The sequence below is a fragment of the Anolis sagrei genome, chromosome 6 (assembly GCF_037176765.1).
Source record: "Anolis sagrei isolate rAnoSag1 chromosome 6, rAnoSag1.mat, whole genome shotgun sequence".
In the NCBI taxonomy this organism is placed as follows: Eukaryota; Metazoa; Chordata; class Lepidosauria; order Squamata; family Dactyloidae; genus Anolis; species Anolis sagrei.
In genome coordinates, this window is record NC_090026.1 from 75,523,215 (window position 1) to 75,667,393 (window position 144,179).

Genomic DNA, 144,179 nt, shown 5'->3' on the forward strand with positions numbered 1-144,179 from the left:
CCAAAACCTTCCTTTGAATTATACATGAATATATATGGTTGAATATATGAACTTTCAGATCATGAGCCACACAAAACCACTTTTTTGGATTTCCCTTCTGCCAGGTATAATGTAAGGTACAATTTCTTATACATTATATACAGAGAAGCAGATCAAGCCGTCACTTCCCTGCATTTTGGGATTGTACCCATGATAGGCACCTACACTACCATATTGACTATGACATCGCTGTTGCCAAGTGACAAACAGGCTAGCATTAGTTTTATCAAATGACAGCTGGGTGGAGATCCCTTTCCTTATCAGTCCCAAACAGAAAGAAACTGAGGACGTACACATACGAGAGGAAGATATAAGAACCAGGCTTTGACCAGAGTATCTTATGTACACTGAAAACTAGCCCTGCTATCCATGTGGTAAAGACTACAACTAGTGGCATATACCAGTGATGGCTTTTCTTCATGTATTATTACAATGACAAGTTGCAGGACACATTCTTATTCCATTTCCACAGGCTGAAGCCCCTCAATGCCCCCCCCCCCCCGAAATTCTCAGGGTGGTCCGTGAGAAGGCCTTACTGGTACATTATTTAAACTGTTATGTTTATTCATATCATATATTGATCACAGTGCTCAATATATCCCATATGCATGGGGGTACTGGGGTAACGATACAAAATGTTTGCTAGGGTAGATCCTCAGTACCCCCCCCCCCCCCCCAAATCAAACTCAGCACCCTCCAAATCAATATCAGAATCGACCATTGCCAAAGAAGTATATAGTCAAACATTCAGAAGTTTCAGGAAATATTTTTTGTGTGTGAACTTCACGGAAATCTTGAGTAGAAACCTTTGATTAGAGACGCTAAAGAAAAAAAGATGCCAGAAAGGATGGGAGTTTATAAAGGATTGCAAAAAAATAACAGTCACAAATAATTCAATGGCAGAAGAAAAATGAGAAACATCTGAAAAAGCCAAAATGGTTGCACAGCAAACTCAGAGGAAGAATGGTTAAGGGATGGCATTTGCCAGTCTTGCCCTTTATTGCCATGGCAGGAAGGTCCCGGTTGTTGCCAGGAGCCTTTGATGATGATATCAATGGAACTCCATGGCTGTTGCCATGACTACCAAGAACAACAAGGATGGCAGTTAACTTTAGCTCAAATGGACAGTTGGGACTCCATCTTTTTGCTGCAGTCGGATAGAGATGGGCACTTTAGCCACCCCTGGAGTCAGGCCCCAGAGTATTTTCCCTCTGGATCAGCCCCACATTAAGTGACCCATGGAGATGAGGACCTAGTTTGCTTGAATAAGTTAAACTCCGCAACCAAAGTTGAGTTGCATCCATGTCTACTGATGGGGATGTTGAAGTTTCCTATCAATCGCTTGCTGTCATTTTGGAGGAATTTGGGAGAAAAGGTGAGGGAAAAGCAGGAAATATCTGGGTAACTATATATCACTCAGTGGGATTTCAATGCCAGGAAAAATATTTAAATGGAAGATCAAGAAGTGAGTTTGCAAATAGGGCTAAAAGTAGAGCTGAATGGAAAAAAAAAAGATTTTTTAAACCCAGAGAATAGAAGTTAAAGCAATAAAGAATGGACTGATACTGTCAAATATATGAGACGCTGCCCAAGCAAAAGTCCTGGATATGCGCTGGAAGGAGCATAGAAAATGGGAATTAAAACATGGTTCAAATATTTAGCGGAAAATATGCTTCAGGACTGTATTTCTGAAAGGAAAATCAAATAGACAAATCAAAGTACCAATGAGAATCGGAAAACTCAGTTTGTTCAAGTTGTTGGAGATGGAGGAGATGTTGCAATTGACCAAATCTCTTTGATTGGGGCATTTGAATTCGTGACTTCTTCAAAGAAAAAGCACATACCTGAAGGAATAGACCTCCGTGAATGTACCTGTAAGACACTGGGACAGTGACGACTCTCCATCATGTTTTGAAAGTCCCTGAAAAAAGATTCTTGCAGTTTGACCTCCACTGAAGATCTGGAAAATTCTATGAATTTTTGGGTGCTGGAGGAAAAGTTGCCATCGGCAACTTGGATGCTTTCTTCAAAGAAAGGGCACCTAGCTGAAGGAATACACCTCCCTGAATTTACATGTTGTGCATCACGAGCATGTGGTTCCTTTCTTAGGCTGTACAATTGAACAACCATGTTTCTGGGCTCGCCGTTTGTTAAACCAGACCGTGCTGCTTCAACATACAGCACTTCTGGATCTCTACCAACCTCAGAAAGTCAGTTTGAAGAGGTCTTTGCCTACGGTTAAACCGCCCTGAATACGCCCGATCTTTTACCATCTGAGAAGCTCAGCAGGGACGGGTCCAGTATGTTCCTGGACATGAGACGTTCTGGGAAAACTGGGTGCTCTAGGTTTTTTCTCCTTTGCAGCCATCAATTATAATATCTTCAAGAAGAAAAGTCGAAGCCTTTCATCAAGTATTTCATCAAGAAGAAAATTCCTAGCCTAAACTACTTTCTGCAGCCTGGCCTTAGCTTCCAGCTCAACTGTGCCTTTGGGAAGTGTAGCGGTTCAGCCATGTTCAAGTCCAGGCTGTAGAGACCCTCCCCCTCCTTGACTTCTCCCACACCCCACATTCTCTTTCAGATTTGAAGACATTGGGTCGGTGAGGACTTCCCATCATGTCTTTGAGAACCTCCGAATAAAAGATTCTTGCAGCTTAACCTCCACTGAAGATTTGAAAATTGGCTAAAGTTTTGGGAACTGGAGTACAAGTTGCCTTCGGCCCAATCTCATTGATTGGGATATTGGATGGACCATTTTTTCAAAGAAAAACCACCTATTTGAAGGAATAGACCTCCCTGAAATTACCTGTAGGTGTATTACGGATGTGTGGTTTCTTTCTAGGATGAAGAATCAAACAACGGTGTTTCTTGGGTCGCCGTACGTTACACCAGACAGTGCTGGTTCAACATCCAGCACTTCTGGATCTCTACCAAATTCAGAAAGTTAGTTTAAAGAGGTCTTTGCCTACGGACAAACCTCCCTGAATACGCCCGATCTGTTACGATCTCGGAAGCTCAGCAGGGACGGGCCCAGTATGTTCCTGGACGTGAGATATTCTGGGAATACTGGGTGCTGTAGGCATTTTCCTCCTTTGCAGCTGTGCGTTAGCATATTTTCAAGAAGGAAATGCCCAGCCTAATCTCCTTTCTGCAGCCTGGCCTTAGCTCCCAGCTCAACCAGAACTTTGGGAAGGGTAGCGGTTCAGCCATGTTTAAGTCCAGGCTGTAGAGCTCCTCCCCCTCCTTTACTTCTCCCACACCCCATATTCTCTTTCAGATTTGAAGACATTGGGTCGGTGAGGACTTCCCATCATGTCATTGAGAACCTCCGAAGAAAATATTCTTGCAGCTTAACCTCCACTGAAGGTTTGAAAATTGACTCAAGTTTTGGGAACTGAATTACAAGTAGCCTTCGGCCCAATCTCATTGATTCGGACATTTGAATGGATCCTTTTCTTAAAGAAAAAGCACCTACCTGAAGGAATAGACCTCCCTGAAGTTACCTGTTGGTGTATTACGGATGTGTGGTTTCTTTCTAGGGTGAACAATCAAGCAACGGTGTTTCTTGGGTCGCCGTACGTTAAACCAGACAGTGCTGGTACAACATCCAGCACTTCTGGATCTCTACCAAATTCAGAAAGTTAGTTCAAAGAGGTCTTTGCCTACGGCCAAACCTCCCTGAATACGCCCGATCTGTTACGATCTCGGAAGCTCAGCAAGGACGTGTCCAGTTCCTGGACGTGAGACTTTCTGGGAATACTGGGTGCTGTAGGCTTTTTTCTCCTTTGCAGCTGTGCGTTAGCATTTTTTCAAGAAGAAAATGCCCAGGCTAATCTTCTTTCTGCAGTCTGGCCTTAGCTCCCAGCTCAACCGGACCTTTGGGAAGGGTAGCGGTTCAGCCATGTTTAAGTCCAGGCTGTAGAGCTCCTCCCCCTCCTTTACTTCTCCCACACCCCACATTCTCTTTCAGATTTGAAGACATTGGGTCGGTGAGGACTTCCCATCATGTCTTTGAGAACCTCTGAAGAAAAGATTCTTGCAGCTTAAATTCTACTGGAGATTTGAAAATTTTGCTCAAGTTTTGGGAACTGGAGTACAAGTTGCCTTCGGCCCAATCTCATTGATTGGGACATTTGAATGGTCCCTTTTTTCAAAGAAAAAGCACCTACCTGAAGGAATAGACCTCCCTGAAATTACCTGTTGGTGTATTACGGATGTGTGGTTTCTTTCTAGGGTGAAGAATCAAGCAACGGTGTTTCTTGGGTCGCCGTACGTTAAACCAGACAGTGCTGGTTCAACATCCAGCACTACTGGATCTCTGTCAAATTCAGAAAGTTAGTTCATAGAGGTCTTTGCCTACGGCCAAACCTCCCCAAATACGCCCGATCTGTTACGATCTCGGAAGCTCAGCAGGGACGGGCCCAGTATGTTCCTGGACGTGAGACTTTCTGGGAATACTGGGAGCTGTAGGCTTTTTTCTCCTATTGCAGCTGTGCGTTAGCATTTTTTCAAGAATAAAATGCCCAGCCTAATCTTCTTTCTGCAGCCTGGCCTTAGCTCCCAGCTCAACCGGACCTTTGGGAAGGGTAGTGGTTCAGCCATGTTTAAGTCCAGGCTGTAGAGCTCCTCCCCCTCCTTTACTTCTCCCACACCCCACATTCTCTTTCAGATTTGAAGACATTGGGTCGGTGAGGACTTCCCATCATGTCTTTGAGAATCTCCCAAGAAAGGATTCTTGCAGCTTAACCTCCACTGAAGGTTTGAAAATTGGCTCAAGTTTTGGAAACTGGAGTACAAGTTGCCTTTGGCCCAATCTCATTGATGGGGACATTTTGGACCCTTTTTTCAAAGAAAAAGCACCTACCTGAAGGAATAGACCTCCCTGAAATTACCTGTTGGTGTAATACAGATGTGTGGTTTCTTTCTAGGGTGAAGAATCAAGCAACGGTGTTTCTTGGGTCGCCGTACGTTAAACCAGACAGTGCTGGTACAACATCCAGCACTTCTGGATCTCTACCAAATTCAGAAAGTTAGTTCAAAGAGGTCTTTGCCTACGGCCAAACCTCCCTGAATACGCCCGATCTGTTACGATCTTGGAAGCTCAGCAAGGACGTGTCCAGTTCCTGGACGTGAGACTTTCTGGGAATACTGGGTGCTGTAGGCTTTTTTCTCCTTTGCAGCTGTGCGTTAGCATTTTTTCAAGAATAAAATGCCCAGGCTAATCTTTCTGCAGCCTGGCCTTAGCTCCCAGCTCAACCGGACCTTTGGGAAGGGTAGCGGTTCAGCCATGTTTAAGTCCAGGCTGTAGAGCTCCTCCCCCTCCTTTACTTCTCCCACACCCCACATTCTCTTTCAGATTTGAAGACATTGGGTCGGTGAGGACTTCCCATCATGTCTTTGAGAATCTCCCAAGAAAGGATTCTTGCAGCTTAACCTCCACTGAAGGTTTGAAAATTGGCTCAAGTTTTGGAAACTGGAGTACAAGTTGCCTTTGGCCCAATCTCATTGATGGGGACATTTTGGACCCTTTTTTCAAAGAAAAAGCACCTACCTGAAGGAATAGACCTCCCTGAAATTACCTGTTGGTGTATTACGGATGTGTGGTTTCTTTCTAGGGTGAAGAATCAAGCAACGGTGTTTCTTGGGTCGCCGTACGTTAAACCAGACAGTGCTGGTACAACATCCAGCACTTCTGGATCTCTACCAAATTCAGAAAGTTAGTTCAAAGAGGTCTTTGCCTACGGCCAAACCTCCCCGAATACGCCCGATCTGTTACGATCTCGGAAGCTCAGCAGGGACGGGCCCAGTATGTTCCTGGACGTGAGACTTTCTGGGAATACTGGGAGCTGTAGGCTTTTTCCTCCTATTGCAGCTGTGCGTTAGCATTTTTTCAAGAATAAAATGCCCAGCCTAATCTTCTTTCTGCAGCCTGGCCTTAGCTCCCAGCTCAACTGGACCTTTGGGAAGGGTAGTGGTTCAGCCATGTTTAAGTCCAGGCTGTAGAGCTCCTCCCCCTCCTTTACTTCTCCCACACCCCACATTCTCTTTCAGATTTGAAGACATTGGGTCGGTGAGGACTTCCCATCATGTCTTTGAGAATCTCCCAAGAAAGGATTCTTGCAGCTTAACCTCCACTGAAGGTTTGAAAATTGGCTCAAGTTTTGGAAACTGGAGTACAAGTTGCCTTTGGCCCAATCTCATTGATGGGGACATTTTGGACCCTTTTTTCAAAGAAAAAGCACCTACCTGAAGGAATAGACCTCCCTGAAATTACCTGTTGGTGTATTACGGATGTGTGGTTTCTTTCTAGGGTGAAGAATCAAGCAACGGTGTTTCTTGGGTCGCCGTACGTTAAACCAGACAGTGCTGGTACAACATCCAGCACTTCTGGATCTCTACCAAATTCAGAAAGTTAGTTCAAAGAGGTCTTTGCCTACGGCCAAACCTCCCTGAATACGCCCGATCTGTTACGATCTTGGAAGCTCAGCAAGGACGGGCCCAGTTCCTGGACGTGAGACTTTCTGGGAATACTGGGTGCTGTAGGCTTTTTTCTCCTTTGCAGCTGTGCGTTAGCATTTTTTCAAGAAGAAAATGCCCAGGCTAATCTTTCTGCAGCCTGGCCTTAGCTCCCAGCTCAACCGGACCTTTGGGAAGGGTAGCGGTTCAGCCATGTTTAAGTCCAGGCTGTAGAGCTCCTCCCCCTCCTTTACTTCTCCCACACCCCACATTCTCTTTCAGATTTGAAGACGTTGGGTCGGTGAGGACTTCCCATCATGTCTTTGAGAACCTCTGAAGAAAAGATTCTTGCAGCTTAAATTCTACTGGAGATTTAAAAATTTTGCTCAAGTTTTGGGAACTGGAGTACAAGTTGCCTTTGGCCCAATCTCATTGATTGGGACATTTGAATGGATCCTTTTTTCAAAGAAAAAGCACCTACCTGAAGGAATAGACCTCCCTGAAATTACCTGTTGGTGTATTACGGATGTGTGGTTTCTTTCTAGGGTGAAGAATCAAGCAACGGTGTTTCTTGGGTCGCCGTACGTTAAACCAGACAGTGCTGGTTCAACATCCAGCACTTCTGGATCTCTATCAAATTCAGAAAGTTAGTTCATAGAGGTCTTTGCCTACGGCCAAACCTCCCCGAATACGCCCGATCTGTTACGATCTCGGAAGCTCAGCAGGGACGGGCCCAGTATGTTCCTGGACGTGAGACTTTCTGGGAATACTGGGTGCTGTAGGTTTTTTTCTCCTTTGCAGCTGTGCGTTAGCATTTTTTCAAGAAGAAAATGCCCAGCCTAATCTTCTTTCTGCAGCCTGGCCTTAGCTCCCAGCTCAACCAGACCTTTGGGAAGGGTAGCGGTTCAGCCATGTTCAAGTCCAGGCTGTAGAGCTCCTCCCCCTCCTTTACTTCTCCCACACCCCATATTCTCTTTCAGATTTGAAGACATTGGATCGATGAGGACTTTCCATCATGTCTCTGTAGAAAATATTCTTGCAGCTTAACCTCCACTGAAGGTTTGAAAATTGGCTCAAGTTTTGGGAACTGAATTACAAGTAGCCTTCGGCCCAATCTCATTGATTCGGACATTTCAATGGATCCTTTTTTAAAAGAAAAAGCACCTACCTGAAGGAATAGACCTCCCTGAAATTACCTGTTGGTGTATTACGGATGTGTGGTTTCTTTCTAGGGTGAAGAATCAAGCAACGGTGTTTCTTGGGTCGCCGTACGTTAAATCAGACAGTGCTGGTACAACATCCAGCACTTCTGGATCTCTATCAAATTCAGAAAGTTAGTTCATAGAGGTCTTTGCCTACGGCCAAACCTCCCTGAATACGCCCGATCTGTCACGATCTCGGAAGCTCAGCAGGGACGGGCCCAGTATGTTCCTGGACGTGAGACTTTCTGGGAATACTGGGAGCTGTAGGCTTTTTTCTCCTATTGCAGCTGTGCGTTAGCATTTTTTCAAGAATAAAATGCCCAGCCTAATCTTCTTTCTGCAGCCTGGCCTTAGCTCCCAGCTCAACTGGACCTTTGGGAAGGGTAGTGGTTCAGCCATGTTTAAGTCCAGGCTGTAGAGCTCCTCCCCCTCCTTTACTTCTCCCACACCCCACATTCTCTTTCAGATTTGAAGACATTGGGTCGGTGAGGACTTCCCATCATGTCTTTGAGAATCTCCCAAGAAAGGATTCTTGCAGCTTAACCTCCACTGAAGGTTTGAAAATTGGCTCAAGTTTTGGAAACTGGAGTACAAGTTGCCTTTGGCCCAATCTCATTGATGGGGACATTTTGGACCCTTTTTTCAAAGAAAAAGCACCTACCTGAAGGAATAGACCTCCCTGAAATTACCTGTTGGTGTAATACAAATGTGTGGTTTCTTTCTAGGGTGAACAATCAAGCAACGGTGTTTCTTGGGTCGCCGTACGTTAAACCAGACAGTGCTGGTACAACATCCAGCACTTCTGGATCTCTACCAAATTCAGAAAGTTAGTTCAAAGAGGTCTTTGCCTACGGCCAAACCTCCCTGAATACGCCCGATCTGTTACGATCTCGGAAGCTCAGCAAGGACGGGGCCACTTCCTGGACGTGAGACTTTCTGGGAATACTGGGTGCTGTAGGCTTTTTTCTCCTTTGCAGCTGTGTGTTAGCATTTTTTCAAGAAGAAAATGCCCAGCCTAATCTTTCTGCAGCCTGGCCTTAGCTCCCAGCTCAACCGGACCTTTGGGAAGGGTAGCGGTTCAGCCATGTTTAAGTCCAGGCTGTAGAGTTCCTCCCCCTCCTTTACTTCTCCCACACCCCACATTCTCTTTCAGATTTGAAGACATTGGGTCGGTGAGGACTTCCCATCATGTCTTTGAGAATCTCCCAAGAAAGGATTCTTGCAGCTTAACCTCCACTGAAGGTTTGAAAATTGGCTCAAGTTTTGGAAACTGGAGTACAAGTTGCCTTTGGCCCAATCTCATTGATGGGGACATTTTGGACCCTTTTTTCAAAGAAAAAGCACCTACCTGAAGGAATAGACCTCCCTGAAATTACCTGTTGGTGTATTACGGATATGTGGTTTCTTTCTAGGGTGAAGAATCAAGCAACGGTGTTTCTTGGGTCGCCGTACGTTAAACCAGACAGTGCTGGTACAACATCCAGCACTTCTGGATCTCTACCAAATTCAGAAAGTTAGTTTAAAGAGGTCTTTGCCTACGGCCAAAGTTCCCTGAATACGCCCGATCTGTTACTATCTCGGAAGCTCAGCAAGGACGGGGCCACTTCCTGGACGTGAGACTTTCTGGGAATACTGGGTGCTGTAGGCTTTTTTCTCCTTTGCAGCTGTGCGTTAGCATTTTTTCAAAAATAAAATGCCCAGGCTAATCTTCTTTCTGCAGCCTGGCCTTAGCTCCCAGCTCAACCAGACCTTTGGGAAGGGTAGCGGTTCAGCCATGTTTAAGTCCAGGCTGTAGAGCTCCTCCCCCTCCTTTGCTTCTCCCACACCTCTCATTCTCTTTCAGATTTGAAGACATTGGGTCGGTGAGGACTTCCTATCATGTCTTTGAGAACCTCTGAAGAAAAGATGTTTGCAGCTTAAACTCCACTGGAGATTTGAAAATTTTGCTCAAGTTTTGGGAACTGGAGTACAAGTTGCCTTTGGCCCAATCTCATTGATTCGGACATTTGAATGGACCCTTTTTTCAAAGAAAAGCACCTACCTGAAGGAATAGACCTCCCTGCAATCACCTGTTGGTGTATTACGAATGTGTGGTTTCTTTCTAGGGTGAAGAATCAAGCAACAGTGTTTCTTGGGTCACCGTACGTTAATCCAGACAGTGCTGGTACAACATCCAGCACTTCTGGATCTCTACCAAATTCAGAAAGTCAGTTTAAAGAGGTCTTTGCCTAAGGCCAAACCTCCCTGAATACGTCCGATTTCTTACGATCTCGGAAGCTCAGCAGGCACGGGCCCAGTATGTTCCTGGAGGTGAGACTTTCTGGGAATACTGGGTGCTGTAGGCTTTTTCCTCTAGCACCTTAACCTCCACTGAAGATTTGAAAAATTCGCTCAAGTTTTGGGAGCTGGAGAACAAGTTGCCATCGGCCCAATCTCATAGATTAGGACATTTGAATGGGAATACTGGGTGCTGTAGGCTTTTTCCTCCTTTGCAGCTGTCTGTTAGCATTTCTTCAAGAAGGAAATGTCCAGTCTAATCTCCTTTCTGCAGCCTGGCCTTAGCTCCCAGCTGAACCGACCCTTTGGGAAGGGTAGAGGTTCAGCCATGTTTAAGTCCAGGCTGTAGAGCCCCTCCCCCTCATTGACTTTTCCCACACCACACATTATCTTTCAGATTTGAAGTCACTGGGTCGGTGAGGATTTCCTATCATGTTTTTTGTTGCAGCTTGACCGCCCTGAGTCACCTGCGGGGTGATATGGGCGGGATATAAATAATGTAAATAAAATAAATAAATATATAAATGTCTTTGAGATCCTCCGAAGAAAAGATTCTTGCAGCTTAACCTCAACCGATGACATCCAGCATTTCTGGACCTCTACCAACCTCAAGAAAGTTTCCCTAAGAATACTGGGTGTTGTAGCCTTTTCCTCCTTCCGAGCTGTCAATTGGCATTTCCTCAGGAAGCAAAGTCAAAGCCTAATCTCCTTCTTGCATCCTGCCTTTAGCTCCCAGCTCAACCGGACTTTTGAGAACGGTTACGTTGAAGGCATGCATAAGTCCAGGCTGTAGAGCACCTTCCCCTACTTGATTTCTCCCCACATCCCACATTATCTTTCAGATTTGAAGACATTGGAATGATTTTGACACCTCATTATTTTTTGAGGGCCTCTGGAGAAAAAATTGTTGCTGCTTGACCTCCACTGAAGATTTGAAAAATTAGCTCAAGTTTTTGGAGCTGGAGGAGATTTTGCCATCAACCCAGTCTTGATATGGGCATTTGAACTGATGCTTTTTTTCAAAGGAAGAACAGCTACCTGAAGAAATAGACCTCTATGGATTTCCCTGTCAGTATATCACGGATGTGCAATTCCTTTCTTAGGATGAAGGATAGAATACTCATGTTCCTGGGTTCGCCTTTCGTCAACCCAGACAGTGCTGGTTCCACATCCAGCACTTCTGGGTATCTACCAACTTCTAGAACATCAGTCCGAAGGGTTCATTGCCTATGGTCAAACTGCTCTGAATTTTGCCCGATCTCTTTTGCTCTCAGAAGTTAAGCAGGGGCAGGCCCAGTATGCTCTTGGATGTGAGACTGCCTGGGAATACTGTAGGCGTTTTCCTCCTTTGCCGCTGTCAATTGGCATTTCTTCTAGATTGGCATTTTCTTCTACAGCTTGGCTTTAGCTCCTAGCTCTACCAGCCCTCTGGGAAGGATGGCAGTTCAGGCATGCTTAACTCCAGCTTGCAGACTTCCTTCTCCTCCTTGATTTGTCCCCATGCGCCACTTTCTCTTTCAGATTTGAAGACATTGGGACGGTGACAACTCCGAATTTTTTTGTGAGCCTCCGAAGAAGAGAGTCTTGCAGATTGACCTCCATTTTCAATATATATTGATTGTCCATCCTCAAAGCCTCACCTGTAGCCAAGGAAGGCTTAAGGCATTGGAGGGCAGTTTGAAAGACCCCATGGATGCGCCAGACTTGCTGAGGCCGACTGGTCTGCCAGCCTGTACATGTGAAAGGGTGGAGCAACAAGTTTGACGAGGCAGCTCCACTCCCTTCTTTCAGTTTGCCTCGTGTCAATGTGACCCACCTTCCCACCCCTATGGACAGTGTGAGTACAAACTGGTCGTGCAAGGGCCGGGTAGGAATTTTTTCCCCCCAAGTTTGCATTGGGGGTTTTTTCGCCTACCCCACACTGTTTCAGATGGGTGTGGTAATTGGCTTTGGGTGGCGTCATTTAAATAGGTTTCCCCAAGTCATTAATAAGATTTCAAGGCACGTTAAAGATTAAATTGTTATTGTAGGCATCGTGGCACCCCCTCCCCTTTAGTGAGTGAAGGATGGACTCCCACAAAAGTCCCCATACATTTTCATAAAATGGGAACTACCTTTGGGGCTGGATTGGCGGTTCTCACTTAAAAAAGAAATGATTTGGGAGGGAGCGCCCTCATGATCGCTTTCCAACTATGGTAGGCTGAGAATTGCTGCCGAAGTATTTTGGTTGGCCCTCAGCATCCTTGGTGCACGCACATCCTTGGCGGTGATCAGAGGGAGTGACACCTGGCCCAGGGATTAGGCTCACTAGGTGGCAATTAACCCATGAGTTACATCTTGCATTTTATAGATTTCCCCTCTGCAGGTTATTTCAAGTTCTTTCAATAAATAGGTCAGAAATTGGCCCTTTTAGATCCATTTTCTTGTGTCTGTGTCTTTATTTCATGGTGAGAGTTCAAAAGGATATATAGGAGAGTCTTGCCAAGTATTATTGAAATGTAGTTTTGTGCATTGATTGGTTACTACAGTGGCTTGGACCTTAAGCTCTAAGAGTGAATTAATCCAGTGCCTGACAGCAACACTAGGGGAAATGGTCACGTGTGTTTCAGCAGGACTGAAAATTGTACGGCTTTTTAGATATTGGTGGACTGTATCTTCCATGACACATCATTTATTGCCCCGGATAGAGGGCTGCATGTTCCCTGCTCCTTATGGGTAACTATTAGTGTGCTAAATACTTGGATACATGGACATTTCATCTACATAAAAACTATTTTTTCAAGCATTTCTAAAGGTTTTCATCCTTTTTGTGTGCTTGAAATCTCTCTTTTTTACTATTTAAGTTGGAACTAAAAAAGGCTAGCACATATTGCTAAGGCATTATCTGTCTACATAACAAGGGAAGATGTACACTTATGCCCATCAGCCCTATCCAGCATAGCCAGTGCTCAGGAGTCGGGATGATTGAACTTCTCCTCTAATGATCGGAAAGACTTACAAACGTCTTTGGTCTGTGAAAGTCCTGAATTTCTGTGCTATTCAACTGTTTTACATCTGAGATCATAAAAACGTTAGGGTAAGGCAGCTGAAGCCCACTTGTTCTTGTGCTGCAGAGTTTCTCCTAGCTGTGTGTCCCTGGTCTTTCAGGCTTGTCCGTTTCCCACAGAGGGAAACGTTTCCCACAGAGAGGCCAAATTGTAAGGTATTGGTCAGGCAAAGGGTGGGAAATCAGCACAGTGTCTCAGGGCCAGATGAAGGTGGGAGCACAAGTGTAGAGTTATTGCTTGGTATCCATTCAAAGCATTATGCCGATCTCGGAAGCTAAGCAGGGTCGGGCCTGGTTAGTACTTGGATGGGAGACCGCCTGGGAATATCAGGTGCTGTAGGCTTATTATCTCCACCACAGCTCTAGAATAGTTTTGCGTTTCTTCAAGTAAGGGTCCACTTTCTTTTCTGCTGCCCGGTCTTAGTGCCTGGCTCTCCGGCCCACTGGAACAAAAGCAGGAAAGGCCTGCTGCAGAACCACTTCTCTTCCCTTGAGTTTTTTCATTCTCTGCTGCCTTCTGCTCAGCAACCACCCTGACAGCAACTCAAGTCCTGCAAATTAGCTTAGATTTCAGAAAGTTAAAGACAGTACTTTCTCCAAACCAAATTCATTAATTTGAGGCCTTTAGATGGCTACATATTCCAAACAAAAAGGTTCAATGAGAAAAGAGAGAGACCGACATGTCCTGCTATCATTATTGCAAACAGACAGGTGAGTTCCCTTGCCCAAAACTTAAGGAGTTCCATGGATTTACCGTATTCAATGCACTTGCTGAGCCATCAAACCTGTAAATGTAGTTCGGGTTCCTAAGCTGTGGATAAAACTGCAATGAAAGGCTTGTATTTCCATGCTCGAGAACTTTTGGAATTTCTAATTTTAGGGGCCTTAGTCTGAGAGTGTAGAGTTGTTGCTCAGCATCCATTCAAGGCATTTGGGGGAATGTGTGTGAAGTCGATAGGAACTTTAGGAGGGTCTTCCCCAGAAGGAGGGACCCTGGGACCCCACCAAAGAGGGATCGCTACCTTGGCGAGCTCAGAGAAGCCTGATTTCAGCAATTTTATTTTCTTAAAAATTCCAAAAGAAATCTCAGCAAAGTTGAAGAAGCGGCACCGAGGTGTTTTATTAGCAATTCAGCTGAAAAGGATGCAATGTAGCAATCATTCGCCTACAGACAATGTGGTTACAGAGATCAGAGACATTTTTATAGGAATAACAGGCTTAGGAGTTTCAAAATTCCCGCCCTCCGCCCTCCTCCCGGCTCGCAGGTGATTGGCTGACGCGATAACAGCTGGGAGGAGGCTCGGCTGCCCGCCCTGCACCAGAGCCAATCACAGAGCTCCTCTGCTGTGCAGGAACCAATTGAAGAGCTCCTACCGCCTCAGCGCTCTGGTGAATCAGGAGAAGGGAGGCGGGATGAAGAAGAAACAATGGGTTTATGAACGGATTAATGGATTTCATGCCTTGGGGGTCCTGAGTCCGAGGATCCAGCCTGCAAAGGATGCCCAGACTATTGTCTTTTGATGGGTCTGTGATAAGCATTGATGGCTTTATCTGAGTCTTCCTGTCGCCATCAGATATGACACAATAAAAAGGCTGGGGTGGATTTTTGCTATGTAGAATCTTGAAACAGTTTCGAAGGGCAAAAGACTTTCCTAGCGTCTCTCGCCCCCCAGTGTGATGTGATCAAAGATGCCAAGTGAAATCCTTTCATCGGGCGGGCCGACTCCAAGACCCAACAAAAGGCTCTCAATTTATGGTTCCATGCAAAAAGTATCAAGATAAAGATTATTTTGTGATCGCTGATTGCCTTCCTAAAACAGCTGGTAGCTTCTTTGTTGATCTTTCCCCGAAGGGAGGGAGGAAAGGGGCAGTGGGCTTGGAGTCAGGGCAAAAATGAGGAAAAGAATACATGGGGAAATATAGGAATCACAAGAAATTCATATCAAGCATCCCCTCCCTCCCCCCACCCGCCAGAGAAATTGATTAAAATAATTGATTAAAATAATGATTTTAATAAAACATGTGTCCATGGTTTATACTGGGGAAGTTCATATGTGCAAATGAGTTCATTAGAGCCAAAAATGTTTTGTAGAAAGTCTCAACAGTCACAAAAGGAGCTTGGTGATTTCCACTGAGCCAAGGAATGGATTCCTGCAGCGCCAAGATCGAGTTGGTCCTTGGTCCTTGGGAAACTAAAACTCCCTCCAAGGACTAGGACCCCAAGGCCAGGCTCTTCCCTGAAAGCCTCAGCCACAAGGAAAATCATGAAAATATATATCACAAGTTCATAATGGGAAGAGTTCATAAATGTGTGTGTCTTTGGAAGGGAATGAAAAAGGTCAAGGGAAGGCCACTAGCAGAAAGGAAAATATATATAGGGTTGATGTTGCAGGAACCATATGCTTATAATTCATAACAGGAAAGGTCCATATAGAAGTATGTTTTTGAAAGGGAAACAAAAGGGTTCATGGGGAATGATTAAAAGCATGAAATTCATGAGGAACGGTCCAAAAGATTTCACTGAGCCAGTTAAGGGAGTCCTGCAGCGTTGAGGTTGAGACTTGTCCTTGGCCCTTGGAAAACTGTAACTCTTTCCAAGGGCTGGAGCCCAGGGACCGGTCTGCTCCCTTTAAGCCTCCTGGGGTCCTTGCTGTTGTTAGTGTCTTGGCAAATTGACCAAGACTTAACCCCTATTGTACAGTCTGGTGTCCTTGCCCTTTACAGAACTATAAGTTACTATCCCTTTTTGGGGGGGGGGGGGACATGCTCGGCTTCATGTGTGCTGGTGTATTTCTCTTGCAGCACATGGCAGGAGGAGGAGGAGGAGAGGAGGAGGAGGAGGAATGCCTTTGCGTCAGCAAACAATAGATCAGTGGTTCTCAACCTTCCTAATGTCACGACCCCTTAATGCAGTTCCTCATGTTGTGATGACCCCCAACCATAAAATTATTTTTGTTAATACTTCACAACTGTCATTTTGCTACTGTTATGAATCGTAATGTAAATATCTGATGTGCAGGATGTATTTTCATTCACTGGAACAAATTTGGCACAAATACCCGATACGCCCAAATTTGAATACTGATGCGGTTGGGGGGGGGGGGGGGGGAGGTTGATTTTGTCATCTGGGAGTTGTAGTTGCTGGGATTTATAGTCAACCTACAAGCAAAGAGCATTCTGAACTCCACCAATGATGGAATTGAACCAAATTGGCACACAGAACTCCCATGATTGATAGAAAATACTGGAAGGGTTTGGTGGGCATTGACCTTGAGTTTTGGAGTTGTAGTTCACCTACATCTAGAGAGCACTGTGGACTCAAACAATGATGGATCTGGACCAAACTTGACATGAATACTCAATATGCCCAAATGTGGACACTGGTGGAGCTTGGGGAAAATAGACCTTGACATTTGGGAGTTGTAGTTGCTGGGATTTATAGTTCAGCTACAGTCAAAGGGCATTTTGAACCCCACCAATTATAGAATTGGGCCAAACTTCCCACACAGAACCCCACGACCAACAAAAAATACTGTGTTTTCTGATGGCCTTTGGTGACCCCCCCAGGGCTCTTGACCCCCAGGTTGAGAAACACTGCAATAGATGGTGCTGTTTGGGATGAAGTGGTGGAACTTCTCCAATCCAAATTCAGTGAATCGGGGCCTTTAGACGGCTACGTTTTTCCAAACAAGTGGGTTCTATGAGGAAGCAGAGTGACGGACACGTCCTGATATAATTATTTCAAACAGGCAGGTTAGGCCTCTTGCTCAAAACTTAGGGAACTTCGTGGATTTACCAGATTTGGCCATGCCAGCCAATCTGTAAATGTGGTACGGGTTCCTAAACTGTGAAGAAAACTGTAATGAAGGGTCCGAATTTCTGTGCTCAAGGTCCTTTTGAATTTATATGTTTGGGGGCTTTAGTCCGAGAGCCTATAGAGATTGGGGCAAGGCAACTGAACTTTTTTTGATCTGGTGGTGCAGCGTTTCTCCTTGTTGTGTGTCCTTGGTCTTTCAGGCCTGTCTGTCGCCTGTAGGGGCATTTGCCGAGGGGCCAAATTGTAAGATCTTGGTCCGGCAAAGGGTGAGAAATTGACAAAGTGTCTCTGGGCCAGATGAAGGTGGGAGGCACAAATGTAGAATTACAGCTCAGTATCCATTCAATGTATTTGGGTGAATGTTTGTGCTGGTGTATGTCTCTTGCAGCATATGGTAGGAGAAAAAGAGAGAGGAGGAGTGCTTTTGTGTCAGCCACCAATAGGTGGTGCTGTTTTGGGTTGAAGTGATGGAGCTTGGTTGAATGTAAGAGAGGAAAAGAAAGCAGCACACCTGCCTACGGCCATACCGCCCTGAACACGCCCGATCTCGTCTGATCTCGGAAGCTAAGCAGGGTCAGGCCTGGTTAGTACTTGGATGGGATTCCGCCTGGGAATACCGGGTGCTGTAGGCTTTTTGTCTCCACCGCAGCTCCAGAATCCTTTGGAATTTCTTCAATCAAGTGGCCAGGCTGAATTTCTGTTTTGCTGCCTGGCCTTAGTGCCCACCCATTGGAACGAAAGCAGGAAAGGCCTGCTGCAGATGCCCTTCTCTTCCCTTGGGTTTTTTCGTTCTCCGGTGTCTCCTGCTCAGCAAGTGCATTGATGCCGACTCAGGTCCTGCAAGTTAGCTCAACCTACTGAAAATTAGAGAAAATATTTTCTCCAATCCAAATTTAGTGAATCGGGGCCTTTAGACAGCTACGTTTTCCAAACAAAAGGGCTCTACGAGAAAAGAGAGAGATGTCCAGTTATCATTATTTCAAACAGGCAGGTTAGGTCTCTTGCCCAAAAACTTAGGGAGCTGATTGGATTTACCGTATTGGGTCATGCCACCAAACCTGCAAATGCTAAGCTGTGGAGAAAACAGCAAAGAAAGGCCTAAATCTCTGTGCTCGAGAGCTTCTGAAATTTCTGTGTTTGGAGGTTGTAGTCCGAGAGCGTAAAAACATTGGGTCAAGGCAGCTGAAGCGTTTTTGTTCTGGTGCTGCAGCATTTCTCCTTGAGGAAAGTCTATGGACTTTCAGGCTTGTCCATCTCCCACGGAGAAACTGGCAGAGAGGCCAAACTGTTAGGTCTTGGTCAGGCAAAGGGTGGGAAATCGTCACAGTGTCGCAGGAACAGAGGAAAGTGGGAGGCACAAGTGTAGATTCATGGCTCAGCAGGCATTGTCTCTTGCAGCACATGGCAGGAGAAGGAGAGAGAGAGAGGAGGAGGAGGAGGAGCAGGAGCAGGAGGAGTGCCTTTGCGTCAGCAAGCAATAGATGGTGCTTTTTTGGGTTGTAGTGGTGGAGCTCTGTGAAGTTTAAGAGAGGAAAAGAGAGCAGCCCGTCTGCCTACGGCCATACCACCCTGAACACGCCCGATCCCGTTTGATCTCGGAAGCTAAGCAGGGTCGGGCCTGGTTAGTACTTGGATGGGAGACCGCCTGGGAATACCGGGTGCTGTAGGCTTTCTGTCTCCACTGCAGCTCCAGAATCCTTTGCCGTTTCTTCAACCAAGAGGCCAGGCTGACTTTCTTTTTTGCTGCCTGGCCTTAGCACCCAGCTCACCGGCGCATTGCAATGAAAGCAGGAAAGGCCTGCTGCAGATGCCCTTCTCTTCCCTTGGGTTTTTTCATTCTCCAGTGTCTCCTGCTCAGCAAGTGCATTGATGCTGACTCAGGTCCTGCAAATTAGCTCAACCTTCTGAAAATTAAAGAAAATATTTTCTCCAACCCAAATTCAGTGAATCGGAGCCTTTAGACGGCTAAGTTTTCCAAACAAGTGGGTTCTATGAGGAAGCAGAATGACGGACACATCCTGCTATCATTATTTCAAACAGGCAGGTTAGGCCTCTTGCTCAAAACTTAGGGAACTTTGTGGATTTACCAGATTTGGCCATGCCAGCCAACCTGTAAATACGGTTCGGATTCCTAAACTGTGAAGAAAACTGTAATGACGGGCCCGAATTTATGTGCTCAAGGTCTTTTTGAATTTCTATGTTTGGGGGGCTTTAGTCTGAGAGCCTAAACAGATTGGGGCAAGGCAACTGAAGCCTTCTTGATCTGATAGTGCAGGGTTTCTCCTTGTTGCATGTCCTTGGTCTTTCAGGCCTGTCTGTCGCCTACAGGGGCATTTGCCGGGGAGCCAAATGGTAAGATCTTGGTCCGGCAAAGGGTGGGAAATCATCACAGTGTCTCAGATGAAGGTGGGAGGCACAAGTGTAGAGTCATGGTTCAGCATGCATTTTAGGATTTCTATTCAAATTTGGGTGAATGTGTGTGCTGGTATATATCTCTTGCAGCACACGGCAGGAGGAGGAGAGAGGAGGAGGAGCAGGAGCAGGAGCAGGAGCAGGAGCAGGAGCAGGAGGAGTGCCTTTGCATCAGCAACCAATAGATGGTGCTGTTTTGGGTTGAAGTGGTGGAGCTCTGTGAAGTTTAAAAGAGGAAAAGAGAGCAGCCCATCTGCCTACGGCCATACCACCCTGAACACGCCCGATCTCGTCTGATCTCGGAAGCTAAGCAGGGTCGGGCCTGGTTAGTACTTGGATGGGAGACCGCCTGGGAATACCGGGTGCTGTAGGCTTTTTGTCTCCACGGCAGCTCCAGAATCCTTTGCCGTTTCTTCAACCAAGAGGCCAGGCTGAATTTCCTTTTTGCTGCCTGGCCTTAGCGCCCCGCTCTCCGGCCCATTGGAACGAAAGCAGGAAAGGCCTGCCGCAGATGCCCTTTTCTTCCCTTGGGTTTTTTTGTTCTCCAGTGTCTCCTGCTCAGCAAGTGCATTGATGCTGACCCAGGTCCTGCAAATTAGTTCAACTTTCTGAAAATTAGAGAAAATATTTTCTCCAATCCAAATTCAGGAAATCGGGGCCTTTAGACGGCTAAGTTTTCCAAACAAGTGGGTTCTATGAGGAAGCAGAATGACGGACACGTCCTGCTATCATTATTTCAAACAGGCAGGTTAGGCCTTTTGCTCAAAACTTAGGGAACTTTGTGGATTTACCAGATTTGGCCATGCAGCCAACCTGTAAATACGGTTCGGATTCCTAAACTGTGAAGAAAACTGTAATGACGGGCCCGAATTTATGTGCTCAAGGTCTTTTTGAATTTCTATGTTTGGTGGCTTTAGTCTGAGAGCCTAAACAGATTGGGGCAAGGCAACTGAAGTCTTTTTGATCTGTTGGTGCAGGGTTTCTCCTTGTTGCGTGTCCTTGGTCTTTCAGGCCTGTCTGTCGCCTGCAGGGGCATTTGCCGGGGAGCCAAATGGTAAGATCTTGGTCCGGCAAAGGGTGGGAAATCATCACAGTGTCTCAGATGAAGGTGGGAGGCAGAAGTGTATAGTCATGGCTCAGCATGCATTTTAGGATTTTTTTTTTTTCAAATTTGGGTGAATGTGTGTGCTGGTATATATCTCTTGCATTACACGGCAGGAAGAGGAGAGAAGAGGAGGAGGAGGAGCAGGAGGAGTGCCTTTGCATCAGCAACCAAAAGATGGTGCTGTTTTGGGTTGAAGTGGTGGAGCTCTGTGAAGTTTAAGAGAGGAAAAGAGAGCAGCCCGTCTGCCTACGGCCATACCACCCTGAACACGCCCGATCTCGTCTGATCTCGGAAGCTAAGCAGGGTTGGGCCTGGTTAGTACTTGGATGGGAGACCGCCTGGGAATACCGGGTGTTGTAGGCTTTTTGTCCCCAGCTCCAGAATCCTTTGCCGTTTCTTCAACCAAGAGGCCAGGCTGACTTTCTTTTTTGCTGCCTGGCCTTAGCGCCTGGCTCTCCGGCTCATTGGAATGAAAGCAGGAAAGGCCTACTGCAGATGCCCTTCTCTTCCCTTGGGTTTTTTTCGTTCTCCAGTGTCTCCTGCTCAGCAAGTGCATTGATGCCGACTCAGGTCCTGCAAATTAGTTCAACTTTCTGAAAATTAGAGAAAATATTTTCTCCAATCCAAATTCAGGAAACCGGGGCCTTTAGAGGGCTAAGTTTTCCAACCAAAAGGGCTCTATGAGAAAAAGGAGAGATGTCCTGCTATCATTATTTCAAACAGGCAGGTTAGGTCTCTTGCCCAAAAACTTAGGGAGCTGCTTGGATTTACCGTATTTGGCCATGTAGCGAAACCTGGAAATGCGGTTTGGGTTCCTAAGCTGGGGAGAAAACTGCAAAGAAGGGGCCAAAATCTCTGTGCCCGAGAGCTTCTGAAATTTCTGTGTTTTGGGGCTGTAGTCCGGGAGCGTGAAAACATTGGGTCAAGGTGATATTGAGTGTCAAAGGCAGCTTAAACCTTTTTGTTCTGGTGCTGCAGCATTTCTCCTTGTCGCGTGTCCCTGGTCTTTCAGGCATAATTTTGGGGGCCTTAGTCTGAGAGCCTAAAAACATTGGAGAAAGGTAGCTGAAGCGTTTTGTTGTAGTGCTGCAGCATTTCTACTTGCTGCATGTCTCTGGTCTTCCAGGCTTGTCCATCTCCCACAGAGAAACTTGCAGAGAGGCCAAACTGTAAGGTCTTGGTCGGGCATAGAGTGGGGAATCATCAGTGTCTCAAGGCCAGATGAAGGTGGGAGGCACAAGTGTAGAGCGATGGCTCAGCATGCATTTTAGGAATTTGGGTGAATGTGTATGCTGTCTCTTGCAGCACATGGCAGGAGAAGGAGAGAGGAGGAGGAGGAGGAGTGCCTTTGCGTCAGCAACCAATAGATGGTGCTGTTTTGGGTTGAGAGGTCCTGCTATCATTATTTCAAACAGTCAGGTTAGGTCTCTTGCCCAAAAACTTAGGGAGCTCCATGTATTTACTGTATTTGGTCATGTAGCCAAAACTGCAAATGTGGTTGGATTCCTGAACTGTGTTGAAAACTGCAACGAAGGGTCCGAATTTCTGTGCTCAAGGGCTTTTGGAATTTCTAATTTTGGGGGCCTTAGTCCGAGAGCCTAAAAACATTGGGGAAAGGTAGCTGAAGGCTTTTTGTTCTGGTGCTGCAGCATTTCTCCTTGCTGCGTGTCCCTGGTCTTCCAGGCTTGTCCATCTCCCATAGAGAAACTTGCAGAGAGGCCAAACTGTAACGTCTTGGTCAGGCAAAGGCTGGGAAATCGTCACAGTGTCTCAAGGCCAGATGAAGGTGGGAGGCACAAGTGTAGAGTCAGACACAGCAGCCAAGCACCGGTTCAAGGTTTGGCTCAGCATGCATTTTAGGAATTTGGGTGAATGTGTATGATGTCTCTTGCAGCACATGGCAGAAGAAGGAGAGAGAGAGAGGAGGAGGAGAAGCAGGAGGAGTGCCTTTGCGTCATCAAGCAATAGATGGTGTTGTTTTGGGTTGAAGTGGTGGAGCTCGGTCGAACGTAAGAGAGGAAAAGAAAGCAGCACGTCTGCCTACAGCCATACCACCCTGAACACGCCCGATCTCGTCTGATCTCGGAAGCTAAGCAGGGTCGGGCCTGGTTAGTACTTGGATGGGAGACCGCCTGGGAATACCGGGTGCTGTAGGCTTTTTGTCTCCACCGCAGCTCCAGAATCCTTTGGCGTTTCTTCAACCAAGAGACCAGGCTGAATTTCCTTTTTGCTGCCTGGCCTTATTGCCCGCCCATTGGAAGGAAAGCAGGAAAGGCCTGCTGCAGATGCCCTTCTCTTCCCTTGGGTTTTTTCGTTCTCCAGTGTCTCCTGCTCAGCAAGTGCATTAATACCAACTCAGGTCCTGCAAATTAGCTCAACTTTCTGAAAATTAGAGAAAGTGTTTTCTCCAATCCAAATTTAGGTAATTGGGGCCTTAAGGGGGCTATGTTTTCCAACCAAAAACGCTCTATGAGAAAAGGGAGAAACGTCCTGCTATCATTATTTCAAACAGGCAGGTTAGGTGTCTTGCCCAAAAACTTAGGGAGCTGCTTGGATTTACTGTATTTGGTCATGCCGCCAAACCTGCAAATGCGGTTTGGGTTCCTAAGCTGGGGAGAAAACCGCAAAGAAGGGGTTCAAATCTCTGTGATTGAGAGCTTCTGAAATTTCTGTGTTTGGGGACTGTAGTCCGAGAGCATGAAAATATTATTTATTTATTTATTTATTTATTTAGCAGTTTTCTATACCGAGCTTCTCAACCTCATTGAGGGACTCAGCCCGGTTTCCAGCCATAAAAAACATATACACTCATTAAAATATCATATATCACAATTACAAAAACAACTTTAAAAACACTATATATAAAACTACAGTGGTCAGTCGTCCTATTAAGATGGATCTACATCAACTTCCATCCAGGGTCCTATGGTGTTGTCTCATTCATCGAAGGCCTGACTCCACAGCCACGTCTTCACCCGTTTCCTAAATGTTAGGATGGATGGGGCGGTTCTGGCCTCCAGAGGGAGAGAGTTCCAAAGTCACGGGGCCACCACCGAGAAGGCCCTGTCCCTTGTCCCCACCAGGCGCGCTTGCGAGGCCGGTGGGACAGAGAGCAGGGCCTCTCCAGATGATCTTAGTAGTCTTGATGGTATGTAGGGGAGAATACGTTCGGAGAGGTAAACAGGGCCAGAGTCGTTTAGGACTTTATAGGTCAACACCAGCACTTTGAATTATGCTCGGAAGCTAATTGGCAGCCAGTGGAGCTGGTGTAACAGCGGAGTGGTGTGCACAGCGGAGTGGTGTGCTCCCTGTACCCAGCCCCCGTTAGTAATCTGGCTGCCGCGCGTTGGACTTGCTGCAGCTTCCGGGCAGTCTTCAAAGGCAACCCCACGTAGAGAGTGTTGCAGTAGTCTATGCGGGATGTAACCAAAGCGTGTACTACCGTGGCCAAGTCAGCCCTCCCAAGGTACGGACGCAGCTGGCGCACAAGTTTTAATTGTGCAAATGCTCCCCTGACCACCGCTGAGACCTGGGGTTCCAGGCTCAGCGATGAATCCAGGAGAACTCCCAGACTGCGTACCTGAGCTTTCAGGGGGAGTGTGACCCCGTCCAGCACAGGCTGTAACCCTGTACCCTGTTCGGTCTTATGACTGACCAGAAGTATCTCTGTCTTGTCTGGATTTAGTTTCAATCTGTTGTCCCTCATCCAGTCCGAGCGGCCAAGCACCGGTTCATGACCTGAACAGCCTCCTTAGTGGTAGGTGGAAATGAGTGATAGAGTTGGACATCATCTGCGTACAGATTACATCGCACCCCAAAACTCCGGATGATCTCTCCCAACGGCTTCATGTATATGTTAAACAACATAGGGGACAGTATTGAGCCCTGCGGGACTCCACAGTGCAATGGCCGAGGAGTCGAGCAGGAGTCCCCTAGTGACACCTTCTGGGAGCAACCCTCGAGAAAGGACCGGAGCCACTGCAAGGCAGTACCCCCAAGACCCATTCCCGCGAGGCGTCCCAGAAGGATACCGTGGTCGACAGTATCGAAGGCCGAAGAGAGGTCCAGCAGAACCAACAGGGACACACTCCCCCTGTCCAGTTCCCGGCGCAGATCATCAACTAAGGCAACCAAGGCTGTCTCAGTACCATGTCCCGGCCTAAAGCCAGACTGTGATGGATCTAGATAGTCCGTGTCCACCAGGAATTCCCGGAGTTGCAAGGCCACCACACGTTCCAGGACTTTGCCCAAGTAGGGGAGATTGGAAATTGGCCGAAAGTTGACGAATTGAGTGGGGTCTAGTGATGGTTTTTTCAACAGCGGTTTGATGACAGCTTGTTTTAAGCTGGCTGGAATCTTGCCTTCCCGAAGGGAGGCATTAACCACCACCTTTACCCACTCTGCCAAACCCCCTCTGGCTTCTTTTACCAGCCAGGAAGGGCAGGGGACTAGGATGCATGTGGTAGGTCTCGCCTCTCCCAGAACCCTGATGACCTCATCGAGTTGAACAGATTGAAACGAATCCAACAAAATTGGACAAGCAGATGCTTGAGTAACATCCTCAGAGACTGCAGTTAATGTGGTGTCAAAGCCCGCGCGGATCAAAGCGACTTTGTCCACAAAGAACTGAGCAAATGCTTCACAGCGCGCTGCTGAGTCGTCAGGGGACCCACTCGAGGTGGGATTCAACAACCCTCTGACTACTCGGAACAGCTCTGCCGGACGGTTCCTTGTGGACGCAATATTGGCCGAGTAGAAAGCATTTTGCGCGGCCTCTATTGCTGCGCCATACGCCCTTAGATAAAGGCGTAGACGTGTTCGGTTTGGCTCGCTGGGCTTTTTCCTCCACATGCTCTCTAGCCATCTCTTTGTTCGCTTTAGCTCCACCAGCTCCTCGTTGAACCAAGGGGCAGGTTTTGCTCGGCGACTTAAGAGAGGGCGCTCCGGAGCAATCGTGTCTATTGCCCTAGTCAGCTCCCTATTCCAGTGAGCGACCAGGGCATCGACAGAATCACCATCCAAGGCAGCGGAAACATCCCCAAGAGCCATCAGGAGTCCTTCTGGATCCATAAGCCTCCTGGGGCGGACCATCTTAATGGGTCCACCACCCCTGCGGAGGTTAGAAGTTGCAACGAGTCTAAACCTGATCAGATGGTGGTCAGTCCACGGCAACGGAGAGATTGACAGCTCCTCCACACCGCCACCTTCTTCCCAGCCCTGACAGAAGACCAGGTCAAGTGTGTGTCCAGCACAGTGGGTAGGGCCAGATACTAGTTGGGACAGCCCCATAGTTGCCATGGTGGCCATGAAGTCCTGAGCCGCTCCTGAAAGAGTGGACTCCGCATGTACATTGAAGTCCCACAGCACTACCAGCCGCTGGGACTCCAATGCCAGGCCTGAGACCAACTCTGCAAGCTCAGGTAGGGCGGTTGAGGTGCAGCGAGGTGGTCGGTACACCAACAACAGCCCTATTCTGTCCCGGTCTCCTAGCCTCAGGTGAACACATTCAAACAAGGTCGACTGTAAGGCTGGGCCTCTGATCAAGGAGATGGAATCTTTATAGACTATTGCAACTCTGCCTCCCCGCCCCCCGGGTCTCGGTTGGTGCTGCACAGCATAACCTGGTGGGCAAAGCTGGGTGAGATGCACCCCTCCAGCCTCGTCCAACCAGGTCTCCGTGATGCACGCCAGATCTGCCTTTTCCTCCAGTATCAAATCCTGGATGATTGATGTTTTCCCATTGACAGATCTGGCGTTCAACAGCACCACCTTCAATCCAGGAGGACCGTCTACCTTGGAACCCACGTTTACCAAGTCAGGAGAACATTTGGGAATTTTCTTCAGGATTTGTTCACGAATTGGCCGAATTGGTTTCTTAACTCTCCCTTTCCCGTATCTCCCCCTCCCCATCATCACCTCTATGGGGCCCCCCCGAGGAAAACATTGGGTCAAGGTGATATCGAGAGTCAAAGGCAGCTGAAACCTTTTTGTTCTGGTGCTGCAGCATTTCTCCTTGCTGCGTGTCCCTGGTCTTTCAGGCTTGCCCATCTCCCACAGAGAAACTTGCAGAGAGACCAAACTGTAAGGTCTTGGTCAGGTATAGGGTGGGAAATTGTCCCAGTGTCTCAGGGACAGATGAAGGTGGGAGGCAAAAGTATAGAGTCATGGCTCAGCATGCATTTTAGGAATTTGGGTGAATGTCTGTGCTGGTGTATGCCTCTTGCAGCCCATGGCAGGAAAAGTAGAGAGAGGAGGTGGTGGTGGTGGTGGTGGTGGTGGTGGAGGAGGAGGAGCAGGAGGAGTGCCTTTGCATCAGCAAGCAATAGATGGTGCTGTTTTGGGTTGAAGTGGTGGAGCTCGGTCGAATGTAAGAGAGGAAAAGAAAGCAGCACATCTGCCTACGGCCATACCACCCTGAACACGCCCGATCTCGTCTGATCTTGGAAGCTAAGCAGGGTCGGGCCTGGTTAGTACTTGGATGGGAGACCGCCTGGGAATACCGGGTGCTGTAGGCTTTTTGTCTTCACCGGTGCCGTTTCTTCAACCAAGTGGCCAGGCTGAATTTCTTTTTTGTTGCCTGGCCTTAGCGCCCGCCTCTCTGGCCCATTGGAAGGAAAGCAGGTAAGGCCTGCTGCAGATGCCCTTCTCTTCCCTTGGGTTTTTTTTGTTCTCCCATGTCTCCTGCTCACAAGTGCTGACTCATGTCCTGCAAATTAGCTACACTTTCTGAAAATTAGAGAAAAGATTGTGTCCAATCCAAAATCAGGAAATCAGGGCCTATAGATGGCTGAGTTTTCCAAACAAAAGAGCACTACGAGAAAAGGGAGAGACGACCTGCTATCATTATTTCAAACAGGCAGGTTAGGTCTCTTGCCCAAAAACTTTCTAATTCTGGGGGCCTTAGTCCAAGACCCCTAAAAACATTGTCTTGGTCAGGCAAAGGGTGGGAAATCATTTCAGTGTCTCAGGGACAGATGAAGGTGGGAGGTAAAAGTGTAGAGTCATGGCTCAGCATGCATTTTAGGAATTTGGGTGAATGTGTATGCTATCTCTTGCAGCACATGGCAGGAGAAGGAGAGAGAGGAGGAGGAGGAGTGTCTTTTGTCAGCAACCAATAGATGGTGCTGTTTTGGGTTGTAGTGGTGGCGCTCCGTTGAATGTAAGAGAGGAAAAGAAAGCAGCACATCTGCCTACGGCCATACCACCCTGAACACGCCCGATCTCGTCTGATCTCGGAAGCTAAGCAGGGTCGGGCCTGGTTAGTACTTGGATGGGAGACCGCCTGGGAATACCGGGTGCTGTAGGCTTTTTGTCTTCACCGCAGCTTCGGAATCCTTTGCCGTTTCTTCAACCAAGAGGCCAGGCTGACTTTCTTTTTTGCTGCCTGGTCTTAGCGCCCCGCTCTCCGGCCCACTGGAACGAAACAGGAAATGCCTGCTGCAGATGCCCTTCTCTTCCCTTGGGTTTTTTTGTTCTCCAGTGTCTCCTGCTCAGCAAGTGCATTGATGCTGACTCAGATCCTGCAAATTAGCTCAACATTCGGAAAATTGGAGAAAATGTTTTCCCCAATCCAAATTCAGGAAATTGGGGCCTTTAGAGGGCTAGGTTTTTCAACCAAAAGAGCTCTATGAGAAAAGGGAGAAACGTCCTGCTATCATTATTTCAAACAGGCAGGTTAGGTCTGTTGCCCAAAAACTTAGGGAGCTGCTTGGATTTACTGTATTTGGTCATGCCGCCAAACCTACATTGGTCAGGCAAAAGGTGGGAAATTGTCACAGTGTCTCAGGGACAGATGAAGGTGGGAGGCAAAAGTGTAGAGTGATGGCTCAGCATGCATTTTAGGAATTTGGGTGAATGTGTGTGCTGGTGTATGTCTCTTGCAGCACATGGCAGGAGAAGTAGAGAGAGAAGGAGGAGGTGGAGGAGGAGGAGCAGGAGGAGTGCCTTTGCGTCATCAAGCAATAGATGGTGCTGTTTTGGGTTGTAGTGGTGGAGATCGGTCGAATGTAAGAGAGGAAAAGAAAGCAGCACGTCTGCCTACGGCCATACCACCCTGAACACGCCCGATCTCGTCTGATCTCGGAAGCTAAGCAGGGTCGGGCCTGGTTAGTACTTGGATGGGAGACCGCCTGGGAATACCGGGTGCTGTAGGCTTTTTGTTTTCACCGCAGCTTCAGAATCCTTTGCCGTTTCTTCAACCAAGAGGCCAGGCTGACTTTCTTTTTTGCTGCCTGGTCTTAGCGCCCCGCTCTCCGGCCCACTGGAATGAAAGCAGGAAAGGCCTGCTGCAGATGCCCTTCTCTTCCCTCGGTTTTTTTTTTTTTGTTCTCCAGTGTCTCCTGCTCAGCAAGTGCATTGATGCTGACTCAGGTCATGCAAATTAGCTCAACTTTCTGAAAATTAGAGAAAGTGTTTTCTCCAATCCAAATTCAGGTAATTGGGGCCTTAAGGGGGCTAAGTTTTCCAACCAAAAACGCTCTATGAGAAAAGGGAGAAACGTCCTGCTATCATTATTTCAAACAGGCAGGTTAGGTCTGTTGCCCAAAAACTTAGGGAGCTCCATGTATTTACTGTATTTGGCCATGTAGCCAAAACTGCAAATGTGGTTGGATTCCTGAACTGTGTTGAAAACTGCAACGAAGGGTCCGAATTTCTGTGCTCAAGGGCTTTTGGAATTTCTAATTTTGGGGGCCTTAGTCCGAGAGCCTAAAAACATTGGGGAAAGGTAGCTGAAGGCTTTTTGTTCTGGTGCTGCAGCATTTCTCCTTGCTGCGTGTCCCTGGTCTTCCAGGCTTGTCCATCTCCCACAGAGAAACTTGCAGAGAGGCCAAACTGTAAGGTCTTGAAGTGGTGGAGCTCGGTCGAATGTAAGAGAGGAAAAGAAAGCAGCACATCTGCCTACGGCCATACCACCCTGAACACGCCCGATCTCGTCTGATCTCGGAAGCTAAGCAGGGTCGGGCCTGGTTAGTACTTGGATGGGAGACCGCCTGGGAATACCGGGTGCTGTAGGCTTTTTGTCTTCACCGCAGCTTCAGAATTCTTTGCCGTTTCTTCAACCAAGAGGCCAGGCTGACTTTCTTTTTTGCTGCCTGGTCTTAGCGCCCCGCTCTCCGGCCCACTGGAACGAAACAGGAAATGCCTGCTGCAGATGCCCTTCTCTTCCCTTGGGTTTTTTTGTTCTCCAGTGTCTCCTGCTCAGCAAGTGCATTGATGCTGACTCAGATCCTGCAAATTAGCTCAACATTCGGAAAATTGGAGAAAATGTTTTCCCCAATCCAAATTCAGGAAATTGGGGCCTTTAGAGGGCTAGGTTTTTCAACCAAAAGAGCTCTATGAGAAAAGGGAGAAACGTCCTGCTATCATTATTTCAAACAGGCAGGTTAGGTCTGTTGCCCAAAAACTTAGGGAGCTGCTTGGATTTACTGTATTTGGTCATGCCGCCAAACCCACATTGGTCAGGTAAAAGGTGGGAAACTGTCACAGTGTCTCAGGGACAGATAAAGGTGGGAGGCAAAAGTGTAGAGTGATGGCTCAGCATGCATTTTAGGAATTTGGGTGAATATGTGTGCTGGTGTGTGTCTCTTTCAGCACATGGCAGGAGAAGTAGAGAGAGAAGGAGGAGGTGGAGGAGGAGGAGCAGGAGGAGTGCCTTTGCGTCATCAAGCAATAGATGGTGCTGTTTTGGGTTGTAGTGGTGGCGCTCGGTCGAATGTAAGAGAGGAAAAGAAAGCAGCACATCTGCCTACGGCCATACCACCCTGAACACGCCCGATCTCGTCTGATCTCGGAAGCTAAGCAGGGTCGGGCCTGGTTAGTACTTGGATGGGAGACCGCCTGGGAATACCGGGTGCTGTAGGCTTTTTGTCTCCACGGCAGCTCCAGAATCCTTTGCCGTTTCTTCAACCAAGAGGCCAGGCTGACTTTCTTTTTTGCTGCCTGGCCTTAGCGCCCGGCTCTCTGGCCCATTGGAACGAAAGCAGGAAAGGCCTGCCCCAGATGCCCTTTTCTTCCCTTGGGTTTTTTTGTTCTCCAGTGTCTCCTGCTCAGCAAGTGCATTGATGCTGACTCAGGTCCTGCAAATTAGCTCAACTTTCTGAAAATTAGAGAAAATATTTTCTCCAATCCAAATTCAGGAAATCGGGGCTAAGTTTTCCAACCAAAAGGGCTCTACTAGAAAATAGAGAGATGTCCTGCTATCATTATTTCAAACAGGCAGGTTAGTTCTCTTGCCCAAAAACTTAGGGAGCTCCATGGATTTACTGTATTTGGCCATGCAGCCAAAACCTCAAATGCGGTTAGATTCCTGAACTGTGAAGAAAACTGCAATGAAGGGTCAGAATTACTGTGCTCAAGCCCTTTTGGAATTTCTAATTTTGGGGGCCTTCGTCCGAGAGCCTAAAAACATTAGGGAAATGTAACTGAATCATTTTTCTGTAGTGCTGCAGCAATTTTCCTTGCTGTGTGTCCCTGGTCTTCCAGGCTTGTCCATCTCCCACAGAGAAACTTGCAGAGAGGCCAAACTGTAAGGTCTTGGTCAGGCATAGGATGGGGAATCGTCACAGTGTCTCAGGGCCAGATGAAGGTGGGAGGCACAAGTGTACAGCGATGGCTCAGCATGCATTTTAGGAATTTGGGTGAATGTGTATGCTGTCTCTTGCAGCACATGGCAGGAGAAGGAGAGAGGAGGAGGAGGAGGAGGAGTGCCTTTGCGTCAACAATTAATAGATGGTGCTGTTTTGGGTTGAAGTGGTGGAGCTCGGTGGAATGTAAGAGAGGAAAAGAAAGCAGCACATATGCCTACGGCCATACCACCCTGAACACGCCCGATCTTATCTGATCTCGGAAGCTAAGCAGGGTCGGGCCTGGTTAGTACTTGGATGGGAGACCGCCTGGGAATACCGGGTGCTGTAGGCTTTTTGTCTCCACCGCAGCTCCAGAATCCTTTGCCAAGGATTCTACAGCCAAGAGGCCAGGCCGACATTTTTTTTTGCTGCCTGGCCTTAGCGCCCGTCTCTCTGGCCCATTGGAAGGAAAGCAGGAAAGGCCTGCTGCAGATGCCCTTCTCTTCCCTTGAGTTTTCTCCAGTGTCTTCTGCTCGGCAAGTGCATTGATGCTGACTCAGGCAGTGACAGACTTTGTATTTCTAAGTGCAAAGATTATTGCAGACGAAGACTGCAGCAAGGAAATCAGGAGACGCTTATTTCTTGGGAGGAGAGCAATGTCAAATCTCGATAAAATAGTGAAGAGTAGAGACATCGCACTGGCAACAAAGATCCACATAGTCAAAGCAATGGTATTCTCCGTAGTCACCTATGGATGTGAGAGCTGGACCATAAGGAAGGCTGAGCAAAGGAAGATAGATGCTTTTCAACTGTGGTGCTGGAGGAAAGTTCTGAGAGTGCCTTGGACTGCGAGAAGATCCAAGCAGTCTATACTGCAGGAAATAAAGCCCGACTGCTCATTGGAGGGAAGGAGAGGCAAAGATGAAGTACTTTGGCCACATGATGACAAGAAAGGAAAGCTTGGAGAATACAATTATGCTGGGGAAAATGGAAGGAAAAAGGAAGAGGGGCCGACCAAGGGCAAGATGGATGGATGGCATCCTTGAAGTGACTGGATTGACCTTGAAGGGGCTGAGGGTGGTGACGGCTGACAGGGAGCTCTGGAGTGGGCTGGTCCATGAGGTCACAAAGAGTCGGAAACGACTGAACGAATGAACAACAACAACAAACGCTCATCTCTGGAAACCCACTTAGTTACGTTGGGCAAGTCTCGCTCTCTCAGCCTCAGAGGAAGGGAAAGACATCCTGCTTGGAAACAAAATTTGCTAATGTCCCTTCCACACAGTTGTAAAAAATCCACATCGAACTGGATTATATGGCAGAGTGGACTCATAGAATTCAATTCAAAGCAGATATTGTGGATTATCTGCCTTGATATTCTGGGTTAAATGGCTGTGTGGAAGGGCCCTTAGCGAACCCTGTGATGGGAGATAATAATATCAAAGCCATGCTAATGTTGCAGGAAAAACTGTGGAGAGGGTTCTTTTTGAACTACAGCTCCCAACAGGGGCATTGGCAAATGGCAGAGTGGACTCATTGGCAAATACTACTGTGTCTTATGACTCCTCAAAGACTAATATGTGTATTTTGGCATACAGGCTTTTGTGTGCTATAGGCTTTCCTGATGGATTTTTCAGTCAGCTTAGAAATGAAAATGTTCACTCAGACCCCTTCTACACAGCTGAATAAAATCCCACATTTTCTAATTTGAACTGGAGTATATGGCTATGTGGACTCAGATAACCCAGTTCAAAGCAGATATTGTGGGATTTTTTTTGCCTTGATATTCTGTGTTAAATGGCTGTGTGGAAGGGCCCTAAAATACAGATCAGATGCCTTTATATTCGGGGTTATATGGCTATGTGGAAGGGTCCTAAAATACAGATCAGATGCCTTTATATTATAAGTTATATGGCTGTGTTGAAGGGCCCTAAAATACAGATCAGATGCCTTTATATTCTAGACTAGCTGTTCCCTGCCACGTGTTGCTGTGGCCCAGTCTGTTGATCTGGAAAATAAAGTAATGAGAAAGTGTTGGTTTCTAATATATGTTAATTTCTTTATGCTTATGGGTGAACAGGATTTCTTGCTGTTTCTCTGTCAGTGTTGATGTGGAGAGTGTCTGGGTTGCCCACCCTGGAACATGCAACATATCATTGTCCTTCTTTAGGGGTCCCTTTCAAATCTATTATACTATATCAGTGTGTGTGTGTGAATCATATCTATCTATCTATCTGTATCTATGGCTGGATGGCTCTTTGTCAGGAGGACTTTGATTACGTTTTCTTGCCCAGATGAAGGGAGTTGGACTGGATGGCCTTAAGTATTTTCTGTTGGTCATGGAGGTTCTGTGTGGGAAGTTTGCCCCAATTCTGTTGTTTGTGGGGTTCAGAATGCTCTTTGATTGTAAGTGAACTGTGAATCTCAGTGACTACAACTCCCAAATGTCAAGATCTATTACCCCCAAACTCCATCTGTGTTCATTTTTGGGCGTATTGAGTGCTTGTGGCAAGTTTGGTCCAGATCCATCATTGTGTGAGTTGACAGTGCTCTCTGGATGAAGGTGAACTGCAACTCCCAAACTCAAGGTCAATGCCTACCAAACCCTTCCAGTGTTTTGTTGGTCATAGGAGTTCGGTGTGCCAAGTTTGGTTCAATTCCATCGTTGATGGAGTTCAAAATGCTCTTTGATTGTAGGTGGACTATGAATCCCAGCAACTACAACTCCCAAATGACAAAATCATAATTTTTGAGTGATGGTCACTCCTTGTGATGTGAGATGTTTTGTTGCCAAATTCGGTGCGATTTCGTTCATTGGTTCTTTTGTTTTTAAGGTACCCAATTTGCACAGAGCATTTATACATATATATATATATATATATATATATATAGATAGATAGATAGATAGATAGATAGATTATATTCTGTGTGGAAGGGCCCTAAAATACAGATCAGATGCCTTTCTATTCTGGGTGTACATGGCTGTGTGGAAGGGCCCTTAGTGAAGTTGCTTCAGAAGAGTTCAAAATGCCTCGCGCCCCGCTCCTTTTACCTTAGGCTCCGCCCACAAGATGGCGCCGCTCGAACAGAATTAGAGGATAAGCCCCGCCCTCTGCTTAGCATTGGGCTCCGCCTCGGAATATCGCGATGGTTGAACTGGAACCGGAATTCAAGAGTCTTCCCGCCTTGCTCAGAAATAGGAGAAGTACATTGGACATTCGTGCCGTGGCGTCACGAAGTTTGGGACGGCGCTGATTGGCGGACCCGGGAGGTATATATAGACGTCACCGGGACCAGGGCCTTCTTTCTCTCCGGCTCCAGGGAGGCCTCCATACGGCGTTGCAACCGCGTGAGTGGCCTCGTCGACGCTGTTTGTCCAGGCAGCGGAAAGGGGAAACAGATGGGAAGGAGTCCTAGCGGGAGGGGAAGGCCTGTACTTATGTGCTCTACCTCTTCGAAGCAGTTTTAACACGTGTCCCAATATCTGCACACTTAGTTAGCCCTCCGTATCCACGGATACAACCAATCACGGCATGAAAAGTTAAACAAACAATCCAAAAGGCAAACGAAGGCTTTCATGGCTGGAATCACTGGGTTGTTGTAGGTTTTTCGGGCTATATGGCCATGTTCTAGAAGCATTCTCTCCTGACGTTTCGCCTGCATCTATGGCAAACATCCTCAGAGATTGTGAGGTTCTCACAACCTCTGGGGATGTTTGCCATAGATGCAGGCGAAATGTCAGGAGAGAATGCTTCTAGAACATGGTCATATAGCCCGAAAAACCTACAACGACCCAAAAGGCAAACCTTGATTTGACCATGTTATGAACTTTAGTTTTACTGAAGTTCTATAGGATGGAACTGAAGCATTAGTGGTTGTCCTGCAACCAAATTAGTGTATACCAAGGGCCTACTGTGTGTCTATAACAGGCATGGGCAAACTTCGGCCCTCCAGGTGTATTAGACTTCGACTCCTAACCAGCTTTTAGGAATTGTGGGAGTTGGAAGTCCAAAACACCAGGAGGGCCGAAGTTTGCCAATTCCTGGTCTGTAAACAGGCTCAAGTGTTGAAGAGGGAAAAAAATCTACCCAGTTGAACAGTTGTCCCACCACATTTGCAATTTTTACTTTTTGCCAACAAGCAAACATTACAACGCATGCACAAAACCACATATACACACCTATATGCACACACAAAACACATATGCAGACTGGGCCACAGCAACACGTGGCAGGGAACAACTAGTAATAAATAAATTAACAAAATGTGTTGGAGGATGTATCACAAAGACAATGTTTTTGCAGATTAATAACCTGTTGCAATTGTTCATCAGCTCCAGCAGCCAGCGCCTTGCTTTTGGACCAAAGTTCTTGATTTGTTCCATCCGTAGATCATCCAGGCCAGCTGCTTTGCCATTCTTACATCTGGCCTGGATGTTGGAACAAATAAACCCCGTTTATCTATTTTTATGATAGAACCAATTAGGAATTGACATTTATAACCCAGGCAAAAATTGTGTCACTTAGAACCCTTCCATACTGACCCTGTATCCCAGGATGTGATCCCCAATTATCTGCATATCACAGGTTTTCTGGCAGTGCAGACTCGCATATTCCATAAAGTATATAGTCTGGGATCATATCTTGAGATAAAGGGCAATCTGGAAGGACTCCTAGTGATATTTAATATTAGTTAAAATGCCCTCTATGCATGTCTAGGTCCTCCAATATGACTGCTCAACTTCCTCCATTTACACAGAAGGACCTAGGGCCCTTCCACATAGCCCTATATCCCAGAATATCAAGGCAGAAAATCCCACATTAGCTGCTTTGAACTAGAATATATGGCAGTGTGGAGTCAGATAACCCAGTTCAAAGCAGATATTGTGAGATTTTCAACTTTGATATCCTGGGATATAGGGCTGTGTGGAAGGCATGAAAAGTTAAACAACCCAAAAGGTAAACCTCGATTTGGCCATATTATGTAAGGGGTGGAGTTTTACTCAAGTTCTGTATGATGGAACTGAAACATTCATGGTTGTCCTGCTACCAAAACAGTGTATACCAAGGGCCCACTGTGTGTTTATAACAGGTGTGGGCAAAATTTGGCCCTTCAGGTATCAACACTGCCATATATTTTAGTTCAAAGCAGAAAATGTGCGGTTTTATTAAGCTGTGTGGAAGGGACCTGAGAGATTTTTGGAGATAACATCCCTCTAGGAATCTTTTGGTCCTCCAGTGCTATGTTCAACTTGCAGCAAAAGTTGATTATAGTGTCATGTTGGAAGACTAAGGCCCCTTCCATGCAGCCATATAACCTGGAATATATTTGGACTGGATTATCTGAGGGCCCTTCCACACTGCCCTTATATCTCAGGATCGGATGCCAGATTATCTGTTTATCCCAGGATATTTGGCAGTGGAGACTCATATATTCCAGTTTAAAGCAGATGATCTGAGATCAGATCCTGGGATAAAGGGCCCTGAGTCCACAGTACCATATAATTCATTTCAATTAGATTTTATACAGATGTGTGGAAGGGGCCCTAGAAATTCACAGAAAGGTGTTTTACCAGGTCAAGAAAGCACAAGTTATTTATTTGTTGTTTTCACTGGGATCCTGTGAATGTGGGGACTGACTGTATCAGAGGCCACGTCTACACTGACAATTTAATGCAGTTAATGCAGTTCTAAACTAGCTTCAAACCTCAGCAGCCAGACAAAAATGGGCAAAATGTACACCTGTGGTCTGTGTAATTACTATCTGGTCTTGAAGTTGGTTACTGTATTTCCTATGTAATTTGCACATTGAAACCACTTTGAAAGTCTATTAAATATACAGTGTATGTGGGACACGAATTTCTGCTCTTTTGCTGGAATATAGAGACACATTTCCTAAACAGTCACTGCATCCTGTAATTTGCACATTGAAGTAATTCTGAAAGCTCTGAAGCTCCATTTGAAGCTTTTTCTTTTTTTTTGCAGTAATATTTATGATAAAGTAACAGAATGCTGCCCCTACTTAATGGATGAGGGAAAGAGTCTCACAGTAGTAATTTTCCAATTGATTTTCTAACATAGCTGATCCTGTTTTAGGTTTCCTGTCGTTGCTTTAAAAGGAAACTTTCACAATGTCCGGAGGTCTTGATGTCCTGCAAATGAAGGAGGAAGATGTCCTCAAATTTCTTGCTGCAGGAACCCACTTGGGAGGAACCAACTTAGACTTTCAAATGGAGCAATATATTTATAAAAGAAAAAGTGATGGTAAGATTCTGGTAAACATGAAACCTGGGATTTGGGGGAAGAATTTACCTGGACACTAATGTGTAGATGTCAGAATCAGTGGGCGTATAATATTAGAGAAGTTTACAGTTTTTAATCTGTAAACTCCATTTTTGTGTTTATGACTTTTCTTAGATTTAATCCTTGCAGAAGATGCAACAAACAAAGAAACAAAACCAGCAGGTGCCAGCTGTCCCATTGGGACATTTAGATAGATTGTTTTCAGGCCTTAGGGCGCCTGGTGGCGCGGTGAGTTAAACCACTGAGCTGCTGAACTTGCTAACCGAAAGGTTGTTAGTTCGAATCCAGGGAGCGGGGTGAACTCCTGCTGTTAGTCCCAGCTTCTGCCAACCTAGCAGTTCCAAAACATGCAAGTAGATAGATAGGCACCGCTTCTGCGAGAAGGTAACGGCGTTCCATGCATGAATTCATCGCCTAGTTGCATGACCTTGGAGGTGTCTGTGGACAACACCAGCTATTTGGCTTAGAAATGGGGATGAGCACCACCCCCAGAGTTGGACACAACTAGACAGAATTGTAGGGCAAAGCTCTCATCTAGATGTTCTTTCTACTTTTTGTGTGTGTGTGCGTGTGTGTGTGTGTTTTTGCATAATTTGTTGGAACCATTTTCCATAACGTTATGTTGTCAAATTCAAGTAGCATTGATGACTTGAATATGAATGTAATATGGTAGGCAGTTTGACATGCTGCAAATTATTTTAACTGCACACTATTAAAGCTCAGAGCTGAGGCTAGTTTCTAGCCGATGAACTCTTGAGTGTCGGAAGTGTGCTACAGCAAATGCTGGCAGGATTTTCGCTAACACCAGGAGAGTTCTGCTCTGTGACTGGAGTTTGATAGTAGTCACTGCCACATTTCAAGCCTGATAAAATGAAGAGAAGTTATTGAAAATTGAAGATTTGGTAAATATGGAACCTTGTATTTACTGATGGGGCATTTTGACTAGAACAATGTTTGCACATCTGACTCCCATTTTTCATATGAAGGCATTAATATTGGAGAACACAAGTGGTTAAGTCTGGTTATAGTCATCAAGTTGGGAATGGTTCTTCAAATATTCCTGCCTTTCTCTGTTATTTTTAATAAGACTGAAGGGACAATGCAAGCAACCAGTTCAGTAGATGAGCATCCCAATTTTAATCTTGAATTTGACGATATTTCATGTAGGCATTTACATCATTAACCTGAAGAGAACCTGGGAAAAACTGCTCTTGGCTGCCCGTGCCATTGTTGCGATTGAGAACCCAGCTGATGTGAGCGTCATCTCCTCCAGAAACACTGGACAGGTACGGATATACTTATTGGGAAAGGAAAGTGGTGTTCTGATTATGTAATCACCGTAAAATATCTAATAATGAGCATGATGGATATTTTGGTGCTATTGGCTCTGTAATTCTGGAAGCTGAACTTCCAGACCAAAAGAAGAGAGACCCAAAATTACATGCTTGCTTACTTAGTTACTTAAACGTCTCAAAATGACATTCCCAGACTGGACTCTAGGTAAAAATGTGCTATGTATAGTTGAAAACTTAACTTGTGAGAGTCATCGCATTTTATTTTCCCTCTGCAGCGTGCTGTTTTGAAATTTGCTGCCGCTACTGGGGCTACACCAATCGCTGGCCGTTTCACTCCTGGCACCTTCACCAATCAGATTCAGGCAGCCTTCCGTGAACCCCGCCTTTTGGTAGTGACTGATCCAAGAGCTGATCATCAGCCACTGACTGAGGCTTCCTATGTGAACATCCCCACCATTGCCTTGTGCAATACGGATTCTCCTTTGCGTTATGTGGATATTGCTATTCCATGCAACAACAAGGTAATGTGTACTCTTCTATATTGAAGCATAGTTAAAGGTACTTTCTGGATATAATTTGAGTTCGTGCTGTGTAATTTCCTTGTTCCAGCAATGGGCAAAGGCTGGTTTTGTTCGGAAATGGTTCTTGTGCACACTGTTAGAAATCAGAGATGAGGTCAGTTCCTGGCTGATGAACTCTTGAACACAGGAAGTGTGCAACATCAGTTTTGGCAGGATTTTTCGCTAACGCCATCAGGATCTTTGGTCCAATGAGTGGAGTTTGATAGTGCTTCTTGCCACATTTTGATAATTAGCCCCACTAATTGCCAATCCTTTTCTGGGCACAATTTATTTTAAAAGTCTGTTTATCTGTGATAAATATTTAATTGTTTTTAAATGTATTGGGTTGTATTATGTTATTATAAGCCACCTTGAGTCCCTATAGAGGGGAAGGTGGAGTAGAAATAAAGTTAATAAATTATTTTGTAACCTATCAAGTGACTCTTAAAGAATATTGGTGCACCTGGGGATATATTTGTTTTATGTGTTGTTTAGGGAGCTCACTCAGTTGGCCTTATGTGGTGGATGTTGGCTCGTGAAGTCCTGCGTATGCGTGGCACTATTTCCCGTGAGCATCCATGGGAGGTGATGCCCGATCTCTACTTCTACCGGGATCCTGAAGAGGTAAACTAAAATTTGTACAGATTTATTATATGAAGCAGGGAGTATGTGATATGTATATAGCATTGAAAACAGTGGTTATAAGACAGTGTCCCTTGCTTATTGTGATTAGGTTAGTGTAATGTACATAATGTAATGCTCCAGTGGAAATTTGAGAGTTGGCTGTTGCTGAAATAATGAATGAAAAAGGGACATTGCATATAAGTAACAGAAATTCTATAAAAGGCAAAAGATTTGTACCATATGAAGCGATACCAGTGTAAAGATATAGAGGAAATATGTGGTGTGGTTGAGAAGATTTTAACAATTAAAATTAATAAAAAATATTGAAGAAGAAGGTAACATGGTTTCTATAAAAAGTCAAGTGTATGAGTTGTATGGAAACACCATGTTCATCTAAAAGTAAAGTTATGCCAGAGCTTTCCAAACTGTGTGTTGCGACACATCACTGTGTCAGCTGCAGTGTGTAGGTGTGTTGCACAAACATAACAAGAAACATGAGTCTTTGTGAAATAAGAAATAAATTATGTATTTTTAATCAAAGGAAAGGTTTTGTGAGGTATATTGTTTCCCTGTTCATTTCATTATTTCATATTGGTTACTAGCCGTCCCCTGCCACACGTTGCTGTGGCGTAGTCTGTGTATATGTGTTTTGTGTGTGTATATGTGTGTTTATGTCTAGGTATATTTTTGTGTATATGTGTATATATGTGTGTTTGTGTGCATATATATATGTGTGTGTGTGTGTGTGTGTGTGTATTCATGTGTGTATATTTGTGTATTTGTGTTTATATGTGCATATATTGTGTATGTGTGTGCTTGTGTATAGGCATGTATGTGTATATGTGTGCGTATACTGTATGTGTATATTTGTGTGTGCTTGCGTATATGTGTGTGTATGTGTATGTGTATATGCATATTTCTGTGTTTATATGTGTACACGTATATTGTGTATATGCATATATGTGTGTTTATATGTATGTATATATGTGTGTGTGTGTAGGTGTATATGTAGGTGTGTATATGTGTATATTTTTGTGTGCTTGCTTATATATGTGTATGTAGGTCTGTATGTATGTGTGCTTGTGTATATGTGTATGAACGAATGTGTATATGTATATATGGTTTATTTTGGGGGTTTTAAAGTATTCTGGGGTTTTTTGTGTGTTTTTAGGGATGAGGGACACTCGTTGGCCTGATAGGTGTATTGTGTCCAAATTTGGTGTCAATTTGCCCAGTGGTTTTTGAATTATGTTAATCCCACAAATGAACATTACATTTTTATTTATATAGATACTGGGTTGATTTAACCTCTGTTTGCTAGTAAAATTACTGAATTACCTTGTCACAAAATGATGCATGTCTAAAAGGTATGTCGCCAACATGAAGTGTTTGGAAAGCTCTGTTTTAGGGTATAGAACAAACTATACCTATATTACAGGTGTAATTTCAACTATTTTTTCTTTCTTTAAGATTGAGAAGGAAGAGCAGGCCGCAGCTGAGAAGGCGGTTACAAAGGAAGAGTTCCAGGGTGAATGGACTGCTCCTGCCCCTGAATTTACAGCACCACCACAACCAGAGGTGGCTGATTGGTCCGAAGGGGTGCAAGTGCCCTCTGTGCCCATACAACCATTCCCAGCAGGTAAATATGTTGAGAAATGGAATTGAGAATGAAAAACTCAATAAATTGTATATAATAATTTAGACTAGAAGGGGAGAACTTTTTTTGGGCTGAGGGCTACATTTCAATATTGCAAACATTATGTAGGATGCATGCCAGTGTCTGACAACAGCTAGTATCAGTGGCAGTGGATGATATATACATCCCTTCCCTGCCACACTATATATCCTCTAGCCATAACATTGTTTTTATATATATATATATATATATATATATATATATATATATATATATATATATAAATTTTTCTCTAAAAAAAGACTCACAGCAGCATACAATAAAGCCAGTGTAATACAGTTTAAAATCTAAAAATATACAAACATTAAAATAGAATTAAATATTAAACCAGTTGAAAACATATTTATAAATAAAACAATTGCCCTTCCTCCTTGTCCTCCTCATACTATAACCTCGTGAAATCTCATCCCTGGCATTGAGAAGTGGAGTTCAACATTCTCATTTAGTGCCATTGAAAGGGTTAGCCCCTCTAGAAGCTAATCCATATTTTTCATTACTTGACATTTCACTGAAGCATTGATACCAATGGAAGTCCTATTGCTGAAGTTTTCAAAATGAGACTGGGCACCCCATAGGTTTATGGATTCCCACCCTTGAATTAGACTGTCACTTGTTTCCTTCTTCAATTGAGGCATGCCTTTTTGTAGAGATAGTCCATATCTATCATTGTGGTCTGAAACATGTGGTAGTTGCATATAAGATGATTAAAATATGACAGTTAAGGATATTTTCTGGTGTGTACATTTCTTGATGGTGGTTTTATGTTTGTTTTCCAGAGGACTGGAGTGCACAGCCTGCCACTGAAGACTGGTCTGCTGCTCCCACTGCTCAGGCAACTGAGTGGGTCGGGACTACCACAGAGTGGTCTTAATGTTACCAGCAGGGATTCCAGAAGGCAGTGAGAAATGAAAATAAAAGATCTTTCTTATTGAACTAAGCATGGTTTCCTTGTTCTCTCTGGTAGTACAGGATTATTGCGTTCTCAGATCCAGTAGGTATTTTGTTCCTATTACCGGGAAAAAATAGGTAAGATGCTTCAATTGCTTTACTAAAAAAATAGTCTTTACATTTTGAGCCATTTTGACATTACTGCTACAACTATCATTTGAAGTTCAAGTTATATATTTTACAGTGTTTGTTTGAATGCACTTGATGTGTCCAGAATTACAGAGTTAGATGAGAGACCACAAGGGCTACGTAGTCCAATCCCCCTGCAGTGTTCATACTGCTATGTATCCCTTTGCAGGCATCTGTTAAATGTCTACTGTCTGTCATGATATGTTCAAGGCCTGGCTCAAATAGCTTTGCTCATATTAATTTATGTTAAGACACTCTGTGTGAGTGTCACTGGAAGTTTGTTCATTAAAACATTTGTAATCTGCCCTATCTCAGAACAGCATCAGATAAAAATAGTTTAATGACATAGAAGAATGTAAATTCAAAGCTGTAGAATAATTTGAAGTCTAAAATATGCTAATTTAACAAAACAAATGAAAGTTTTTTTTTCCAAAGCTGAGCAGAAATTGTTAAACTACTAGAAAGTTTTATCAGAGCCAAAGTTGTTTTGAATGGGGTGGGTGAATGCCATTGTGGCAACACCATACACCCCAATTCTTGCACTTGCCAGGTCTAAAGCTGGGGGTGGAGGGTGAGGAAAGGAAAACAAGAATTTGATAGCCATGATTATCCCAGAAGATAATGGATCCAGCGGTCTATAAATAAAGTATTTATTATTATTACATTTTTGTTCGCCGACTTCTAGAAGCATTTTGCGCTTTTTTTTTGTCGTGTCAGGAGCGACTTGAGAAACTGCAACACCAGAACCTGAATCACCAGAAGTGAAGAAGCATTTCGCTGAAACCCTATTAAACCATTTATAAAAGTACTTTTGGTGGGAGCAGTTTTCTGCCCCTAGAGTCATACAAATTATCAAAGAGCATGAAGTAAATTTGTCAGTGGTTGAAAGCCCACTTTTTTAAAAAAAAATTGTATGGAGACTCTGATGGGGGTAGCCACTGTTGCATCAAGAAACTTGCCACATAGCTTCCTTTGCTCTTATGTTAATAGGTTTCTATCATTGTAAGCTAATTCTAGGAAAGAAAGGGACACAGTTTAACACCTGAGGGAGACTAGATATAAATCTATACCCTTTAAAGCAGGGGTCCTCAAACTAAGGCCCGGGGGCCAGATGCGGCCCTTCAAGGTCATTTACCCGGCCCTCGCTCAGAGTCAACATAAGTCTGAAACAACTTGAAAGCACATAATAATAACAATCCTATCTCATCAGCCAAAAGCAGCCCCACACTTCCCATTGAAATACTAATAATTTTGTATTTGTTAAAATTGTTCTTCATTTTAATTATTGTATTGTTTTTAATGTGTTTTTTTTGCACTACAAATAAGATATGAGCAGTGTGCACAGGAATTCATTCATTTTTTTTTCAAATTATAATCCGGCCCTCCAACAGTTTGAGGGACTGTGACTTGGCCCTCTATTTAAAAAGTTTGAGGACCCCCTGCTTTAAAGCAGGGGTCCTCAAACTAAGGCCCGGGGGCCAGATACGGCCCTCCAAGGTCATTTACCCGGCCCTCACTCGGGCCAACTTAAGTCTGAAACGACTTGAAAGCACACAACAACAGCAACCCTATCTCATCAGCCCAAAGCAGGCCCACACTTCCCATTGAAATACTAATAAGTATATATTAGTTAAATTGTTATTCATTTTTATTGTATTGTTTTTCAGTGTTTTTTGCACTACAAATAAGATATGTGCAGTGTGCATATGAATTCATTCATGCTTTTTTCAAATTATAATCTGGCCCTCCAACAGTTTGAGGGACTGTGACCTGGCCCTCTGTTTAAAAACTTTGCGGACCCCTGCTTTAAAGAGTAAAAATTAAGATCAATGTCATGAAACAGTACACAGAAAACAGTTTTGCAACAAAACATTTAATAGAAAAGGGGTTTAGTTGTGTTGAGTTTAATTAAACTTATTTAGAGGGCTCTGGTAACCAGCTATATAAATTCATTTGCAGAAACAGTCTTATATTGATACATATTTTGATATCAGAATATATGCCAGGTGTGTGGAAAAGTTACATGACCAAATGCATAGTTTCTCAAGGATTTCAGTTACATAGAAGAGAAGGCTGAATGTAAACCAAAGAAAGTGGCGTCTGTTCAAAGGAAGATTTCCTTAGAATTAGTTTTTTGTATCCTTAAAATGGTCTTGTTTGTGCTTGCTTTGTCATTAACTGCAGTGATGTTCATATACATTTTCATGGCCCTGTGTTTGATGGTGTTGGACTGCAATTGCTGTCACTCATGAACTTTGACTATATTGTGTTGGGATAATGGGAATTAATAGCTCAGTCTGGTCTTCAGTTTTGATTAGAGGCTGGAAAAACATTTCAAACCAAGAACACATTTTAGCCATTCAAAATTTAATCTTCCCATTCAAATGAACTATTCCTTTTAGGAGCGTAACAAAGGCATTTTCATTGGAGTTTCCATAAATACAGTAGAAGGCCTTAGATATCTGCTGAGGTTTGTTCCAGGATTCTCTTCCCCTTGTGGATGCACAATCTATGGATGGTAAATTCCCGTTATATATAATGGTGTAGTACAAAAGCAAAACCAAGGTTTAATTTTTGGAGGCAGGGGAAGGAGCCTCACTGTATATTTCAATACATCTTAGAGGTTGCTTTTTTGGGAGGATTTCTGTCCTCCTACATTTCAGTTCACCCTGTTTCAGCAATGTTGGGATGAGCCCTGAAGTTGCTTCTTATTGCCCAGTTGCACATGTTTCTGTCTGAATATGATATCAAAATTTTCAAAAATGCATACTCTCAAGATAGGACAGTCTACAAACTTACTAATAAAGTACTAGTATAGCAGCCACTGTCCAATCGCTATTGAGCCTTGCCTCTTCCCATTCCAAGTTGACCTCCTTTTGGATAAGGCCCAGATCTTGGTTGATTAGTGTAAGGGACCTCTGCTGTCCTTGGAGTTCCTGGCCGAGTTACAACCACTTGAGGTTTCTCATTGACTCCTCTGGCAATGATAGAATTACTATTTCTGGTTATGTCCTTCATTGCAGAATTGGTGGAGTCAGGTTTGTTCGCTTGTAAAGGAAAAAAACAAAACAAGGATTGTCATTTGTTATCCATCGATGCATTATTTCATAATTTTAACTGGTAGATAGATTTCCACGGACCATATTCATAGATAACAGCAAGAACATATATCTTATTGAGGAGGGCTGGGAAGATGGCAACCCTTCAAATGTTGATGGCCAGGCTGTCCAGAGTTGATAGGAACCGGAATCCCAACTATCCATCTGTCTATCGGGTAATTCTTAACAAGTAATAGTAATATATGATAAGCCCTGAAAGTTTTAATTACATGTAGCACTAGAGTATTAACCAGCCATATATTCTTTCAAGATTTTGGAAGTCTGGTAACTCCATAGGGCCAAAACGGTATGTGCTCTAAGTAGGTACTTTACATTTTTTTAAAAAGAACCCCAATACTATTAATAGTTGTGCACTACAAAGCTATACTTTCACTAACATACAACAAAAGTAGGTACTGTTTCATTATCCTGTCTGGGCAAGGGCCATAAGGGGGTCTAGATAGAGAAGGAAATGTTGCTTGCTCAAGGCTGACATTTGCTAATAATTTAGGGAGTCTGGGACCATAATCTATATAAATAAAAATGTAATGTTCGTTTGTGGGATTAACATAACTCGGAAACCATTGGATGAATTTATTTATTTCCGGTATTTCTACCCTGTCTCTTTACCCCCGAAGGGGGACTCAGGATGGCTTACTTTTTGGCAGCGATTTAATGCCGCTACATATAAACAGTTACAATAATACAACAACCATTAAAATATATAAAGCATTAATTAAAAACAATACATAAAGCATTAATTAAAACAATAAACTATCATCAGCTGTAACACCATTCCAGTCAATTTCCAACCAAAGTGCTAATTATGTCTGCTATCCAAAATCCTGGTCCCAAAACCACAATTTCAATTTCTTCTTGAAAGCTAGGAGGGATGAAGCCAATCTTCTCTCATTTGGAAGCACGTTCCAGAGGCCGGTGGCCACAGCCAAGAAGGCCTTGTCTCTCGTCCCCGCCAGGGAGTGAGAGCAGGACCTATTGGGATGATCTTAAATTATGAGGTGGGACGTAGAGGCAGATGCGTTAGGACAAGTAAGCTGGACCTAAACCGTCTAGAGCTTTATAGGTCAAAACCAGCACTTTGAATTGAGCTTGGAAGTGGACCGGCAGCCAGTGGAGCTGACATGATGGGGGTGGTATTTTCCCTGTATGTCGCTCCAGTTAGTAATCTGGCTGCCACCCGTTGGACTAGCTGGAGTTTCTGAACCGTCTTCAAAGGCAGCCCCACGTAGAGTGCATTGCAATAATCTATTTGGGATGTAACCAGAGCGTGGACGACCGTAGCCAGATCAGACTTCCCAAGGTACGGGCACAGCTGGCGCACAGGTTTTAACTACAAAAGCTCCCCTGGCCACCACTGAAATCTGGGGTTCCAAGCTCAGTGATGAATCCAGGATCACTCCCAAGCTGCAAACCTGTGTCTTCAGGTGGAGTGTAACCTCATCCAACACAGGCTGTAACCCTATGCCCTGTTCGGCCTTTTGACTGACCAGGAGGACCTCTGTCTTGTCTGGATTCAGTTTCAATTTATTGTCATCCAGTCCGACACAGCAGCCAAGCTCCGGTTCAAAGTCTGAACAGCCTCCTTAGTAACAGGTGGGAAAGTGACAGATTTGGACATCATCTGAATACAGATAACACCTTACTCCGAAACTCCGGATGATCTCCCCCAGCGGCTTCATGTAGATGTTAAATAACATCAGGGACAGTACTGAACCCTGAGGGACTCCACAAGATAATGGTTGTGGAGTCGAACCAGTGTCATCCAGTAACACCCTCTGGGACCAACCCTCCAGTAAGGACTGGAGCCACTGCAGAGCAGTACCTCCAAGCCCCATTCCTGTGAGGCGTCTCAGAAGGATACCGTGGTCAACGGTATTGAAGGCCACTGAGAGGTCTAGCAGAACCAAAATTTGGGCACAATACACACATCAGTCCAACGAGTGACCATCACTCAAAAACACTGAAAAACAGCAGAAGAGACTTAAAAAGCCAAAATTAAAAAAAAACGCATTACAACGCATGTGTAAAACCACATATATAAATGCAAACACACATATATGCATATACACACATACATACACATATACACAAACAAAACACATATACACAGACTGGACCACAGCAACGCGTGGCAGGGGATGGCTAGTGCATTATAAATATTCTATTCGTCTTCAATTCCAAATGTTCCTATACTCATAAGTTGTCAGAGAGAGATACGTTGCATATCTTACTGCTGAGAGCACGGAGTTTGCTATCGGAGGAAGAGTGGAATACTAGGCCATCTTAATTCTCCCAACAATGAGAAACTATGTAATTCCTTTGACATGGTGCTCCAGACCAATATATTGACCAGAATCAATTGAAGACTACTGGAATAGGTTGTTTTTACCTTCTGCTGGTTTGGGTTCTTCTGTTGTCTTCACTTGTGTGACGAGCAAATCTTCTAGATCTTGCAGTGCCGGGTTGGTGGAAGCTTTGTTATTCTTCTTGTTTTTCTCATCCTCCCGTTGCTATGTGAATAAACATATTGGAAATTATTATAGAATTAGAATCATAGAGTTGGAAGAGACCTCGCGGGCCATCCAGTTCAACCCCCTGCCAAGAAGCAGGAAAATCACATTCAAAGCACCTTCGACAAAATGGCCATCAGCCTCTGTTTAAAAGCCTCCAAAGAAGGAGCCTCCACCATGCTCCATGGCAGAGAGTTCCACTGCTGAACAGCTTTCACAGTTAGGAAGTACTTCCTAATGTTCAGGTGGAATCTCCTTTCCTGTATTTGAAGCCTTTGTTCCGTGTCCTAGTCTCCATGGCAGCAAAAAACAAGCCTGCTCCCTCCTCCCTATGACTTCCTCACATATTTATACATGGCCATCATGTCTCCTCTCAGCCTGTAGGCTAAACATGAGCAGCTCTTTAAGCCGCTTCTCATATGGCTTGTTCTCCAGACCCTTGATCATTAAATTTGAAGGAATAAGATTATAATATGTACAAAAACTAGGACTCAAGAGAAAACTGATGTTTTAAAAATCAGAAAATTATTTAAATTTACTAATAATTGTATATTTAAACAATTGAAAGCTTCCAACTGCCTATCAGTTGGAAGTTACACACTACTTTTGAAAAGACACAGAAGATTAGATGAATATCAGAGAAGCATCCTGCAGAACACCTTGGCCTGATTTTATTTATGTGAAATGTCTAATGTTGCAGTTGGCCGACTTGATAAGCATTTAATTGCCTTGCAGCTTCAAACACCTCCCAACAAAGGATCCCCCAGGCAGCAACTAGTCAGGCTTTGAAGCTGCAAGGTCATTAAATGCTAATCAAGGTGGCCAATTGCAACATTCACACTTGCCTCAAACAGACAAGAGTTCTTTCTCTCACAGTGGACATTCCACAGATATATAAACCTCACTTGCCTAGTTTCCAACAGACCTCATCTCTGTGGATGCCTGCCATAGATGTGGGCGAAACATCAGGAGAGAATGCTTCTGGAGTATGGCCTTACAGCTCGGAAAACTCACAGCAACCCAGTGATTTTGGCCATGAAAGCCTTCGACAACACAAGGTCAGAAAACTTACACAGTTTTCGAGGTTCTCACTTTCAAACCTACATCAACAATGTAGTTCATTAATGTTCACGTATGGAGTGTCATTTTTGCTTTAGTATTTTTAATATTTTTATTATGCATAGCTGAAATAGTTATGCATACATTAATCTATTATATACTTTTTAGTATATAATACTACACCACTGCCATTTCACTAAGGATTTAGTCTGAATTCAAGACTTCCACCTAGAGGAAGAATCCGTGTATGAAACCGCAAAGTAAACCCAGTCACAAGTAATTCTGTGACAAAACACACACACAATCATGTTATACAGTAGGCCTGCTTATTACACAAGCTCCGTTTCAGTTATATGCAAAAAGCCTTGGATATTATAGAATTGTGCAGGAGGAACTAGTCATGCCTAGAAAAGTATTTCCTAAATCTCTACTCAGAGCTTCACCATAACATAATGTTGGGGGCCTCGAGAGAACAGTTCTCTGGGCATTTTTAGGTCTTTCTATGCAATTCCATGACATACTTTGACTGGAAGTCCAAAAGATTGTACTTTTCAAGTAAGAAAAATAGAATTCTGGATAATATATGATAATCATATTACACAAAAGGGTCCTGGAACAGATCTCTCACATGATACATGGGCCTAATATACTTTTAATTTGTAAACCAACTTGATAAAACACAGACTATACCATTAACATTTTCTTCTTCAGCTCTGCATTGGCATGTTGATATGCTTCAGCCACAGCATTGAGATAATATATAGCAAGACTACAAAAATAAACACATGTTTTAAATTAGTGTGCAGCTTCAGAATGATTCAAGATAGATAATGAGACACAACAACAATTAGGTGACTACCGTAAATAATAATAAGAAATCATTCATATTCAAGGATGCTATCTTTGTTAAACATGCATTCATGGGATTTGGGGTTAAAATCTATACTCATTCAGTCTGAATCAAATGGGTAAAGGTTTCCACCTGATATTAAGTCATGTCTGACTCTGCAGGGTGGTGCTTATCTCCATTTTAAAGCTGAAGAGCCGGCGGTGCCCGTTGACACCTCCAAGGTCATGTGGCCAGCATGGAGCGCCATTACCTTCTCGCAGAAGTGGTACCTATTGATCTACTCACATTTGCATGTTTTCAAACTGCTAGGTTGGCAGAAGCTGGGCCTAACAGAGGAGCTCATCCTGCTCCCCGGATTTGAACCAGCAAGTTCAGCTGCTCAGTGGTTTAACCATGGTCAAATGGCTAGTTATGCTGATAAAACAATTTTTATTATACATTTAAAGAAGAGGACTCAGGAAAGTAATGATAACTGGTTCGTAAATGGTCAATTTGACAAGATTCATGTATGGAGAAAGGATAATATCCAAAGAGCATACAGTATATAATTTTACTGCCCTGAGTTGCCTTCGGGCTGAAATGGGCAGGATAGAAATAATGCAAATAAATAAATAAATAAATAAATAAATTTATCAAAATTCTCAATATACAGTTCTGAGACTGATTCCAATATATATAGGCTCCAGAGATATGTGTTCAATGAAGAAGACTTTCAAAGTAAACAGACAATGAGTCATGAAGTCCAAAGGAGAGTCCAATTAGCATCAAAATCCAAGTAATGTCCAGTAATAATGGAGCAGCACTCTCAAAAACGTCTTCGTAACATGTGAGTATATGTTTGTTATATGGGTTATCTCTACTTTTATAATTTTGCTGGAAAATACTTGTTACTCTATGTTTTGTTTTAAATATGAGTCTAGAATCACTGTGCATATCAACTCCTAAAGAAGAGATTTTCCTCCCCTGAAACAGGGTACAAAAAATACCCGGGCACCCCTGTCGATGCCATTTGGATTTAGCCATAGATTGCTTTGTGTTTGTTCTGACATCCAACAAGTATTCTGGGACATTGTATAGCAATTTAACAAGATACCAACAGCAGTACCATTTAAGTTACAAAAAATTAACTTAGGATCTAGCTATGTATTTTACTAAAATCTCCTTGACTGTTTAGTCACCAATCTCATTTTACAGACACAACAGCTTACACCATAAGTAGAATTGCAGTTATAATCAGTCCTGGGTTTGCCAAATAACCGATTATCTTGGCTACAAGGGGTGGAAAGTCGTTTTTGATGGTCTCTTGAATGACATCATACATTTTCTTTTTTCCGCTGGAAAACATAAATCATAGGCACAAGTAAGTGATAGTAACCCTACTTCAGTGATTAGAACACATTCTGGACCTTTTCATAAATAGAATTTGCATGCCAGAGATTTTTTTAAATGTTTTTAGAGGCAGGTGCACCACTTTTCTTCATTTTTGAACATGGAATTTTGGTTTATGATATTTTAAAAAGTCATAAAAGATCAACATACACAGATCTTTGCAGGGAGAAAATCCAAGAATGCATTAGCTTTTCTGTTACATAGCTAACAAGGTTAAGTTTACAAGACCTAATGGTTACTGAAAAAAATTATGGATAGTAGAAGGAATACAATTCAATTTTCCTCCTAGTCCATATATTCATAATTTTGTTTCAAAGAGGAAGATAACTCAGGCTGGCTCAATGAATTTAAGAGAGCCTTAATACATACTCCTTTGGTAAAACTCTGTAAAGAGATTGCTACTGACACTGCTGATTAACAAAAGAAGGGTCAAAGATAGTGGAACAAAGGAACAATTTGTACTAAACTGGCTCTACGCAGTGTCAGAATCCGCAGTGCAATGAGAAAGTAACTAAATCAAATTAGGTCTCATTGACACATTAATCTGGTCTAGAGAACAATTTGCGCAGAGCTGATTCAGAATGACAGCAAGTAATGCTTATTAAGACAGTGATGGTGGAACGTATTCAGAAGAAGTCAGTTTCTATTATTTTTCTACAGTCTGTCGTCATAATCATGCACTGTAACTACTGGATAGGAAAGAGACAATGCTTGTTTTTGAAAGCACTCATTCTAAGAGGTTTGCTTGATGTTCTTTGGTAGCTTGAGTTCAAAGTTTGAGTGCCTTCTAGTAGATTATGTGCAACAAAGCGGAGTGTGGACTGCTTCTGTTCATTGTGCAGCTAGCTATGTCCTCTTTACAATATTCCGCTAAATTTTCTCAACGTGCACTATTACGGGAATAGGATCAATCCACAATGTGTTGCTATGGGTCCTCTAAAATCTTTTCTTCCTAATGTTTTCTTCTTCTTGGTATTACCAAACCTTGGGGCTTCAACTAAGGCTGCTGATTCCTCATTCTTGTGCATAGCTTTGTGCTTTTTTGATACATAATTTCTATTATAATATATACATCTAGAACTTTTAGTCAAAAAATCAACTAAAAAATAGACTGAATAGACTTATTTATGGGTCAATGTAAGTGCTTCACATAGAATCATAGAATCAAAGAGTTGGAAGAGACCTCATGGGCCATCCAGTCCAACCCCCTGCCAAGAAGCTGGAATATTGCATTCAAATCACTCCTGACAGATGGCCATTTAGCCTCTGTTTAAAAGCTTCCAAAGAAGGAGCTTCCACCATACTCCGGGGCAGAAAGTTCCACTGCTGAACGGCTCTCACAGTCAGGAAGTTCTTCCTAATATTCAGATGGAATCTCCTTTCTTGTAGTTTGAAGCCATTGTTCCGCATCCGTAGTTCTTATCACAAAAGGCGCCATCTTTGAGAAGAGTGGGGAAAGTTGGAAGCTTAGTCCATCCAGGGATAATAATAATAATTTTAAAAATGCCAAGCCCGCTACTCTCTTAACTGTAGTGCCACTTCTGGCCTTTTTGAATACTTTGGCAAAGAAATGGCAATTTATTTTTATTTATCCTGTCAGAAACGAATTGAGAATACAGTTATAATGTATAGGAAAACCACAAAGTTTAAAACTTGGCATTATACTAAATGTCCTTTGACCAGAAGCTGGCCGCTTAGAGTGTCTCTAGTGTCACTATGAGAAGGCCCTCCATTGTCCACGAGGCAGGGCTCAGACTTCATTGTAGGAGGTGGTCCGTGGTTTGCTTTTTTCCACACTCGCATGTCGTGGACTCCACTTTGAAGCCCCATTTCTTAAGCTTAGCTCTGCATCTCATGGTGCCAGAGCGCAGTCTGATCAGTGCCTTCCAAATCACCCAGTCTTCAGTGTGCCCAGAGGGGAATTTCTCATCTGGTATCAGACACTGATTGGGGTTCCAGGTTTTAACCTGCCACTTTTGTACTCTTGCTTTCTGAGGTGTTCCTGTGAGTATCTCTGTAGATCTTAGGAAGCTATTTCTTTATTTAAGATGTTTGCTTGCTGGCTGATATCTGGACAGAGGATGGGTCAGAGATGTCAATGCCTTAGTCCTTTCATTACTAGCTGCTACTTCCTGATGGAGGTCTAATGGTGCAATGCCGGATAACAGTATAATTTATCCAGTGGTGTGGGGCGTAAACATCCTTTGATAATGCGACATGTCCATTAAGAGCCACATCCACTGTTTCAATGTGGTGAGATGTATTCCACACTAGGCATGCGTATTCAGCAACAGAGTAACAAAGCACAAGGGCAGACATCTTCACTGTGTCTATTTGTGATCCTCAAATTCTGCCAGTCAGCTTTCATATGATATGATTTCTAGCACCATTTTTTTGCTTGATATTCAAGCAGTGCTTATTGTAAGTCAGAGCATGGTACAGAGTAATTTCCAAGTATTTTGGTGTGCTGCAATGTTCCAGTGGGATTCCTTCCCAGGTAATCATCAGAGCTCAAAATGCTCTATTCTTTAGATGAAAAGCACACGTGTGCATTTTAGATGGATTAGGAATCAGCTGGTTTTCCCTGTAATAGGTAGTGAGAACACCTAAAGCTTCAGAGAGCTTTTGTTCAACCATTTCAAAGCTCCCTGCTTGAGTGGTGATGGCATGATCATCAGCATAGATGAAACTCTCTGTCCCTTCTGGCAGTGGCTGACCATTTGTGTAAATGTTACACATTGATGTACGCACACTCCCCTAAGGCAGGCCATTCTTCTGTTTTCACCATCTGCTTCTCTGACTTTGGAACTCGACAAAAAAGCTCCAGTTTTGTAGATTTCCTATAAAGCGAGTGACGTGGTAATTCTTTGTGATATTATACATTTTTTTCAGAAGGAGGCAATGATTTACAGTATCATAAGTTGATGATAGGTCTATGAAGACAGCTCCTGTAATCTGCTGTTTTTCAAAGCCATCTTCAATGTGTTGAGTCAGATTCAGCACTTGTGATGTGCAGCTTTCCCCTTTCCTGAAACCAGCTTGCTGTGGGATCATAAACTGGTCTAGTTTTTCCATAATTCCGTGCAGGATAAGTCTTTCCAAAGCTTTATAAAAATGGCAAAACAAGGAGATTGATCTATAGCTTTTTGGATCACATTTTCTCCTTTCCATGGAATGACACCCAACTTATCCATGGGTTATATCAAAATCCACAATTTTGGAAGATACTTGTCTAAGTATTTCTTGTTCATAATTTGGACTCTTGGGATGTATGAATGCCTACTCATGCCTTGGATTAATGTTTCCTGTTTATCCTGAATTATAGTGTGGACTTCGTTTTTATGGACTTTGCTAAACTTTACCCTGGACTATTTTTGCTCCCGCTTATCTTCTTACCTAATTGGATTTACCTATTTCTTTAAAGTGCTTTTTACTTGCTGATTTTTAATTATCTTCAATAAAAGGATTGTTTTCCAATCAACGGTGTGGTGTTTACAGTCAGAGGGCTTTTCCTGTCCTGGAGTGCAACATGTTGTATGTGTCAGCTGCTTGTTCCTGTAAGTGTTAAGAGCAGTGGCTGAGGATGTGCAAAGCGCTTTTCTTTCCCTACCAACACCTGAAAGCTCCCTTCTTATACTGCAAGAATTCCAAAGCAGATTACTTCAAAGCAGAAGGAAAATGAAACCATTATCTAAATCCAAACACTTTTCTTCTGATTCTATACTGTCAAGTGCCTTGAGAAGATTGCTCCCTTCACTATGAATGAATAAGCAAGCAGAAGCAGCTTCAATTCACTCATCATTTCCCCTTCCAATATTCACAATCAGATAACTCTTCTGGTTGGTTTCTGGCTGCCTTCCTCCATATGCCAAACAGATTCATCTGAAGCATGGAAGACTGTCATGTTTCCTAAGAGCCGTGCCATTTCCCACCCAAGGAATGAATACATGTATTGTTGAAGGCTTTCACAGCCGGAATCACTGGGGAGTCGTGTAGTTTACAGGTTGTATGGCCATGTTCTAGCAGCATTTTCTCCTGATGTTTTTCTTCACAGGATCCTTTGAAGATGCCACCCACGGATGCAGGTGAAACGTCAGGAGAAAATGCTGCTAGATCACGGATATACAGGCCAGAAACCACACTACCCCGAAGAAAAACATGTTTCTCATTTATATTAAATGCATATTTGCCTTATCCTGCCTGACTCTACAAATGGTTCTTGTACCTTTTACTGCACAGTAGAATACAATGTTATTGTATCTTTACCCCAAGTTAGGAAGTTATGAATGTATCAAGATGTTCAAGTACCTGAATGGACCACAGTCAAAGGAAGGAGGAAGGGACATTATGGTGTAGGCAACTGGTAACACACTTAGGAACAGGATTAGCAGCAAAAGTCCCATATAAAAATTGTTAGATTTGGATGCCTTGAATACTCGCTCATGGGGAACATTGCTGCTCATAACAGCCCAACTCTGATAATACATGGAGGTCAAAAGACGCAGGACGTTAATTCCTACAAGTCCCGGGGCATAGAAGGATCCCATCCTATAAGGCAAAATACAAGAGGAAGAAATATAAATGTCAGTTTATGAAAATTTTACCAATCTACAGCCCATACCCACTAAGTGTTTGTAGCTGTAACTGTATCGAGACTGTGGCGCAGCATTAAGATCACTATTGACCGAAAGGTATTGAGTTCGAAGCCAGCCCTGGTCGGAGTGAGCTTCCAACCATTTCTGTAGCTTGCTGTCGACCTTTGCAGCCCGAAGGACAGTTGCATCTGTCAAGTAGGAAATTTAGGTGCTGCTTATGCAGGGAGGCTAATTTAACTAATTTACGACACCATAAAATCTCCTGCGAGCATGCAAAGAATGAGGAAGTACTCCATCAGTGTCCCAAATGGATGGTGAAGTGACAGCTCCCCTGGTGACCAGAATACCCTCATGAAAGCTGGAATGTTAAATAGCCTCTTGTGTCTGTCTATATATGTTGTGTGTCTATGGCACTGAATGTCTGCCATGTATATGTACATTGTAATCCACCTTGAGTTCCCTGCGGGGTGAGAAGGGTGAAATATAAATACTGCAAATAAATAAATAAATAAATAAATAAATAAATAAATAAATAAGCTAAGTTAACTAACTAGATGAGACAAATTGAATCAATGGCACCAATGTAATGTTTGTCAAACTGTGCTCCTTCAGGTGTTTTGGGCTTCAGTTCTCAGAAATCCCAGCCAATTTACCAGCTGTTAGGAATGGTGGGAGCTGAAGTCCAAAACATCTGGAATTTGAGAACCACTGCACTAATTTATGTATTTATTTACTCTATTTGTATCCTGTCTTTCTCTACCCCGAAGGAGACTCAATGCAGCTTTACATATGGCAACTATTCAATGCCTTTGGACAACAAACATTTAAAATACACTTACGTTAAAAATTAAAATTAAATGCACATTAAAACATATAAAACATTGCATTCATTATAAAAATCACACCATCCTAAATCATAATCCGGGGCTATTCCAAAGATCAATTGCACATATTTCGAAGCTATTATTGCACTATAGATTAATCTCCAAAGGCTTAACCCTAGAGCCAGGTTTTCACTTTCCTTCTGAAGGCCAGGAGGGAGGGAGCTGCTCTAATATCACTGGGGCAGAGGGGCCATCACTGAGAAGGCTCTGTCCCTCGTTCCCACCAGACACACCTGTGACGGAGGTGGGACCAAGAGCAGGGACACCCCAGATGATCTTTATCTCCACAATGTGAGGATTATCAGTTTTCTTTGATTTAGTGATTCTATAGAAACATCTAATAGTGGCCTTTTACATTGGAATAGTGTCTGGAATACAGTGGTTTTTAAAGGATTATTTAGAGTCCAATGGTCCCAATAGCTGTTAGGTGCCAAATTTAAAAGTAAATAGTAAGTACAACCTGCTGTTGTGCGATATAAAGCACACCCAGATAGCGAAACCACAAATATTGTAACTAGGGCTGGATCTACACTGCCTTCTATACCAGGATCTGATCCTAGATTATCTTGTAGTGTGGACTCATATAATGCAGTTCAAAGCAGATAATCTGGGATCAGTTCCTAGGGTACAGGGCAGTGGATCCAGCCTAAAAAAAGAAAGTGGACACCAGGGGTTCTCAAACCTTTAAAACAGAGGGCCAGTTCAAAGTCACTCAAACTTTGACCTGGATTATAATTAAAAGAAAACATGAATGAATTCCTATGCACACTGCACATATCTTATTTGTAGTGCAAAAATCCCCATTTATAAAAAATATAATAATTAAATTGAAGAACAATTTTAACAAATATAAACTTATTAGTATTTCAATGGGAAATGTGGGTCTGCTTTTGGGTGATGATATAGGATTGTTGTTGTTGTTGTTGTTGTGTGCTTTCAAGTAATTTCAGACTTAGGTTGACCCTGAGCAAGGGCCGGATAAATGACCTTGGAGGGCCGTATCCGGCTCCTGACCCTTAGTTTGATGACCCCTGAGTTACACCATAAAGGGAGTGACATCCTGCATCACAATCCGAATTAGTTATGGTGTAGTTAATACAAAAAGTGATTAATAAGAGACAACCCATTATTTGTAGGTAAGCTCTTCTCCAATTTCCACTGTGAAGCAAATTCCCTTTTGAAGAAAGCTTCTACCTTCTGAATTGCAGAGGGGAACTTTCTGTATCATCTAGTCCAGGGGTTCTCAAACTAAGGCCCGTGGGCCAGATGTGGCCCTCCAACGTCATTTACTCGGCCCCTGGTCTAAACTTTAGACTTAGGGTCACCCTAAGTCTGAAACAACTTCAAGTCACATATGAACAACAACAACAACAACAACAACAACAACAATCTGAATTAACTTGATTATCTGATCAGCCAAAAGCAGGCCCACCATTCCCATTGAAATACTGGTAAGTTTATGTTGGTTAAAACTGTTCGTCATTTTAAATACTGTATTGTTCTTTCATTTTTTTTAAGAAGTTTATTAAATTTTATATAAGATACAGCAAAAGAGTGGGAATAATAAAGTATAGAAAAGTGAAGAAGAGAGAAAAAAGAAAGCATAGACAAAGCCCTAAAATTCATTTTACAAAAATGCAGCCACACAAAAAACAAAAAGGAAAAAGCAAAAAAATAAAAAGAAAAGGAAAAAAGAAAAAGAAAAAAGAAAAAAAGTGACTTCCATTCTATCTTCTTGGGTTGTATTTTTTTGTTACTCAAAAATATTAAATTTTTATTAACATAATAAAATTGTCTCTCTTGTTTTTTATTTTCCCAAATTGACCAGATAGTCATGAAGATTGTCCCAATTCGTTCTATTTATTATCTTGCCTGTATTTTTCTTTAACACAAAAGTCAATTCGTCCATGTCCTTTATTTCTTCGATTTTCTCCACCCATTCTTTCATTTTTTTTGGCAGTACAAATTATATATCTGCAGTGTGCACAGGAATTCGTCCATGTTTTTCTCAAAATATAGTCCCCCCACCCCCCAACAATCGGAGGGACAGTGAACCAAACCTCTGCTTCAAAAGTTTGAGGACCCCTGATCTAGTCATTCCATCAAGTTTAAACAGAAAGAGAGAAGGAAAATCAGCATTTTGCTCCACCAAGCTTTGCCTTTCTCCCAGTTGTCACTTAGCAGCCATTTCATCTGGTTTTAAACCAAAAGCAGGGCCTTTTCATGGGCTCAGGTGTCCCATCAATAATTTTTGGCTCCCTTCCTCTTTGGACCATTTCTTTCACAACACAACTTGGTAAACTGACCACCAACTTTCAAGTGCCTCACAGCCATTCCAGCTGGTTTTATTAAGACTTCCTAACATTAGGAACCGGTGCCTGATTCTTCTTATTCCTTTCCAATTTCTTTTTGTGCAATGTATTTTTAGATTGGAAACCACAGGGAAGCAATAGTCTTCTCTTTATTGATCTGTAAGCTGTTCTGGGAGCACTTCTGGCTGAAGCACACGATACAAATGCTTTACACAAATGAACAAAACATTTGATTACTTTGGCATTATTGAGGAAGAGGGATCTCCAAAGTATACTCATAATTCATAGGATAACTGATCCACAATCTATTGTTTACTATATTTATGTCCAAGGAGCAACATGGGTATAATGTCAAGAGCAACATTTGCTATAATTCACTCAAAAACAAAACTAATACCAAGCATTAATTGTCAGTATCACAACATGTTACTGGGGAAGGAGTTTAACCCTTTTATCCCCCTGCTGTTCTGCTCAAAACATTATTCCTCCATGTCTCCTATTAGTTGTGAGATGGAACAGCAATTGATGTATTTAATTCACATCTAATGTGTCTCAGCCACTGTGGTGCAGTGGTCTTAATATTAGACTCAGGGACCTTCCAAACAGGTTCTATATCCCAGGCTCTGATCCCAGGTTTTCTGCTTTAAACAGGATTATATGAGTCCACCCTGCCAGATAATCCTGGATAAACAGAAAACCTGGGATCAGATCCTGGGATGTAGAGCTTGTCTGGAAGGGACCATAGGACTCATAGAGCCCTTCCACACAACCATATAACTCAGAATATCAAGGTAGATAATCCACAATATCTAGTTTGAACTGGATTATCTGAGTCCACACTGCCATGTAATTCAGTTCAATGTGGATTTTATACAGCTTTGTGGAAGGGGCCCTAAAAACTAAGATTTGTATCACCAGTCAGCCATGGAAGCACACAAGCTGACTTTGGAAAAATAACACTGGATGCATCCAAACTGTAAAATTATTGGGTTGCTGTGAGTTTTCTGGGCTGTATGGCCTTGTTCCAGAAGCATTTCTCCTTATGTTTTGCCCACATCTATGATAGGCATTCTCAGAGGTTGAGAGGTTTGTTGGAATTCCAGACAAGAAGCAATCAGGGTCAGCTAATCACCTCCCAATAAAGGATTCCCCCAGACAGGAAGTAGCCAAGACTTGAAGCTGCAAGACTACTCAATATTAATCAAGGTGATCAATTGCAGCATTCACACTTGCCTCAAACAAGAGTTCTTTCCACAGACGCTCTCTAGAACTGTATTCTAAAAATCCATACAGTTATACCGTATTGGGTGTGGTCCAAGATTGCTGGTTGACCTACATTACCAGCTGTACATAATAATTATCATCATAATGTTTTTCTTCAACACACACACACTTGGTTCTGCTACAACTTATTGTAACATAAACCCTACTTGTCTTATTTACAACAAATCTCACAACCTCTGAAGATGCCTGCCATAGATGTGGGCGAAACATCAGGAGAGAATACTTCTGGAACATGGCCATACAGCCCAGAAAACTCACAGCAACCCAATGATTCTGGACATGAAATTCTTCGACAACACAATGTAGAATTATTGCTCTTTGACACCACTTTAACTATCAGACTTCAATCTTGTGGAATCATGGGAGATATAACTTTACAAGGTCTTTAGCCTTCTCTGCTAAATAGTGCTGGTGCCTCACCAAGCAAGAAATCCCAGAATTCCCTAGCATTGAGCCACGGCAGGTAAAGTGGCACCAAATTGCATTGATTCTTCATTATAGATGCATGCTCAGAGGAAAGTGATGGCCAATTCATTTTGAACAAAACACCCAGAATGAGAAAAGCCCATAATTGATCACAGTATCCTTTGGTCACCTTGCTGGAATGGGATTTGAGGACAGTTTTGCAAAGGACCCCATTTTCACTTATGAACCAGACTGTCCTTTGAGATTTGTTGGGAAGCCTTTCCTCTTTGGTGGGAACACAGAGAGGGCCTTATCAATGGTTGCTCCCAGGCTCTGGAACTCTCAAATTAATTAGGTAAAAGGTAAGGTAAAGGTTTTCCCCTGACATTAAGTCCAGTCATGTCCGACTTTGGGGGTTGGTGCTCATCTCCATTTCTAAGCCGAAGAGCCAGCGTCATCCATAGACACCTTCAAGGGCATGTGACTGGCATGACTGCATGGAGCACTGTTATCTTCCTGCCAGAGCAGTATCTATTGATCTACTCACATTTGCATGTTTTTGAACTGCTAGGTTGGCAGAAGCTGAGGCTGACAGTGGAAGCTCACGTCACTCTCTGGATTCGAACCTGTGACCTTTCGGTCAACAAGCTCAGCAGCTCAGCGGTTTAACCAACTGCTCCATTGGGGGCTCCCAAATTAATTAGATATGTTCCCTATTTTCGTTTCACAGACAAAAACTTTTCTTTTTCAGTAGGCACTTGATGCCTGACTATATAACTGTACCCTGTTAATTGTTGTGCTGGTGTGTACATACTGTAAAATACAGTATCCGGTTTTAATTACAGTTTTTATTGTTGAATTTTAAATTTTGTATATTGTGAATGTTTACTGATATTATTTTTAATGTTTTGTAAGTTGCTATGAACCTCATGTTGGAGGAAAGCCAGAATAGAAAGGAGGAGGAGGAGGGAGGGGAGGAAAAGTTGTTATTGCAATGCAATGCAATGCAATGCAAAAAAAAAAAAAAAAAAAAAAAAAAAAAAAAAAAGAGGGCAGAAAGGAAATTACATTTTTTTGGATGATTAGCATTTCTAAATACTCAACTGAAGTTTTAAGTTTCTGCAATGCTAGAAATTTGAGGAAAGAAAATTTCATTGGGAGAAGGAGAATATATAGGAGCGGGGTGGGTGGTGGGTGGGGGGCGAGCAATTAAATCATTCTGCCCTCTGGCAGTCACACCTCTATCTGAAAGTAAGCCACACCAAACATAACAGAATGCACAGTAAATAATATAGTGAAGGTTAGCAAGGTATTAGAAATAATTTCTTTTCATTATTCAGGAGCGTGTTCTGAAGCTGTTTCCTCTAATACAGGAACTTTAATATAATTTTGAGGATCCCTGGAGTTTCCTGAGAACATATCAAAGATTCCCCATTGAGAAAATCAATATTGGAAGACAAAGTGTTGCTGTCTGATAGCATGCACACAGTCACTTAATTTCCTCTCCCATGTGCAGCCATAGGGGATTTTTTCTGTGTGTGCTGAGGTGCAATCTTTGCTTATAAGGGGTGACAGCGAAACCTACAATCCTTTGTAATAGGCAGAGGTTTCCTAACAGGCTGATTCACATGAAAAGAGTTTTTGCTCTAATTAGCCTTGGTCGAATTTTAGACGATATATCTTGCTGGGCATTAGACAAACCATGACAACAAAAGGCACAGCTGTCCTTTGCAGCTTAGTGCAGCTCTCATTATTTTTGTTAGCCATCTTCTCTATCTGACAAAAATATCTTACCAGATCATTCCTTGGTTAAAAATCAAGCCCAGCACATTACCACTAATGTCGAACTCTGAGTAGGAAGGCTGCAAGAAAAGAGAAAAGAGGACTAAGTGCTAAATATTACTATCAGTCAATAACACAAAGAAAACAAAATCAAGAATTCTAACTTGAAATCACACATTGTTGGAAATAGCAACCTCCACTAGTTACTTGTTATGTATACAATTCAGATTGCTTACTGTATTGTATATGTGTGATTTGGTAAGCAGTTTTCCTTAACTCTATGTTGTGGGAGTGGCTGCAGAAAACGTGACCAGATCTGGGACTATTCAGATCTCAGACTCTGTTTTAGACTTCAATTTGCATCAGAAGCAGTACAGGAGTGGTTCTCAACCTTCCTAATGCCACGACCCCTTAATACAGTTCCTCATGTTTTGGTGACCTCCAACAATAGAATTATTTTTCTTGTTACTTCAGAACTATCATTTTGCTACTGTTGTGAATCGTAATATAAATATCTGATATGCAGGATGTGTTTTCATTCACCGCACGAAATTTGGCACAAATACCCAATATGCCCAAATTTGAATACTGGTGGGGGTTGGGGGGATTGATTTTGTTATTTGGGAGTTGTAGCTGCTGGAATTTATAGTTATCCTACAAATAAAGAGCATTCTGAACTCCACCAACGAGGGAATTGAACCAAACTTGGCACACAGAAAATGCTGGAAAGTTTTGGTGGGCATTGACCTTGAGTTTTGGAGTTGTAGTTCACCTATATCCAGAGAGCACTGTGGAATCAAACAATGATGGATCTGGACCAAACTTGGTACGAACACTCAATATGCCAAATGTGAACATTGGTGGAGTTTGGGGGAAATAGATCTTGACATTGGGAGTTGTTGTTGCTGGAATTTATAGTTCACTTACAATCAAAGAGCATTCTGAACTCCACCAATGATTGAATTGGGCCAAATTTCCAAACAGAACCGCCACGTCTAACAGAAAATACTGTATTTTCTGATGGTCTTTGGTGACCCCTTTGACACCCCCTCGCGACCCACCCAGGGGTCCCGACCCCCAGGTTGAGAAACGCTGCAGTACAGTATGCTTCTAGAAGTCTGTTGAAACATAATGTTTTAGAGCAGTGGTTCTTAACCTGTGGGCCGCAGTTCACCAGTGGGCAACAAGGACAAAAATCTGGTCCGTGAGCTTCCTTCCTCTTTATTTTATTTTATTTCCTCTCCTTTCGTGCCACCTGCCACTCCTTCTCTGTTGCTGACCATGGCAAGTGTTCTGTATCAGAAACTAGAGCTGATGTGGTCTATCCAATGCAATTTTCTGAATCAGCACCACAAACAGAATCTAAAGTTGGCCAAAAACTGATTTGTAACCCTTTTGTTACTAATGTTGGAGAGTGGTCCCTGGTCAAAGTGATCCCTGGTCAAGTGGTCGGTCACTGGTCAAAAAAAGATTGAGAACCACTGCTTTAGAGACTCTATTAGACCAAACTTATCAACATGGCTGATGCTTTTTTTTTTTTAAGTAGGGATAACAAAAGTAATATCCAGTGCATTATCTCTCCTGTGCTTACAGCTCTGGTATTCATTCTCATGACACATTTAATGTTATCTGAAATGGTGTGAGTATTGCGTTTTTCTTATTTTCTCCATTGTGAAAACAAGGTAGGAAAAACAATGAAGAGAATGTAACATAGAGTGGATGGAGTAGAGTGTTCAGTGATTTGCAAAGAGGCAATTTGGACAGTAAAATAGCTTATCCTCAGAAGGAACAGAGATGTTATAAGTGCACCCCTATTTTCATCAGTAAAATGCTGGCAGTTACAAAGCCTCCCAAGCATCAAGCTGGATTTTTTTATTACAGCATCTTTTTTTGATATCTTGTGTGCCAAGGATCAAATTCCAAATTGGTATGGAAGGCTAATTTCTGAAAGTGGGTGAAGCCAAAGGGCAAGAGATAGGATCAAAGCATTGTACTCATGTCTACTTAGGAATATTCTCTTGAGAAATAATTTTGAGAATGCAAGGCATAGAACAGTGGTTCCCAACCTTTTTTTTGACCAGGGACCACTTTGACCAGGGACTATGCGCCAACATTAGTACCAAAAGGGTTACGAATCAGGTTTTGGTCAACGTTAGATTCGGTTTGGTTATTTGGGGTACTGATTCAGAAAATAGCATTGGATAGACCACATCAACTCTAGTGTCATGAATGAGTTTTCAATAACTTTAAAGCATAGGTTCTTTTTATTGCAATTTCCAGTGTGAGAGTGTATATCAGATTACAGAAAAACATTTAGACATACAGACATACAGATTCTGTGCAACTACACTGGATTTACAATTACATTGGTGAGCAAACAAACAGAGGGGAATTACATTTTCACTCAACATTCACACACATGTGCGCATTCATCCACATGCATCCAAAATATTACCATATCATTTTCTCCCTCCTTGGAGAAGCACCTGTTAGGCCAGACCCTGCTTTCCTGCAGCCTTTCAATGCATAGTTCCATAACTTACATAATGCCATAACTTCAAAACGCTGAAATAACAAAACTTCTTTCCCTAAGAATAATGCCAAGGATCAGATCTCTGTTTTCCATACAGCAGAACCTGACTCCCTGCACAAAATCGAAGACTCCAAAAGTGCACTTCTTCCTCTTCCCTTGAGAAAGAAGGCCAAGTGACCAGACTGTTTCTGTGCAAATCTGCCACTCTCCATATGTACACTATCTCTCTCCTTCCCATGGAGCAGAGCATGGCGCGTGGAACAGACTCCTCAGGTCTGCCACACTTTGAGCATTTTTAGACTGAGTCTTTTATAGGAATATTCTGCTGATGTAGTCCCAAAGTTGTAAATTAATGATAGACGTCTTCCATCCTGGCTCTATCTCAGTTTTCTAGCCAGATGTTGATCTTCTTGATTGGTGTTGACTTCTTTCTTAACATTGTAAACATTTCTGTTATCACTGTCCCAATTCTTATAAGAGTTTACTTTTCACTTCTTATTAGCAGGTTTTAATCACAGTCCAGAAAGCAGGTAGTTAGTTATTGCAGGCCTTAATATTTTACTGGTGTTTCCAAAATTATTAACTCCATCCATACATCTTCCATTCTTCCATTCATTCCCACACATATTAAATTCACATTTATCAAATTTGCACATCGAATTTCTTACTACACTAGTTTCTGATACAGAACATATGGCATCCAGTAGTTGCCATCTGCTCAGCCACAGAGAACCATATTTAATAAACCTCAGCACTATATGAGGATTTTATGAGACCAGTCACTCTTGTTACAGTGGTGAGGCTATAGACCATACTTTAGTTCTTGTGGACCACTGGTGGTCCACAGACCACAGGTTGTGAACCACTGCCATAGAACAATCCTATGCATATTTGCTCAGGAACTGCAGAAGTGCAGTTTATTTTTCTTCAGTAATTTCCCAGGTTGGAAAGCTCAGGAACAGGTCAGTGTATCCAGAGTTGTGGTATAGATCTTATGGGGCATGAAATATTTATAAGCCTTGTCTTTTGTGAGCCATTAGGCTATCCTTTGCTTAAGGAGGGGTGGAAATCATATAGCCCTCCAAATGTTAATGGACCACAAAGTCCTAGCCACTACAGCCTATAATGTAGAATACTGGGAGCTGTAGTCCAATAGCATTTGGAGAGCTCTATCATTCTTATCTTAGGTTATAGGAGAGGAAATGCAAAGTGTCTGTATTGGATAAGATCTGAATTCCCTGTGACTTTGGAGTAGATTTGTTATCTAAACAAAATATTTCACACATAGATCATTTACTTACAAAGCCAGCTTCTAGGTCCCAACACCAGCAATAGTTTACAAATCTGACAAAGCAAGCTCTGAGGAAGTCCCCCACAAGTATTGTTACAAACGTCACCAATATATCAGACACAGTGAGCCTCACGAATTCCTGCAGCAGAACAAAATAAAACAGCAAAAATAAGGAGAGACATTTAGCTGGTATCATTTAGTGTTTATATTTCAAGACTTTCTCACCTGTATTTGGACAACACTGCCAGTCTTTGGATGGCACTGATTGGAAAATATCTTTTTTTTTTTGGCAAGTTATGTATAAATGTTTTTGGCTATTTTGTACTGCAGATATTCCACCACGTGAGCGCCAGCTTATAGCCTGAAGTAGTATACCTGCACACAGACTTATCTTAACAGAGTAAAGCCTGACCAAGGGCTTCTCCCTCCCTCGCTCTCCAACAGTTCTTTTTCATTTAAAAAGAATGAATTGAGACATACTGTATTTTTTTTACTATTATCTGTGCAGTCTGGGGCTGCTGGGAATTGAAGTTTAACATATGGAAGCCCCCACATCAATCTCCTTGAATCTAGAATTTATAAACAGTGTTGAATACTCTACTGGGAAAATCTTTAACAGGAGGAAGGTAATGCGTGATCAAGGTGGGAGTGCTTCAGGATCTTGAATTAGCCTTAAATCCCTCCTCCCGAAATCAGCTTTTCCTCTTATCAGTCAACTTTTACTTTATTCGAAAGTTGAACTACACCAATGTTCTTTTGGAACCACACTTTTTGTGTATAAGGAAAGTCCTGTTTGTTTCAGAGATAGGTAAAGGTAAAGGTTTCCCCCTGGCATTAAGTCCAGACTCTGCGGGTTGGTGCTCATCTCCATTTCTAAGCCGAAGAGCCAGCATTGTCAGTAGACACCTCCAAGGTCATGTGGCCGGCATGACTACACGGAGCGCTGTTACCTTCCCGCCAGAGCGGTACTTATTGATCTACTCACATTTGCATGTTTTTGAACTGCTAGGTTGGCAGAAGCTGGGGCTGACAGTGGAAGCTCATACCCCTCTCCAGATTTGAACTTGCAACCTTTCGATCAACAAGCTGAGCAGCTCAGCAGTTTAACCCACTGTGCCACCGAGGGCTCCTGTTTCAGGGATATTGTATGTAAATCCAGGACTGCTCTGTTATTGCTTAGAGATGCAATTGCAGGTAGCTCTTGCTGTTCATTCCAGCTTTGACCACTAGAGGTCTTCTGTGGTTTAGTTTCAGAGGCCACCTTAGAAATCTTTGCTCTTTGTCTAGCCATATAGGCAGAAATATGGAATTTTTAAATACAGGCAATCCCTGAGTTACAAGCATCTGAGAGCCCTTCCACACTGCCATATAACCCAGAATATCAAGGCAGAAAATGCCACAATATCAGCTTTGAACTGGGTTATCCGAGTCCACACTGTCATATATTCCAGTTCAAAGTAGAAAATGTGGGATTTTATTCAGCAGTGTGGAAGGGGCCTGGCTTATAAATGGCTCATAGTAAAGAATGAGGGTGAGATGGTAGGAAGTGGGAGAAATCTACTCCGAGGAAGAAATTGTCTCCTAAAAGAGTTATCACAGGGGAAAGGTGTCTCCACTGTAACTTTATCATCAATTCTTGTTTCCACATAAACCCACACTTCACAAAATCCAATTATCACAGGGACAGAAAGTGAGATGAAATCTGAAGAGGGGCACAGACTCAAAATAACCACTAACGGGGCATTAAACTTTTCCTCTGCTGTCCAAAGCTATATATACCTGGCTGTAGTTGTACTTAAAAATGTACCAGTTTGCTGCTGTCCAGTGGCATTCTTGTAATGCCGAATAGAGATTAGAGTGATAGAATAATAGAGTTGGAAGAAACCACATGGGCCATCTAGTCCAACGTCCTGCCATACATGAAAAGTACAATCAAAGTACCCCTGACAGATGGCCATCCAGCGTCTGTTTAAAAGCCTCCGAGGAAGGAGCTTCCACCACACTCTGAGGCAGAGAGTTCCACTGTTGAACAGCTGTTACAGTCAGGAAGTTCTTCCTAATGTTCAATCTCCTTTCCTTTAAATTGAACCCATGGCTCTGAGTTCTAGTCTCCAGGGCAGCAGAAAACAAGTCTGCTCCCTCTTTCCTTATGACAAGCATTTCAAATATTTATGCATGGCTATCATGGCTCTTTTCTACCTTCTCTTCTATAGGCTAAATTTCCTCAGATCTTTAAACCACTCCTCATAGGGCATGGTCTCCAGACTTTGATCATTTTAGTTGCCATCTTTTGGACACGTTCCAGCTTTTCAATATCTCTCTTGAACTGCGGTACCCAGAATTGTACACAGTATTCCAGGTGAGTTCTGACTAAAGCAGAATAGAGAGGCACCATGATTTCCCTTGATCTAGACCAGGGGTCCTCAAATATTTTAAACAGCGGGCCAGGTCACAGTCCCTCAAACTGCTTGCGGGCCAGATTATAATTTGAAAAAAGCATTAATGAATTCCTATGCACACTGCACATATCTTATTTGTAGTTCAAAAACACTTAAAAACAATATAATAATTAAAATGAAGAACAATTTTAACACATATAAACTTATTAGTATTTCAGTAGGAAGTGTGGGCCTTCTTTTGACTGATGAGATAGGATTGTAGTTGTTGTTGTGAGCTTTCAAGTCGTTTCAGACTTAGGTTGACCCTGAGCGAGGGTCGGGTAAATGACCTTGGAGGGCTGTATCTGGCCCTCGGGCCTTAGTTTGAGGACACCTGATCTAGACACTATACTCCTTTTGATGCAGTCCAAAATCCCATTGGCTTTCTGACAGTTCTGCTACTATGTGCCAATTTGCTAAATACATTCTATGACTCCCTTTGTCTAAGTCTAAAACACATGACCTCAGCGCTGCAGATGGATCTTGATTATTCACTTTAATATTGATTAGGATTGTCTGCGCACCCTTCTCTTTCTTTGAAAACGTTATCCTAGTTTACCCTATTTTGTTCATGCCCAGCATTTTAAATTTTAAATTTTAATTATTACATTTGGCCCGGCCATAGGTTTTTAAATGCTGTATGTTATTGCTTATTGTGTATTTTTGTTTTTGAGTTTTATTTTAACTGTTTGTATTGATTATTTGTTATCGTCTTTGTTTATTGATGTGCTGTGGGCTTGGCCTCATGTAAGCTGCACCAAGTCCCTTGGGGAGATGGTAGCGGGGTACAAATAAAGATTATTATTATTATTATTATTATTATTATTATTATTATTATTATTATTCCATATGTATTCCCAAAAGCTGACAGGTCTCCCTGAAACATTTTCACGGCCCAACAGTTCTGTTAAGGCTGCTGGAGGAAACCTCCTGTTTTCCAAGACTGCTATTGTTTGATAAGTAAACATCTCAATTGCTAGAAAAATGGGAGGACACTGAGATGGTTATGGGGGGACAGCTTGCTTTTGTGTTTGCTGAAACAGGAGTGCCTTTGCTGAAGTGTGTACCTATACACAAATGCCAAGAATGTTGTGAGGAGGGAAGTGTAGGCATGTTTATATGCGTGTGCATTTATGTATAGGTTTACACTTACACACATATACCAACAATACTAGATGAAGTCTTGGACAGCAGCAATTCAATCTAAAGTTAACTAGCAGCACCACCACTGCCTACAGGTTCATATTTCACTGGTAGTATGCAATGACTCGTGTGGTTTGATTTGGATTTGGAGACGGTTTCAATTATTTATTCTTACAGACTTGCCTTGTTTTTGTGCCTGGACACTTGACCTGGTAAATAAAGAACCTTGATGGAATCACTGAGTCTTTCAGGGCCTTTAAAATGATACTCCTGCATAGGACAAGGAGCACTTTCAGCTAGCCAGCCTATCTAGATGCGTGTATGTATTGTTTCAGCACATCTGACAAGACTCATGTGTGTATATATGTTATATGGACCTGTTTTGTTACGTGGACTTGGGCAGAGAAGGATTCGCTGACAACATTTCAGTGGTTGCATCCCATAACTTCCTCTGGTATGTGAGTGTGAATCATGCAAAAATGTTTTATAGATGTACATTAATGACACGAATTTCTTATGAACTATCTAGGACCCTAAGATCTTCTGGGGAGGCCCTGCTCTTGGTCTTGCCTTCTTCACAAATTCAGTTGGTGGGAACGGGAAACAGGGCCTTCTCAGCAGTGGCCTCTCAGCTGTGGAACATTAGGGACATTAGATTGGCCCCCACCCTCTTAACATTTTGCAAAAAAGTTAAAACCTGGCTTTTTGAGTAAGCTTTCCCAAATACAGTGTAGCAGACAAACTCTGATCTTCGGAATGCCTGGACAACACGATTGGCTAATGATTTTAGTAATGAAACACTGAGGATCTATACTTTTATTGGTTTTATTATTTTATTGAATGTTACTTATGGTAAATATTTTAATTGTTTTTATGTTATTGCGGGCATCGAATTGTGCCATTTGTAAACTGCCCTGAGTCACCCTCGGGCTGAGAATGGCGGTATATAAATATGGTAAACAAACAAACAAACAAACAAACAATTTGCTTATGATGCACTACTGCCAAAGTCCCAAGATCACTTACATCCGTGGTTCTCAACCTGTGGGTCTCCAGGTATTTTGGCTTACAACTCCCAGAAATCCCAGCCAGTTTACCAGCTGTTAGGCCAAAGTTGAAGGCCAAAACATCTGGGGACCCACAGGTTGAGAACCACTGACTTACATGTACACAGAGTTCATGTAGGGGCTCTGAAGGCATACCCAATAACACTGTATGTGTATATGCTTGAAATGTTCTCCTTGATTTCTCTTCTGGAATCATGGACAGTGACAAAGGGGAAAAATGCTACCAGCAACACTTAATTATACATGTGAAGCCCTTAATCTTTTTAGGATGTTAAGGGAAGTGCACTAAGCTCTGTGAGATTAAGCTCAAAATGAAACATAAGAGTGAGGGCTACATACGCTAGTTCATTTTCACTGATGGTGTCTCTGATTAAACAAAATTCACCTGTGACACTATAGAAAAGGATCTCTTTTGAGCGCTTACTATTCCCACAGTTGTTTCCCAGCAAGGTCCTCGTGGTACATCTGCTGGATCCATGGGAGGTGGAGTAGCAGCACTTCCATTTCCTGCAGTTACATTGTGGTATGTGAGGAAGGTCCAGTGTGTGATGTTCCTTATCACACCTTCTTCAGTCAACTGTGATGGAACAGACGTTAGTGTTACAGTAATGGACTATGACTTTGGTTTGAATACCTGCTCAGCCACGTAAGCCCATTGGGAAGCCTTGGGCAAGTCATACTTGCTCAACCTCAAAGGAAACACAAACATTTAATCTCTGTTTACACAGCCTGACACCAATTTAACTGCCATGGTTCAATCCTGTGGGATTATGAGGGTTGTAGTGTTACAAGGTCTTTAGCCTTCACTGACAAACAGTGCTGGTTCCCCAACAAACTAAAATTCTTATGATTCTATAGCATTCAGCCATGACAGTTGAAGTCATGTCAAACTACATGAATTCTACAGTTGATGAACCCTCTGACTCTGGTACAAAAATTTCTATTTTAAAAGTATTGTCTAGGAAGACAATACTAATTGAGATATACCTATACTCCTTTCTGCTTCCTACCTTTTCCTTGACATCGTCCATTAAAGCCAACAAGAAAGTATATAGGTTCCCAAGAAAAAGAGCAAAAATACGTCCTAATTGCCATTTTAGTCCAATGCGTGGATGGTAGTCTTCTAAGGCAGCAATGGTTTCAAACAGGGGAGGGCAAAACATTCCAAGCAAGGACATCACAATTTCAACCTGCCAATAGAAGAAAACATCTGTCAAAGATGAGCGCACATTTATTTGCTGACATAAAATCTTGAGAAAGTTTCACAAAGGCAGATCACTACAGAACGTATAATGTTAGGCATGAATGTTAAACATATGGTGCAGAAGCATACCTGGTGCGTAGAAATGATGCACCAGGAGAGCGGGGGGGGGGGGGGATGTAATTTTCCTCCTCCCCCCCTCCCGCTCTCCTGCCGCGTCATTTCTACATGCCAGGAGAGCTGGCCGAAGCCTGTAATGGAGGACAGGTAAGTTTTCATTACTTTTGTAAGGGGCCTGGGGGCTTCAGGGGAGGGGGTGGGTATTCCCACAGTTTACTGGGCTTATTTATCCTGCTCAACTTGGAAATACTGTCAAGACTGCAGTATTCTGCAGTCCAGAACTGGAAATAGTGGGTTTATCGGCGTGGAATAAGCCCACTATCTAATTAATTTGCTACAAACCAGGGTTTTCCTGGTTTGTAGCAAATTAATGTGGGACTGCCCAGAACGTTGTCTGGACAGCCCCTCCTTTATTACAGTAGATACTGCAATAAAGGTACTGTCTGGACGGGCCCACACACACATTTACAAACTTGTATACATATCCTCATACTATTGTAACTGCAGCACCTTAGACCTGTTCAGACATTACTTACATACAGTAAGCTCACCACTTGTGTGACGGTTATGAGTACAGGACCTCTTGAAATAAAAAAAATACTGAATAAAAAAAGCTATTTTAACCGAAAAAGCTATTTTAACCTCTTTCTGGAAATATCAACTTGCATTAGAAGTCTCTTGCTTCATTTTAGATTGCATCATTACAGTCTTTTAAAGGCAAAGGTTATATAATGTATTGTCGAAAGCTTTCATGGCCAGAATCACTGGATTATTGTAGGTTTTTTCGGGCTATATGGGCATGTTCTAGAGGCATTCTCTCCTGACGTTTTGCCTGCATCTATGGCAAGCATCCTCAGAGGTAGTGAGGTCTGTTGGAACTAGGAAAATGGGTTTATATATCTGTGGAATGACCAGGGTGGGACAAAGATATCTTGTCTGTTGGCGCTAGGTGTGAATGTTTCAACTGACCACCTTGATTAGCATTTGATGGCCTGGCAGTGCCTGGGGCAATCTTTTATTGAGAGGTGATTAGATGTCCTTGATTGTATCCTCTCTGTTGTTTTGCTGTTGTAATTTTAGAGTTTTTTAATACTGGTAGCCAGATTTTGCCTTTCATGTTCCTTGATTCGTGTTTGGGCACTGCGTTTGGTGATCCTTATGTAGACTTGTCCATGGCTGCATGGTGTACGGTAGACTCCTGCAGAAGTGAGAGGATCCCTCTTGTCCTTTGAATGAAGGAACATGAAAGGCACTGCAGACTACTTCAACCAGAGAAGTCAGCCATAGCAGAGCACCTGATGAACCAACCTGGACACAGCATATTATTTGAGAACACAGAAATGCTGGACCACTCTCACAACCACCATGTCAGACTACACAGAGAAGCCATTGAAATCCACAAGAATGTGGACAATGTCAACAGAAAGGAAGAAACCATGAAAATGAACAAAATCTGGCTACCAGTATTTAAAAACTCTAAAATTACAACAGCAAAACAACAGAGAGGAAGCAAACAAGGACATCTAATCACCTCTCAACAAAAGATTGCCCCAGGCACTGCCAGGCCATCAAATGCTAATCAAGGTGGTCAGTTGAAACATTCACACCTAGCTCCAACAGACAAGAGTCGTTTGTCCCTTTCTGTGACTCTTATGAGGAAAGTGACAGGTCTGAAAATAAGAATTTCCTGTTTGTTTGGAGATCCTTCCTAATTCTGGCATCTTTTTGTATGTTGATGTTTGTTTAAATTTTAAGTATTTAAGTAATTATTCATGAAAGTTATTTCTTCCCACACACAGAAATAACAACTGAAGGCTGAACAACATGGAGAGGAAAGCAGATTGAGCAAGAAAGGCTTATAGCAGAAAGTCTGCCAAATCTAAAAATATCCACAAGATATAATGGGAGCAGGGGAAGAGATTGACAATATCCTTGGTGGTCAATAAACCGAAACTGCTTAGGCAGGCTTGGAGACAGACACAGTGTAAGCAACAATGTGTGACAGAGACTGTGCCTGATATGAAGCTAGTAAGCATGGGAGAGAGAGAGAGAGGAGGATTTAAAATTGTCATCTCTCAGCACTAGACATTGATGAGGTGAGCGGTTTCAAAAAGGGAGTGGAAACTGACAGCACCTTGAGAGCAAGTGCTACCTTGAGGCACAACGATTTACGCATGAAATGGAAGAAATGATTAGGGAAAAGGACAGTTATATAAAATGGGGATGCCAAGGGAGGCACTGCCAGATTATGAGGCTGTAAAAGAACTGGAGCTTATTCAGACATGCAGGTGACAACTTTGCCATTTCAATAGTTGCCACTATTTTAAAAGTTTTGGATCATATTTTGGATCATAGTTTTGGATCATATTTTGGGTGGTTTGTGTTAACCGGTCTGGCGTAGAGGTATTTATTTTATTTCTTTATCGTGTCAGGAGCAACCAGACAGTTGTATTACATTTTTAACAAAACAAACAAACAAACAGACAAAACACAAAGTTTGCAAGCTTGGTAGTTGATTAAATGTCCTTTGACTAGTAGCTGGTCACTTGGAGTGCCTCTGGTGTTGCCGCAAGGAGGTCCTCCATTGTGCATGTAGCAGGGCTCAGGTTGCATTGCAGCAGGTGGTCTGTAGTTTGCTCTTCTCTACACTCGCATGTCGTGGATTCCACTTTGTAGCCCCATTTCTTAAGGTTGGCTCTGCATCTCATGGTGCCAGAGCGCAGTCTGTTCAGCGCCTTCCAAGTCGCCCAGTTTTCTGTGTGCCCAGGGGGGGAATCTCTCATTTGGTATCAGCCATTGATTGAGTTTCTGGGTTTGAGCCTGCCACTTTTGGACTCTTGCTTGCTGGGGTGTTCCAGTGAGTGTCTCTGTAGATCTTAGAAAACTATTTCTTGATTTAAGTCATTGACGTGTTGGCTGATGCCCAAACAAGGGATGAGCTGGAGGTGTCACTGCCTTGGTCCTTTCACTATTGGCTGCTACTTCCCGGGGGATGTCAAGTGGTGCAATACCGGCAAGACAGTGTAATTTCTCCAGTGGTGTAGGGCGCAGACACCCCGTGATAGTGCGGCATGTCTCATTGAGAGCCACATCCACTGTTTTAGCGTGGTGAGATGTATTCCACACTGGGCATACATACTCAGCAGCAGAGTAGCATAGTGCAAGGGCAGATGTCTTCACTGTGTCTGGTTGTGATCCTCAGGTTGTGCCAGTCAGCTTTCGTATGATATTGTTTCTAGCGCCCACTTTTTGCTTGATATTCAGGCAGTGCTTCTTGTAGGTCAGAGCACGGTCCAGAGTGACTCCCAGGTATTTGGGTGTGCTGCAATGCTCCAGTGGGATTCCTTCCCAGGTAATCCTCAGAGCTCGGGATGCTTGTCTGTTCTTAAGGTGAAAAGCACATGTCTGTGTTTTAGATGGATTAGGGATCAGCTGGTTTTCCCTGTAGTAGGCGGTAAGGGCACCTAGAGCTTCGGAAAGCTTCTGTTCTACCATCTCAAAGCTCCCTGCTTGAGCAGTAATGGCATGATCATCAGCATAGATGAAGCTCTTTGTAATTTTAGAGTTTTTTAAATATTGGTAGCCATATTTTGTTCATTTTCATGGTTTCCTCCTTTCTGTTGAAATTGTCCACATGCTTATGGATTTCAATGTGGACAATTTCAACAGAAAGGAGGAAACCATGAAAATGAACAAAATATGGCTACCAGTATTAAAAAACTCTAAAATTGCAACAGCACAACAACAGAGAGGAAGCAGGCAGGGACATCTAATTACCTCTCAACAAAAGTTTGCCCCAGGCACAGTCAGACCATTGAATGCTAATCAAGGTGATCAGTTGAAACATTCACACCTAGCTCCAGCAGATAAGAGACCTTTGTCTCACCCTGGTCATTCCACAGATACATAAACCCTTTTGCCTAATTCCAACAGACCTCACTACCTCTGAGAATGTTTGCCATAGATGCAGGCGAAATGTCAGGAGAGAATGCCTCTAGACCATGGCCATATAGCCCGAAAAAACCTTCAACAACCCAGTGATTCTGGCCATGAAAGCAATACAATACAACAATAATAATAATTGACTTTGTATGTTCTTTCTAGAGTTGGGCTGGAGGACCTAGAGCAGGGTTCCTGAAAATTTTTAAGTAGATGGCCAGTTCAAAGTCTCTCAGAACTGTTGGGAGGGTGGGAGCAGACTGTAGTTTGGAAAGAAAAGGAACAGAAACCTATGCACACTGCACATATCTTACTTGTATTGACGACAACCACTCCCCCCCCCCCCCGCCGAAAAAAAGAAAGAAAATAAACCCTATGAAAGAACAACGCCATTAGAATTGTGACTTACACTCACCAGATTAAGGTGTTTGACACACTGGTTCCTCAGCAAAAGCCTGTCTGTCCTGGGAGATCCTCCCAGTGGCAGTGCTATCATCAACATAGCATCTTGCCTCATGAGTAGATGTTTAAGCCACTGTTGATGGACATTCAATCAACAGGGAAAGGTAATGACAAGGCAGAATAAAGGAGCAAATTCCTAGAGAACAATGTTTGGCAAAAAGCTGTGAACCATCACAGCAATGTGATATATGCTATTCTCTGACAGCAATACTCTTCAGCATTCTGCATTAAGCAAACAGGCCTGTCTCTGTGTCTGAAGATAAAGAGACATTAGGAATTAGGAATGGGAATACCCAATAAGATGCTGAACTCCTCAATCTTTCTGGATATGTATTCTCACATTTCAGAACAGCATTCCTTGAGCAAAAGACTCCAGCGGTGGTTGGACAGAAAAAGAGTACAATTGGGATATATCTACAAAATCCAGTCCATCAACAATGGCTTAAACATCTACTCATCTTGGCTTTAGACAGTATCTTTCCTTTCAGCCTTGTCTCCCAACAACCATCAGTACAATTAAACTTGTCACCCCACAGGTTTTGCATTTTTATTACTATTTACACAAAAACATGCTCACTTATGTGTAAAAAGATCTGCCCATATGCTACAAACTTCTTTGTCTCAGTTAGTCTCTGGACTATTCCAGGTAGACCCTATATCCCAGGATCTGATCCCGGGTTTTCTGCTTTAAATTGGATAATATGAGTCCACACTGCCAGATAATCTGGGATAAACAGAAAATCTGGGATCAGATCATGGGATATATGGCCTGTCTGGGAGGTTCTTTTGCATACTGTCCCAGTTTAACACAGCCATGTCTTTGAATTCTACCACAGCTGGGAATCACGATAGCCAACAGAACCTCCATGTCCAGAAATTTTTTTACCTCTGAATACCAGAGTTTGGCAACAAACAGTATTTCATACCAAGTTGATGAGCTCTCAGAAGAACAGCAAACAAATTTCAGACATAGATGGACTTCAATTGCTTCAGTTGACTGGCTGGATCAAAACGAATCAATATTTTACAATGCTAGTGTTATAAAAGGGACAAAAGTTCTTCCTACCTCATTTCTTTCATACCAGCCAATATTTTGCATTTTTGAAAAAGTCTGGGAACGCTTAACAACAAAATAAATGAGATAGCCACTGCCACATAAGCAACATGTTATAAGTACATTGGCCAAGACCCTCAGGAATCTTCTCAGGTGGATGTTCTCATCTTTGTTGCTTTCCTGTTCATCCACAATTGACTCCTGTATAAATGCGAGAAATAATAGGAATAGATTATACAAAGCATAATCCTTTGCTTGTGTACTTACATACAAGATCAATATCACCTGTGAAATTTACTGTATTTACTTGTATATAACACTCACCTTTTTTGGCTCAATTACCTTGCCAAAATCAGGATGTGCATTAGATTCGAGAAATAGGGTAATCTTAGTGCTGAACCAAAGCAAGAGGGAAAGCTGCTTCAGGAGCACCTGGAGCTTCTATTTGGGCAAAGCCATCTGTAATTTAATTGTCATAGCTAAGTGCTATGTAATCCTTGGATTTGTAGTTTGATGGGGCATCTACACTCTTTGGCAGAGAATGCTCAAGGCCTTCTAAAACGACAGCCTTCATGACCACAGAGCATCGAAGCAAGGTAGTTAAAGTGGATTCATTCTGTAACATATTTGCACCCCATTGTTTCTTTTCCATTGCTGAAAGCTTTGGTGTTCTAACACAATTGTTTTTAAAGAAGGAATTTTAAGCAGGCAGCAGCTGAAATGGTCATATTACAAAGAATGAACCTTTTGCTGCTGTGCTTTACATTTGCCAGCATTTTTTTTTTTAGGTTTGAGGGTTTTAAAATTGAGGCGCGCATTAGATTCAATAGTACATTAGACTCGAGTAAATGTATTACTGTATTGCATTGTGTTTAGAATTATAGCATAGCTGTGTGTGAGGAATTTAATAGTTTATAATTTCTAATTTATTTATTTTTTATTTATTTATTTACATCATTTCTACCCCGCCCTTCTCACCCCCCCGGAGGGGGGGGGGGAGACTCAGGGCGGCTTACATGGGCAACAATTCAATGCCATAATATCAGTACAACAACATAAAATCAAATACATAGAAAATTAAACAATAACATTAATTAAAATCACAAATTATGTTACATTTATTATACGAGGATACTATAAAGCCCTGCCAATCTTGATTCATCTGCATTTTTCTTCCTTGCTCCACACCTATAATACACAATATTATTCATGCTGCATAGATGGAAAGCTGTAATTAAGGTGGCTTGAATATTAATAATGCAAGAAGTCTAAATTTGCTTGGGCAGAAGCCAAAATTAAATATTGGGCATTGATCTGGAACAGAGTTTGAAAAGTTATTGTTTGGAACGCATGTCTCAGAATCCCCAAACCAAACCTCAAGTGGTAGAAAAAAGAAAGCAAAAGAACAACCCTCTCAAACAAACATACTTTTTCTGCTCTGATCTGGAAATAGCAGAAATCATGAAGGTGTACATAGTTGAAGTTGGTATCTCAATCTCTCATATGTATATGTATATGTATACGTATACGTATATGTATATACAGAGGCGGCCCTAGGTAATTTTCAATGGTAAGCAAACAGTATTTTGCCACCCACCCCAAACCAATCACTGATATATATTTTCTGTTCTGTGTGCCATATTTGGTTCAATTCCATCCTTAGTGGAGTTCAGAATGCTCTTTGATTGTAGGTGAACTATACATCCCAGTAACTACAACTCGCATATGTCAAGGGCTATTTTCCCCCAAGAGCGCCTCAAGAGCGCCCCTGGGCAAAATCAACTATACTGCAAGTGCTTACTTTGCGTAATGGGTTGAGCCGCCCCTGTGTATATAAGTATTTTGTATTAGTGGGGGAGGGAATCACTGATTTTACTACAGTTATAGTTCTCCTTGAGATTCCAAATATGATAATGAAAAGGTTGGATAACTTGTACATATTTGGGGGCCGAGACTGTTCCTGCTTTGCCTCTTGTCTTTTTTACTATTCTTTACACACACAGTTTGTATGTGCAAGCTCTTTGTGGACATTCCTCCCCACACCATCCGAATATAGCAGTGCCAACTAGAAGACAACATAATCTAATAAGGATTTCCTGGTCATAAAAGTATGCATATTCCCTCCACATTGAAATTAAATCAAATGTGTAATCTGAACAGTATGTCCATGGGCTAAGACCATTTTGGAAGCAAGAAAATATGGTGAGGAGGTGCAGTTACCTTGAAGCTAGTTGTAATAGATGCAAACTTGTTGTCTGCTGTCTCTGGATTCCCTATGAGGTAGTCCCAACTAGTGAACATTTTCCAGCTAAAAGTGAAGTTTGCCTCATCTCCATCTCCTGTGTCTTCATGGGCATTCCGGGCCATCCTGCAGACCAACAAATTCATGTACAGTTGCTTAACATGTGTTACCGTATTGAGCTGCTAGGTGTCCCTATTCTCCTGCATGCAAACATTGCTGAGTAGAAACCCTGTATTCTCTTGAAAATAGGGAATTTAGATTGCTATTGAAAGCACCCATTTTGCATAGGTATTTTGGCATCAAATAAGCACACATCTTTAAATGTCTGAGTTTACATTTAGAAAAGCTGACCGATTCTTAGAAGAGCATACCAGCATTCATTACTGGCACAGTGTTGGTGCTGTTCACTGCAACCATAATGTATTGTGCTGTCCAAAGGGGATCCAATCAGTTGTGTCTTTGTGTTTACATTTCTGTAATACTCAGTGTATTATGCTTGCATGCATTATTTTATTATTTGCTTTTAATTTTAAAAAGAAAATAATACACAACTTCTTACAAAAGTATCTTTGAAATAAATTCAAGATTAAACTAATATACTGTGACACGCTAAGTCTTTCTGACACAGAACTCACATTGCCATATCATCTGGGTAAGTTCTTTACTCAAAGCAGATATACCAATTTTATTTATTTATTTATTTACCTTATTTATATCCCACCTTTCTCTATACCATGGGGGACTCAAGGCGGCTTACATAATAATAATAATAATAATAATAATAATAATAATAATAATAATATTTTTGTTGTGTCAGGAGCGACCTGAGAAACTGCAAATCGCTTCTGGTGTGAGAGAATTGGCCGTCTGCAAGGACATTGCCCAGGGGACGCCCGAATGATTTATGATGTTTTATCATCCTTGTGGGAGGCTTCTCTCATGTCCCCACATGAGGAGCTGGAGCTGATAGAGGGAGCTCATCCACCTCTTCCTGGATTTGAACCTGCGACCTGTCGGTCTTCAGTCCTGCCGGCACAGGGGTTTAACCCACTGCGCTACCGGGGGCTCCTGTGAATAATAATAATAATAATAATAATAATAATAATAATGGTTGTTTTAGGTTTTTCCGGGCTATATGTCCATGTTCTAGAGGCATTTTCTCCTGATGTTTCACCTGCATCTATGGCAAGCATCCTCAGAGGTAGTGAGGTCTCTTGGAAGTAGGAAAATGGGTTTATATATCTGTGGAATGACCAGGGTGGGACAAAGGACTTTTGTCTGCTGGAGCTAGGTGTGAATGAATAGTATTAATATTAATAATAATAATCTTTATTTATACCCCGCCACCACTGGGGACTCCTGTGAATAATAATAATAATAATAATAATAATAATAATCTTTTTTATACCCCGCCACCATCTCCCCAAGGGGACTCGGGGCAGCTTACATGAGGCCACGCCCATCAATACAATATACACAATATAACACAAAAACATAACAGAAAATCAAAATAAATAAAATAACCTAAAATACAAAACCAATGTATATAAGCGAAACAACAATATAAAGTCAAAACATTACAACATTAAAATGCTCACCATGGGCAGGGCCAAATTCATGGATTAAAAATTTTAAAACACTGGGAGATAGGGCACGCGGCACTTATGCAGTGCCTTAAAACATACAAAGTTAACTTAAAAATAAATTGGATTAAAATTAATACATATTAAACATAATTAAAATAGATTCCAATGTTAAAACATGCCATCCAAGGATCAGAGTCTAAGGCCATTCCATAGTCAATTGCATATATATTTGCTTTGAAATTATTACACTGCATTATTTTTCAAAAGCCTGCTCCCAGAGCCAGGTTTTTACTCTCCTTCTGTATGCTAGGAGAAGGTTACTATTTTACTTAGGTTAGCTTCACTTGGGTTACTATTTTATGAATCTGGTGAAGTATACTGTGGCCTATTAAAACATATTCTGCAATACAGTTGTCAAGTATTGTGTTAGCAAGGCTTTCTATTGGTTTTGTTGTGTTCTGTTTCTGCCTCCACGCATCTGTAGTGCACGTGCTGATAACCTCAAGGTTGGACTTCTTCAATGTGGTTTACATTAGGCTCCCTCTGTACCAATCTGTCCTAGTCACTTAGGTCCTCTGGGGAACAGCTATTCCAAACAGAACCCAACTGGCAAATTTTAAAGTCACTCAGAGGACTTCATCGGCTGCCCAAAGATTGTGGAATGACCTGCCAGAAGGTCTCCGACAGTTAAATCAGCTTCAGTATTTAAAACACAGCTGAAGACCTATCTCTTCTGGCAGGCTTATCCAACCAATTTTAATATGTGAATTTTAACCTGCAGGGTGAATTTTAATTTATATTTTACCTGTATATATTTATTATATGCATTTTAATAGTGATTGTTTTATTTTGCAGTTTTAGCCCTGTTGTACTTTGCCTTAAACCACAAGGAGAGGCAGATAACAAATAAATAATATTGGTATTGTTGTTATGGTTGTTGTTATCATCATCGTCATCATCATCATCAATTTTCCTTTTTAACAGCTATCATTAGAACCCACCAATTTATTTAATTCTTTTTAAAGTCCCGTCTGACTGTCTGTCTATATATGTTGTGTGTCTATGGCATTGAATGTTTGCCATGTATATGTACATTGTAATCCGGCCTGAGTCCCCTCGGGGTGAGAAGGGCAGAATATAAATACTGTAAATAAATAAAAATTTAAAGTCCTCACCAACCACTGCATAAACATCACTTTATATCGATTGCACTACTAGTCCTTAGAACTAGTGCCATATGGACCTTTCAGGTTAAGCAGTCTCCAGTTGCTTTGTTTGATTTGATGACTGAAATACAATACATGAGCAATTTCTAGTTAATAGCATACACTTGTTTCTTGAAAAGGGAGATAAGGTTACCGATGCTGAGGTTTCAGACCAATGTCAGTGTATTGGAGATCAGCGCGTTTGCCCATCTCCTTTGTCCAATTTGGGAAGTATTATTATAAGCACTGAATAGTGGGAAAAAAACCTTTCCAGCAAAAGTTAAAAATCCATTTGGCCTACATACATTCTCAAAGGAATCCACGGTAGCTTTGTTTTCTTTTTAAAATACTATGCGTTCAAAGAAAAGAATGAAACTTATATGATATAGGGTTTGTTCTGGCTTTCTACATACAACATATTTGAGCTCAGGGAGATTTCTTTAATCCTTGATATTTCTTTGTAGCTTTCTGATAAAATAGAGCAAAGATGAATGTGCTTGAAAGTCAGATAAAGAATGAAGGCATAGCGAGATAGGTCAGCACTGAGGGCAACTTCACCAAAAAAAGATGTGTAAATGATCTGTGTATTTTCAGTTTACAGTTTCAGTGTGATGGCCAAGGGAAAAGTTTCTGCATCATTATGGTAGTAAGATGAACTCTGCATACATTCAGCACCTGCGACCTACTGTGCTCAGGTTCCTTTTTTCTGCAGACAGCGAAAGAATCCACAGGAGGTTGGGAGACAAAGCTTGGAAAAGTCACTCTTTGACTATAACTTACAGAATCCTCTAGCAGCAGAGGCGGCCCTAGGTAATTTTCAACAGTAAGCAAACAGTATTTTGCCTCCCCACCCCCAACCAATCACTGATATGTATTTTCTGTTCGTCGTGGGAGTTCTGTGTGCCATATTTGGTTCAATTCCATCATGGGTGGAGTTCAGAATGCTCTTTGATTGTAGGTTAAATCCCGGCAACTATAACTCGCTTATGTCAAAGTCTATTTTCCCCAAAGAGCGCCTCAAGACTGCCCTGGGCAAAATCAACTAAACTGCGAATGCTAACTTTGCATAATGGGTTGAGCCTCCCCTGTCCAGCAGCATTTTGGGGCATTTAAGTGGTTGCTAGGAGCCCCCGGTGGCACAATGGGTTAAACCTTTGTGTTGGCAGGACTGAAGAATGACAGGTAGGGGGTTTGAATCCAGCATGAGCACAGATGAGCTCCCTCTGTCAGCTCCAGCTCCCCATGCAGGGATGTGAGAGAAGCCTCCCACAAGGATGGTAAAACATTAAAACATCTGGGTGTCCCCTGGGCAATGTCCTTGCAGACGGCTAATGCTCTCACATCAGAAGCGACTTGCAGTCTCTCAATTTGCTCCTGACACGAAAAAAGTGGTTGTTGTCTCAACAATAAATTTTCCAAATTTGAGCCTGAAGCTCAGCTTTAAAAAGAATGGGAGAGGTAGTGAGGGAGGAAAGAGTGTGACATTTGCAAAGGAAAATCAGTGAGTAAAAAAGTGTGGGGATTTCATCGCTCTTTTAAATTTGTCATTATCTCCCTCTGTTCCTTTTACAGGTCTTCTTCTTAATTGTTGAAGGCTTTCATGGTCGGAATCGCTGGGTTGTTGTAGTTTTTTTGGGCTGTATGGCCGTGATCTAGAGGCATTCTCTCCTGACGTTTCGCCTGCATCTATGGCAAGCATCCTTAGAGTTAGTGAGGATGCTTGCCATAGATGCAGGCGAAACGTCAGGAGAGAATGCCTCTAGACCATGGCCATATAGCCTGGAAAAAAAAACTACAACAACTCACTTCTTCTTAATTGTTAGTTAATTTTCAGTCATTTTGGAAAGCTACTTTTGCGGGCCAATTCTCTGAAATTCTCAGCCACTTGGAACTTTTGGGAACCAACTCTTCCAAAGTCTCAGCCAGGTCAAACACGATGACTGGAGATTTCTGGAAATTATAGTTGAAATGATAACATTTCCAAGCTCTGTTTCCAAGCTGTTAAAAAAAAGTTTAACTTACGATCTTATTACCACCATCAAGCTGTATCCATATACACCGACAACTCCAACCATGAAATATGCCATTGGCAGCCTGTACTTTAGCCAACCAATCGTCCTCTGGTTATTGTAATAGCCATAGAAAAGAGCAGAATGTTTTATGTAGCCCTGGAAATGTGGAAAATAGTTTAAATCAGTTCGAGCTAATGTGTTTTTTTTTAAATTTCCACTCTTATACAAATAAGATCCAAGTATAATTCACTTTCAGGAGCAGGTTAAAAACTTATTAAGAAGTCAGCCTGGATTCCATTCAAACCACTTCAAACAATCACATTTCTTGCTGTAAAATTGTGTGGAGTACGCATTATAGTTAAGAACTGGAGTATCTTGCAGAAATTCAAAGTATATGACTGTGATAAATTTTGCTCTATCTATTTATGAGACCATGGCAAACAGATTAGAAAGAGAGGAAAATTCACTTACGCAGTACATTTTTAGTCTCATTTCTCAGCTTCTGACTGCCAAGTTGATGCTAAACAAACATATAAATTAAATGTCTAACTAAGGACCTCATCTAGGAGACTGAGAAGCTGTGGAACATTATGAGAAGCCATGGGACAGCCTGCCACTTTATGCCCTTACCATTGTTGGTCATGGGATCTCTTCCCATGATATTTCCATTTAATGACCATTTTCACACCACTTAAGGTTGCCAAGTCAGGAATATCTCAGGCCGTAAGATGTCAGAACCAAAACTTGAGACCTTTTTGTAATGCCACAAGAGATTTTTTTTATAACTATATGGGTTCTTTGTACCTCTGGTGCCCCTTTTTTCATCAGCCTGATAAATTAAAGATTAGCAACACTTTATAAGGCAGTGCTCTCACCCTGAGATGTCATCACCTAACTTTCACAATTGCATAAGTTAAACTAAACCCTGAGATTTGGGAAGCCTAATGCTATTAGACATTGGTTAATGTTTAGTCAAGATGTTAGCAAGGATTCCAAAACTCATCTGTCTGCTGGCACAGGCCGAACTAATGATGTTATAAGTCCTACATATTGTCTTCTTGTGTGCCATCTGTGTTGCCTGCTATAATACAATAAGAGGTTCTAAGGATCTCATCAGATGGCCCATTGGAAAGTGGGGGACGGCGGAGGAAATCGTGGGGCAGCATAAGGAACCCACTTGGATGTATCTATTTATTATTTATTTACAGTATTTATATTCCACCCTTCTTACCCCACAGGGGACTCAGGGCGGATTACAATGTACATATACATGGCAAACATTCAATGCCATAGACACACAACATATATAGATAGATACTCAGAGGCTATTTAACATTCCAGCTTCTGGCCACCAGGGAAGCTATCGCTTCACCGTCCGTTTGTGACGCTGATGAAGTACTTTTCTCATTCTTTGCATACTTTCTGGGGAGTTTTATGGCCTTGCAAATCAGTTAAATTAGCCTCCCCACATAAGTGGTACCTAAATTTCCTACTTGACAGATGCAACTGTCTTTCGGGTTGCAAAGGTCAACAGCAAGCTACACAACTTTGGTCGGGAGCTCACTCCGACCCGGGCTGGCTTCTAACTCATGACCTTTTGGTCAGTAGTGATCTTAATGCAGCTAACTTCCAGTCAGCTGCACCACAGTCTCGGTTTCTCACTGTCAGGTCTCATCCTCTGCCTTCCCATGATATCCCTCACTTCTTCTCGACTTCCTCTGCCTTTCTTGGATAGAGAATTAGGTGTATACTGCCGCAACACTGCTGGCATGGAGCCCCATGGAGCCCTGCCAGAAGTAGCCCTCCATCATGTTATGGGCTCTGGAGGACTCTGTGCTGGTAGAGGAGAGACGTGGGGAGAAGATGCTTCTCTGTCTCCATCTGATGAGGTCGTAGTTGAACCCATGACATTCCTCCAAATCTTTATTTCTTTTCATGTAGGTCAATGTGTGTGTGTGTGTGTGTGTGTGTATATATATATATATATATATATATACACCTACTATATATACCCATTCCAGTATGATTTCTATTAGACAGTGTGAGCTTTATTGCATTGCTCCATCATGCAATTGATATTTAGCCACTGCTGAACTGCTGCTGAGACCATAGTAGGGAGAACAGTGGCAAATAAGGGCAGCCATGAAACCCTGTAGATGTAGGGTCAGAATCTTTTGTGCAATATTGCTGGTAAAGCTAAAAGCAAGAAGTATGACAGAAAGTCAAGCACAAAAGAGCTTTTTGGGGGCATTCATTAGAAAGATTATTTTCAGCTTGTGGTTTCACTATGCACTTAAATTTTATATCCCTGGTTTTTCCTATTGCAAGCATAAAAGCAAAATTATAGCCTCCAGAACACTCTGTTAGAAAGGGCGTCTTGTGCTCAAATAAAGCCTATTCTTGCCTTCTGCCATTTTCTGTTATGTAACCCATTTTCTGGAAAAGTATTGCTTATCTTAAAAACTCTCCTATATGCATTTTCAAAAGCAGTGCTTGCTGGGATCAGCACAGTACAGCAGACTGTTCCTCCATTTTAATTCTTACAGCTAATTCTAGTATTTCTAGATATTATTCTAAGGTATTCATAGAAGGGAGATGTGTTGGAGCCTTTTATGAATTAAATGCCAAGATGAAGGATTTATTGGGATCGTCCTGTTTTGCCCATAGAAACTTTACAGGAGTGGGGAATTTGAATGTAATCATCTTCCATTGGTGTCCTTCCTGTGCTCCATGCTGTTGATTTTGACTTTTTCCTTCCCACAGAAATTCTGTTGAGGAAGTAAACATGAAGGCTGGACAGTATCTTTTGATGGCTTATGCCATAAAGGCCTTGGCCTGGAAGCACCCAAAGCAACATACATGCCTCCAAAGATCTTGTATTGTTTTCATGTCTCCTTAAAACCAATACTTCACAATACATTAGTATGTTAACCAGTTTGTACATTATCTGAGTGTCAAAATTTCAACTTCAGCATGAGGATACTATGTGGGCCAGAAAGATGGGCTATTCCTTTTTCAGCACTTTTGATTTCCTCCCCAAATGGCATGGCTTATCTGCTCTTCCTATGTTTTCTTCACGTTGTAACTATTGCCAAGGCAACAGGAAGCCAACTTTACATGTTTCATGTTTCACATTACCAAAGAATTGGAATCATTTTTGACAATATTCCAAAACAAATCCTCATAATAAAAAGAGTGATGAAGAAATCAGTTGCTGTGTCATCCTATTTTTAAAAGTAACTTGAATCAGGATTCTCATCTGTTTTATAATTGTACTTGATTGAATGGCATGATTGGTATAAGCAACTAACTTTTTAAAGAGTAAGAAAAGGTGTAACCATCCCTGTAATAAGTCACAAAATCTACAGGATCACAGATTTTTTTGCCATGGCTTTTGGCTTACACTTTACAAGGAACAAGATAAAATTGGAAAACACCCACCTCAAAGTCCCAAAGAACAGAGAAATCCATGGCAGTTGGTTGCTCTGCCCTGGGTACGATTTTTCTGGGGATACTTCCATATGATGCACCCATTAATATCTGAAAAGATTCATTAAAATTATTTGTGAATCATTGCAAATATTCCTTTGATTTACATACATATCAATAACAGAATACAGGAACTAGCCTTTGCTTTCAGTGAACTCTCCTGTTTTAACTCTTGTGATAAATAATCTAATAAGCATGACTTGGCTGAATTAGAATATCACATGAATCTTTGGGTGAGTCTACATGGGCAAGAAAACCCATACTCGCCCTGAATCAACTCATGGCTGGTAAATATTACAGGTTTTCTTGGGTTAAACTAGCTTTGCACACACTTCAGATAAAATCAAAGGATGTCCTGGGGTCTGCTGGAAACTCTAGAATATCTCATGTCAACAAGGCAATCTAGACAAATGGATCAGGTCTAAAACAGATCGGTCCACTGTCTGAAAGGGATGCTGCCACCATCACACTTTCCCCATGCTGATGAGCACAGTGAAAGGGGGATGAATCCATGTCACTGCTGCTGCCTCTGCTTTGAGCCAGCCACAAAGCTTCATGTAATCTCTTAACCATCACAAGTGTGCCACTCTGACATAAACAGAGGTACCCGCACAACAAAGAAGAAGATGGGGAGATTGACCACCCTCCTTGCTGGTCAGATGGCCATCTCTGCTGATGTCAGAAAGGGACACCACCTCCCCTAAAGAAGAGAAAACAGTTCTTCCTTGTAGAGAGATTTCTCCTCACATGGAAGAACTCCCATAGCTTCTTGAGGTAGGTGAACAAAGTAAAACAAACAAGTATTTAAAAAGGCATGCCTGCACAAGGTTGGGCATGCAGGGATCAAAAGGCAGAGTTATGGCCATGGTGCAGAAACATCAAAGCAGCTCCAAATCATTATGATAAAGGTTGATGCAGAGCTTCTGTAATTGAAATAGTGTAATTGTTGCAGGACTGCAGGTTTGTGCGATAAAGTCCTTAATCTATAAAATATTATGCTACCCACTTTAGTTAGACTTTGTGGTGCTACAAGATCCTTTTGCATACTAATATTCCAGATTAACAAAACAATGTGTTTGAATTCTACCAAAGTCAGGGAGAATAAAAAACAGATAATACATTTTAAAGGAATTTGAATTTTTGTCATATATTAGACCTAGCACCATATACAATTATAATGGTGATCATGTGTTTGAGAAATTTTGGATTATGTTTTTTCTCCAGTTATAGTGGTCTATCATTGTCAAACTGATCTGTTGTCTTGTAGTGTTTGTGTCTTCTCAGGAATAAAATAGAATGTTGATATTCCAAAAATTTACAATAAAACTTCCATTACCCTTACAGAACTCTTCAGTAGTCATTTTGAAAGAACACATTTCACAGTAGCAGTTTGAATTCCACTAATTTTGGGCAGATGGGAGAGCTGTCATTTACACTGAATGTCCCAGTGTATCTACTGACTCACAAATTTTAGAAAATAATTATGTTTATGTCTCTATATAATTATGTTTATGTCTGAATGTATCTCCTGCTATGAACCATCACAAAGTCTAAAATAGATGGCAGAGTCCCTTCTCTCAGTTCCACCATCCTCACAAACGTGACTGGTGGAGATGGGAGACAGGGCCTTCTCAGTGGTGGCCCCTCGCCTGAGGAACTCTCTACCCAGATTTACCCCCTCCCTCTTGTCCTTTAGAATGAAACTCAAAACCAGATTATGGGACCAAGCGTTCAAACAGTAGAGGCAGCAATTTAGAATGAGACCCAGTTTATGTGAATGACAATGGACTGACCTGGACTATGATTTCAAACCTGTGATTTAAACAATGTTTTAGTAATTTTATGTTTTAATTGCTTTTATTTTTATTACTGTTGTTGGCATTGAATGAATTGTGAAGCCGCCCTGAGTCCCCCTCTGGAGGTAAGATGGATGGGATACAAATATGCGGAATAAATAAATAAATATATGCAGCATTCATGCCATACTACAAAAACAGGATCATGCCTGGAGAGTGGCCTTGTAGTATATTGTTGCAAAACTTGTTAAATATTCTTTATCCTTTTTGATGTGTATGTGTAGGTCTTCTTCAATTTGATGTGTGTAAGGAATTCAGCCCAACTATAAGGATATAAACTGTATTAATCTGGAAAAGCACCATTTTGGGGAAGAATTGTGCAAGAATGCCGAGGATTAACACTGATGAAATGTGGCTGGAAAAGGGCAAAATAGACATCTTTTTCCAGAGGATAGAATGAGAACACTATGCAGGAAAATACAGATTCTGCCATAGTTTAAAATAGCTAGAAAAAATATAATTTGTAAGGGCTTGTTAATATATAGCCCTATCATACTTAATAGTAGGAGTGTTTGGTTTATTCTTGATGGTTTCCCTTTTGAAGGATGGATAATATGAAATCCCATTTAGGACTAATTCAAACATGCAGGTGCATCATTTGCAATCTCATTCCCCATTCATTTCAGTGAAACAAGCTGATTTCACTGTATAAAGGCAATGCTTTCACAGCTGGTGATGCTTTGCAGGAGAAAAAATGCAGAGCTTTGGAAAGTAATTTTAGCTTCATCTCTCAGAACCTTCTAGCCTATATTTTTAGAGCTATACTACAAAAGTATGGTTTCCAAGCTCTTGCAAGGTTATCCAAAATATTTTATCTCAGACAATGGTTTAAGACTTTTTACATCCATCTAGTCCTCATATTTTCCTCATCGTCCTCTCAAAAGCAGCAAGATTTTTGTAGAAAACAGAGTTGACATTGGGAGGAAGAGCTGGAGAAATACAGACTTTTAATGACTGGTTGCAGAAGTCTGTCTGCACTAGAATCATAGAATTGGAAAAGACCTCATGGACCATCCAGTCCAACCCCCTGCCAAAAAGCAGGAAAAATCACATACAAAGCACCCCCGAAAGATGGCCATCCAGCCTCTGTTTAAAAGCATCAAAAGAAGGAGCCTCCACCACACTCCAGGGCAGAGAGTTCCACTGCTGAACAGCTCTCACAGTTAGGAAGTTCTTCCTAATGTTCAGGTGGAATCTCCTTTCCTGTAGTTTGAAGCCATTGTTCCGCATGCTAGTCTTCAGGACAGCACAAAACAACTTTGCTCCTTCCTCCCTATGACTTCCCCTCACATATTGATACATAGCAATCATGTCTTCTCTCAGCATTCTCTTCTTCAGGCTAAACACGCCCAGCTCTTTAAGTTGCTCCTCATAGGGCTTGTTCTTCAGATCCTTGATCCTCACAATCTCTGAGGATGCCTGCCATAGATGCAGGCAAAGCATCAGGAGAGAATGCTTCTAGAACATGGCCATATAGCCCAAAAAACCTACAACAACCCAGTGATTCCAGCCATGGAAGCCTTCAACAATATATTTACAGTATGCTTTTCAATGCATGGGCCTGCCTTTATACAAATTACAATTGGATTTTCTGTAGGATATTGATAACAAAAGATGAGGTATATTGTTCCAATTCGACAGAACTATTCAGATACTATTCAGCATGCAGATGGAGATTTGAACATTGATGACAGGTTTGAATGACATCTCAGAAAAGAATTTATTCATTTATTTACCCTTTTTATACCCCACCTTTCACAATCTCGAAGTGGACTCAAGGTGGCTTTACATATAAACAATTATTCAATGCCTTAAAATAACATATAATTAAAATAAGCATTTAAATTAAGAATTAAAATTAAAGCTCATTAAAATGTTACATTCACTGTTAAAACCATACCATCCACAATCGTGATCTGGGGCCATTTGAGTAGTCATTTCACATAATCCATAACTATTACTGCACTACAATTATTCTCCAAAGGCTTGATTCCAAAGCCACCTTTTCACTTTCCTTCTGAAGGCCAGGAGGGAGGGAGCTGATCTAATGTCACTGGGGAGGGAGTTCCACAACTGAGGGGCTACCACTGAGAAGGCCCTGTCTCTCGTCCCCACCAGTGGGACCGAGGTCAGGGCCTCCCCAGAAGACTTTAATCTACAAGGTAGTTCATAGGTGGAGAAAGTCAAGAACACTTGAGATGCTAGATTTTCATTTGCTAGGCAGTATTGCTCATGTAAATGGCAATGTACATATGGTATGAAGACATGCAACTTAATGCTTTTTGTGTTCAAACTGGTATTTGTTCAATAACGTTTGTGTACTTACCTCAGGTATTATAACTAATCCAAATATTAATCCAAACAGGACTAGGTTTACCCCATACATCCATCGCAGAAATATAAAATAAGAGGCCACTGAAGATCCAAAATGACCTTAAATGATGAAGAGATGCTGTTAGAAAGGTGCTTGAGTCAAGTGAATTCACTGACACATTTTTGTGTATACTGTACTTATAAAATCCTGTTTCTACTAGTTTCAACACTTCCTCCTTCTGCTGCTAATATATCCATATGGAAGACCTGCATTAGTTTCAGCTAAGATTTACAATTTTCCGAATGTCATCCACATCCTTTTTCACTGCCCCCAAAAATGTTTGTTAATTATCTAAATTGACCTCATCCTCTTCACTTCACATATGCCATTTTGTTTCTAGGGTGACAGAAGCAATTATGAAAGAGAAGCGCATATAAGATGTTTTTTTAAAAAATGACTTGAAAGAAGGACATGTTGAATGCATTAAGCCAGTGTTTCTCAACCTGGGGATCGGGACCCCTGGAGGGGTCATGAGGGGGTGTCAGAGGGGTCACCAAAGACCATCAGAAAACACAATATTTTCTGTTGGTCATGGAGGTTCTGTGTGGGAAGTTTGGCCCAATTCAATCGTTGGTAGGGTTCAGAATGCTCTTTGATTGTAGGTGAACTATAAATCCCAGCAACTACAACTCCCAAATGCCAAGGTCTATTTCCCCCAAACTCCACTAGTGTTTACATTAGGGCATTTATTTATTATTTTATTTATTGCAGTTACTTATACCCCGCCCTTCTCACCCCCGAGGGGGGACTCAGGAGTATTCGTGCCAAGTTTGGTCCAGATCTATCATTGTTTGAGTCCACAGTGCTCTCTGGATGTAGGTGAACTACAACTCCCAAAATTCAAGGTCAATGCCCACCAAACCCTTCCAGTATTTTCTGTTGGTCATGGGAGTTCTGTGTGCCAAGTTTGATTCAATTCCATTGTTGGTGGAGTTCAGAATGCTCTTTGATTGTAGGGGAACTATAAATCCCAGCAACTACAACTCCCACAGGACAAAATCAATACCCTCCCCCAATCCCACCAGTATTCAAATGTGGGTGTTTTGAGTATTTGTACCAAATGTGGTCCAGTGTATGAAAATACATCCTGCATATCAGATATTTACATTACTATTTGTAACAGCAGCAAAATGACAGTTGTTAAATAGCAATGAAACTAATTTTATGGTTGGGGGTCACCATAACATGATGAAGCATATTAAGGGGTCGTGGCATTAGAAAGGTTGAGAACCACTGCATTAAACTTTCCTAGGCTTGTGGCTTAGAGCAAGAATGGTGAAATTATGGCTGTTAGATTTTGGACTACAACCATAACTATTTCTGGCTATGCTTTTGAAAGCTGATGGCAGTTGGAGTCAAACATTTGGAGGCCCACAAGTTCCCTTTGCCTACTTTAGAAAGTTGCTATCCTATCCAAGATGATCCTGTTTCAAGGCTGTGAAGTACCAAGAAATCCAATGTTGATGTGCAATAACATTTCGAAGTACTTAGACCAGGCATGGGCAAACTTTGGCCCTCCAGGTGTTTTGGACTTCAACTCCCACAATAGGCTGTTAGGAATTGTGGGAGTTGAAGTCCAAAACACCTGGAGGGCCAAAGTTTGCCCGTGCCCGACTTAGACACTGCACTTCCTTCCAGTAGTAATTTTTTAAAAAGTTTTAAATACACATAAAAGCATCATGATTAATTTATCTCAAAATTTCCTTGAGTCTTTTGAGCTTGCATTACCTTACTTCACAGCATTACAAGCACAAGAGAATGTCATTGGTGTGACTTTTATGGCCCTGGCAAAACTCATTAAATTCATGAAAACACTGGCGGCATATAACTAAGAAAGAACATTGGTTCCTGTGCTGTCTTGGTTATGGATTGTCAGAAAAAATGGAGGCATACCTGCAAGGTTATAATGATAAACTCAAGCTAGAACAAAAGATCAAAAACAAGCATTTAGTCCTAATCAATACAGTGAAAAAGTAGGGCTTTATTAAAAAAACCTGATTATTTATAATCAAAGAGAAAGCAAAGACAAGTTTGTGTTCTTCTTTGTATTTTCTCAATGTATGTGCCCTGAGGTTAGGATGTAAACTGTATAGAAGATAAAATTTGATAGAAGAATGGAGCAAGAAAAGCAAAAATCTTGGAGATTGGCACCTCTGCTAATTCTTTTGGCATTGCTTCCAGACTTTAATCTGGCACAAGATTAGCAGATTCTAGGAAAGTCCAGAGTGGGTCCCAGTGTTTTTTGACATGAAGACAGTAGACATGTGTGTGAAATTCGTTCCTACTGTTACTACCGTTTGTTTCGTGTCTGCCATTTCTTCAGAAGTACAAAACAAAAAGCCCCCCTCCACACGAAAATCTGTTCGACGTGAAAGCCTAACCCTAACGCCAAACTTGCCTCCTTGCCTTGGAAAAAGTGTAGGTGTGGGGTGGGGCGGGACATGCAGGTAGTGCGTGTGTGGCAGGATGTGCAGGCAAACCTGGAGAACAGCTGAGTGTGTGTGTGGTGGGGTGTGCAGGCAGGCCCAAAAATTGTACCATTATGGGGGGAGGCTTCCTACCCATTGACTCCCCTTCCTGGAATGTGTTCTTACCTGGCACCTGCGTTTCTACTCTAGAGTAAGAGGCACTCAGCAGGCGCATGCACTTTCCGGGCCTGACTGCACACCCCACCACACACACACTCTCTCTTTCCCCCGTGATAACTCTTTTAGGAGTAAATTTCCCTTCCAAGGGCTAAATTTCTCTCACTTCCTATTGTCTCAACTCTGTTCTTAACTATGAGTCATTTTTGAGTCTTATGTCTGTAACTCGACGACTGCCTGTTTATCAAAATTCCTGCCATGTACGCCTGAAATAATATAGAGATATAAATCAGGTAGATTGGAAGGTTGACTTACTTTCCACTTCTTTTATCTTCATTTCCCAAGGTATACATTGTGTCTTAAAATTGTCAAAATCTCTCTTAAACTTGACCCATTTCTGGAAGTAAACACAACAGAGGGTAATGTTGCTTAAAGACTGCAGAAGGCAAAGGAAGACTGGTGAAAAAATTCCCCATGATTTACTAGTTTTGAGAATGAAAAATGGACCCTCTGTAAAGATGCTGGATTCCCATTATAAAGGTGACATATTGAATCATTGATTGATGAGGAGGAGGTCTAGTGGGCTTTGCGCTGACTGCTTTTTCCAACAGTGATAACCATAGGGCTGGCCTTGTCATTAGGCAGAGTAAACTAACAGGTTCATGGACTTGGTATGAAGTGTCTGAAGTGTTTTATAGTTTAATACTAGTAGCACAAAGTATTTTCTATGTAATCAAGATACTTCATAAAACTTTGTAATACTTCGTAAAATGCGTAGAAGAATTAGATGAGAATTTTTACTATGGAATGTATGCTATTATAGATGTCTTTCCTGAAAATAATAATAATAATAATAATAATAAGGAACATTTCTATCTTGTCCTTCTCGCCTCCAAAGAGGGATTCAGGATGGCTACTGACAGGCACCATTCGGTGCCAAACAATACAACAAACATAATATACAATTAACCTATATTAAAAACAATTATAGCTACATTAAAACAGTTCGCTGTTTCTTATCGTCTTCCAAATCAATCCACTGCCGTCAGCTAAAAAGTCTATTAAAACTAACTATTCTGCAAACACTTGATCCCATAACCAGGGTTTGAGCTTCTTCCGGAAGGTCATGAGGGAAGGGACAGATCTGATCTCATTAGGGAGGGAATTCCACAGCCAAGGGGAGACCACCGAGAAGGCCCTGTCTCTCATTACCACCAAGTGCAACAGCGATGCATGTGGGACTGAGAGCAGGACAGACAATATTAAGGTCCTTGGGGGTTCATAGAGGGAGATACGTTCGGACAGGTAAGCTGGGCCGGAACCCTTCAGGGGGAGTGTAACTCCATCAAGCACAGGCTGTATCCCTATATTCTGTTCAGCCTTTCAACTGACCAGGAGGACCTCTGCCTTGTCTGGATTAAGTTCCAATTTGTTCACTCTCATCCAGTCCATTACAGCTGCCAAACACTGGTTCAGGACCTGAACAGCCTCCTTAGTAGCAGGTGGGAAGGAGTGACAGATTTGGACATCAACTACATACAGATGACATTGTAATCTCTCCCAATGGCTTCATGTAAATGAAAATCCCAATTTAAAATAAAATAAAATTGATTACTGTTCTTTTATTAATCATAAGTCCTGAAACAGAAGTTGGGGGGCATTTCTCGGCAATCTTTTAGTTGTATATTTCTGCATGGGGGGGGGGGGGGCTGGATTAGATGCTCCTTGCAGTCCCTTTAGACTCCACGAATTTATCATCAGGGGGTGGAAACTCTCTTTGCGGCTATTATGCTTATAATAGCTATGTAATTTTAGGCAGAAAAATGTTTTGGGTGGTGTGCATTAGAAGTGAGGAGAAATGTTAATACTGTAAGGTAGCCTGGCTTTACAAACAGCTTTAACCAACTTGAAGTATTTAGAAGCAGTAAGATCTGCCATTTATGGTGATACGAACTATATATAATACATGCAATATTTATATTTCTGATGGTTCCCCTGCATAGATGCCCCTCTGCATAGATGATAATTAATATGTTCAAAACACTGGTTCAGGCCCCCTTTGAAGCTCAACATGGACAGTCTGAGTTGCTTTGGCAATGAGAAGACATCCCTACTGACCAATTATACTGAACCTGCTTCGGTGCCATTGGACAGATGCCCAAATGCTACCCTCCCACCTATTGTTGCTAGCTACAGCAGTGACAACACAACCTACCTGAAGGCCCCCCTTCCATGTCTTATGACTCACAAAGAAGTCTGGGGGAAATGAGTGGGGAAATTCTCCTTTCTCTACTTCTACACCTCCTTTGTGAGCCATAAGACATGGAAGGAGGACCTCCAAGCATCAGGTAGGTCACATTGTCATTGCTATAGCCAACAGCATCACACGGGGAGCTGGTGGCAGGGGACAGCCATCCCATGTTCCCAGGCCACCTGAGCCAGAGGAGCAAGGGATGGCTGTTGGAATATCTGCTGCAAGTGCACCTGAAGCCTGGTGGAGTATTCTAGCTTTACCCTGAGTTATTTGAACCCAGGGAGCAATCACATTAGGTGCAAATGTAGCTTCAATTGTTGGTGTGGGAGTTCAAAATGCCACCAGTCTCTTTACAGCTGCCCACCTTTGCTTTAAAATCTAGAATTTAACTGTGTTATTAGTGTTACAAGCTGTTACCAATTTGGAATTCATTCATAATCTTGTAGGATTTCAGGAATATTATACAACTACAGCTACTGCTGCAATATATAGCATATTTCAAATGCTTAGAACAGCTTTTATATCTCAGATTGTTGTTCAAGAATATTATCCAAGATTATGCAAGATAACCTTGTGATGTGAGGTAAAGCCAGTGGTATTGATGTCATACCAATATGATGGGAGACAAGACCACAACTGAGACCAATATAAACTTGATTTAAGGCAGGAGTCCTTGAACCTTGTAAGCAGAGGGCCAGTTCATAGTCCCCCAGTCTTCTGGGGAGGAGGGACATGCTATAGTTTTGTTTTGTTTTTTTAAAAAACAAATACATTCCTATGCCTATTGCACTTATCTTATTTATAGTGCAAAAAAAAAATCACATGAAATAACAATACAATATATACAATGAAAAATCATTTTTACCAATATAAATTTACCAGGATTTCAATGGGAAGCATGGGCCTGCTTTTGTCTGATGAGATAGTCAAGTTAATTAGGATTGTTGTTTTTGTTTCAGACTTAGGGCAACCCTGAGTCTAAAGTTTAGGGCAGGGGCCAGGTCAATGACCTTGGAAGGCCACATCCAGCCTGTGGGTCTTAGTTTGGGGACTCCTGAATTAAGGCCACCAAGCAATTTATGGCATGGGTGAAAGTTTTGAACAAGGAGCTTCAAAGGTCATTAAATACAATTTTACTACTACTTTTGCAATGCAATCAGTGTACTAGTGTGAAAGCTTTGCATTGAAATATTGGAATCCAATCTTTCTATATTATTTAAAACCTAATTAGTTACACAATTGTTATGACAGATTGAGCCATTTTTCTCAAGGTTACAATTTTTTGGGGATAATACCACATTTCGTCAGAGCTTCAACTGTACAGTTTATTTCTCAACCTCTCCAACAACTAATGCATCAATCACAGAGTGGTATGTGGGTATCTCTGAGCTCCATATGTACTTCTTCAATAATATCTGGAACTTCACTAGTGATAAGCAATACACTCTTTCCCCATGTCGGCATTATTTGGTGATTTTTTTAAAAATTATATTTTAAAACAACTTGGATCTAATTTGTGTACAATTTGCACAGTCTGATGTGTCATGTTTGTGTGGGGAGGAAGAAGAGCTGTATGCCAAACCTATGGAGGAACAAAGTTTCCCACCTCTGGTGTCAAGTGGAATGTTTTCATATAATACTCCATTTAAAATCAGAAGACTATCCTTACTCACAAAACAATGAACACTTTGCTATATTAATTTGTTTACTTGTTCATTTTTAAGTCTGTACATTCCTAGTATTCTGCACACATTATGGTTTTTATTTCAAAAAATTTTATGGGGTAATTCCAATTCTAGTTCTTCCTAAATCTGTTGTTACTGTGTGGTTTCAAGTTGTTTCCAACTAATGGAGACTATAATGTGAACTTATGGTGTTTTGGTGTGTGGCAAAATCTGTTAAGAGAGGGTTGTATTTTCTCTTCCTTTAAGTCTGAAAGAATGTCTTTCCCAATGTCTCCCAATGAGCGATTAATACCCTCATCCCCAGAGTCATAGGCAACACACAAACCTTTGCGTTATGCTAGATCTTTCCTTCCTAGAGCAGACCCTTTGAAATGACTGAGGGTATGTAGGGTTCGTAATGATTTAGATACTTTAGGTAACAAGAACGCTAATTGGCACTGATATTTTCAGGTATAATAATGTTTACATGTCATTTTTTCATGGTGATGCATCTTTTTAGTATCCAGCAATGGTTTTACATGTTGGCTGAAAAAAGTAGTTTCTGGATCTCAAGATATTCTAATGTAAAATGCAAACTGTTAATTTTCAGTTGCACTAAACAAAAAACAAAAACCCATCTGAAATTCTTGTATCACTTACCTTGGCCATCATCATTTTATAGGCATATAGCTTTTTTCCTTTGCCCTTGCCCAAGGCTCCTTCAAATTTTTCCACAAAATCTTGAGCCTCCCTAATTTTTTAAAAATAAAAAGGTTGTTATATTTATAATTTTTTTTAAAAAAGTCTGGGAAAACTGAGATAAAATCCAACTATTATCACCATTTTGATCACAAAGGAAGCACAAACATGGAAGTCACTGTATTGTCGAAGGCTTTCATGGCCGGAATCACTGGGTTGTAGTTTTTTTCGGGCTATATGGCCATGTTCTAGAGGCATTCTCTCCTGATGTTTCACCTGCATCTATGGCAAGCATCCTCAGAGGTAGTGAGGTTTTTATTTTTACTACAAGAGCCTCACTACCTCTGAGGATGCTTGCCATAGATGCAGGCGAAACATCAGGAGAAAATGCCTCTAGAACATGGCCATATAGCCCGAAAAAACCTACAACCCATGGAAGTCACTGTGCCTGTGTTCTGCCATAGGTATGGGCACAGTGCTCTTAACTCAAATTCCTGTACTGAGCTTCATTGTGCAGAAATCTGAAGTTACCTGTGCAATACAGTTAGTTTAATCATCTGGACTTCCTTCTCCAAGATAACATCCATACTAGAGATATAAATTAGTTTATCCGCTATCTCTTCTCACCCCTCTCTTGAGGTCATTAGAGACACTATTGTCTGTGAATAGCATTTGTTTTGTATTAAATATTAAGATGTTACCTGAATTCTATCCAGTTTAATTTCTGTATGTGAGAAGATGGCATTGTTTTAATTTGCAGTTAATGGCTACAATGGTCTATTTTTACTACATGAGCCATAATTTTGTCAGAGAGGTACAGATCTCCATAAAACCATAATTTAAGGGGTTCAGTGGAGAAGCTCTCTTGTAGCACAGATTTGTTTCTCAAATTAGTGAATAAAACTCATGTGTTTTATTTGTTGATCTGATTTCTCTATACTTTCACATATACTTTACCTTTGAGCAAAAAAGTTGATCATTGTTATCTAGTGTACATATATAGAAGTGATTCATCCTGACTTAGACCATTGGTCTTTTCAAACCCAGACTGTTTATACTCCAACAAACAGCACCTGTGCACTCAATCCTCCATGGCTTTAATGTTCTGGAGCAGGAGCAGGATTTCCAACATCAATGCCTCTCTGTCCAAAGTACAGATTGCAGTTATTCATGCTTCAGCCACAGATCTGTTTTCCCTTCTTCTTGATTTCTTTGTGTAAGGACGCAAAGTGGGGGCAAACACCAGACAATGCTTTGAGAACCATCTGAAGGGGTCCTCTTATATGAGGACTTGGATAATTCTTACAGCATCTACTAATTGCATATGGACTCACTACTTTCCAGTGCTTCCCCATTGCTTTGTCCTGGGAAGGCAAGAGAAGGGTGAAAACTATCTCCAGTCAGAGTATCAGCCAAAAGATGAAGGAGGAGCAAAGCTAAGATGCTTTCAGATTTGGAAACCAACAACATTGATCACAGCCACCTTTGAAGGCATGTCTGACCACGGTTTGCTTCTCCTCCATATTCTCTGCTTGAAGAAAATGAAGGAGTAACCAACATGACTATTTGGAGGAATCTGGATGGTGTAGTCCATAAATAGATTTTCTTCACTTGAGACTCAGTCCCCTTCTACATTGCCATATAATCTAGATAAGCAAATCATATCATCCACATTATCTGCTTTGAACTGGATTATATGAGTCTACACTGCCATATAATTCAGTTCAAAGCAGATAACTTAGATTTTATATGGTAGTGTAGAAGGGGCCTCACTGACACTTGCCAGTTAATCTGGAGCAAGTATGGAACAAAATACTCTAGATTTGACTCAGAGGTGGCCACACACACTGTCTCCAACCCAAGTCTGCAGTGTTTGGTGTCCAGCTAGACCTAGACCACATCAGCTCCACATGATCTTCTTAACCATGTTTGGTATCCAGCTGGGCCTAGATCACATCAGCTCCACATTTATTTATTTATTTACGACATTTACATGCCACCCTTCTCACCCCGAAGGGGTCTGAGAACGGCTTACAAGATATATATACATACAATATATTATATTATTAGCATAATACAATATCAGTATTGTATATTACTATATTGTACTATACCATTATATTGTAATATTATTAGTAATATTACATTTAATATAATATATATTAATATCATATTAATAGTAGTATTATATTGTATTACATTAGAATATTATAAATATTATATTATATTACATTAGAATATTATATTATATTATATTATATTATATTATATTATATTATATTATATTATTAGCTTAGTACAGGAGACAAGGGGGATCTTCTTAACCATGCATGTTACTATCACTACTCCCAGAGTCCTTTGAGAAGTCTTGACTGCCACAAACACCCCATGTTGATTTCAGCAGAGTTCCCCACATGACCAAGAAGAAGGAGGAGACAATCTGGAGCAGCAACGATGGCAACACAGTCCCAAAATATCCCCAATTCCTTGTGCTGATGGGTGCAGAGAAAAGGCAGGTGGCAATGGTGCCCCATGCGGACAACAATCTGTTATAAAACACACCCAATTCTGCTTTTCACACTGTGCCAAAGCTTCAGGTTTGATCTGGAGTCACAAATAAAGAGTTTCAGGAAAATTCCAAAGCATCCTCCAGCTTTTCTTAATGAGGCACTAACCTGGATTTATTCGGCTTACCCTGCAAAACCTACCAGCAGTAGAGGAACATCATGAAGAGAGTCAGATCGGATGCATGCTGAAGATGTGTTATTCAACCCATGTAGATAAGCCCTGTTCTACATATGTCTTTTCCTGAATGAGGATAAGAAAGAACTCTAACCTGAGCTGCATTGTTTTATTCTTGGCAGCTGACCTCAGATCACTTATAAAAGCTTTCATTTGAAAGATTTTGGAGAAAACATCCTTCTTATTCCTGTACAAAAGGGATGGGAAGCATGTCATCCTCCAGCTGTTGTTAGACTACAACTTCCAGCATTCCCCATCTTTGGTTAAGCTGGCTAGGACTACAATGAGTTGCAGTCCAACAACATCTAGAAAGCCACATTACCTCCTAGAAAACACATTGAAAACCAAAGAAAAGCAGAAAGAATGTTAATGACGTTTTAGGTGTGTACTTTTACTTAAAGTAATAACATGAGCCAGGGTGAGGTATCAGCTAAGGAGGTTTTTATTTTCATTATTTGCCCTCCAGTTACAAAGGTTGCTAAAAGATTGCTTTTTTCAGTGCTTTCATTATTTGAGCCAGTTCAGATGGAAAATTCCAATCTCGACATTCCCAGGACTGGGGGCTTCACAATGATATAACTGCTATCGAGCACAACTCTCAGAAATTGAAATCACAGCCTGAAATAGAGTTTGAGAAAGTTGCTTCTTGGATTACAATTCACATAATTTCTACCCATCTCCTGGGTTTTATGGGAGTTGTAGTCCAAACACAATGTTTCCAAGTATTGTGTGGATGTTCATGCACACACACATGCACACCAGTGGTGAAAGCTGAAATCACTGCAGGTATGTTGTAGGCCGTTTACCTCAACATCTGTAATTTCTTTACCATCCGCCAAGGTTTGTTTCTCATAACCGATATGAGTTTTTTCTTCTCTTCCACCTGTTCTTTTAGCTTGGCTAGTTCTTCTTCACATAGTGATTCTTCATCTGAAGAGCTGGAAGCAGATGCGGATGAACTGGAGGAAAGACAAAAATCAGAACAAGGGTCAGTCAGCTGGTTCCATTTATATCCAATCTTTCCTCCAACAAGTGCAAAACAGTATGTGTGTGTGTATTCATACACACTAGGCCTGTTCAATGCACGGTTCTAAATGGTTCTAAAGTACTTAGAAAACTAAAGTTCTGGTGGTGAAAATTTCAGAACTCTAACAAAACTCACAAAATTTCATTATAAATGGCAGTTCCTAATTGGTTCTGCCATAAAAATTGCCAATAATGAAATAATAATTAAATTTTGAAAGAGTTCTGATGGTTGTGAATTTCTTGAACTGAGATGGGGTTGGAAGAGATGGCCCCTGGGAAGTGTTCAAACTCAACAGCTCTGTGATTCTATTATAAACAAGATGAATATGGCTATTCAAGAATGTGGGGAGAAAAGCATCAAGAAAACGTAAGTATGTGACCCAAAATACAACAGAACCTTACCTGGATATTAACTTGCTGTCTATGCTGCCTAGAGGATAATGGGAGCTGTCATCTAAATAGTACAATAGTATATCTTTCCTGCTGTAAATATCAGCTGAAGCACTTTCATTTCTTGGTGAAAGGGAAACAGGTTATTTTGTGTCCCTTTTTCATATTGGATTGTTCATATAAGCTCTTGGTGTCCAAATAATAAGGACATCCAAGCACATAGTCATGGAGGAATTTCTAGGACCCATTTTTTTTATCATGTAAAATCTTAAAGACACACTCTAGTACACCTTATGATCATTGTAAGTTGCAATTGCCGTAACTGAAATTAGATAAAAATATGCACATGCTGTGATTTGTTATGACACATGTCAGAAAGATGGAACGTAATCACTGATATTTAACAGTGCACACTTTGACTTATTCCTGAATGACAGGTGGACTAATTAAATCACATTTTCTTCAGTGAAATACACAGAAGTGTTGGCCAGAAAAGGATCAAACTTCACGCAGAAGATTTTTTGGGTACGATAACAGTGATTTAATTCCCTGTGTCATTCACAGCTGAAAGCAAGATCTACTGTTTTATAAATATTTACTTTATTGTAATGCTGTGCCTGACTACAAAACATCACAGTCCTTAGATAAACTTTTCCAAACCGATAATCATCCAAATGTGTTGGACTTGTACGCCAACCATTCTCAGACAGCAACCAGTTTGGAAGGCACCAGCTTGGGAATTTTGATCTGGAAATTGCTGAACATTTCTTACCTCCCACTGGTGTTCTTTTTCTTCTTATCTTTCCCCTTTGCTTTCTTGTTTGCTTGTTTGTCTTTGCTTTCTCCCTTTTGTTCTTTGCCAGGCACTTTTTTGCCAGCCCTTTCCTTTCCCTTTCCTGTTTCTTCTGCCTCACTTTCTCCTCCTCCGCTCGCACCTGCTTTCTGGCTTTTCTTCTTATTTGTTTTTTTCTTCCTGGAACTTTCTTCTTCCTCTTCTTCACTTTCATCATCAGCATCCCTCTCATCATGTTTTTTCTTTGCTTTTGCCATTTCTTGTGCATTCTGCTTGCGGGTTATCTTTTCATCCTCCTCCTCCGCCTCCTCTTCCTCCTCCTCCTCCTCCTCATCTGTTCTCAAAGGAAACAAGAAGCCCATTTTGAATAAATTTCTGTTCAACTCATTGTTATAATTAACTATTAGCCTTTTATCAGTCAAGTACAGACAAGAAACTGTCTGTACAGTCCGTAAGAGCAACTACACAGACTACAGTGGGCTCTCCAGACAGCCATTGTAATATATTCAACTGAATTCAGACCTTTGGATCTACTCTGACTTATGAAGAGTTAAATGCCTTTTTCACACCACACAGTTACAGCAAAATGATTCCACTTTAAATGCCAAGACAACATCTGTGCAATGTTGGGGAGAGTTTTTAGGATTCCCAGCAAAGAGCTCTAGGGTCTGATTTCAGTTGATCTTTTCTAAGAAGGAGTAAGTTTGGATCCAACTCCTTGTGTTGTATACAAATATCATAGTAGGACCTGTGTGCCGATCATTGTATCAGAGTTGTGTCATGGAGGCAAATATTGTCCACAATCCTGAAATAGATCATTGGATCATTGCTTAGTCAACACATAGATTTTTTAATTTTTTTTAAAAATCATCTTTTTTTCAATTTTTTTACAATTGTACATAAAAAGGGGGGATATGGGAATGTTATGTGGGGAGGGGAGAGAGGAAAAGTGGGGGGGGGCAGAGTTGGGGGATGGGAACAGAAGGGGGGGGGGAGGTTTGGCTTCCAGTCCATTCCACAGGAAGTTTGTTTTCGTATAATATATTTTCTCTCCTTTTTCCAAGTTCTTGCTGCTTTCCCAAATTTTAAATCTTTTGTCTAAATTCTTGTTTTACTTTGTCGTATGATTTCACTTCTTTTTCCTAATAAACCGCTTGCGTGTAGCAGTTAAATTACATCTTCACAAAGATAGTCTATAAGTGGCGTCCAGCCAGTCTTAGATCTGTTTCCTGGCTCTTGTAATAGATAAGTTAGGGGGGTCCATTAAAATTAATGTCTTTAAAATCCATTAATTTTATAGTCCATGATTCTAAGGTTGGAATTTCTCTCTGGCACCATTTCTGGGCTATTACTGTTCTTGCTGCAGTAGTCAGGTAATTTTTTTATTTTTTTTTAATTGTGTCAGAAACTACTTGAGAATATATTGAAAGTCACTTCTGGTGTGAGAGAATTGGGTGTCTACAGAGACGTTGCCAAGAGGATGCCTGGATGTGTTACCATCCTACTGGGAGGCTTCTCTCATGCCCCCGCAAGCTAGAGCTGATAGATGGGAGCTCACTCACAGATTCGAACTGGCAACCTTCAAGTCAGCAACCCAACCTTCAGCTCAGCAGTCCAGCCGACACAAGGGTTTAACTCATAACACGTAGATAAATCAGGTTCTTTCAATTATTTTTGTCATCAGGACTAGCCTAGGCTTTGGACTAATGTTATTGTTTCAGGTACACAGGAGAGTATAGAATTTTAGCTTAGGTTTTAAGGATGCAGAAGAAAGAGCCATTTCTTTATCACAAGAGTGGGGAAGCGTTGGCCCTCCAGATATTTTGGCTATGAATCCCATCAGCTCCATCCAACGTAGCCAATAGTTAATGAACTGTGGATCTTGTAGTCCAAAACATTTGGAAAACCACAAGCTCACCACTTCTGTTTTAATAATGTGTGAATTTATCATGTTTCCCAGTGGCTCCATTCCCATTATATAATATTTAGTTAACTTATACTTCTTGGACCCTTCCCAGTAAAACAAAGGGGAGCCAATAAAATCGTGGGGGAGATGGTCCAAAAAGTGGCCATGAGGCTGTATGTGGCCCATGGCATATGTGGTTCCCATCTCTACTGCAAGATACATTAAGAGGCCTCACCACACTTTCCAACACAGCATTCCATGGATCAGCCAGACAAACATGGACTTCTGTATTAATGCCAGTCTTTCTGTCATGTACTAACAAGGCTGGTAGTAACTGAATGATTGTTTACATAGCATCACCGTAACATTTTTTATGTACAGCCCATCGTTCTCAGGATGATAAATTCTTTAACACTCTCTTTCCAAAGACAGCTATAAATCTCACATTTACCTTCACTATCTGAGTCACTTCCCACATATCCATCAATCTCCATTCCAGCTGCAAAACAAAAGCAAACAGAAAAATTGCATGTGTTTTCGACTCTTTAAAATACAGATAACTCTAGAGAGGGGGAGCAGATACAGTTTCTCAGGATTTCTGGCTGATGATAACTGAATTAGAAACTGTGCAGCTTTAATTTTGCCAGTCCTAATTCGACAGTGCACAAATTATTAATGTTTTCTTGTACACCCATCATATAAAATGCATTTTGCTAAACTTCATCTGTTAATTAAACTAACCCCACACATACCAAAAAAACAACAACACACTATATGTAAAAAAATAAATACGAAATACAGATGAATGCATACAAACCATGTTCCATCATGACCTCCAATTCACTTTTCTTCTTCTTCTTCACCATGATGGGTGTTTTCTTCTTCTTTTCTTTTCAAAAAGTCAGCACCCTTGGTCAAGGATTTTTCCCACCTCAATTATAAAGCTACTGGTCACACCTCTTCTCAATGCTGCCTTCTTTGACTGTATGCTGGTGTCACAAAGCAAGACATCAATGAACTGGCATTAGCATGTTCTCTCCAGCATAGTTCTTGTGTTACACAGGCGCTTCAGCTTACAGGCTGCACACTACAGGAAGATTCAGAGAACCAATCTAACCCAGCCACTTTCAGCTCTGATCTCTTTTCAACACAGAAAGCACCTGTTGGCATTGCATTGCATCCCATTACTTAAACATGAAGGGAAGCCCTTTGGTGAGTACTCAGTAGTATCAACTGAGAGGAAGATGTTGCATCTTCCATTGCACATGTCACTGGAAATATATAGTTGGAAGATACACACACACACACACACACAGCTTCTGTTCTTTAGGAAAGTTGCCCCTTTTCATCCTAAACACCAAAGCTGTTCAACAACATTGTGTTGCCTGAAACAAAGTAGTAAATATGTAGCCTATCCTACACCAGGGCTTGGAAAAGTGACCTTTTGAATTACAACTCCCAGAATTTCCCAGCCAGCTTGGCCATGAGCTAGCACATGTTACCTAAACCATGAAAGTTGTATTGGCAGATGACGTTACACCCTACTCAGATGTAAAAAAAAAGAAAAGATAATTTCACTCCCCTACTTAGATTTTTTTTATCGTGTCAGAAGCAAACTGAGAATATACTGCAAATCGCTTCTGGTGTGAGATAATTGGCTGTCTACAGAGACATTGCCCAGGGGATGTCCGGATGTGTTACCAGTTTGAAAACATGTAAATGTGAGTAGATCAATAGGTAGCACTCTGGCGGGAAGGTAATGGTGCTCCATGTAGTCATGCCGGCTACATGACCTTGGAGGTGTCCACGAACAATGCTGGCTTTTCAGCTTAGAAATGGACATAAACACCAACCTCCAGAGTTGGACACAACTGGACTTAATGTTAGGGGAAAACCTTTACCTTTACTACCTGAGTTTTATGACCTTATCAGATGACCTAATTTGCCCATCATATGCCACTTGCTCTCCCCTTTTTCCACGGAGCCCATTACATGATGCACAGACTTCCGGTTGGGCTCAGCGGCTAAAGAGGAGAGCAAACAGCGCACACCACCACTGCAACAACATGGGAGGCCTACCATATTGCCTTTGGAGCAATGGGGGGAAGACAGGTGGCAACGCTTCCCCCCATGGGATAAGGGCAGAGGTAATGTGGGTAACTGAGTCTCCCTAGGGGTGAGAAAAGTGGCATAGAAATACTGTAAATAAATATGGGATGTGGCGACGGGTTTTTCACACACCCCGCCGGGACAATGTGTAACAAATTTATGGGCCTTTGTGATGAGGTCCTTAGGCTGGATTTACACTGTCATTTAAAATCCAGATTATCTGATAGATTTTATGGATTATATGGCAGTGTAGACTGACATATCTTATCTTAGAGTGAATTGTCCTATTGAATTTATGCTTAGTTAGTTATATGTTGTTTAATTTATGGTTTGGTTGTAAAACTATGTATGTAAAACATTGCATTTTGCCATTATTTTTTGTAAACCACTTTGGGTCCCCCCAGGGGTAAAAGAAAAAGTGGTATATAAATACTATAAATGAATAAATAAACTGGATTTTATATTGCAGTGTAATCCAGTTATCCAGCCTTCCTGATAACAAAAACCACAGGAAACACCCTTGACTATTTCTTGCCTGTCTGTTTAATGCAGGTTGAGATTGTGGGGTTGCTGGAGGGTTGGGATTTCACCATGGATCCTGCCTCTGTTCCATTAGGGAAGTCTTATTCAGACTCAGAAAGAGGAACATGTAAAATATCCTCATAACATCTGTTCCAGTAGGCTAAGATGGGAAATAGTAGGCAAAACCTAAACACTAGAGGGGAAAGAAAGAGATAATGTATCATCGGATCACTGAACCACAGTAGTCAATATCTCTGCAGGAGTTTAAAAACAGGCCAAGAGTTGATCAATGAGAGTTCAAGAAGGGAATCAATTTCTTTAATATATTTCCGCTTTGGACTTAAGGACAGACCAGATTTCACTGGATTCAATGTAAAAGTAGGGAAGGGCCAAACAGTCTAGGTTACAGGTGGGTTTTTTAAAGGGAGTAAAATGCCTGAGTGCAGGTTGGTCTTGAAACTGGACTCTCTGATCTCTCTTCTCCTAAGTTTCAAATAACACATGAGCAGGTTGTTGTGTCTCACTGAAAAGGAAAACATACTCAGCATGTGCTCAGGATATCTCATCCATGTTTATACATGTCATGCTTTTCAGAGCTGAACCTTGGCTTTGGAAACTGGTTGTATCTTTGTTCAAAGGAATGTATATCCCATCTCTTGCATGGATGGTTGATACAGATTTATGTATCTTATCTGGCAAATAGTTTGCTCTTCCTTTGTTAAGTAGCAAGCGTTTAAATGATCTGTTTTTCTACTCAGCATATGGGAATAGTTTTCCTAGGAGGATATGAAATGTCTTGCTGGCTTTATTTCTTCTTAGAGTTATGGGCTGAGAACTTAACAGATTGCTTTTTTTTGCCTCCAGAGCTTGCTCCATGCAAGAGATAAATTAGTAATGTGCAACTGTGAACCTAAACAATTACTTATGTAAATGCCAGACTAGTGCACAGAGCATGAACAATTCATCAAGCTGTAGCAATGCGTTTGGTATGCCTGGGTTGGTTTAGACAGCAAGTAGGCAGAGAAGATCACCTCTTTTTTAAGTGGACCCCAATATCTAGTTGCTCTCATGACTTTTAATAGACCCTGAACTTAAGATGTTCCAATGAATTTTGTGTTCCCCACTTTTAATTTTGTGTTATCAGACAAATTGTAATTGAATCCTTGAAGTATGCCCACCAAACTCCTTAATATTTAACCAGCTCATGTTGCCTTCCTTTCTTCGTTTTTGGTTAACACAGGGCTTTAGCTAATTAATCCTTGGATTACATTTATTCAACATTCAGCTCATCTATAAGTAACTCCTGCTGAAAAAGCCAGGCTAGCCCAAACCATTTAGCTACTTGAATCAAAACACAAGACCTCTCTTGTAAATATCCATGTTAGAATTTATTCTTCTTTCTAAGCATGCTAGGCTAGTAGTTCGTAACTGTAGTACAAACCCAATATAAGTTAGGGAATGTATTCCAGGATCTTGTATGGACACAAAACTTCAGGTAATTGTAACATAGCGAATAGCCAATGAACAACTTCCAGAGGAAGCATATCATAAAATCATACTGGAGAATCTAGGAAATGCCTAGATATGGCATTTGGGAGATGGTGATCGCGCATTTGGACAACGAAGCGAGTCCAGCGGAGTTGATGGTGCAGGAGCATCACTTCAGTGCTAGAGGTCTTTGCTTCTTCCAGCATGCTGACATTTATCTGCCTGTCTTCCCAAGAGATTTGTAAGATTTTTCGGAAGCAACGCTGATGGAATCATTCCAGGAGTTGAGTGTAACATCTGTAAACAGTCCACGTTTCACAGGCATATAACAAAGTTGGGAGGACAATAGCTTCATAAACAAGCACTCCGGTATCCCTATGGATGTCCCAATCCTCAAACATTATCTGCTTCATTTGGAAAAATACTACACTCACAGAGCTTAGGTGGTGTTGTATTTCAGTGTCAATGTTGACTTTTGTGGAGAGGTGGCTGCCAATGTAGTGGAAATGATCAACATTTTCTAATACTTCACCATTAAGCTGTATTTCTGGCATTGCAGACGGATTGGCTGGTGACTGCTGGAAGAGCACTTAGGTTTTCTCGATGTTCAGTGAGAGGCCCAGCTTCTCATATGCTTCTGCAAAGGTATTTAGAGTGGCTTGTAGGTCTTCCTCTAAATGTGCACATACTATGTATCATCAGCATATTTGAGTTCTATAAAATATGTTGTTGTGACCTTGGTTTTGGCTTTCAGTCTGCTCGGGTTAAATGCTTGGCATCTGTCCGATAAATGATTTCCACTCCAGTGGGAAGCTCCCCATCAACTAAAATATCCTAAACACCTAATGTGTTTGATTTTGTGATTGGTCTTTGGAAAATCAACAGTGGCTTTGTTTGCAAGACAGGTTGCTAAAATCCACATCAAAGGAGAAATGCCATTGTGGGAAGGAAAATAAATTAATCAGAGAATGTACTCTTTTTAATTCATTTTGACTCCAAAAATTCAAACCATGCATAATTTTATACACTTTTATAACATGTTCCCGTAAACTCATTTTTTAAAAGCTGAAGAGCCTCTAGAAGTATCAAAATTATTTGACAGAACAACTCTGTTTTAAAATTCTGGTTGTAGGCAGAATTCTTTTTATTTCAATTCCTTTTTTAAAGCCAGGCTTAGAAAGTGGTGTCTGCTGTTGGTTTGCTAAGTGAAGTGTTTAGCGCTTTCTTTATAGTTTAGGATCCTTGAATTCTTAAATAATATATTTTACTTTTTGACAGTTGTTTATGTGATATTGTGAGACATGCTGAGGATTCTATGTCACCAAGTGGGAGGGTAAAGACGTCAAGCATAAATATGTTGTTGTGGTTATGTGTCTTCATGTCAACTCTGGCTTATGGCAACCTTTTCATATAGGAGGATGGTAAGATTTTTTTAAATAGGAAGTTTGCTATTGATATATATATATATATATATATATATATATATATATATCTGAATGTCACCCAGTTGGGTTCCTTTCATGTTATACAATTACGGCACTATGATTCCCAGTTTATGGCTCCATCCATGTGATCCTGGGACTTGCAGTTTAGGAAGGAATATTTCTAATTCTCAGCCAGACAGTACTAGTGACTTCTTAAGCAACCAACCGAAGAACCTCATAGGTTTCTTTGAAGTGCTATACTTGCATAATATAAAAATGCCATAGGTTTTCAGATGAGTGGATAGTTTGGTCTCCTACAGTTGAACACATAAGCTAGTATAGTATCACAGGTTTGGCCTGAACAATGGCATTCAGAAATGTGCATATTCAGGAAAGCTATTCACAGGAATGCATACGTTAGGGGAAGTTATGTACAAAATGTGCATGTTGGGAGTAATTGCATAGAAAAATCATGTCTTGCAGAAATGTTGTGTGAAAATAAATTCATATTTTCATGCACTTGAAAATCCAGGACAACACTGGATGGGGTGAATTTGTGCAAACAAAGAAACAAACAAAATTGACACAGATGGGAAATAGAATGGTGCATCCCTTCTTCACCAAAGTGTCCATAGCTTGGAAAAGTTACTTTTGTACTACAATTTCCAATGTCTGTCGGCCAGCATGGAGGCTGTGTCCAAAATATATATATTTCATGTACTGGAAGTTAATAGCACAGTAGCAAAGCATATAAAGGCAGCCCCCAAGTTATGAACAAGATAGGTTCGGTTCATTTGTTCTTAAGTTGAAGTTTTATGTAGGTCAGAACGGATATATTTTAAAGTATCCGTTCTGCTGTCTTTGGATAGCACACCCTGTGGTGTTTGTTTTGCTATCTGTGCCCTTATTCAGAAGATTTCACCGCATTTTCTGTCCCTGTGATAATTGGATCTTGAAAAAATTGGCTTGTAGTGGAAACAAGGAATGGTGATAACGCTTCAGTGGAGACACATTTTTCCCATGATAACTCTTTCAGAAATGAGGGATTTGGAATGGTTTATAAAAGAGGCATGTGTGGACAAGGGTAATGCACTAGGTATTCCCGGCTCTAAAGCAATTAAGAGCTCCCTCTTGTGATAGCAAATTGGCACAGCCAAGACAAAGATTCCCTCTTGCTCTCCTGGCTGGGAGAAGCAATTCCACATCAGGACAATAGAAGATTAACGATTGGGATTATTGGATAGTTTGGTATTGCAATAGCGTTTACTTGGATCATTTCCTATTCACAGTGAAAATAGTGCCATTCTGAAACTGAATTAGGCCATTTGTTGCCTTGCAATACTAGGCTTAATTGGCTTTCGTTTTTCATTCATTCAGTTGTTTCTGACACTTCATGACCTAATGGACCAGCCCATGTCAGAGCTCCCTGTTGGCCGTCACCACCCCTGGCTCCTTCAAGGTCAATCCAGTCACTTCAAGGATCCCATCCATCCATCTTGCCCTTGGTCGGCCCCTCTTCCTTTTTTCTTCCATTTTCCCCAGCATCATTGTCTTCTCTAAGCTTTCCTTTCTTCTCATCATGTGGCCAAAGTACTTCATTTTTGCCTCTACTATCCTTCCCTTCAATGAGCAGTCGGGCTTTATTTCCTGAAGTATGGACTGGCTGGATCTTCTTGCAGTCCAAGGCACTCTCAGAACTTTCCTCCAGCACCACAATTCAATAGCATCTATCTTCCTTCACTCAGCCTTTCCTATGGTCCAGCTCTCACATCCGTAGGTGTCTATGGGGAATACAATTGCTTTAACTATGCAGACCTTTGTTGCCAGTGTGATGTCTCTATATATTGACACAAACATATAAGGCTATCCTTAGTTTTAGCTGACTGTTTAGTTTTAGGAGATGAAAGCTTATAAGGCAAGGATTTGTGGAGGAAGGGGAATAAGATTCTAAAGTCTGTTGTAGTAGCAGATGTAAGAACCAGATGATGCAGCTTCTGTACTATCTAGAAAAGGGCTGGGCATGTTCTGGATTAAGGATGGCTGCTCAGGCAGTCCCCTGGAAAGAGCTATCAAAAGGAAAAGGAATCTCCATTGAAGCTTTCTCACTAACCTTTGTTTCCATAGCAAGCCACATTTTTCAAAATCCAATTATCACAGGGACAGAAAGTGAGGTGAAATTTTCTGAACATGGGCACAGACAGTAAAACAAACACCACTGGGCTATTAACCCTTCTTTATATTAGCCAAAGAATATACATACATACATACATACATACACACACACACACACACACACACACACATGCCTGGGATACTAGGCTTGTTTGATCCAAAAAAAAAAAAAGGGTTCAAAACTCGTTTTGGATGTAGGGGGTGCTGGTGGTTCGATTCTAAAGTCAATTCTGATTTCCACAAAAAAAACAAAAACAAAACAAAACAAAAAAACCACCTCCCGAGACTTCTGAATCCTTTCATTAATGGTTTGAAAGTGTTTTTTCCTGTTTCATTGGGTGGTCTTTACTTTGAAAGTAGTTGTTTTACCCCAGAAGCAGGGAAAAGCAAGTGGAGTAAATTCTTTTCTTCTCTGGTTTAAAACTGGCTTCTCTGGCTTGAGCGAGGCCAGAGACCAGAAGCGGGGAAAAGCTCAATAATTTCCAACTCACTTTATGAGTCGTAACAAAAATGGAGGGAAAAGCTTCAGAGGGGCAAAGGGACTTCTGGTTTTCTCAAAAACTTCAAAATCGCTTTGAAAAGGTAATTTTTCCAAATTTATTTCAAATTACGAAGATTCCAACGGTACCTAACCATGCCTATGGGATACACATAAAAATGTACTTGTTCCAATTTACATACAAATTCAATTTAAGAATAAATCTACAGAACCCATGTTGTTTGTAACTTGAGGAGTGCCTGAACTGAATGATTTTCTGCTCATCAGGTTGAAGAGAATATCTTGTTTCTACTTGATGGGAGATTACAAAGTATCACTTCTATGACCTTATCACATGGGGCAATTGAAGTGTTCTAGGACACTTCTACCCCAGTTTATCCATGGAGCACCATGCCATCCATCAGATATTGTATGGTCCAGTAAGGCTCCATGGCTGAACTGGGATGGCAGCATGGTGGAATGCTGCCGCTGCCAACATAGAAGCCGCTCTGTGTTCCATAAGGAACAACGGGGCTTTGGTGGATTGGTGATGCTTCCTCATGTGGGATGAGGAAGTGTCAGCTGGTGGACGGGACACTGGGATTGCTCTGCTGCCACTTTGCTGCTACCATGATTTGTCATGGATGCTGGTGAATTATGGCGCTGGACCTCATCCATGTGATGAGGTCCCTAGTCACCACAAAGGCCACTTTGGGCAATGTCTCCTTTAGGTTAGGAAGCCCTGCAAAATAAAGTGTAATGGCTCTGTAAAGGGATTTTTCATAAAAATGTACTTTTTTGCCCCAAATCCTCACTTTTGATAGTCAAAGACATGGGAGGGGGGTGCCAAATCCTTGGTGGGGTACTTGGATTTGGAGGAATTTTTCTTAATAAAGATCACAATATTTGTATTGGATGTTGCATTTGGAGGCATGTGCACAACACCAATACTGTCTTCTTTCCAACTCCAGTACATGTATAAAAGCTCATCCTCCTGCTGCTAATCTAATCATAGTGTTCTTTCTATCCATTCAGAACCTCTGGAAATTAGGTTACACTGAATTAAAAGATGTGAAGGGGGAGGGGGAAGAGAAGAAAGAAGAGGAAAAGCCTTTTTATTGTAGACAACAAAAATGACATGTTAGCAATCAGATTCTAGTCACTGCACAAAGAAATCAAATTTGATACTCTGCCAAGCTGTGCAAGTAGGAACCTTTTAGTATTTCAGTTACAAAAATAGGCATTTCATGGCATGTTTGCACACAAAGAGTTGCAGAAATCCAGGGAATTGGCTTGTGGCATCTTGCTATCAGTAATCATTTGTTCCTCTGCAATTTGGGCCTATTCTTACTTTGACATTTGACACTCTAATGTCCCATCTTCATGATGTAGTCAGGAACCTACAGTAACTGCTTAAATAGTACCAGGAAGGTTAATGTTTGCACTCCGAAAAAAAGAAAACTAAACAAATGCAAGTGTGACTACCCCAAGTTTTTAGGGCACTACCTAAGACTTGGGGTTCATCTACACTGAGTAAGTCTGGTGGAAATCTGGCCTGGGACAATTCCAGGTCAATCATGTACATACTTAGGAGCCCCCGGTGGGGCAGTGGGTTAAACCCCTGTGCCGGCAGGACTGAAGACCGACAGATTACACGTTCGAATCCGGGGAGAGGCGGATGAGCTCCCTCTATCATCTCTATCATCTCCAGCTCCTCATGTGGGGACATGAGAGAAGCCTCCCACAAGGATGATAAAAACGTCAATTCATCTGGGCGTCCCCTGGGCAACATCCTTCTCAACCTTCCTAGTGCTGTGATCCCTTAATACAGTTCCTCATGTTGTGGTGACCCCCAACCATAACATTATTTTGGTTGCTACTTCATAACTGTAATGTTGCTACTGTTTTGAATCATAATGTAAATATCTGATATGCAGGATGCGTTTTCATTCACTGGACCAAATTTGGCGCAAATACCTGAGACACCCAAATTTGAATACTGGTGGGTCTGGGTGGATTGATTTTGTCATTTGGGAGTAATAGTTGCTGGGATTTATAGTTAACCTACAATCAAAGAGCATTCTGAACTCCACCAACGACAGAATTGAACCAAACTTGGCACACAGAACTCCCATGACCAGTAGAAAATACTGAACGGGTCTGGTGGGCATTGACCTTGAGTTTTGGAATTGTAGTTCACCTACATCCAGAGAGCACTGTGGACTCAAACAATGATGGATCTGGACAAACTTGGCACAAATCCTCAATATGTCCAAATGTGAACACTGTTTTTTTTTGGTCATATCAGGAGCGACTTGAGAAACTGCAAGTTGCTTCTGGTGTGAGAGAATTGGCCGTCTGCAAGGATGTTGCCTAGGGGACACCCGGATGATTTGATGTTTTTATTATCCTTGTGGGATATGCCCAAATGTGAACACTGTTTTTTTTTTGGTCATATCAGGAGCGACTTGAGAAACTGCAAGTTGCTTCTGGTGTGAGAGAATTGGCCGTCTGCAAGGACATTGCCTAGGGGACATCCGGATGATTTGATGTTTTTATTATCCTTGTGGGAGGCTTCTCTCATGTCCCCGCATGAGGACCTGGAGCTGATAAAGGGAGCTCATCCACCTCTCCCCGGATTCGAACCTGTGACCTGTCGGTCTTCAGTCCTGCCAGCACAGGGGTTTAACCCACTGCACCACCATGGGCTCTGTGAACACTGGTGAAGTTTGGGGAAAATAGACCTTGACATTTGTGTGTTGTAGTTGCTGGAATTTATAGTTCACCTACAATCAAAGAGTATTCTGAACTCCACCAACAATAGAATTGGGCCAAACTTCACACAGAACCCCCATGACCAACAGAAAATACTGTGCTTTTTATGGTCTTTGGTGACCCCTCTGACACCCACTCATGACCTCCACAGGGGTCCCAACCTCCAGGTTGAGGAATGCTAGTCTAAATAAAGTCATTGGGCTTCGGTTTCTTCATTTCTGGTGTAGTAAGCTGTGGTCTGAGATTATTATCCACTTTTAGGATTATTGTTAGGACAAAAGCAATTATTGAGTTAGTCCAGCTGTGCAACTGATAGCAGTTACACAGTTTGTCCATTAAAAAATACCCTGGAAAGTTTAATTCTAAGCATTTTTCACAAGGTTCAGTCTCTGCCATTTTTGCCTTAGATGTGCACTTAAAAAGATGAAAGAACATCTCTCCACCAATACTCAAGGATTAATGGTGTTATAGGAAAAGATGATTAGCTTTTGAACAAAGGTGAACCATTAGTCTTTTGACAAAGAAAATGGTACAATTGGAATTTAGAGGGATCTAGTGAAACAGCAATAATGTGAATGAGTTTTAAGATTGATTGGACTTTGATGCATCTACCTTTTCCAATTATTTATTCTGTAGCACAAATTACATTTCTGGAAATAGTACAGTTTAGAAAGGAATTTGTAAACTTTTTTCGTAGTTTCTGGACAATGAAAATAAAGTAATTTGATTGCAGTTCAGCTCAACATTTGGAGAAAGATTAAAAGTAGAGAACGTGTGGTTCTCCAGATGTGGTTAAATTACAACTCTCATCAACCCTATTCAACATGATTGGTAATAAGATATGAAAAGAATTGCATTCAAACAGCATCTGGTGGTTTACATATCTTCTCCCTTTATCCATAGACTAAGGTAGACTAAGGCAAAAATGTTTTGGGTAATGAATAGAGTTTATAAAAAACAGTCCACCATCTAAGAATAATATGAGTCACCTTCTGTCTTGCTTAATATTTGAAATGAATTTCAAGATGAAGATTTTGGTAGAATTTATTATACCTGCTCTTGTTACAGGCTTAGTCACAAATACATTTGACGGAGACAAGAGACAGAGCCTTCTCAGTGGTGGCCCCTTGGCTACGGGATGCCCTCCCTATAGATATTAGATCGGCCACCTCCCTTTTAACATTCTGGAAAAAAGTCAAGACGTGGCTTTTTGAACAAGTGTTTCCAAATGTAGACATAGGAAAATGGAATGAAGACAATGAGACCAGACAACGTTTTGAACAAGGAGACACTATGAATTTATATTTTATTGATTTATTTAGGTTTTATTATATGTTATGTTTTTAATTATATTTATGATATTGCAAGCATTGAATTTTACCCTGTTAACTGCCTTGAGTTGCCTACGAGCTGAGAAAGGTGGTATACAAATACAGCAAATAAATAAATAAATAAATAAATAAATAAATAAATAAATAGAATATAATTTGCTGTATCTGCCATTGGGTTAATGTGCTGTATCATTTCCCCTGTTTTGTATTTTCTATCCTTTGGGATATGGCAACTGCCATCTACTGATGCATAAATTCATGTCTAAGAAGCAGTCCAAGTTTCTGTTGTGTATTTGCCAGGCATTTGGGCAACAGCCCCATTATGGACCAAGGGAAAGATGTAATTTTAGAATTCCTGTAATCATCTCCAGTAAAGAAACAGCTGATGTGCCAAGAGAAGCGGAGAGAATACTTCAAATTATTATGTGTAATCATTTCCCATTCTGTCACTGTGATGAGTGATCTGTACCCTATTGAAGTAAAATGGAAAATGAAATCGTCCATTGATTTTAATGGATGGGGATTGATATTCTGAACTAAATGGGGCCTCTTATATAGCGTGCTAGGGGCAACATATAATTTAAGTTTACGCTTGCCCTTGCAGAAGACCAATAATGAGGAATCTTTGTGTTAAGAAATGAAGACAATCCTTTTGCTGTCTATCATCTGTATCTATCTACCTATCAATCTAGTCCCACTCTCTGGGTTCATCTACATGATCCAAACCAGCCTCAGGGGCAGCTACATGGTCTTCCTCTATCCTTCCTCCTCCATGGAGTTCAGACTATCCAGGGGTGTCAAACCTGGTTTGGCCCTGCTGGATGAGCACATGTACCTCACTGTAGCATTACTATAGAGTGGAGAGAGGGAAAGGGGGCACCCTCTCCAAGGGCCCTTCCACACTGCCATATAACCCAGAATATCCAGAAAGGAAATCCCAAATTATCTGCTTTGAACTGGAATATAAAATACCTTGCAGACCGCATCTCGGCCTACGAGCCCACGAGGGCCTTGAGATCATCCGGGGAGGCCCTTCTCTCGGTCCCGCCTGCCTCACAGGCACGTCTGGCGGGGACGAGGGAGCGGGCCTTCTCGGTGGTGGCCCCCCGGCTGTGGAACACCCTCCCTACTGAAGTTAGACAGGCGCCCTCCTTGATGGCCTTTCGTAGGGGCCTGAAAACATGGCTCTTCGAGCAGGCCTTCAACTGAGTGTATCTTGGAATGACACTGGAATGAACTAGGACTACGAATTTCGGCTATGACCCCAGGACTTGACGAAGCGGATTTTTAGTATAAGTATATGTTGTGTTGTATGTGTCTGGTTTGTATTGTTGTGATTCACTGTACACTGTCTTTCTTTTGTTTCTGTTCACCGCCCCGAGTCGCCCTCGGGCTGAGAGGGGCGGTCAATAAATGCAAGAAATAAATAAATAAATAAATAAATAAATAAATATAGGGCAGTGTGGACTCAGATAGCCCAGGGGAAAATACAGCTCCTTCAACTTGACTGGTTTGTGGTTGACATATTGTTCTAATTTTGATATAACTGGTGAAATCCAAAGAGCTAGAGAGGAAGACACACCATTCACAGAACCTGTGATCCAAATTTGAGACTTCTCAGGTTCCTTGGCTCCTTGTACCACCCCATCTCCATCCACCAAAGTGGGATCCCATTTGAAGTTGGGGTATGAAATTCAGACAACCCTGATTGCCCTACACATTTTTGGAGCCTGGTCATTTCACACATGCTTAAGCCCCAAGCACATGGAAGCTTTCTTAGATCTTCTAGGAAAGAGATTTTTTGGAAGCCACAAAGACATTCTTCATCGCAGCTTCAAAGAATTGCCTGGGACTGAGCTGCATCTATCAGCACTTTGCCATTAGATGGCAGTAGGTACAATTGAGTAAATGGAAATGAACTTAATGTGTGTACTTCTGTATGTGCCTTCAAATCACCTTTTGACTCATGGTGACCCCATGAACTTTGAAGGATTTTCTTAGGCATATAATACTCAGATGTGGTTTTCCTAGCTTCTTTCTTTGAAATATAGCCTATTGCATCTGATATTTGCTAATGGTCTCCCATCCAAGTTGTGCTGGTACAGCTGTACCAGAAGCTCAAATTTCCTTTCTTTGCATGGTTAATTGCTTGTGTTTGATTTGGCCATGGCTTTTGCAGCTGGGTGGTTCCTTTTAGGCTGCAGTTATGGGGCCTGCCACCTGCCTATCACCATTATGTTCTTTAGTTCCTCCCCTTTCCCCAGGGTTCAGGAAGGAAAGGGAGCCATTTTAGCTCAGTCTTACAGTTGAAAGCTTAACTACAGGATATGAATCAGCTTCACCTGTAGAGAAGCTTCATTTCTTACGAAATTCTGGGGTAATTTCTTACGAAATTCTGGGGTTTCAAAGGACTCCAGCTGGAGAATCTGTACAGAGACTTTGGCCTGGTAAGGACCTCTCGCAGCAGCCATAACGCAAATTGGAACCGGGTGTAGGGGCTCCACGCCAGTAAAGCCTAAATACAGATTGCCCAAGGAGGGGTTAAAAAGGGTTTTCCTCTTAAAGAAACAGTTAAAGAAACAGTTCACAAAGCCAGTTGCCTGTCCCTTGTGGACAAGATTAAGAAAGCCACCAGTTGATTCAAAGCCTTTAAGTATTTGCTTGACCTGCTGAAGATCTGAGAAGTATTTGATTGTTCTGTTGAAGACCTAAGCAATAATAAAGGACTTTGTTAAACTTTTCCAGCTTCTAAAGACTTTTGTATAGGAAAATCCTTACAGCCTCTCAGCTGAGGCACGCAGCTTCCCGCTGGGCACAAAGAGCACGTCCTGTGCAAAAGCCCATTGCTATAGGCCCAGCATGTGACAGCACACAAGTGCTTAGCTTCCAAGATCAGACAGATTTGCTTTCATAGTATTTAGGACACTTACCTCTCTGATTTTTAACACCCACTCTGTTGCTTTTTTTGTAATTGAAATTTTTATTGAAATTTTATAATTTGAAATAAAGAAAATGAAAAAAAGAAATCTAAAGATAGTATTTCCTTTACATTGAAAGTGAGACAACATGTGCTTGTACTCTGTTGCTTTTTTGTTGTTGCTTGTATTTGGTGTTACCAGTACTCTGTTTTTTAAAATTTTATCTCAAATGGGGCCTGTGGACTGAATGTGGCTCTTTGACTTCACTTTTACAGCCTTTAAAGGGCTGCATGTGTACCCCCAACCTTGCCATTGAAAACCACAATGATTTTTTTAGCAATTTTTGTCTGAAAACCACAAAGAGAATCAAATATGCAAAAACATACATACTCAAATATGCAAAAACCAAATGCCATACTAGCCTGAAATACCTTGGTTTTGCTCTGCATTAGAAGAATTACAGAGAAAAATGGAGGTATACTCTTTTGTTGTGGCTCATGCATTTTTGGGTGGGAGAAATTGGCTCCTGTTTGCCCTGCAGTTACTCAAAGGGATGTGCTCGCAGTAAATTTTTAAATCATAGTTCCCACTGAAATTAGTGGCAGAAATGGGTCATGACTTAAATCTCACTGAAATCAGTAAGAACAAAGTTCAAATAACAGTACATAGATTTGGTCTTCTGTGATCAAATGAAACATTTGAACAGTTTGATGTATGAAGAGTCAACAAGCAGAAAATATTTAAGTGACCATAAAGGTTATTTTATGGGGGATTAGGAAGTTTAAAAATAGGATTTATCAGAGGCTCTCCAGTTCTGGATACGTAGAAGTTACATTAAAAGAAAAATGCAAGTAATCAGTGGAATTGGAGTCCAGGAAAATGAACTCTAGAAAAATATCTGAAGTAGTTTCAGTAGAGAGGCTAGGCAGCTGCCAAATAGAATGAATTTAGCTCCTTGATAAAAATATCAAGGGGAATTTTAGAAAGGAGAAAAGTTGTAACAGCCAGAGAGATGGGTATTGATGATAGTGTAATAGGGGTGGAAATAGAAGGAGGAGGTATAAGGAGGACAGAGGAAAATTATTATTAAAAATCCCATTTCTGTCCATAATAAAAATTGTGGGAGAGTTGATTTGACAGTGTTGATCTCTTAGGACTACAAATTATTATGCTAGAATTGACATCACAGATATTACCACCTCGAGTCGCCTCCGGATTGAGAGGGGCGGTACACAAGTATAGTAAATAAATAAATACTTACATTATCATTTGAAAGTATTGATCTTGCCAGTTCTGTTACTACTTCTGAATTAATTCACTGGGCCCAGGGAAGACTTGGAATGGAGATGTAATTATAACGGTTTTCTTCCCATTCTGGATCAATTTTTCAGGATGTATCTTTTGGATTTGGATGTAGTTGTGGAACAAATATGTTGTGACTAAGTCCAGTTAATTGCAGTGGGTCTACCATAAACATACCTACATCTAGATCAATAGTTTCCAACCTTTCATTGACTGGGAAACACTTGACCAGGGACCACTTTGACCAGGGACCACTCTCCAACATTAGTACCAAAAGGGTTAGGAATCAGTTTTTGGTCAACTTTAGAATCAGTTTGGTTATTTGGGGAGCTGATTCAGAAAACTGCATTGGATAGACCACATCAGCTCTAGTTTCTGATACAGAACATATGCCACCAAGTAGTCACCATCTGCTCAACCACAGAAAACCAAATTTAATGATCTAAAGCTGGTGTGGTGTATCCAATTCTGAATCAGCACTCCCAAATAACGCCAGGAACAGGCCTAAAAATGAAGACACAAAGGCACCCCTGCTTCTGGGCACCACATGGAACGGTTTCGTTTGGGGGAGAGAGGAGGAGGAGAAGCAGCAGTCAGGCTTGTTGTTGCACCTTTCATAGATAGTCAGCCTCTCCCCTCCTGATATCCTCATTGCTTCCGCACTATAAGAGGGTTTTGTGCAACCGGTCGCTCTCTTTACAGTAGTAGTAGTTATCGCACATGATATTTTAGTTCTTGGGGACCACTGGTGGTCCACAGACCACAGGTTGGAGCCACTGATCTAGATCAATACAACTTTATTCAACTTTACTGTGGAAATGTTAGTTTTGTATGTTCTGCAAATCAGAAACTAATAAATCAAAATAAAACATGATGACCAGATAAGCATTTGTCTCTCTCTGTAGGTTTCCCACAACCTGAAGCAACCTCAGATTAAGTTCTTCCTCCTATATTTGTGAGACTTACAGTACTGTAATAAATTAAAAAATGTGCCTGGCTTCTCTTCTAAAGAAGGTTGAACAAACCTTTGGGCAGTCCAAGGAGTCTCTCTCTCTCTCTCCCCCCCCCCCCCCCCCCGGATGACATAGCCTTCTGTGTCTTTCCAAGGGCATTATTTTTTACTACATTTGGCTTTTAGTATTCAATGGAGTTAAAAATAAAGCTCTCATGTACAGCTATCCTGCTGTAAACAATACAGTCATCATATTTTCAGACAGAGCATTTGTATTAGCCACATGAAAGCTCCTGTATAAAATTTATGCCAGTGTTCAATTGAAGGGATGTCTGTCTTCCACAGCATTGTTTCCATGACACTAGCCAACACAAGGCTGTAGCTGCTCTGATTAAGATAATAAACTAACCATTTCCTTTTCCCTCCCCCCTTTCTGCTTCATATTCAGCTCTTTATTTCTGGAATGTATTCCTGGGAAAATATATTAATCATGCATTGATTCCTATAACAGTGAATCAGGAAGTATAGTCAGCCCAATATTGAGAATGAGTGTAATAAGGCACTCCGAATGAGCCCTTAATCTGGCCAGTGCTGTACTAAGAGTAGAGAAACGTTGACCCTCCAGATGTTTTGGACTTTAACTCTCATAACCCTTTTCCTTTGGCCATACTGAATGAAGTTAATTATAGTTGAAGTCTTAGACGTCTGGATGGCTAAAAGCTCTCTGTACCCAATCTATATATTTTATGAAAACAAGAAACAAAAAAAAAAATGATCTGGACACACACACACACGGCCTGGATCATATGAAAAGTTGTAATTAAAGAGGAGTAGGAAAAGTTAGTATGAGACTCACTCCTTAATTTGCTTGAGCAATCTTCAAGCTAAGCCCACCTAACTTAGGCCCCTTCTACATCTATATAAATAAAAATGTAATGTTCGTTTGTGGGATTAACAGAACTCAAAAAACCCTGGACAAATTGGCACCAAATTTGGCAGCAAAACACATTCTAATCCGATCTATGTCTTCCAAACAAAAAAATCTTAAAAAATGAAGGGGAAATGACTTTACTATCCCCTCCCCCCCCCCCCAATACCTAACAGAGCATGCACAAAAGGCTCTCTCCCCAGTGCATGAGAAGACTGACACACCAACTGTTCTGAGGAAAGAGGAGCCTCGCCATGAAGTCCCTTTCCATGCATGGGCCCTCCTTCCTCTTTGTTGACCCCACCAAACACAGACTTCTCCTCCTTCTTTTCCCCCTGGAGAGGTGGGTGTGTGGCTGCTCTGTGTGGATGCTGCTCACCATGAAGGAAAGAGGGAGGGAAGGAAGGAGAGAGAGAAAAAGGGAGGGAAGGTTGGCCACAGCAACACTAACAGACCAATGAGTGTCCATCACTCATAACCTCCCCCCCCCAAAAAAAAACAGAGGAAAGGACTTAAAACCCCCCAAAAGATAAATGACAAAAAGATAAATGACATACAGAAAAAAAGGGAAGGGAGAGGGAGGGAAGGAAGGAAGGAAGGGGGAAAGAAGGAAGGAAGGAGACAAGGAAGCATGGAAGCAAAGAGCAAAGGAAGGAAAGAGTTAGAGAAGGAAGAAAGCAAAAGAAGAGGGATGGAAAGAAATTGGTAGAGAAAGAAGGAAGGAGGGAAGGAAAGAAAAGGAAGGAAAGAGGGAGCGAAGGAAGAAGAGAAAGAAAGAGAAAGAGGGAGAGAAGGAAGGAAAAGAAAAAGGGAGGAAGGAAAGAGGTAGAGAAGGAAGGAAGGAGAAAAGGAAAGAAGAAAAGAGAAGGAGGGAAAGAAGAGAAAGAGGGAGGGAAGGTTGGCCACAGCAACCCGTGGCGGGTACAGCTAGTAGCTGAATAAAATCCCAATTTTTCTGCTTTGAACTGGAATATTTGGCAGTGTGGACTTAGATAACTCAATTAAAAGCAGATATTGTGGGATTTTCTACATTGATATTCTGGGTTATATGGCTGAGTGGAAGGACCCTTAATTTTCACTGTCTTTTTTGAGTAAGGTTGAGTGCTATTTGGAACCAAGGAGCTGTTCACAGTGCTGAAAGGGAAGCTTAACATCACCTGGTTTTCCAGGCTCTTATTTTACTGTGTGTTACAAAAAATCCAAGAGGGTACAAGAACTCTCTCTAACAGTGCATATAGATATTTGATTGGTTCTTTGGATCTTAGCTGATTTGCTTTCTACTGTTATGCCGTGCCTTCTTATTCTGCCTTCTAACCAGATGGCATGAGTTTCCTATTATCACTAGTTTCAACTGTTAAAATGTATGTCTGTGGCTTGCACTACTGAGCTCCCTTTTGGAATTATCTTATAAATCAATTACCACCTGCAGCTTTTCCAATTCTAAGATAAGACAGTCTGTTAGTATTAAGTGTTTCACCTTCTGTATATTTCCGTGGAAGTGCTATTACTTGAATGCCCAAAAATATACAGTGAGAGAGAGAGAGAGAGTGCTTAGTTCATTAGGCAAGGAATAAACAACTTCAGTAACACTTTATTTTGGGACACTTTATTTTACAATATTCTAGAAGGGATAACTTGATTTTACTACATAACACAACCTCTTTCACTTGCGATCAGGATATAAAATAACAATGGCATTGCATAGCATTAAGAACTGCGAACAGTATTTGTTACAGTAAGTCGTAGCAGGATCAAGTGTGTGTTAAAGAAAAACCTTATGATGTTAATTATTATGTGCAGCTGGTAATGTAGGTCAGCCAGCATGTTTGGGCCACACCCGTTGGGGGATAACTGTATGGATTTTAGAATACAGTTTGGAGAAGACCAGTATTAAAAAACTCTAAAATCGCAACAGCACAACAACAGAGAGGAAGCAGGCAGGGGCATCTAATTACCTCTCAACAAAAGTTTGCTCCAGGCACAGTCAGCCCATTGTATGCTAATCAAGGTGGTCAGTTGAAATATTCACACCTAGCTCCAGCAGACAAGAGTCCTTTGTCCCACCCTGGTCATTCCACAGATATATAAACCCTTTTTCCTAGTTCCAACAGACCTCACTACCTCTGAGGATGCTTGCCATAGATGCAGGCGAAACGTCAGGAGAGAATGCCTCTAGACCATGGCCATACAGCCCAAAAACTCCTACAACAACCCAATACACTATTCTGAGGAAGAGAAGCAATTTGCTGTAATGTTGCTATGCTCTAACAGCGATGCTCTTTGCTATGGTGGAATAGTTATTTACTCCAGGTTTATGTTTTTCTCTCTCATTTGAATGAAGATGGAGAAGCCTTATTCTGTGTTACTTACAAGGACTATGTAAGTTTGTTGCACTGTTTGATTTTGTATGCAGCACTGCAAGTTTATGCCTCTGCTGATAAGAATAAAGTTTTTTTTTCTGTTTCTTTTTCCTCTTGCCTGTGTGTCTTTTGCATGGGACTTGGCTTAAATTCACTTCTGCGCAACAGTATTTATGAAAGCATAATTGTTCAGAGAGTGCCAAATAATAACAACAACAGGAACAACTACTACTGCCTTCACCCTCTTCCTATGGTCCAGCTGAAAGTTACAAAATACAGTTTCAGTACTGCCCAGAGCCAATGAGAAACTGGGCATTAATGTTTGATTTCTCCTTCAAATATTAAATGTATTCTTAGTGAAATGTCTGGCTTGTATTTTTTCCACCCAGATTTAGCATATTTTTAATTAAAATTCAGTAGGGGGACCAGATAAAACTGCTTTATGAGCCAACTGCTCATCTCTAACCTAAGAGTGAATATTGTAATAGCTTTGCTTGTAACCTCTCATTACCTGAATGTGGAAGGATTTTCAAAGGCATTGTCCCCATTTAAGTAGCAAAATAAATTGATTTATTTTTGCAAATTTCCATCACCTCCACTCAGCACACTACCGTGGATTAATTTTTTGAAAAAATAAAATATAAAGTGGAATTAACAATTTCAGAGGCATAATCCCTTTTAAAAAATGAATAGGTGCATTGATTAGGATTCTTTGCTTCATCTTGCTGTTTAAATTTGCCAATGTTTGCTATATTAAAATCCTTCCAAAACATTTCTTTCATCAAAAATGTGTACTTGTTGTGATGCAAAATAAACTACTATATTTCTTCTATTGTAAGATACATCCTGATTTCAATACCACCAAAACCAACAAAAATTCATGATGCACCTGCTAATGGCACTTCATGCGGTCATGCTGGCCACGTGACCTTGGAGGTATCTATGGACAACACCGACTCTTTGGCTTAGAAATGGAGATGAACATCACCACTCAGAGTCTGACACAACTAAACTTGATGTCAGGGGAAACCTTTACCTTTTTATCTACTATTCAGAGATGCACCCCATTTTTAGAGATGTTTATATAGGGAAAAGTGCATCTTAGAATTGAAGAAATATGGTATATATCAAGACCCCATCACACTATGTTTTATGGATTTCTTTCCATGTATTTCTTTCTCATCTGTTCTCCTGGACACCTGATGCTTCCTATAGCAGTATGAGAAGGAGGCTGCCTGATACTTCTTATCAGCATGTACATATCACAACATTTTTACGTCTAGCCTTTTACATATTTTTTGGCAGAGTTGTCACTTGCCTCTTGCTGAAGAAAAAGCTGCTGTTCAAATGTGATTTGTCAGCTATGATGCGAATTATGGCATTGCAAGCCTTTGAACTGACTATTTGAGAAATTTCCCAGTTGTAGGATACTTCAGCCTCTTTTCAAGCATGGAGAGGAACTAAGCTCATCATATGTTCCAGGGCTGAAAAGAGGCAGAAATGTCCTGAACATAGACCAGCAATTGTGTTCAGAGGTCCTACCTCTTTCCGCACTTTACTCCCATCTTTACAACTAAAAAACAGGTGAGATGGGAATCACCAAAAGTTTCCTATCCTTCTTCATTGCCCAACTATCAGTAGTCTGTGGTATTCTATAGACTTTGATGCAGAACCATAGGATTTCATGGAAAACAATGGTTTTGACCTGGATCACGGTCCCTTGTATCCTATGGGCTTTGATGCAGAACCATAGGATCACATGGAAAGCAATGTTTTAATCTGGATCATTGTCTCCTTTAATGTAAGGGGCTTTGGTCAGGAAAAGAGATCTTTTGGTTTTCCAATACTGTACTGACCTCATGGTAAATGTAAAATGACTGTATTGCCAGCTGTGTGAGGCCCCTTCCACATCTATATAAATAAAAATGTAATGTTTGTTTGTGGGATTAACATAACTCAAAAACCACTGGCTGAATTGACACCAAATTTGAACACAAGACACCTATCAGGCCAACAAGTGACCATCACACATAAAAACACTGGAAAACACAGCAGAAGACACTTTAAAAGCAAAAAAAACACATTACAATGCAAGCATAAAACCACACATATACACAAACACACATATATACACATATACACAAATGTTGTTGTTGTTCATTCGTTCAGTCGTCTCCGACTCTTCATGACCTCATGGACCAGCCCACGCCAGAGCTCCCTGTCGGCCGTTACCACCCCCAGCTCCCTCAAGGTCAGTCCAGTCACTTCAAGGATGCCATCCATCCATCTTGCCCTTGGTCGGCCCCTCTTCCTTTTGCCTTCCACTTTCCCCAGCATAATTGTCTTCTCTAGGCTTTGCTGTCTCCTCATGATGTGGCCAAAGTACTTCAACTTTGTCTCTAGTATCTTTCCCTCCAGTGAGCAGTCTGGCTTTATTTCCTGGAGGATGGACTGGTTGGGTCTTCTCGCAGTCCAAGGCACTCTCAGCACTTTCCTCCAACACCACAGCTCAAAAGCATCGATCTTCCTTCGCTCAGCCTTCCCTAAGGTCCAGCTCTCACATCCGTAGGTGACTACAGGGAATACCATGGCTTTGACTAGGCGGATCTTTGTTGCCAGTGTGATGTCTCTACTCTTTACTATTTTATCGAGATTGGACATTGCTCTCCTCCCAAGAAGTAAGCGTCTTCTGATTTCCTGGCCACAGTCTGCATCTGCAGTAATCTTTGCACCTAGAAATACAAAGTCTGTCACGGCCTCCACGGTTTCTCCCTCTATTTTCCAGTTGTCAATCATTCTTGTTGCCATAATCTTGGTTTTTTTGACGTTTAGCTGCAACCCGGCTTTTGCGCTTTCTTCTTTCACCTTGATTAGAAGGCTCCTCAGCTCCTCCTCGCTTTCGGCCATCAGAGTGGTGTCATCTGCATATCTGAGGTTGTTAATGTTTCTTCCAGCAATTTTCACCCCAGCTTTGCATTCATCCAGCCCCACACATCGCATGATGTGTTCTGCATACAAGTTAAAAAGGTTGGGTGAGAGGATGCAGCCTTGCCGTACGCCTTTCCCAATCTTGAACCAGTCTGTTGTTCCGTGGTCAGTTCTTACTGTTGCTACTTGGTCCTTGTACAGATTCCTCAGGAGAGAGACAAGGTGGCTTGGGATGCCCATCCCACTAAGAACTTGCCACAATTTATTATGATCCACACAGTCAAAGGCTTTAGAGTAGTCAATGAAGCAGAAGTAGATGTTTTTCTGAAACTCCCTGCCTTTCTCCATTATCCAGCGGATATTGGCAATTTGGTCTCTTGTTCCTCTGCCTTTTCTAAACCCAGCTTGAACATCTGGCAACTCTCGCTCCATGTATTGCTGGAGTCTTCCTTGCAGGATCTTGAGCATTACCTTACTGGCATGAGAAATAAGGGCCACTGTACGGAAGTTTGAGCAGTCTTTTGCATTTCCCTTTTTTGGTATGGGGATATAAGTTGATTTTTTCCAGTCTGATGGCCATTCTTGTGTTTTCCATATTTGCTGGCAAATGGCATGCATCACCTTGACAGCATCATCTTTTAAGATTTTAAACAGTTCAGCTGGGATCCCGTCGTCTCCTGCTGCCTTGTTGTTAGCAATGCTTCTTAAGGCCCGTTCAACCTCACTCCTCAGGATGTCTGGTTCTAACTCATTCACCACACCATCAAAACTATCCTCAATATTATTATCCTTCCTATACAGATCTTCTGTAAAGTCTCGCCACCTTCTCTTGATCTCTTCAGCTTCTGTTAGGTCCCTGCCATCTGGGCAACATCCTTGCAGACGGCCAATTCTCTCACACCAGAAGCGATTTGCAGTTTCTCAGGGTGCTCCTGACATGACAAAAAATAATAATCAGGAAACTATTAATGCAATAGTTCATACTCTCTATTGGATTGAGTTATAGGGGAAATTATGAATCATATGGCCCCAAGATTTCAAGAACTCTATGATTTCTTTTATAATTTGTAAACTTTTTTTCTCTTATGTATTAAAAAGGAAGCCATCTCACTAGGTCAGATCAGGTCTCTAAACCTAAAACAGCTTTTAGCAAGTTTTTAGTCAATTATTGATTTTGCTATTGAAGTAGAACGGATAGTTGCCATAGTAACTAACACAGGTTCTGATATGTACAGTGTTACTTGATCTAAAAGGCTTTGTCGTAGCCCATCTTTTTTTTTGAAGAAAAAGACAGTCACCCTCATAGAATCATAGAAACATAGAATTGGAAGAGACCTCGTGGGCCATCTAGTCCAACCCCCTGCCAAGAAACAGGAAAATCGCATTCAAAGCACCCCCGACAGATGGCCATCCAGCCCCTGCTTAAAAGCTTCCAAAGAAGTTAGCCTCCACTACAACCTGGGGCAGAGAGTTCCATTGCTGAACAGCTTTCACAGTTAGGAAGTTCTTCCTCATATTCAGGTGGAATCACCTTTCCTGTCATTCCACGTCCTAGTCTCCAGGGCAGCAGAAAACAAGCTTGCTCCCTAATCCCTATGACTTCCCCTCAGATATTGATACACGGCTATCATGTCTCCTCTCAGCCTTCTCTTCTGCAGGCTAAACATGCCCAGCTCTTTAAGCTGCTCCTCATAAGGATTCTTCTCCAGATCCTTGATCACTATGAGGCAATCAGGGAAGATGTTAGGTCCTTCCACTGGCCACTGACTGAGGCTCAGTTCATACATGGTATATATACAATATAAAATTCTGCTCTGAAGAAGAAGCATTTTAATCTCACTCTGTGTCTGCAAAAGTTATAAATAAACATATGAAGATCAGATTCCTGCTTCAGATCTGTTTTAAAATGTACACACTCCATTTTGAGATTGTCTCCTAACAAATGCTGCACAGAACAGAAGGTTTCAGTCTCTAGCAAGCTGTCAAGGATGGAACTGAGCAAAAAATCTGAAAACTCTTTTCACAATCCAAGAAGGTTCCCATGCACTTCCATGGAAATATACATGCTCAGACTTGGAAATGGACCGAAGCATGGCAATGGAAGAATGGGTTGATAAGGCCATAGAGTTCATCCAAATTTTTAAACTGACTTGGAATGTGAAAAATAAACCAATTGAATATTTTATGAAACATTGAAAACTGTTCATGGATTTTTGAGCTATAAGAATTCCAACAATTTACTAATTGTGGTTATGGTTTCTAGTAATATTATCAATTATAATTTAGTTAAATCTGTAATGGTACAATAACATACTTCAAGAAATAAAGCCTGACTGCTCATTGGAGGGAAGGATAGTAGAGGCCAAGATGAAGTACTTTGGCCACATCATGAGAAGAAAGGAAAGCTTAGAGAAGAGTATGATGCTGGGGAAAATGGAAGGAAAAAGGAAGAGGGGCCAACCAAGGGTAAGATGGATGAATGGTATCCTTGAAGTGACTGGATTGACCTTGAAGGAGCTGGGGGTGGTGACGACCGACAGGGAGCTCTGGCGTGGACTGGTCCATGAAGTCACGAAGAGTCGGAAATGACTGAACGAATGAACAACAACAAACAATAACATGTCTTTACTAGTCATTATAATTTGTAAGGATTGTGTAATTAAGTATTTAGCCAATTGTGTATATTGTCATTTATGTCATAGTGGTAGCTTAAGTTCAGTGTAAAATAGACATTACCTCTTTGAATGGCAGTGGGATTCCTTTGGCTGTCCCGATATTGTTGGATGGGCCAGTCTGGCTGGGACTCATGGAACCAAAGTCTAAAAACAATTAGAGAAACACAAGTTCTCAGTCTCAGTCGATTTTGTGATGAGACAAATGGCAGGAAGCAAGTTTTTTTATAATCAGAAGCTTGCTTTGTATCCAGACTACTACTCCCAGAATTTCCCAATCTCTGCTTCTGGTTTTCACTGTGATAGTTGGAGAGCAATAATTGAAAAACCTGAGCATGACACCTTACCAAATGACCTTGAGGTTTTGCATGATGAGCTCATAAAAATGCACAGTGCTCTCTATGTTTGCTGATTTCATATGGGAATAATTTGGTGAAAGGATTGCATCCTGCTGGTCCTGATGACTAATGGGATGCTTCCTGAGCATTTGCCCTATCCGTTGGTTTCAACTAAATGCTGACCTTTGGATGGTGTTCCACCTGAGGACCCCAGGATGCTTCTTAATCATTTCGCTGCTTTCAAACTGTGTGAGCAGCATGCATAAACAAACACTGCCTCAACCCAGTCTTTAATTAGTTTTAAAATTGCCTAGGCCATGGAATTTCACACTGCCTGTGATCTATGAAAATATATTCCAGTCCAATATCTCATGGTTGTAAATGCTTTCTATGACTGTGCTTGTCACAATATTATTTATTGGTTGTCCAGCAAAAGGGAGTTCCATTACAAAAAGTAACTCTTTCAGGATCTACATAAGATAAGATAAAATAAAATGCAAAATATCTCAACTTTTCCTTGGCTCTGGTTCAATAGTCAAACATGACATAAGACAATGTCCTAATTACACCTCTGCCACTTTGGTTAGCAAAACTGTTTTAGTATGAGAAACGTGCCAAGAGGGAAGTGCATCAAGCTAACCCCGACCAAGACAGCCTTCCACCTGGAAACCAATGCCCTCACTGCGGAAGAAGATGCAGATCAAGAATAGGGCTCCACAGTCACCTACAGATCCACCGCCAGGACACCGAACTTGGAGGACCATCATCCTCGGACTACAAGGGATCGCCTAAGTAAGTAAAGTAAGTAAACTCATGACCGGAATCACTGGGGGCCCTCCCACACAGTCCTAGAATATCCCAGAATATCAAGGCAGAAAATCCCACATTATCTGAGTGTGGACTCAGATAACCAAGGGCCCTTCCACACAGCCCTATATGCCAGAATATCAAGGCAGAAAATCCCACATTATCTGAGTATGGACTCAGATAACCAAGGGTCCTTCCACACAGCTCTATATCCCATAATATCAAGGCAGAAAATCCCACGTAATCTGAGTGTGGACTCAGATAACCAAGGGTCCTTCCACACAGCTCTATATCCCATAATATCAAGGCAAAAAATCCCACATTATCTGACTCAGATAACCAAGGGCCCTTCCACACAGCCCTATATGCCAGAATATTAATGCAGAAAATCTCACGTTATCTGAGTGTGGACTCAGATAACCAAGCATCCTTCCACACAGTCCTATATCCCATAATATCAAGGCAAAAAACCCCACGTTATCTGAGTGTGGACTGAGATAGCCTATATCAGTGTGGACTGATATAGGACTGTGTGGAAGGGCCATGGGTTGTTGTGCATTTTCCAGACTGTATGGCCATGTTCCAGAAGCATTCTCTCCACATCTATGGCAGGCATCCTCAGAGGCTGTGAAGTATAATGGAAACTAGGGACCACCAAACACATGGCCATACAGCTTGGAAAACGCACAGCAACCCAAAACCGTTTTACTTCATATAGACTATATTTCAGGTTTTAAAAGAAAATAAAAAAAGGATTTGAATCAATGCATGGGAAATGTTGGAACTATTTAAGTAAAACAGACCATAACCACCTTCTTTGGTGGAAAGATCACTTTGTTAAATGCATGAATAAACAGACATATGCAGTTAACTTTCAATTCTATCCCAGAATAGACATTATGTACATACCAGAACAGACTCTCTACTAAAATTTCTCAAATTTTCTAAAGGTATACTGTGGGGGATATCAGCCTGGCTGCTAGCTGTATCACACACACACACACACATACACACATGCCATCCAACTGTTATGAAATTTGACAAGGCTAGTGCAAAACAAACAAACAACCTTCTCACCTACAAGACATAAAACTGACAAGCAGCAAACCCTAGCCGGTACATAAGAACAATCTCTGTGTTGAATGTCTGGATGTAATTGAGGTTTTGATGGATGAAGCGTGTTCTTTATAGACTTGTTTTCCAGAACTGGATAGTCTGCTTGAAATGCATAGAATTTCCTTTCATGGAAACAATTTACTCCGCAGAGATACAGTTCTGGTTTGATCTTAAATGTTTTCAGAAACTTCTGTTTGCAAACGCCTCCCTTCCCAGTTTTCCAATACCCCTTTCTTTCTATTTTTGTTATGAAAATAAATTTTTGTTGTTGTCAATGGGACCCCCCGGTGGCGCAGTGAGTTAAACCGCTGATCTGCTAAATTTGTTGACCGAAAGGTCGCAGGTTTGAATCTGGGGAGCGGCGTGAACTTCTGCTGTTAGCCCCGGCTTCTGTCAACTTAGCAGTTCAAAAACATGCAAATGTGAGTAGATCAATAGGTACCGCTCTGGTGGGAAGGTAACTGTGCTCCATGCAGTCATGCCAGCCACATGTCCTTGGAGGTGTCTATGGACAATGCCGGCTCTTCGGCTTAGAAATGGAGATGAGCACCAATTCCCAGAGTCGGACCCAACTGGACTTAATGTCAGGGGAAAACCTTTACCTTTACCTACCTGTTGACAATCAGCTTGAGATAGATTGGGACAACGTTCCTCTTGTGAGTTAGCTATGTCCCAAGATCCTCTCCACATGTCAGTTGCATTTATTAAGATGCATTTATTAAGGTCAATTCCAAGATAAAGTAATCTTGTATTTGCATTTTCAAGTCACTGCTTTGTTCAACTCTTGTGGTCCACTTGATTGCTCCTATCTGTCTTCTGTCTTGGTGTGACAGTGTTGCTATCAGACACAAGGGAAAGCTGACTTGTGGGAGAGACTATTTCCCAGTTGTCTCATCTTACACAGAGTAAGGCCTTACTCCTAACAAATGGAATGACAGCCAGGCATTCTGTTCTTGAATAATTCCTTGTGAATAAATGTTATCTGATTTCCAGATGGGAAAGTTTAACAATAAGACTGACATTCAGCAGATGGTTTGTACACCAAAGAATGTTTATCAATAGTACCCATGTGCTTAAAGATTATTCAAACATATAATGAATTCCCCCTGAAGCAATATTTACTGACATGATTGCCATCACATTTTGAATGACAGAATATGGAATGTGAAGGAGCTCAGCCATTTTGGCTCCCTCTTCTAATCTGCCTGCATTGTTCTGGGAGGCTGATGTCTCATTCTTGCCTGGAAGCACGGCTTTGTAAAACCAAATTAGTCAGCCCATATTCAGACTTGTAACCAGAACTCTAAGGAAGGCTTATGGTCAGGAGATTTTCTTTTGAATCCAGCTCAAGCTTTTAAAGTTACAGTAGCTAACATCCAGAGACTATCTTTTGCATTTGGCTATTGGTCATGTTAGCAATGGAATTCTAAAAAATGCAGCATGCATAAGTAACATTTCCAATCCTGGGTTGTTGTAGATTTTTTGGGTTATATGGCCATGCTCTAGAAGCATTCTCTCCTGATGTTTCATCTGCATCGGTGGCAAGCATCCTCAGAGGTCGCCTGCATCTGCTTGCCACAGATGCAGGTGAAACGTCAGGAGAGAATGTTTCTAGAACATGGCCATACAACCCAAAACAACCCAGTGATTCCGGCCATGAAAGCCTTCAGCAATACATTTCCAATCCTGCTTTGAGCCAGACTTGCATTTCTCAAGATTTTTTTTATCATGCATGAATTTATATTGCTACCTTTATTTGCCTCAACAGAACTTCGCTCTCAATGAAATACACTTTATAGCATTTTAAGCAACCTTCATTTCAATGATGCTGCCAGTGCCAACCATACTGGGAGCTCGGCTAAATTCCTAGGTTTTTAAAAGAGGATTTTGGTTTGTACACAGTTCCAACATTGGGTCCGGATGCCCTTGTTAGCTGATTTGGAGCTACAGGGAGCAGGCTTGTGTATTTGTTCAGAATCACTATCCATTTCTGTTTGTTTCATTCGTAAGCCCTCCAGTTTGTTTTTGTGTGCCTCTTGAAAATGGGCACCTTTCCGGATGGGCTTTTTCATTCCACATCTGAAAAAATGAAAATTTTTGACCCATTGGCCACTATGGGTAAGCTTCCTCAGGCTCTCCTTTCCCTCGGTTTTAGGGCTAGAGGGGTGAAAATTGTCACACATGGAGGGCACATCTACCACTTTTATCCCACCAAGTTTTATAACCTTTGGGTAATCCCCCGATTTTTAGGGATTTTTTTCTTTCAACATTTAAGGCAGGGCAGGGCACCATTCCTTCCTGCCCAGTGTCAAAGATACACCACACACATGGCCCAGTGCCCAGCCCCACTATTTCCCTTCTTTTTTAACTGGTGGCAGTGGGGGAAAATTCCCCTCCCCTTCCAATCATTTTTGCAATGGTATGGTTTGTCTTGGAGCTGCCGTCTTGGGTCCTTACTTGCTGCTGCTGTCTGGCTGGTGGCCCCCCCTCTGTCTCATGTGCAAGAAAGGCAGCCCCCCTCCTCTTCCTCCTTTGCACCTCTTACTGGGTTGTTGCTGCCGATGCTTGGCTGGATGCCTTCCTTTCCTTCTCCTCTGTCTCTCATGCCAGGAAGGTGCCTCCAGCCCCTCTCCTCTTCCTTCTTCATGCCTCTTACCCTAGAGCAGGGGTCCTCAAACTTTTTAAACAGAGGGCCAGGTCACATTCCCTCAAACTGTTGGAGGGCCGGATTATAATTTGGAAAAGCATGAATTCCTATGCACATCTTATTTGTAGTGCAAAAAAACCCCAATACAATAATTAAAATGAAGAATAATTTTAACAAATGTAAACTTACTAGTATTTCAATGGGAAGTGTGGGCCTGCTTTTGGCTGATCAGATAAGATTGTTGCTGTTGTTGTTGTGTGCTTTCAAGTCATTTCAGACTTACACAATAATTAAATACAATACAATAATTAAAATGAAGAATAATTTTAACAAATGTAAACTTATTAGTATTTCAATGGTAAGTGTGGGCGTGCTTTTGGCTGATCAGATAAGATTGTTGCTGTTGTTGTTGTGTGCTTTCAAGTCATTTCAGACTTAGGTTGGCCCTGAGCAAGGTAAATGAGCTTGGAGGGCCGTTCGGCCCTCAGGCTTTAGTTTGAGTTCCCCTTCCCTAGAGTAAGAGGTGCAAAGGAGGAAGAGGAGGGGGGCTGGAGGTGCCTTCCTTGCATGAGAGATGGAGGAGAAGGAGAGGAAGGTGCCCAGCAAGGCAGCAGCAGCAACAACCCAAGGAGGCAACTCCAAGACCCAAGGAGGAGGGAAGGAGGAGGAGACGGCTTTGGTCACCACACACTCTTCAAGACATTTTAAGGAGGCCTCCTACTTCCAGATAAGAAAGAACAATAACTTCCTAGAAGAGAAGAGTAAATAAGGGTTTACTTTTTATTTGCTGGGAGATTAATAAAAAAGATTAAACTGTGCTCAGGAAAGGCAGGCAAGAGTCAAGCCACTCCCGCTTTCTTTGGTTTTGAGATAGTTTTTGTTCGGGGTGGGGGGAGGGATGTTCCTGTTTTGTGGTCCTCCCCAAAACAAAAGGAATGAAAAAATGAATGAAACAGGAGAAACAGGTACTGCACACACCTCTAGTAGGTACTGGTAAGGAACAAGACTCTTATGGTTTTTTGTTGGCATTGAGCTCAATGGTTTAGCTTCCACATGCTAAAGCTAAAAATCAAGGGCATTTTGCAAAGGGAATAGGTCTGTTACCTAAAACCACTTTAGCTTTTCCCTGATGACATGCTGAAATTATCTGTATTATCCCTCACCTTTTGCCTTTACAACTTTCCATTCTTGCTGCACTTTCCTAAACCAATTCTCGTTATACACATTCAATTCTTATTCTATGTAGATTTTATTGAACAAAAATGATTTGATTTCCCATGAAGCACCACCTTTAGTTCAAGAGAAACTCACTCTCCTCAAGAGTTTTCAGGCACAACGCAATCAGCTTTATAGTACCAAGGCATTGGTAATGCCTCTGAAATGGTTTTTGAAACAGAGCCGCAATGATCAGGAATGTCACAGCTTTTTATGCACTGCTCTCCCCTTGCTGTCACCGCAGAGAGCAAATGCCAGGCATTTCCCATTTGAGCACAAAGTAACATCAAACAAGGACAACCACAGCAAAGGGGAAAGTGACAGCTGGCAAGCCTGACAGGGAAAACACAGAGGTTTGTCCTGTGGCCTTGCAAGAGATGAACCACTGCCCCTCCTTTTGAAGGCAGCACAAAGTTGAAGTTTATCCTCCAGCTTGACTGAGAGGTTTTGGAAGTCACAGTCCCAAACTTTTCTGACCTCTGGCTTCATATGTCTGCGTGATTCTCTTTCAAGATGACACAGAGGCCCTTGTCATTTGGGAAAGATAACACTCCAGTTCCTGTAAAAAACCCCATAGAAAAAAATCACAAGGGGCCAAATCTGGAGAGTGGGCTGGCCACTCCAAATCCGCTCGAAAAGTAGGCCTCAACGGCAAAAGCACACTCCTCACTGTTCCAACGCATGATGGCGATTGAACTGTGTCAGGACAAAACTTTATACTCCTGCCTCTCGAACGAGACCACTAGCGCTCCGCTATGTCTTCAACTGACTGAATGACGTGCATTTAAAAAAAGGAAGTTATGCTGCCTCACCCTGTATATATGCAAACGCACATACACACACATATACAGAAATATATACGCACAAAACACATATACACAGATTGGGCCACAGCGACGCGTGGCAGGGGATGGCTAGTAAAGTATAAAAAGGGGGAAAGGAAAGGAAAGGAAAGAAAGAACCATGTTAACCCTTTCACCACTGTGCTCTTAAATCTCACTTACCATCCACAATGCTACTATGGGGGTAGATCAGAGGGACCTGACCTACCCTCATGGCCAAAATATAAATCTCAGCACCCATTATTGTTAAGAATATTTCATTCAGTTGCCTGGTGATATCTCTATAGCCTAAACTGATCATCATAATCATTGTCCAATGAAAACACTAATAATTTAAGAAATTGCAAGCATTCTGCATTGAAAACCTATTTGTTTTTTATCTGCTGCAACAACCAGTATTATGGATGATTGTGAATGCTGGATTTCTGTTTGCCAGGAAGCTCTTGCTTTGAATCCACTGTGTCAGCAGAGCTGCTCTCTCCAATCCCCTGACAGCTGATATCTCAAATATGAAAAAAGACAGATATATGCTGAGCTGAATACAAATAAGGTTCATAACAATTCACTTGGATGTCAGGGATGCATGTGTGCCTAGCGTTAGCAGATCTCCTGCCTTCACAGAAGAAAGAGGCTTTTTAGTAGATGTATTCCATCTTTGAAGCCAGTGAGTATGAAGACAGGGTGATTTCTGTGGCGCTCAGCATTGATTCAATATGTGTCCTAGGGATTCACATTTGGATTTAGTTTCGCAAAAGTAATATTTCCAAATTGATTAGGGTCGTGGGATCAGAGCCACTCAGCATGCTGGCTGCAGGATTCTGGAAGTTGTAGTTCAAAAAAGAAACAAATCCAAACTCAGGTTCTGCTGTGGGAATTTCTTTCCAGAAATTCACGTCCTTTGTGATTCTAGACAAACGTATAGCATCGGTTTAGATAACTGCTTTCCTTTAGCTAAGTACTGAATGCCTTAATTTTTAGGAATGAACTTTATCCATTCATAAATAGAGAAGTCACACTCAACTCCTGGAACAATTCCATCAGCGTTGCCTCTGAAAAATCCTACAAATCTCTTGGGAAGACAGGCAGGCATTGCCTCAGTGCTGGTGATCTTTGCTTCTTCCAGCACACTGACACTTCCAGCATGCTGACATTTCTACTGGACTGGCCATATTGTTCGAATGCGCAATCACCGTCTCCCAAAGAAATTACTATACTCCCACTCAAGAATGGAAAACGGAATATTGGTGAACAGGAAAAGAGATTTAAAGATGGGCTTAAAGCTAACCTTAAAAACTGTGGCATAGTCACTGAAAACTGGGAAGTCCTGGTTCCTGAGCACTGTAGCTGGAGGTCAGCTGTGACCAGCAGTGCTGCAGAATACGAAGAGGCATGAATGGAGGACGAAAGGGAGAAATGAGCCAAGAGGAAGGCAGCGTGCCAACCCTGACTGGACCACCTTCCATTTGAAAATTTATTTATTTATTTACAGTATTTATATTCTGCCCTTCTCACCCCGCAGCGGACTCAGGGCGGATTACAGTGTATACATATATGGCAAACATTCAATGCCAATTTTGACATACAACGTATACAGACATACACATAACTTTTTCTGGCTGCCAGGGGAGCTGTCGCTTTCATCGTCCATCTGCGACACTGATGAAGTACTTCCGCATTCCCTGCATGCTTTTGCTGGAGTGCTTTGCTGGAGTCTTTTTTATGGCCTCATAAATTAGTTAATTTAGCCTCCCCACACAAGGTGGTACCTAATTTTCCTACTTGACAGATGCAACTGTCTTTCTGGTTGCAAAGGTCAACAACAGGCTACACAATTGGTTGGAAGCCCACTCCAACCCAGGCTGCCTTTGAAATCATGACCTTTTTGGTCAGAGTGATCTTAATGCAACTGACACTCAGCCAGCTGCGCCACAATCCTGGTGCTCTCAAAATCAATGCTCTCACTCTAAAATAACATGTGGGTCAAGAATAGGGCTCCGCAGTCACCTACGTATTCACCACCGAGACACTACACTTGGAAGGCCATCATACTTGGCCAACGAGGGATCACCTAAGTGAGAGACGGCAGCATAATAGAGTTACTCACTTTCCACAGTGAATTCTGCTAGTCCACCTCCTGAAAATGAATTTATAATTGTTGATATAATATTTGGCTTATTTCATGGCCATGCCAAAATGTGACAGACATAGTATTGTAACATTTTCCCTTACCCGTAGAAATAAGACTAGATAGGGATTTGACTAAAATCCCCTTTTCACCCAAGAATGCCTTTTAAAAGATACTTTGCTTTCGTTCCTAGGTAGTTTTAATTCATTTCCAACTGTATTTCTGGGCCTGTGATTAGGCAGTGGTTTTGAATGTTTTTTTTTAAGAGCAGCAAATGGTTAGTTATATAACATACTATTTTGCATTTTTACAGCCAAGAAAGGGGAGAGGAACTTGTGAGATTTTTCTGCTTCAGATGCCGAAATAAATTGACTGGCCTTGGGTACTACGCTGAGAAAAAAGGACAGCAATTTCAGGTTTGAATGAGATAAAATTTAATAACTACTGTCATGCAGCTGACATGTTTTGGAATATCCAGAGAGCTTCATCTTCAGGTCGCAAAAAGAATCTACTGTCGGATCTTTCTTTGATGTTGGATTTCTTACAATGTGTGAAGAAGAAATAAACATTGTGAAATGCATTTGCCACATGAAAATCAGCAGCATGTACATTGTTATAAAATTATCTTTCATCCAACGATAGATTTTCTGTCATTTTTTCTTTGCTTTCACCCGAAGCCTTCTTGTTGTTTCAGTACTATATACATCCAATCATAGGAGATTACGAAAACAGCCTTCAATTGCTCAGCCTCAGGTAGCAAAATATCACCAGAGATGTTATTGATCAATAATGGTTATTGATAAATTGTATTCTTTATCATTATCAAAGCTACATAATTGAACAACAATTAATTTGTTCTCTACATGTAAATATGGACACATAGATCATGATCTTCAACCACACGAATTCCTTCCAGAATTCATCTAATTGAATTCATCTTAGAATTGTCTCTTGTTTGTCACCCTGAAATTGGTGTGATAGGGCCTACTATTTGTCACCTTGCCCTCTTCCTCTGAAGATCCCTTTTTGGATCTGATACTTGGAACTCAAGGTGACTTCTATGCTGGATGAACATTGATTGGTTGGTTCATCATGGTAAAATGTAATTAATTTCTCCTGACAATTCCTGACTTAATGCACCCAGAGATCCTTTTAAAAAAGGATTTATTGTATAACAAATAAACATCTAGCCTTATATGCATTTTGTACACAATGAAATCTTATTTTCAAACAAAGCAGTGAGCATGACCTATAAAGTCCTAGGGTAGATCCATACAGGCCTTTAATCCAGAGCAAATGGGTTTTAAAAATGTGATTGCCCCAGGGTTAAAGTGCACACATGCCCCAGAAAGTACATACTTTTCTGGCGGGGAGCGGGGGGGGGGTGTCCACATGCCCCCCTTGGAACCTTCTGGCAGGACAGGGAGACACTCACACCCCCATCCAAAACCCCTTTAAAAAGCCTTTAAAAAAGAAAATAACTTACCAGGCCGCTATTCCCCCTTCTCTGGAGCTCTCCTGGTGCGTAGTAATTTTCCTCCTCCCTTTTCTCATGGTGCATCATTTCTACATGGCAGGAGAGCTCCAGAGAAGGGGGAATGGTGGCCAGGTAAGTTATTTTTAAAGGCTTTTTAAAGGGATTTGGGAGGGGGTGGAGCTATCTTGGATTTCTTAGGCTCCAGGAGCTAAAGAAACCCAAGACAGCTGTGTAAATGGGCACCGGAAGTTGTGCAACGCAATCCCTGTTCCCCATCTACACAGCACTCACAGTTGGAAAGACCTGGGTCTTCTGAAAGACCCAGATGTTTCTAGCTGACAAATTAATTTGGCACAAAGCAGGTTTTTCCTGAAAGATCATATCTTCCAGTGTAAACCAGCCATAGTTTTAATGTCTCCAAAGGAAGGCTTTCTCTTATTCCCACCACATGTAAGTAAGGGGAGTAGTTTATTGGGGGTTTTGGATCTTTTTAATTTTAAAAGGTTTTGTGAATGTGATT

At 41.7% G+C, this 144,179-nt stretch overlaps 2 protein-coding genes and 13 non-coding genes across 15 annotated transcripts; 14 read left to right on the plus strand and 1 right to left on the minus strand.

The window, feature by feature from the left end:
- The first annotated feature begins 17,350 nt into the window (after nucleotides 1-17,350).
- LOC137097470 (5S ribosomal RNA) lies at nucleotides 17,351-17,469 on the plus strand. The gene has a single exon (XR_010910229.1). It is a non-coding gene; the product is annotated as a 5S ribosomal RNA (ribosomal RNA).
- A 919-nt stretch (nucleotides 17,470-18,388) lies between these two features.
- Nucleotides 18,389-18,507, plus strand: LOC137097451 (5S ribosomal RNA). The gene has a single exon (XR_010910215.1). It is a non-coding gene; the product is annotated as a 5S ribosomal RNA (ribosomal RNA).
- Nucleotides 18,508-19,504: 997 nt separating this feature from the next.
- On the plus strand, nucleotides 19,505-19,623 carry LOC137097452 (5S ribosomal RNA). Its single transcript, XR_010910216.1, has one exon. It is a non-coding gene; the product is annotated as a 5S ribosomal RNA (ribosomal RNA).
- A 975-nt stretch (nucleotides 19,624-20,598) lies between these two features.
- LOC132779826 (5S ribosomal RNA) lies at nucleotides 20,599-20,717 on the plus strand. Its single transcript, XR_009631832.2, has one exon. It is a non-coding gene; the product is annotated as a 5S ribosomal RNA (ribosomal RNA).
- Nucleotides 20,718-22,392: 1,675 nt separating this feature from the next.
- On the plus strand, nucleotides 22,393-22,511 carry LOC132779829 (5S ribosomal RNA). The gene has a single exon (XR_009631835.2). It is a non-coding gene; the product is annotated as a 5S ribosomal RNA (ribosomal RNA).
- Nucleotides 22,512-26,750: 4,239 nt separating this feature from the next.
- On the plus strand, nucleotides 26,751-26,869 carry LOC137097468 (5S ribosomal RNA). Its single transcript, XR_010910227.1, has one exon. It is a non-coding gene; the product is annotated as a 5S ribosomal RNA (ribosomal RNA).
- Nucleotides 26,870-27,542: 673 nt separating this feature from the next.
- Nucleotides 27,543-27,661, plus strand: LOC137097453 (5S ribosomal RNA). The gene has a single exon (XR_010910217.1). It is a non-coding gene; the product is annotated as a 5S ribosomal RNA (ribosomal RNA).
- A 728-nt stretch (nucleotides 27,662-28,389) lies between these two features.
- Nucleotides 28,390-28,508, plus strand: LOC137097454 (5S ribosomal RNA). Its single transcript, XR_010910218.1, has one exon. It is a non-coding gene; the product is annotated as a 5S ribosomal RNA (ribosomal RNA).
- Nucleotides 28,509-29,250: 742 nt separating this feature from the next.
- LOC137097455 (5S ribosomal RNA) lies at nucleotides 29,251-29,369 on the plus strand. The gene has a single exon (XR_010910219.1). It is a non-coding gene; the product is annotated as a 5S ribosomal RNA (ribosomal RNA).
- A 728-nt stretch (nucleotides 29,370-30,097) lies between these two features.
- LOC132779825 (5S ribosomal RNA) lies at nucleotides 30,098-30,216 on the plus strand. Its single transcript, XR_009631831.1, has one exon. It is a non-coding gene; the product is annotated as a 5S ribosomal RNA (ribosomal RNA).
- A 936-nt stretch (nucleotides 30,217-31,152) lies between these two features.
- On the plus strand, nucleotides 31,153-31,271 carry LOC137097466 (5S ribosomal RNA). Its single transcript, XR_010910225.1, has one exon. It is a non-coding gene; the product is annotated as a 5S ribosomal RNA (ribosomal RNA).
- A 2,895-nt stretch (nucleotides 31,272-34,166) lies between these two features.
- RPSA (ribosomal protein SA) lies at nucleotides 34,167-42,333 on the plus strand. The gene is made up of 7 exons (XM_060781753.2): nucleotides 34,167-34,268; nucleotides 37,015-37,182; nucleotides 38,389-38,507; nucleotides 38,792-39,037; nucleotides 39,572-39,700; nucleotides 41,171-41,339; nucleotides 42,173-42,333. The coding sequence occupies exons 2-7, from the start codon at nucleotides 37,050-37,052 to the stop codon at nucleotides 42,265-42,267; spliced, it is 891 nt and encodes a 296-aa protein (XP_060637736.2). The 5' UTR covers nucleotides 34,167-34,268; nucleotides 37,015-37,049; the 3' UTR covers nucleotides 42,268-42,333.
- On the plus strand, nucleotides 37,923-38,078 carry LOC132779859 (small nucleolar RNA SNORA62/SNORA6 family). The gene has a single exon (XR_009631849.2). It is a non-coding gene; the product is annotated as a small nucleolar RNA SNORA62/SNORA6 family (small nucleolar RNA).
- Nucleotides 39,163-39,320, plus strand: LOC132779860 (small nucleolar RNA SNORA62/SNORA6 family). The gene has a single exon (XR_009631850.2). It is a non-coding gene; the product is annotated as a small nucleolar RNA SNORA62/SNORA6 family (small nucleolar RNA).
- A 2,496-nt stretch (nucleotides 42,334-44,829) lies between the features above and the next one.
- TMC2 (transmembrane channel like 2) lies at nucleotides 44,830-107,863 on the minus strand. Its single transcript, XM_067470202.1, has 20 exons — nucleotides 107,551-107,863; nucleotides 107,185-107,232; nucleotides 104,807-105,161; nucleotides 103,425-103,577; nucleotides 99,838-99,928; nucleotides 95,575-95,656; nucleotides 92,627-92,733; nucleotides 88,397-88,495; nucleotides 84,966-85,111; nucleotides 80,131-80,278; nucleotides 77,923-78,111; nucleotides 72,145-72,324; nucleotides 71,559-71,711; nucleotides 66,497-66,625; nucleotides 62,675-62,742; nucleotides 55,709-55,948; nucleotides 51,220-51,345; nucleotides 49,852-49,930; nucleotides 47,982-48,102; nucleotides 44,830-45,520 (listed from the first exon to the last, which is right to left on the minus strand). The coding sequence occupies exons 1-20, from the start codon at nucleotides 107,597-107,599 to the stop codon at nucleotides 45,309-45,311; spliced, it is 2,775 nt and encodes a 924-aa protein (XP_067326303.1). The 5' UTR covers nucleotides 107,600-107,863; the 3' UTR covers nucleotides 44,830-45,308.
- Between the last annotated feature and the right edge of the window lie 36,316 nt (nucleotides 107,864-144,179).

What these genes read in the sequence shown, in the direction of transcription:
- RPSA (XM_060781753.2), top strand. Translation starts at nt 37,050, where the DNA reads ATGTCCGGAGGTCTTGATGTCCTGCAAATGAAGGAGGAAGATGTCCTC. An exon ending in CCTCCAGAAACACTGGACAG is followed by an intron (nt 38,508 to 38,791) that starts GTACGGATATAC and finishes TTCCCTCTGCAG; the next exon opens with CGTGCTGTTTTGAAATTTGC. An exon ending in CTATTCCATGCAACAACAAG is followed by an intron (nt 39,038 to 39,571) that starts GTAATGTGTACT and finishes TGTGTTGTTTAG; the next exon opens with GGAGCTCACTCAGTTGGCCT.
- TMC2 (XM_067470202.1), bottom strand. Translation starts at nt 107,599, where the DNA reads ATGGTGAAGAAGAAGAAGAAAAGTGAATTGGAGGTCATGATGGAACAT. An exon ending in GGAGGTCATGATGGAACATG is followed by an intron (nt 107,233 to 107,550) that starts GTTTGTATGCAT and finishes TTTGTTTTGCAG; the next exon opens with CTGGAATGGAGATTGATGGA. An exon ending in GGGACCTAGAAGCTGGCTTT is followed by an intron (nt 62,743 to 66,496) that starts GTAAGTAAATGA and finishes CTTTTCTTGCAG; the next exon opens with CCTTCCTACTCAGAGTTCGA.